Source organism: Coptis chinensis, chromosome 2 (genome assembly GCF_015680905.1).
Source record: "Coptis chinensis isolate HL-2020 chromosome 2, ASM1568090v1, whole genome shotgun sequence".
In the NCBI taxonomy this organism is placed as follows: domain Eukaryota; kingdom Viridiplantae; phylum Streptophyta; class Magnoliopsida; order Ranunculales; family Ranunculaceae; genus Coptis; species Coptis chinensis.
This window is the reverse complement of record NC_141457.1, coordinates 89,365,032-89,509,210: the sequence shown is the minus strand read 5'-3', so window position 1 is coordinate 89,509,210 and position 144,179 is coordinate 89,365,032. Positions and strand designations below refer to the sequence as shown.

At 37.3% G+C, this 144,179-nt stretch overlaps 10 protein-coding genes, 4 long non-coding RNA genes and 1 pseudogene across 15 annotated transcripts; 8 read left to right on the top strand and 7 right to left on the bottom strand.

Moving 5' to 3' along the window:
• Positions 1-12,359: 12,359 nt before the first annotated feature.
• LOC147518760 (uncharacterized) lies at positions 12,360-12,911 on the top strand. The gene has a single exon (XM_086594004.1). It carries the CDS (start codon positions 12,360-12,362, stop codon positions 12,909-12,911), a length of 552 nt encoding a protein of 183 aa, XP_086450130.1.
• Positions 12,912-39,171: 26,260 nt separating this feature from the next.
• On the bottom strand, positions 39,172-40,569 carry LOC147518759 (uncharacterized). Its single transcript, XM_086594003.1, has 3 exons — positions 40,566-40,569; positions 40,143-40,287; positions 39,172-39,897 (listed from the first exon to the last, which is right to left on the bottom strand). The coding sequence occupies exons 1-3, from the start codon at positions 40,567-40,569 to the stop codon at positions 39,807-39,809; spliced, it is 240 nt and encodes a 79-aa protein (XP_086450129.1). The 3' UTR covers positions 39,172-39,806.
• A 4,547-nt stretch (positions 40,570-45,116) lies between these two features.
• LOC147518758 (uncharacterized) lies at positions 45,117-46,716 on the top strand. Its single transcript, XR_015211875.1, has 2 exons — positions 45,117-45,253; positions 45,738-46,716. It is a non-coding gene; the product is annotated as an uncharacterized LOC147518758 (long non-coding RNA).
• Positions 46,717-47,937: 1,221 nt separating this feature from the next.
• LOC147518757 (mitochondrial metalloendopeptidase OMA1-like) lies at positions 47,938-48,615 on the top strand. The gene has a single exon (XM_086594002.1). The coding sequence runs from the start codon at positions 47,938-47,940 to the stop codon at positions 48,613-48,615; it is 678 nt and encodes a 225-aa protein (XP_086450128.1).
• A 13,363-nt stretch (positions 48,616-61,978) lies between these two features.
• On the top strand, positions 61,979-64,631 carry LOC147518756 (L10-interacting MYB domain-containing protein-like). Of its 2 annotated transcripts, XM_086590506.1 has the most exons (3): positions 61,979-62,649; positions 63,353-63,699; positions 63,794-64,631. In XM_086590506.1, exons 2-3 carry the CDS (start codon positions 63,358-63,360, stop codon positions 64,073-64,075), a joined length of 624 nt encoding a protein of 207 aa, XP_086446632.1. In that variant the 5' UTR covers positions 61,979-62,649; positions 63,353-63,357; the 3' UTR covers positions 64,076-64,631. The 2 variants fall into 2 exon arrangements, with proteins under 2 accessions (XP_086446632.1, XP_086446633.1); XM_086590507.1 differs by lacking the exon at positions 61,979-62,649 and having other exon boundaries at positions 62,722-63,699.
• Positions 64,632-68,869: 4,238 nt separating this feature from the next.
• Positions 68,870-69,328, bottom strand: LOC147518755 (uncharacterized). The gene has a single exon (XM_086594000.1). The coding sequence runs from the start codon at positions 69,326-69,328 to the stop codon at positions 68,870-68,872; it is 459 nt and encodes a 152-aa protein (XP_086450126.1).
• A 135-nt stretch (positions 69,329-69,463) lies between these two features.
• Positions 69,464-71,571, top strand: LOC147518754 (uncharacterized). The gene is made up of 4 exons (XR_015214122.1): positions 69,464-69,588; positions 70,267-70,775; positions 71,171-71,392; positions 71,521-71,571. It is a non-coding gene; the product is annotated as an uncharacterized LOC147518754 (long non-coding RNA).
• Positions 71,572-80,667: 9,096 nt separating this feature from the next.
• LOC147518753 (uncharacterized) lies at positions 80,668-82,428 on the top strand. Its single transcript, XM_086593999.1, has 4 exons — positions 80,668-81,133; positions 81,367-81,708; positions 81,767-82,019; positions 82,197-82,428. Exons 1-4 carry the CDS (start codon positions 80,668-80,670, stop codon positions 82,426-82,428), a joined length of 1,293 nt encoding a protein of 430 aa, XP_086450125.1.
• Positions 82,429-83,528: 1,100 nt separating this feature from the next.
• On the bottom strand, positions 83,529-84,040 carry LOC147518752 (uncharacterized). Its single transcript, XR_015214121.1, has 2 exons — positions 83,970-84,040; positions 83,529-83,889 (listed from the first exon to the last, which is right to left on the bottom strand). It is a non-coding gene; the product is annotated as an uncharacterized LOC147518752 (long non-coding RNA).
• A 7,067-nt stretch (positions 84,041-91,107) lies between these two features.
• Positions 91,108-93,170, bottom strand: LOC147518751 (Pentatricopeptide repeat (PPR) superfamily protein). The gene has a single exon (XM_086590504.1). The coding sequence runs from the start codon at positions 93,160-93,162 to the stop codon at positions 91,771-91,773; it is 1,392 nt and encodes a 463-aa protein (XP_086446630.1). The 5' UTR covers positions 93,163-93,170; the 3' UTR covers positions 91,108-91,770.
• Positions 93,171-113,339: 20,169 nt separating this feature from the next.
• Positions 113,340-114,053, bottom strand: LOC147518750 (protein FAR1-RELATED SEQUENCE 5 pseudogene; annotated as a pseudogene).
• A 138-nt stretch (positions 114,054-114,191) lies between these two features.
• Positions 114,192-115,022, bottom strand: LOC147518749 (protein FAR1-RELATED SEQUENCE 5-like). Its single transcript, XM_086593998.1, has one exon. It carries the CDS (start codon positions 115,020-115,022, stop codon positions 114,192-114,194), a length of 831 nt encoding a protein of 276 aa, XP_086450124.1.
• An 11,837-nt stretch (positions 115,023-126,859) lies between these two features.
• On the top strand, positions 126,860-129,546 carry LOC147518748 (ras-related protein RIC2-like). Its single transcript, XM_086590503.1, has 2 exons — positions 126,860-127,210; positions 128,909-129,546. Exons 1-2 carry the CDS (start codon positions 126,990-126,992, stop codon positions 129,342-129,344), a joined length of 657 nt encoding a protein of 218 aa, XP_086446629.1. The 5' UTR covers positions 126,860-126,989; the 3' UTR covers positions 129,345-129,546.
• A 2,063-nt stretch (positions 129,547-131,609) lies between these two features.
• LOC147518747 (putative WRKY transcription factor 65) lies at positions 131,610-135,595 on the top strand. The gene is made up of 3 exons (XM_086590502.1): positions 131,610-131,941; positions 132,061-132,207; positions 134,913-135,595. Exons 1-3 carry the CDS (start codon positions 131,805-131,807, stop codon positions 135,445-135,447), a joined length of 819 nt encoding a protein of 272 aa, XP_086446628.1. The 5' UTR covers positions 131,610-131,804; the 3' UTR covers positions 135,448-135,595.
• A 10-nt stretch (positions 135,596-135,605) lies between these two features.
• On the bottom strand, positions 135,606-139,550 carry LOC147518746 (uncharacterized). The gene is made up of 2 exons (XR_015211874.1): positions 138,114-139,550; positions 135,606-138,076 (listed from the first exon to the last, which is right to left on the bottom strand). It is a non-coding gene; the product is annotated as an uncharacterized LOC147518746 (long non-coding RNA).
• Between the last annotated feature and the right edge of the window lie 4,629 nt (positions 139,551-144,179).

Below are 144,179 nucleotides of genomic sequence, written 5' to 3'. Positions count from 1 at the left end.
CCAAAATCTTTATTTCAGACTAACCTGGTTGCATCTATCTTTGCCTAATTGAATTAGGTCAGATATGGTTACCCTATCTTTACTAAGTAGTTCAAAAATTGTAGTAGGCTCACCTTCTTTGTTTACCTCAAACTGTACTTTAAATATATATATATATATATAAATAAAAGTTCGCACCTTACCTCTCTCCTCATCTTATGTCTTTATTTTCTAAACTGTGCATTCTCATAGACTCCTAAAAGAACAAAACTTTATAAATTAGTTAGACCTCCCTATATTTGTTACTTTCTCCTTCTATTATTCTTTATTTATTTGGTCCTCCTCAAATATCAAAACACACGTACAAACAAATTTCTTAAAAAAACCCTTCTAGCCTTTCATACGAATCCTAATAAAATAAGAGGATAAAATAAAATTCCTAAAAACACCTAACCAAATTCTTAAAACAGGGAGTGATTCTCAAGGACAAAACTGCCAAAAACGTAACTCTCAAGGACACCTTTTTTTTTTTTTGTAACTCACAAGGACCGGGTAGATGAAAGGTCAAGTATACCCTTGACGCGAAATAAAAAACGGATCGAGTTGATGAAATATCAAGTATACTGACCTTGCCTTCTTTTTGTGTATGTAGATGGTGTATGGTCGTTGAACAAAATAGAAGCGTATCAAAACCTAATTATCTCTCAATAAGTAAAGGATGAGTAGGGTATCGTTCCACTTTTAAGTGTATGTTTATATGAAGGACAGGACTGGAAAGGGGGTTTGAGGGATTAAAACTATTATTATAGATATTGTAGATTTTAATGCTAAACTAAACTAAACTAAACTAAACTAAACTAAAATATTATGAGTTTATAAGAAAGGGAATTCAAGAGATTAGAATCCACCAATACTTTTGATTCAATGACCTTTTGTTTCATGGTTGTTCTCACAAGTAGACTACAATTAGGCAATCGAGCGAGTGTCGATGCCCTCTTGGTCGAAACATCATTAACGAATAACTCTACTTAAGGTTGTTCCTATGTTCATGTTACTAGTATCTTCTTTTCTTTTATTCTTTTATATGAGATTGGGCAGCTATTCAATGAATCACCATCTAAGGCAAACACAAGGAATACTTCCCTGACTCTAAACACTACTACAGAAAAGTGCATAGATAGCATAGGAAAAACACTATGAATTTTACTTGATAGCATTTACAAAATGCTATCTATGGCCATGCTATGCTTTTTAAGATAGCGTTTGTGTCCAAAACGCTATCAAATTGATAGCACTAGTGTCCTAAAGCGCTATGAAAACGATAGCGTTGTTTATAGCATTTGTCAAGAATGCAATAAATTTCATAGCATTTCTATCTCAAAACGATAGCATTTGTTAAGAATGCAATAAATTTCATAGCGTTTCTATCTCAAAACGATAGCAGTTTTTTATGCTATTAAACTTTTATAGCGTTGGGAAAATGCTATTGTTTTGTCAATATAAAATTAAAAAAATTCAAATATATATTAAATTTATTAAATTAGTGAATGAAAAAAGAATTGGATCCAGATGGATTCGAACCATCAACCTCTCAATTATTTGAGCGCTCTTCCATTTCGAGCTTATGGATCCATGGTATCACACAATCTCATTATACTTGAGGAAACGCAAGACTGCACAAAATTAATGTAAAGAAGCGAAAATCCTATATACGCAAAGTTTAAGGTCCCAACTAAGTCAATACTAGCCATGTTATTCGCCTTTAAACATACCCATTAAAGAACACTTAAGTAGAAGACTTTTAAGAAAATGAATGGTATATACCTATGCTTGAACCGCTGCCTAGTTTCATCTCAAACTTTACAATGGAATTAGTAAAAAAACCGCTGCCTAGTTTCATCTCAAAATGAATGGTAAAAAAATCAGGAGCACTCCATCAATCTAAAGTAACCTTTAAAACAAAATTTGACAAACCATACATCCAACCTTCCTACTGGTTATTTTGGTCGAATTCCACGCTAGAAGACATATAGATAATTCCACCATATGAACTAGTTAAATATCTAACAAACTTGACCCAATTGCGGTCGACTAAGTACGAAATATATCAAAAGAATGTATACCTGAGTCATTGTTAAACACATCAAAACAAAATTCAGTTGAGCGACCAACCACTTCAGCTCCTTTGTTAGTGTGAACCCTTTCACAACTTCCACACAAAGACAGAGGAAGTTCAGTACTTTTGCAAGGTCAAGTAGGCAGCACATGTTCCCATGTAGAACCTTCTTTGTCATGACCTATGAAGAAGCGACAAAAAGCAAAGTTTAATGACATTGGAACATGCAAGAGAAAAAAAATACACAAGTGGGCAGCTAAGCAAGTGTATAAGTTATACACACCAAATCTTCCAATAGTAAAGTAGTCTACCTGTGATAAAGCATAAATATCAGCTACCCATGTAATTGAAAAGAATATTACCTGTGTAACTGCTAAGGTAGCAACTAAAGCCTCATTCATTCCTAATATTTAACGCATGCCCACAAATTGTAAACTCATAAAGCACTAACAAAACTGATTCAAATATGAAACACATTATGAAAAAACAATGACAATCAGTAACACCTTTCCCTTGTAAAAGCTGAGGAACACATTATTTCCTATTGCATCTACAACGCTATTTACATTGCTGAATCAAAACCCATCCTCCACAAAAAACTTGATTATTGCATGAGCCCACCTCCACTATTAATTACCAGAAAATAAAAATTAAATGGCAATACAATTTGCATAAAAAGATTCCATACCTTAAAACTTGTGAGCTTTGTCATGGCTTCATAAATTTTTGGACGAGACGGAATAGGAGAGTGCATAGTTGACACCAAATGCCACACAAATTTTCATTATTTTTGTCTTAGCCTGCTCTCTTGAGAAGAAGACTACAAAAACTACTTTCTCTACCTGCGAATGAGAAACTAAAATCCATCATGGCTAAAACTAAGATGAATGCTACTTTCCACATTCTACGAAGCAAATCACAAAGAATATTTCCCTTACTCTAAAATACTACACAACTAGAAGAAAAGTAGAGAATAATAGTATAATATTCAATTACAATAAATAAAACCCTATTCTAGCATTATATTCAATTGCAATAAATAAAAGCATGTTACTAATAAATATTCAATTGCAATAAATACAACCCTAAACTAGCATGATATTCGATTGCAATAAATAAAAACCTTAATCTATACTTCCATCCCCTAGTCTGGGCAATGGAACTAATAACTAAAAACATAAAGAACTAACCTGATTGAAGAACACCATAAACTATAAGAATCAACAAACCCTTAGCACCGGCTTCATCTTCTCCCTTGAAGGAGAAGATTAGCCTTCCATAAAGAAGGAAGAACACGAAGAACGAGAAGAAGAAGAGTTGAAGAACATAAGACTAGAAAGACTAATTTATTAAGACTCAGCTAGTTAAAACCGATCTTTTATTATTAATCTCTCTCTGCCTCAAGTTCTGGAGACAAGAGTATAAGTGAATTGGCTCATTACATGAGGCACTTAGGTCCTCTATTTATAGAGCTTACAATGAGCTCTAGAAGCATTCCAAACCGTCATTTGTTTCCTAATACAAATAGACTTCTTTTAGAGTCCAACTTCGTCTCCAAAACTGAGAAGAAATTGGCTACAGTGTCGATCCATGCGTCTGGACGCACTATTCATGCGCTCGATCCATGCGTCCGAGACGCGTAAGTCTATTTTGTCTCTTCTGCTCTATTCTTCTATCCTCTTTTACGGGCTTTGGTCCAAACAACGAATCCTTTGGCCTTGGGCTTCCAAATAGGCTTTAAAATAGATCCAAGTCACATCTTTAATAGCTCCAATTCCTTGGCCTTCTCCATGATTGTCCACGGGCTTGCCATGTGATCCTTAATGCTTCGAATTGCTTTATTTTACCCTTTTTTCTCTAATATTCTACAAAACTCTTTTTTTCACCTGTAGAATCTTAAAGCACAACTTATAAACACTATTAGTCCACTAAGATGGCTAAACAAGAGGCATAATCGAGGGTTAAATAGCACTTTTTGAGCACTTATCACAACTCCCAACTACCCTTTTGCTAGTCTCTTAGCAAATAAGATAAAAAAAGATAAGTGATCAAAGTCATATCCTAATAACAAAAATAAAATCCTAACTCACTTTCGCAGGCATCGCATTGCATTTACCATATGCAACAAGGCTTTAAACCTTTAAGTTCCCCAAAAAGGACGAGTTATAGTCTTGTGAGGGTTTTCAGGTGATATACCCACAAAATAAATCAATAGCATGTTCAAAAATGATAGTATTTTTCAGAGAGAAAAATTCCTTACCCACTTAGTGCTTACTCCAACAGACGGTCTCCATTGCTAACTACATTGCTGCAAAGACTCATAAATTATGATGGGAGATAGTAAAAATTGACAAAATTCTCAATCAAGGCTTATGTGTGTACTTAGTCAATCTCCTATACTCTTCTATCCAAGAAACAGAATCCCTAGTTTACCTTTAGATAGATAATCTTGACTTTCAATCCTCATCGGTCATACTCTCAGAAAAGAATATCTCATAAGATGGTCTACTATTTTACCTCATGTATGTGGGGAAAAGAATAATGCATATGAACATCCCACATACTATCTTGAAAAATAGGCTTCTAGATGACAGTAGTCTCATGGAAAGAATGTCAATCACATATGAAGTGTCAGGTCCTTCACTTTAGCATCCTCTCACCTATTCTAGACTTTGTACCATACTATAGTGATAAGTCATGGGTTGTAACTTGGATTGGGTATTGGTTTATGAAGGAAAGGTAAAAAGGATTCTAAGGTTGTTTCTGAAAAACACTAAGGGTTTTGCTTCATTATTTGGAAGATTTCTTCAAATTCTGTATTGCAGAGAAAATTCTTCCTTTGTCTTAGCTTTTCCATCCATTCTGTTTAACTTTTTTTTTTCTTTAGCTCAGTGGTATATCCTTGATTAGTACTGGATATGCTTGTTTTCCACTAGCTTCTTTCACTTAGAATAGAATGATGGTCTTCATTGTATCTCTCTGGTATTTCCTTGTAATCTTCCTTTTGTGCTCTTTATTCCTATTGTTCCCCTCGTATTCTCATAAACATATGGGCATGGCTGATAAATATTTTGGCTATACTCCTTGTCTGGAGTTGGGTAAAGGGTAAAGGGTTTTATAAAAGAAAATGGCTTATTGTAAGGCTCAAAAGGGTTTACCATGATGGTCCTACTAGGTGGGATAAAGGCTGAATGGGTTCACTACTTGACTTATCAGTATGATACTCTATTTTGAATAGACTACAAGACCTAATGGTTATCTCCCCAGTTGATGTCACTTCGTGATTAACCAAATCAACAAATAATGAGACTATATTATAACGACATAAAGAACTGAAAGATGTTGAGTCACTAAGACTCGGATTTTTTGTAAGAACTCTCCAAATAATGGGATAAAGCTCAAGTCTCACGGGCTAAGTCTAAAAATTCTACTTCCAGTTTACTAGGGGTTTAAATCTCTCTTCTAGCAAAAGTACACAAAACTGACCAAGTATTATGGTGGTGGTGCCTTGATAAAGAATTATATCAACAAGAACTATGTCCGAGCATAATAAATAGTCTAAGCGGTAATGAAATCAATAATATCAACTATCTATCAAACTCAACACTAAGCAGTATAGAATCTATATCCCAGACTCATCATTAAAATTCATTTTTCTTATGCTACTGATATAGAAACAAAAATATTTTTGTTTTTGAAAACTAATTTTCGAAATTCATTTCTCAAGTACTTCTCAAGTACACCCTCCCCCAACTTAACATGTGCATTGTCCTCAATGTATAGAAATTAAGTAAATGAAATGAATGAGAAAAAGGGAAGATGTTACCATTGATGCCGAATATCAAAATTAATACAAAAAATAAGAACATTTCCTTTTACCAAGATTTTTTTTTTGTTAGGTCTTTTTAAGTCAGATCCCTTAAACTATATATCATGCATTATCAATTTGGAGTGAGGAGATCAGATTTTCTTACCCAAATCTGACGAATGTTCGGAGGACGAGGGGGTCTCACCTTGTGGGTTGTCAAAAATACTCCTTGATATGCCAGAAAGATTGCTGGTGAAGTTGCTTCTCTTCCTTGAACTATTTCAGGTCTGATAATTATGTGATAGGCCTTGTGGTTCCTCTGTGTAGAAGATTGACGAAAATCTTTCTTTCTAACAGGACAATAGTATCTGATGTGCCCTTTACCACCACAATAATGATAATGGATGTCTGGCTGACTGTGCTCAGGGTGGGCGGTAGACTGGTTCACATACTTCTCTCATTCAAACAATGATGGTGTAGAAGAGGCTTCAACAGTGCAATGCTTCTTATCAATATGGTTCACTTTCTGCTTCAGAAGACTCATTTCAGTATCTAGATTCTGTTGTTTTTCCAAAACTTCTTTAAGCTGATTCTCTAGTAACTCGATTTTTAAAGGCGTAAGTCTGTTGTTCATCCTGAAATGTAGAGTTCATCTTCTCAAGATATGATACTCTCTCTGTTAATTTTCCATTTTGCTCACTTAAATCCTGAATTTTCTGCAGAGATTCCAAGAACATGTCTAGCAACGCCTCTGTGGTTGGGTTCTCAGGTTCATCACAGTTTTCTGTAGATTGAGCACTCTCAATTGTATCTTCGAATGGGAAGGATTCTTTTATCATGCTGTCAAGGAAGTACACCTCTCCACCTTCAGTGTCATCACAATCCTTATGCAACAGGTGAAAGATATTTATGTCCATGGACATCTTACCAAAGTTGATCTTCATTTCACCGTTGTGACAATTTATCAAAGCTTTTGCGGTAGCGAGGAAAGGTCGGCCTAGAATAATTGAAATTTTATCAAAGGCCTCCTTGGTGTCTATCACAATGAAATCCACTGGATAGTAGAAATCGGCTACTTGAACAAGAACATCCTCAACTATGCCTCTGGGAATCTTGGTAGAGCAGTCAGCTAACTTCAATTTGACTTGTGTAGGCTTTAGGTTCTCCAGACCCAATACTTGGTACACATGATATGGCAAGAGATTAACACTAGCACCAAGGTCTAAAAGAGTATTACCCGTGAATTTTTCTACTATCTTGCATGATATTGTAGGACTTCCTGGATCTTTGAGCTTGATTGGAGCTTGTTGATGGATAATAGATGTTGTTTGTCCAGCTAGAAATGCTCACTTTGGAACATGAGTACTTCTCTTTATGTTGCATGCATCATTCAAGAATTTGGCATATGATGGCAACTGTTTGATTGCTTTGAGAATGGGGATATTGATGTTATCTTTATCAAATGCCTCCTTCATCTCTAAAAATTGTTTGTCCTTTTTGCTTTGAACAAAAAATATAGGAAAAGGTGCCAAACACATCAGCATGTGTCTGCTCTTCTTTCTCTTTGGCATTCTTGCATATCTTGTCTTAACAAATGGGAGTTGAAAGGATTTCTCCCACTTCCTTTCAAACTTCATTTGAAATCTTGACCGATGCTCTTTAGCAATGTCATCATGATAAGGTAAGTCAACCTTGTTATCTATCTTCAATCCTGATCTGAGAGTAGTAACTGAGCCGACATGATCACAGAGTTGATCAGTACTAGAAGTTGTCCCAATGTGGCATACATCTTCACTTTTCGATATTAGTTCCAATAAGCTAGGTTGAGTGGCTTGTGTCTTTACAGACAAAGCAGTGGTGAGTTGGTCAACCTTAGCCTCTAGAGACTCCATTCTAGAACATTGATTTCGCTTCGAGATTGCCGGAGAATGAGTGAGCGCGGTGCAAGAAGCTCTAGAACACTTTCAAACTTCTCATTTTTCTGTGATAGCAAAGTAATAGCATTCTCCAGCGGCAGGTGCGGCATAATTTCTCCTAGGATCAGGCACTAACTCTCCACTTGTATTGGAATTCTGCTGAGAGTATAATTGCTGTTGAGGAACCAACTGTGAAGCTTGACTTGCTTGTGGAATATAACTTTGATCTTGAGAACATGGGGGGTCCAGTGTTCTGTCTCCAATAATTACATTGAAAGTTATTACCACCTTGGTTAGGCCTCTGAAATGAGTTCACATTGTACTCTCCAACTGATGCATGTTGATAATAACCAGGACATTCTAGAGTTGCATGAGAAGTGTCCGAACAGACTTCGCAGTATTGGCTAGCTTGCATGACTGGGAGAGATTTAGCTTGAGACTTGTTGATCTTGGAGGGATTCATAGAGAACTAATTGAATTTCTTACTCAAAGTTTCAATGTTGGTGGCCAGGCTGGCCAATGTCGACTTCAGTTCTTGATCTTCTTGTTCATGTGCTTGGTAACCAAATGGCTTTGGCTCCCCCTCCATGCTAGCGACATCCTCATTACTAGTAGTCCATTGTTGTGTTTCTTCAGCTAAATTCTCAAGAAAGTTGTAAGCTTCCTCTCCATCCATTGATGTAAACTTGCCTTTGTGCATTGACTGTATCATCTGCTTGTTCATCATCAAAAGTCCTCGATAGAAAAAATGAGCCAGTGTGCTCTTGTCATATCCATGATGCGGACATGAAACTAGCAGATTATTGAATTTCTCCCAGCTTTGATGATATTCTTCAGTCACTGTTCCTTTGAAATTGCTGATAGCTTGTTGCATGGCATCTGTCTTCTAGGGTGGGTAGAACTTGTTCATAAACTTTGTTCTCAACTTCTCCCAATTATCTATTGAATTGATCGGCTGTGCAGTTAACCATTCAGAGGCTTTACCTTCGAGTGAGAGCAGAAAAAGAATCAACTTGATACTCTCATCTTTGATATTCTGGTTCTTGAAAGTTCTGAGGACTGATAGAAATTTGTTCATGTGAACATATGGTTGAACATTGTCTAAACCATTGAACTTTGGAAGCATAGAGATTACTGATGCTCTAAGTTCAAACTGGTTAGCTTCTGTCTCTGGAAAAACAATACTGGTGGGTGGGTCTCCAATGATTGGCGAATAGAAATCGCATTTCGGTTTCTTCCCTCTGGCTTGCTTGGGTGGGATAGCCGGGGATTATTGGTGTCCATAACACCTCCATCATTGCGTGTGGCCATTGTATCAATCTTGTCTAGTATTCTTGCTATGCTAAGATGATAAAAACTATCCTACTATGCCTGAATGTAATTAAACTAATATGCAATTATTCTAAATTATACTAATATGTAAAACTACTTTCCTTCAACTGGGTGGGGCTTTGCAGCTAGTATCTTGCCCGTTGTCTAAAGCTGTCTCTTCTAGGGTTATGGTGAATCACTTGGATTGCTTAAGTACCACGACCCACAGACGATAGTCCGTTTGTCAAGATTCAGACAAGAAACACTAGAGTTTGATGTTTCGTTGTGTTGGCTTACAACTTCAATTGTTGAAAAGGTCCTAAATGCAATTATACTAGAAAATAATAAAACTAAACTACGATGCAACTATATTAAGAATAGAATAAAAAGAATGGAGATTCGACTAACCTGGATGGTAGATCTTATCTTCGAGATGTCCTTCAAGCTTCTTTCTTTCTCAAAAGGATAGATGATGCGGCTAAAATTACCTCAAGATCCAAACTTCTAATCTTGAAAGAAAACGTTAAACATAAACAACTTAAAACGGCAGTGGCGCCATTTGACAATTTCCAGGGATACAATCAATTATATTCCCCGACAGCGGTGCCATTTGACAATCTTCTTTTTTGTGTTATGTGAGATGGGATGTGGATGATGTAGATAGATGATGTATGGTCGTTGAACAAAATAGAAGCGTATCAAAACCTAATTATCCCTCAATAAGTAAAGGATGAGTAGGGTATTGTTCCACTTTTAAGTGTATGTTTATATGAAGGACAGGACTGGAAAGGGGGTTTGAGGGATTAAAAACTATTATTATAGATATTGTAGATTCTAATGCTAAACTAAACTAAACTAAACTATTAAGAATTTATAAGAAAGGGAATTCAAGATATTATAATCCACCAATACTTTTGATTCAATGACCTTTTGCTTCATGGTTGTTCTCACAAGTAGACTACAATTAGGCAATCGAGCGAGTGCCGATGCCCTCTCGATCTAAACATCGTTAACGAATAACTCTACTTAAGGTTGTTCCTATGTTCATGTTACTAGTATCTTCTTTCCTTTTATGTGAGATTGGGCAGCTATTCAATGAATCACCATCTAAGGCAAACACAAGGAATATTTCCCTTACTCTAAAACACTACACAACTAGAAGAAAAGTAGAGAATAATAGTATAATATTCAATTACAATAAATAAAACCCTATTCTAGCATTATATTCAATTGCAATAAATAAAATCATGTTACTAATAAATATTCAATTGCAATAAATACAACCCTAAACTAGCATGATATTCGATTGCAATAAATAAAAACCTTAATCTATACTTCCATCCCCTGGCCTGGGCAATGGAACTAATAACTAAAAACATAAAGAACTAACCTGATTGAAGAACACCATAAACCATAAGAATCAACAAACCCTAAGCACCGGCTTCATCTTCTCCCTTGAAGGAGAAGATTAGCCTTCCATAAAGAAAGAAGAACACGAAGAACGAGAAGAAGAAGAGTCGAAGAACATAAGACTAGAAAGACTAATTTATTAAGACTCAGCTAGTTAAAACCGATCTTTTATTATTAATCTCTCTCTGCCTCAAGTTCTGGAGACAAGAGTATAAGTGAATTGGCTCATTACATGAGGCACTTAGGTCCTCTATTTATAGAGGTTACAATGAGCTCTAGAAGCATTCCAAACCGTCATTTGTTTCCTAATACAAATAGACTTCTTTCAGAGTCCAACTTCGTCTCCAAAACTGAGAAGAAATTGGCTACAGTGTCGATCCATGCATCTGGACGCACTATTCATGCGCTCGATCCATGCGTCCCAGACGCGTAAGTCTATTTTGTCTCTTCTGCTCTATCCTTCTATCCTCTTTTGCGAGCTTTGGTCCAAGTAACGAATCCTTTGGCCTTGGGCTTCCAAATAGGCTTTAAAATAGATCCAAGTTGAATCTTTAATAGCTCCAATTCCTTGGCCTTCTCCATGATTGTCCACGGGCTTCCCATGTGATCCTTAATGCTCTGAATTGCTCTGTTTTACCCCTTTTTCTCTAATATTCTACAAAACTCTCTTTTTCACCTGTAGAATCTTAAAACACAACTTATAAACACTATTAGTCCACTAAGATGGCTAAACAAGAGGCATAATCGAGGGTTAAATAGCACTTTTTGAGCACTTATCATGTACCCTTGACGCGAAATAATTAACGGCCCGGCCCAGACGAAACAACCTGGTGTATTTAGTATGAACAATCATTGTTCATACCTTTAAGCAGGTGTGAACACTCATTGTTCATACCCCCAATTACAAACATTATCTATGAACAATGAGTATTCATACCTATTGGAGCTATGAACAATGATCCAACAGGTATGAACATTGATCCAGTTATGAACATGGATTGTTCATACCTATTTGGGAGTATGAAAAATCATTGTTCATACATCAAAAGTGTTCATACATCAAACATGAACAATCATTGTTCATGGCTACTTTTAAATTTTTTTCAATTGGTACGTATGAACATTGATTGTTCATAGTCCTTAGCTATGAACATTCAATGTTTATAGTCCTTAGGTATGAACATTGATTGGGTATGAACATTCAATGTTCATAGTCCTTTGGGTATGAACATTGATTGGGTATGAACATTCGATGTTCATAGTCCTTGGGTATGAATATTCAATGTTCATAGTCCTCGGGTATGAATATTCAATGTTCATAGTCCTTGGTCCTTTGGGTATGAACATTGATTGGGTGTGAACATTGACTGTTCATAGTCCTTTGGGTATGAACATTGACATCAATATATTGTATAAGGTACATTTACCTTTTTGGATATGAACAATCATTGTTCATACACCAGCAGAAGGTATGAACACTCATTGTTCATGGAAAAATGACAGAAAGGGTAAAATAGGAAAATATTTATTTTAAATCCAGACCATTTGTCCTTGAGGGTTATTTTCACGGAAGGGTATAACTGGCATTTAAAAAAAATGTAAAAAGGCGGGGCCAACTTATTTTGCCCTTGAGGGTTACTAATTTTGAAATAGTGGGTTCATGAGTTACTTTTCTCCAAAATTTGTCCTTGTGAGTTACTCACAAAAAACCGTGTCCTCTAGACTTCATTTTCCCCAAAATTGGGCCTTGGGACCAATTTCTTGTTCTTAAAATATGAGGATGAAGATATATGGGAGGAGGTTAAGATAGAAGCAATTGATGGTGGGGTTTCAAGTCCAACAACTAGTATCTGATGTTCTCACTCGAGCTGGTATTGATGTGCAAGCACTCCTTCCTCCAAGTGACCTAAAGGATACAAGGATTTGGAATCCTGCAAGAGATGGTTCTTTCTCAGTTAAAGAAGCATTTCAAGTTTTGGGGGAAAAAAAAGTGAAAGTAAAATGGCACGGATGGGTTTGGAACAAACATGTACACCCGAGAGCTTCTGGGATTGTATGGAAACTAATTCAAAAAGCGTACCCAACTGATGACAGAGTTCAACAGAAGGGCATAAAGCTAGCATCTAGGTGTAGACTATGTGGGAAGGCAGAAGAAAGCACCCAACACTTGCTCTGGGAAAGTGACGTTACTAGAGATATGAGGTGTTGGTTGGCTCAAACCTTTAAAGCTTCTTTACCTGTCTTGGATCTCAAATCAGTTATGAAAGCTTGCAGGCACCACAGTCCTATCAGGCAGGAACTATGGAATGCAGGCTTGGTTCAATTCATGATAGGCATATGGAAAACCAGAAACAAGATTTATTTTGAGTAGCGAACTCTTAATATTCAGTTACTGAAGAAGGACATTATGGTGGGGATAAACATTGTTGGCCATCTGGCAAAGGTGATACATAAGTAGTATCCATAGGCTCATCCAACATCCTTCTTTGACTGCGTAGGGCGTTGAAAGTAGTCCCATTCCACATAGAACATTAACACCTGCACCAAAAGGAAATTTAATGTAAACCTTTTGGCTAAAGCAAATACAATGGTACACTTTTAAACAACTTCCAGAGCTCATGCTTAAGACGGAATAATTAACAAGAAAACTACAGACTTTCTATGTAGTTTCCAAGTAGCTAATGGAGATATCCAACCACAATACCACAAAATTCATCTGGAGATAATTAAGGGAAAAAAGTTTAACATCTGGAGTATGAATGGTGTTACCATTGATGACTGCTTGAGTGTAATAGCATTGGTGAGTTGGTGTAGTTCGGGATAAGAGAACGCCTGACTTGACGCATGCTTTGATGGTGGAAGAGACGACTCTTCTTTGTCCAAGGTTATAGTACTGGGGATGGTTTGTTTAAGGCAGAATCAGATTTCGATATCTGATGTCTTCTATGAGGTGATGATATTGACAAGAACGAACTGCTTATTACCAAACTCGATCCAGCTAAGAAGCTAACTTTGGGAGGGGTAAAGGTCGAATACATGTCGATTGATTGCCTGAATACATCGATACACTAATGTAAAGTTAGTGTGCGATAGACCCAAGACAAAGTTTTAAAAGAACTTCAATTTCCATGAGGCATCAGTTACCTTTGATTTTGTTTTTTCGAACTGTACATGGCCATTTACATCATAAACTATGAAGTACATCAGTACATGATATTTAATGCAATTAATTGGTTTCTTTACGAACTTCAAATTATTATGCCATATAGCATTCTGTATGAAGGGTTACATAATAGATATTCAACGAGGCGCGTTGGCTTTGGGACATCCAAGTTGAAGCTGTCCTTATCCATCATCACTCGACCAAGCTGAATAAAGGTTATGACAATTTCTTTCTCTAACTACACAAAGCTTGCAAAAGTTCACGAGCACAATGAATCAGTGCTACGTGAAGCTGTTATAACATCAACCTCATATTCTGAAACATTGGGAGCAGCAACTGAGAGAGCTTCATTTCTGAAAGAGAAGAAGCGTACTCTAGCTTCCATGTTGCGGAAGAATTGATCATTTTTATTATTTTCTTTGTTTTAGTAAAGAATGGTTCTCTCATTGATCATCCCGGTGTTCCCAAAATAGGCTGTAAAGAATATGTGGGAGAGAGACAGAGATGAAGCAAAGAGGAAAAGTGATAAGAATACATCCAAACGTGCATATCTTGCAAAAGTTTGCGAGCACAATGAATCAATGATTCATGAAGCTGCTATAACATCAACCTCATATTCTGAAACATTGGGAGCAGCAACTGAGAGTGCTTCATTTCTGAAAGAGAAGAAGCGTACTCTGGCTTCCATGTTACGGAAGAAAGAAACACCAAACGAAAAGGGTTCGAACAGCGCCAAGAAGCAATGCCGCACGACAGTGCCCTGATGGGAGAAGACACAAAGTATAGAGAAGCTTATCCAAATCAGTGGTAGACAAATGCATTACTGATGGTGTTTTATAGGTGAATTCTCTGTTGTTGCCTATCCCAGATATGTTAGGTACAGAGGCACGATAATGCTAATGTTCTTTGGGACATCCAAGTTGAAGTCAGATCGTCCTTATCCGCCATCACCGAACAAGCGAGAATAAAGGTTATGACAATCCCTTTCTCCAACTACATCATCTCTGGATACGGGTGTTGGACATTGCAGATATGCACATGCTATCCAATTAAAGTCATATTAAAGATGGCATTCCAAGAAATCAAATCAAAGGATGCCTGAGTGCCTTAATTAGAATCGGAGTAAAATGTTCATAGGAACTACCATCGAGAGAATGGAGACTCAAGATGTTCTCAAAGAGTCAGATTTGGTTGAAAAAGTTTTTCTTCGGGTTAGAAGTGAAGGAATTCTAGATGACACAGCTTGAAGTCGATTGCCCAGCTGGTCCGCCAGAGAGTTTTGTTGAGGATCGCAAGTTGCAGGAGATACTTCACAAATCTGTAGAGTTTCTCCCAAGTCCGTGGAATCAAGCGAGGGATTTTTGATGAAACTATTGTCGCCTATTGGCGAAGCTTTAAGCAAGCCTTGGAATCTGGATTCTCGGAAGTTGGCCACCATCCGTAAAGATTTGATGTTTGCCTCCATCGAACCCATAGGAAGCTTTTTGCAAGCTATGGCTAATGCATTTAAGAAAAGAAACAATTGTATTAAGGAAGAGTCGATAGGCGGCTAACAGAGAAGCTTTTGCCCTTACGTACCTAAGCGGCCGATGCCTTCTTTCACTCATATCGGCGGTTGCACTCTCCATGTATTCCTCTTCCCCGCTTCTAACGAAGGAAGGAAGTTAAATTTGAACCAAGTGGTCAGCACGAATGATGCCTCCATCGAACCCACAGGGAAGCCCCTTGCAAGTTATGGCTAATGCATTTAAGAAAAAGAAACAAGAAATCTCCCCAAGTTCCGTGATTCAATCCCTATGAAATTAGATTCCTTGCACCGGGCCGATTAATTGACTAAGGGGATTCGCGCTTTGCTTTCCACGACTTAATTCAATAGGTAGGCTATAGAAGAAAGGGCTGACCATTGAGATGCTTGACATCATGGAAACATATAATGTATTGATGATTGCTGAAAATAGGGAAAAAAGGAAATGTCGATGTCGATAAACAAGATGTGCAAAGTTTTATCTGCTTGATACTTTTCTTGATGTAGTAACTTGGCTGCAGCCTAAGAAAATCTAAAAATGACCCTTTGAACCGCTAATTAAAGTAAAGTTGGGAGCATTTGCGAGTTGTGGGGTAAGTAGGTTTCAGAACTTGATCAATATAAAGTGTCAACAGGAATATACTTATGTGGTAGTCACAAGGTATAACATAAGGTCCAGTTGATACATAAAAATCACGAGTCTGATAAATAATGACTTGGTAAGTGTAGTTTCTGGAATCCCTATGCTATGGCACAACAAAGTAAGTAATATTCCCATCTTTACTAAATTAAACTTTGTACAGTTGCCCAAAAGAAGAATGCTCGTAAAGTATGATACTATCATGCCCCTCATTACAGACCTCATCAACCTTAATTTTATTGATTCCACTAAAAAGATCATAGCAGACTACATATGGTGCAGTTCCTTGTCCGCTTTCTTTCATCAGTTTCTTAAACTTTGTATCATGTAGTTTTAATCGGTTTTCTTTTGCTTTCTTTATAGAAACCTTATTTCAACCACCCTACATTAGTGATCACTGACCAAATAAATAATAGTAGAAGTGCTTACACGCCATGGTTAATCGATTTCATCAAAATGGAGTGGGCTTTGTGTCACAGCCCGATTTTCTAAACAATTAAAATAAATAAATATTTGAAATATAAATATCTCAAACATCACTTGGTTCAATTGTCTAGAAACTCAGGCTATGACGGGGTGGATACTACACATGTCAAAACCCGAAAACCCACATCATAAAGAATCAACTTAACAACAATAGTCCCCAAATTCCTCAACTATCACTTTATTAAAAACTTTCTTCCATCCCAATACAAACATAAACAAACTTTAAGAATAACAGGTCTTCAACATTGTATTTCATGTCATATGAAAATGTAACCTACGTTATTACATCCTTCCAAAAGATCAGACCTAATAAACTAAACTCCCAGACTGCTCCAGGCGAGAATCCAAATCACACGCCGTGGTTCCACTGCCTTCCACCTATGTTCCCAAGAACACACCCACGTTGCCAAAACAAAGCAAACATGGGTCAGCAAAATGGAATTTGCTGATATGAGTAGACTAACCACATATAAATATTTCAAAACTTTTCTTATCCAACTAACACTTTAACTCTATCATAACCTAATCATTCACTTGGAAGAAGGTGTAGTTCCGCTATCTCAACCGGCATAGTTCTTCCCAAGCAAAACTTATATTATCTTAACTCATTCTAATACCTCGCTTTTAATATCTAAATACCGGACTTAAAACGTCTGGATATCCATCGGCCAGATAAAGGGTAGGACCGCCCCTCAAGACAAAATGTTATTAAGTCCTACCCTCCCGCAAAAGAAAGTTAGAACTTCAGATATAACATATGTAGATATCCTATGTATTCAAAAGTAACCCAAACACTCGATAATCAAAGAATACAACTAACCCGCAAGGCGAATATCTTAGTTCCTCTCTTGGGCGGTCATTAAAACAACTGGTCATTCATGGCACATTCAATGAATACAATCCGGTCATTCATGGCACATTCAATGAATACCCCGGGTCATTCATGGCACATTCAATGAATACCCATATATAACGCTTAACGGGCCATTTATGGCACATTCAATAAATGCCCACCTAACATATGACATCAATAAATAAAACTCAATTCCAAAACTTGAGGCGTTGAGAGATCTAAAAGGTTCATGTAACTTTATTTACTCATTATTGAACCAGTATCGCATGTATTATTTTCAGAGAACGAAAGAGTATCTTGATTCATGTATTTTTGGTTTACGCGTTATTAGTTTCATGGATGTTTTAAGTGTCATAACGTTGCATATCACAAAAAATATCGCGCAAAATCACATAGTAGTTAATACACATACACACACGATATATAGAGGTCTTAGCCTAAAGTCAAGTATGCTAATAGCCCTAGACCTATCTTAATAACACAAATCATAATCCGAAAGTTAAAAGGTCAAATTTGTCAACTGGTCAAAGTCAACCCGGGGTCAAATAACTCGGGTCAAAGTCAACCCCGATCAAAGTCAAAGTCAACCATCATAGTCAAAGTCAAACTGTGCTTTCCAAAGTTCAAACAGTTGAGTGGTCATAGCCGTGGTTCATGGCTAAGGTCAAAGTGCATGGCTTATAGGCTCATGACTAAAGTAATGATTCGGACCCAACTGGCCGAGCCCAAACCCCAAGCCTTATAACCCGAAAGTCTAAACATTTAAAAACCCAATTAGATCTATTTTAAGTCCCATGGACCGCCCCAAAGCAATATTAAACCGCCCAAAACAGTTAAGTGGTTCGGTCCAAAAATTTAACTGAAACCGGCCCAAAAACTTTAATTTAAACTAGTCCACAAATAACATAAAATCGGGCCCAACAAGAAATAGAACTTGGCCCAAAGAACTTAAACATTTCGGCCCAGCTAACAATAAGGGGTTTGGCCCAAAGAAAACCGACCCAGGCCCAAGCCCAAATCGTCATCTTCTCCAACAGTTCTCCTCCACCACCAGCAGCCCAAATTTCCGGCCACCACCATCTCCCATTTCATCAAGTCGGTTCGACTCCTATACACAAACCCCACTACTTTAATTAACACCGAAAACCTCAAATGCTTAAATCTAGATTTACCCAAAACTAGATCTAGTTCAATTTCGGACCGCCATTAATGGCTTCCCCAACCTTTCAACAGCCCCATCCACATCCTTCTTCCATTCCAGCGATTTGAATCCTCCCCAAAAACCCAACACGCCAATACCACCCAACTCCAATGTCATCACTCTTCAAAAACGCGTTTTGACGCCATTACTGGACCTTCAAGCGTCAACACCACCCATGTCCAGCCCACAACCACCACCAAACCATCCATTCAAGCCGACACATTAAATATAAAACATCACGAGTTCGACCAACATCATAACACAGTAAATCTAATACTAACGGTTCAAACTAAAATTACTGGAGGATGGGCGTGCCGCCATTGACGCCCTCTAAAAGCTTCGACAGCACCCACGAAAACCTCCAGCCACCACCAATCGAAATCCCACTACCTAACCCACACCACCAACAGCAAAGTTTTCTTAAATAAAACTGGCGAGTTCTTGTCGGCCGCCATTGATGCTCTGTCGAAGCTCCCAACAGCCTAAATTATAACCGACTTTACTAATACAAAAAAGAACAAATCATGGACGAGAACGAACAGGAAAAATCACAGAAAACATCGTACTCTCGCAAAACTGTTATACTCCCCGTAAAACTGTTATCTCTGAATAAAACTGTATAGGGATGATATATGAAAAAGAAAACTAAAATACTCACAATAACAGTTTATATGGACAAGAATTCATAAATTCTAAACAAAGCTTAAAATCATAGTTCTAGTAGTGGTGAGAGTTAACTCTACTCACCTGTAGCTCTCCGATTATCAACCAGCTACCAGGAAAAACCTTCCTTTCCTTCCTTCAGTAAAACTCCCATTTTTTTTTTCTAAAAACCCTCGCTGTGTTCTTTTTCCAAAAACTCTACGTGAGAAAACTCCCCGAAAAACAAGGACAACACTTATCCATTTACCTACGGGCTTTTATCCGTATCTGATAGTTATCATCTATCCATTTTATCTATTTTCATTATTATTATCTTTATTATTATTATTATTAGGAAAATAAAATAATAAAAACACGGGGTGTTATACTTTGTCACAGCAAGATGGCAAAGCTCGGAAAGGATTAATAGCACCTTAAAATTCTTCTCCATAGTAAATTTTCTTTCCCGTTCACTCTATCTCTGACATGAGATAGTGTTGCCACCCTCTCCATTTTATAGCGTGGAGAGACCATCTCATGTTTTCAGTTATGGTGTTCTTATTGATTTTTGATTTCTGTCTGTCTTCAAGCCTGATGATTATAGAAAATTGGTTAAAATGGTCTCTAAGATTTAATGCCCTAGATTTGAAGTTTTTCATGTTTGTGATATGATGTTTTAATGACCATGGTATGGAATTAATTTCTTAACGCCCAACCACCTATGAGAAAGGATATTTAGGACCCTCCACTCTATAAATTGCATTTGAAAAAATGACCAATTGTGTTGGCCTTTTCTGATGGTTAAAACTTCCATTTTTTATTTTTATTTTTTTCAAATGAATGCCTGTATCGATACATAAATGGGTAGATACAGTGTCAAAAAATAACGGATACTTTTGGGGAGTTCGGTGAGTATGATAAATTGTACCTGTGAGGGAGTAATATTCACATCCAATGAATACCATACACGTGTCCAGCATATACAGAGCTAACAACCGACCTCGTATCCTCGTCCTCAGAGCTCGCTTCATAGTGACTTGACTCAGGCAAGCAACCTATTCAACTCGCAGCCAGAGTAATGTCACCACCAATCGACCTCCTGTACTCAACCCGAGAGCTCGCTTCAAAGTAACTCGAGTCGAGTAGACGATCTCACCAGGAAGCAACCTCCATGGCGCTCACCCCTCTTGCTCCACAACGGCTCACAACCATCAAGACCGAAGCTTCAGGCACGTAGCTCATTGATTCTTCATAACTCGCCATCATGGCTCATAAGTGACATGAAGACCTGGATCTAACCTGAAGCGGGAGAGCATGAGGTGTGGCCATTTTACCTATATAAAGAGGATGAGGAACTACGTCTGACCTGATTCAAGGTCCCCCCCCCAGAGAGAGAACTTGATAAGTAGGCAATTCGTCCATACGAACTCAGTCAAACCCAATTAACCAATCCATCTCCCCCAAATTGCCTACTCCAGTAAGGTTAGACGAAACATAACCTTTACATTGGCACCATATGTGGCTCGATTTCTTGAGTTCACAAACTTTCAAACAAAAAACCTTCGAACAAAATCTCAAGCCCACGAAGCATGGATAGCCTCCACGATCAACTGAAGGCCATGGCTACCTAAATGGAAGCCATGAACAGTAGCATCACTCAGCTACAACAGGAGAACGCCGCCCTCAAAACCCAGGTTGAGTCCCAAAACCTGAATGGAGTTACCGCTGAGGGCGGGATCAATGAGGTCAACTAGCAGATAAACAGCCTCTCCCAGCAAATCGAACAGAGTACTGGGAAGAAGGACGCCACTCTAGTCGTCCAAAAGATGCTGAAGACGTATCGGGCATCCCCTTTCACGCTCGAGGTACTCAATAAACCCTCCCACCAAGATTTCATTCAACCTCAGTTCTCAATGTACGACGGTACCACGTTCCCTGGTCAGCACGTAACACGCTACATTCAAAGCTTTGCACTCTACAGTGCACAAGAATTCAACCACCTGCAGTGTCGTTTGTTCCCTGCAAGCTTAAAAGTCGGAGCTCTCGATTGGTTCTAATTGCTAGGACCAAATTCCATCGACAACTTCGAAAAGCTCACTGACTAGTTCGCCAGCCAGTACGTCCACAACCGACGTAAGACATCCGACCTCAATTCACTCTTCCAATTGTCCCATAAGAGTGACGAACCAATTCGCACCTTCCTGGGACGTTTTAAGACAGAGCTACTGTCCATGGAGAGCGGCCTCAAAGAGTCGTTCGCCATAGTGGCCTTCACCAATGCGATCGAAAACACATCGATCCGTCTGTGTCGCTAATGAAAGAGCACCTCAAACACCGGGCCGAATCAGACGACACGTGGAGAAGTACATCAAGCTTGCTGAAGGCTTTGAGAAAGAAAGATTGAAGACAGCAGGCGAAGTCGCTACAATCTCAGGTAACGCCCCTAATTCAAACAAGCGACCCAGGCAACAGGGTCAGCAGACCAACACCTGAAACCAAACCAAACGAGAGTTCACTATGCTTACAAGATCTCCAAGTTACATACTGGAGAAAATAAAAAACACGGCCTATTACTGACCTGAGGTAAAACAGCGAGAGGACACACCAGAGAAACCATACTGCGCTTTCCATAAAGCAAAGTGCCATGAGACCAACGACTACCAGGGGCTAAAGTACTACCTTCAAGACCTCATCGAGGCAGGGCATATCAAACACTATACTGATATACCTGATGGGTTGATGGCGACCTGCATCACAAACTCATGGCTCGCAAAGAGCGAAGCCGAACTCCACCTCGCCCAAGCAACAAAGCTCGTTCTCATACAATAGGACATTCAAATGAGCGATCACATCACGAGCGTCGCCAGCACTCTTTTGACAGAGACACCAACAGAAACATCAACATGATCACCTTCCAAGACGACTCGGTCATGTCCTCCAGAGAGAAAAGGAGATGAGTAGGCGCCCTCCAGGAAGTCTACCAATTCTTCTCACAAGCGGACCCCATCCCATGCACAAATGGCCACAGCTTAGGAGACATCACCTTCACCGAAGCTGACCTCAACAAGGTGTGCCTCCCACATAATGATGCCTTGGTAGTCCACGTCAAAATCAGCGACTAGACTATCAAACACGTCCTAATTGATCCAGGTAGTTTGTGCGATATACTATTCTATCAAACTCTGAAAGAGATGAACTTGCCCAAATCAATTATGATTGATCCAATATCCCCCCTCTATGGCTTTAACAGATCACGAGCCGATCCAATAGGCGACATCATTCTACCTGTCTTGGTGGGGTCACATGAAGGCAAGGTCAGCATCAACACATGCTTCAGCGTGCTGGATGTCAACTCGTCCTATACTGCTATACTAGGACGTTGTTGGATCCACAAGATGCAAGCAGTCCCATCAAAATACTTCATCAAGTGTTGCATTTCCCCGGCCCCAGAGGCATGATGGAGCTACGAAGCAACCAGCTTGACGCTCACAATTGTAATAAGATCCACTCAGTTAGCAAACCCGCTGGGGCTCCACTCAGAAACAAATGAGATATCGCCAAAACCAAGCTTGTAGAGGACTTCATCTCCGAGGTCAAGACCTTGACCAATACTCCACGTAGCGAGCTCACTAAAGAGAGCATTGGGGGCTCAGTCAAAACCGTCCCTCCAGAAGTCCAGACCCCAGAGGTCGCCCCTTCAAGTGAAAGAGACATCGCAAGAGGCCAAGATTCCAGAGGTCGCTCAGCCCATTGAAACGACTACTCCGACCGACATAAAGGAAAAAGTCAACCTAAGAACTGAGGACGACCCCAAGTTCGTTTATGTAGGAGCTAACCTTGATCCTACTCTCAAGGCGCAACTTGTAAGCTTTTTATCATTAAATAAAGATGTTTTTGCTTAGTCGTACATCGATGTGCCTGGAATTGATCCCAATATTGCATGCCATAAGTTAAATGTTAACCCTAATACTAAGCCACTTCGCCAAAGACCTCATAAACTATCTCTTGGGTTCCAAAAAGTAATAAACAGCGAGATCGACAATCTCAAAAAAGTAGGCTTCATTAGAGAGGTAGAATACCCCTAATGGATTGCTAACATAGTAGCAATCCCAAAAAATAATGGCACAGTTCGCCTATGTGTTGACTTTACCAATGTCAACCAAGAAACCCCTAAAGATAACTTCCCCTTACCAAGAATCGACTAACTCGTGGACCAAACCGCTGGCCACGAACTCATGTCATTTATGGACGCCTACAATGGCTACAACCAGATCCTACTAGCCTAGGAAGACCAAGAGAAAACATCATTCATAACAGAATAGGGCATCTACTGTTACAACGTCCTCTCGTTCGGCCTAAAGAATACTGGAGCGACCTACCAACGATTGGTCACAAAAATATTCCGGGACATGTTAGGAGACACCATGGAGGTCTACATAGACAACATGGTGGTAAAAAGTAAGAAAGTTGAGGATCACTTGGGTCATCTCGAACAAGCGTTCTCCAGACTGAGGCGAACTCAGATGAAGCTCAACTCCGAGAAATGCCTCTTCGGAGCGTCCTCTGGGAAATTCCTTGGGTATCAGGTATCTCAACGAGGGATAGAAGCAAACCCATATCAAATTCGAGCATTCTTGGATATGCCCGACCCAAAAACAAAGCAACAAATACAGAAATTGTCAAGAATGGTGGCCGCCCTTTGACAACACCACCTGTGCTGACAAAACCGATTGATGGCGAAATGCTGGGGCTGTACTTAGCTGTGTCTGACTTCACTATCAGTTCAATTCTCTTCAAAGAGGATCAAAACGTAGAGAAACCAATCTATTTCACACGCAAAACATTGTTACCAGCTGAAAAGAACTACTCACACATTGAAAAGGCGGTACTAGCACTACTTTATTCAGCACAAAAATTCAGGCCCTACTTTCAAGCACATCTAATAAAAGTGCTCACTCACCTACCACTTAAGAAGATCCTTCTTATGGCCAACAAGACCACTCGCATGGCAGTATGGGCAGAAGAACTCGGTGAACACTACATTAAGTTCACTCTAAGAACATCTCAGAAGGGTCAGGTCGTTGATGATTTCTTAACAGATTTCCCAGTGGAAGGCCTAAACTGGGAACCAGAGGACATCATCACGACCTCTAAACAACACGACCCGTCATAATGGAAACTTTTCATGGATGGAGCTAGCAATCCAGGGGGCAGTGGAGTCGGAGTAGTCCTAGTGTCACCAGATGGTTCTACAGTGGAAAAATCAATTTGCATCAATTTTGTGACTTCTAACAACGAGGCAGAGTACGAAAGCCCTGAACATGGGACTTCGCATGGCACTAGAACTCAAGGTTCAAGAGCTCAAAGTCTTCAGTGATTCACAACTGGTTGTTCACCAGGTCGCCCATGAGTATACCACCAGTGAAGGTAACCTTTTCAAGTTGTAGATCATTTACTGCCTTCTTTCAAGAAAATCTCCATACAACATTTCCTACGGGGAAAAAATCGCCACGCGGACAACTTGGCATACCTAGCAACCCAAACACCGAGTTGCGACCCTAGGAAGCTGCTCATCGAAGTAGTGGACCGACCTGCCTAAAAAAGTGAGCACGTCCTAGAAGTTACCGACCTATGCCCACTCTCTGACATTCAGATGAGTCAAACGTGGATGCAACCTATCATAGAGTATATCCAGCTCGGCAAAGTACCAGCAGATCATACAAGAGCCAAACATGTTCAGTATTAGTCAGGACGATACTGCCTGTTAAATGGCAAACTTTTCAGGAAATCCGCCGGAGGACCCTATCTGAGGTGTATATGCCCAGAACAGGGTCAGACGATTTTCGCCGAAATCCACGAAGGAGAATGCGGCAACTACGCAGGAAGTCGCTCTCTGGCTCACAAAGCGATCTCACAAGGATACTTCTGGCCATGAATGTAGATCGACACCAAGAAATATGTACTCAAATGCATTAAGTGCCAAACATTTGGCCACAACATCATTCACCAATTTCGTGGAACGATCAACATAACATAGCCACTTCGCCATTTCACATGTGGGGCTTGGACATCATGGGTCCATTCATTCCACAGAAAAGCACAGGCTTTCAGTTCATCCTAGCTGCAACAGACTACTTCACCAAATGGGTGGAAGTGATTCCTTTAGCACAGGTCAAAGAGGCTAATGTCAGAAACTTTATTTTGACCAATATCATTACCAGATTTGGCCTGCCCCACACATTGATAATGGACAATGGCTCTCAGTTTAAAAGAAAAATAGTTAAAGAATTTTTGGCTAAGTGGAAGATCGTTCGCGCATTCTCCACTCCCCAGTACGCTCAGAGCAATGGTCAAGTGGAAGCTAGTAACAAAGCAATTATGGAAAACATGAAGAAGAAGATCGAAAAGAACAAAAGCCAGTGGCCAATGAAATTAGAAAACATTCTATGGGCTCATAGAATGACAGCTCATTCTAGTACAGGCGAGACACCATTCTCATTATGTTACGGTACTGAGGTCGTCATCCCTACAAAGCTGACAATAACAATGACTCGATCTGAGATCGTTGAATCTGGGTAGAACGATTCCATTCTTGCTCGTGAGGTCAACTTACTTGAGGAACGACACGACCTAGCAGCCATTCGAGTGGCTTCCTACCATCAAACCATGCGGAAGATGTACAACAAGCGGGTTAACCCTCACAGTTTCCAACTTGGCGACCTAGTCTTGAAAAGACGAAGGATGACTCGAAACTGGCACCAACTTGGGAAGACCCTTATATAGTGGAACGAATCATTGGCAATAGAGCTTATTAGATCAAACTAGACATGCACTTCTATGTCCTTGGAATACTTTCTTATTAAAGAAGTTTTATCAATAAATAATTCCATTTCCATGAGTTCTTACTCTTAATATTTATACTCATAGTTTTTTGCATCAATACACTGCAATCCCTCAACGTTATTAAGTCGACACACAGCTCGCTCTCTAAGAGCAAAACATTCAAATGAACTTAAACGCTCTCCAAAGCTCAAACATTCTGAATGACTAAATGCTCACTTGAGCTCAGGGCTACCTAGCTCACATGCTACTTAGCCTTAACACTTCTCGCTAGTTAGAGACCTATACTTCTAGGGTCAACTAAGTGCAGAGCGCGCGCTCTCTAAAAGCAAAACATTCAAACGAACTTAAATGCTCTCCAAAGCTCAAATGTTTTGAATGACTAAATGCTAACTTGAGCTCAGGGCTACATAGCTCACAGGCTACTTAGCCTTAACACTTCTCGCTAGTTGGAGACCTATACTTCTAGGGTCAACTAAGTGCAGAGTGCTCTCTAAAAGCAAAATATTCAAACAAACTTAAACGCTCTCTAAAGCTTAAACATTGTGAATGACTAAACGCTCACTCGATCTCAGGGCTACATAGATCACAGGCTACTTAGCCTTAACATTTCTCGCTAGTTGGAAACCTATACTTCTAGGGTCAACTAAGTGCAGAGCGCTTGGTATAAATCGTTGTGTGAGTCTTGGTACTGTTTATAGCATTCCTCCCCTTGTTTATGAGCTTTGTGTAATAGTGGAGGAGGATGCAAGAGGTATGATGTATCAAAGAGTTTAACCTCCTTTTAATACAGGTTGGGGTCTGCCTAACCCCTAGTTAAAAAAAAAAAAAAAAAAAAAAAAAAAAAGTGCAGAGCGCTCTCTAAGAGCAAAACATTCAAACGAACTTAAACGCTCTGCAAAGCTCAAATGTTCTGAATGACTAAACGCTCACTCGAGCTCAGGGCTACCCAGCTAACACCCCTCTCACTAGTTCAAAACCTACATTGCTAAGATTAACTTTGTGAAGACCGCTCTCTAGGAGCAACATGGTTACTTAAGTTATAACGCTTACTCGAGCTCAAGGGCATCATAGCTCCAACACTTCCCACTAGTTGATAACATCGGACTCGGGGATCAACTTAATGCAGAACGTTCTCGAAAACAGTCAAACTGCTCTCCTGAGCAATACGCTCAAGCGAGCTCCAACGCTCAAACTGCTCTCCTGAGCAGACGCTCAAATGAGCTCCAACGCTTCATAGCATCCTAAGTCTTCCCTAGACAACGGGATATATATTTCTAGGTCAAAGTCCTATGAAAGTATATGCAACGAGCATTCAGAAAAAAGTAACATCATGCTTCACAATACACATGCATTTTATAAGTGCAAAGATGAACTGCCTAAACACACTCAGGAAATTAGTTCTTTAAAGCTACCAAACTGCCACTTATGTGGAAACCAGTTCGTCCAGATCTCAAAACTAAAATGATAGATAAAGCGAACTGCCTAGGTTTCCCCAGGGTATCGGCTTTTAATGTCTCTAGGCCGAGCCCCAACCACTCCAAAGATCGAACTGCCCAGGCAAGCCCAGGAAACCAGATCTATTGTTTTCCAACCACTTACAAACAAGAATTTAGAGAAACATATTCAAAACCCGCACAACTTACACAAGAAAAAAGAAATCCATACGCAATGGTCAAACAATAGGAGTAACATGCTTATCATCTACAGGCACGTCAGCTCGCTCAGCAGGAACAACACTGGTAGACGGAGCATTACTAGCATCTCCAGGCACGACAAGCATACTTGTACCTAAAGCCCCACTTTCATGCTCTTCTCTTAATTGAAAGTACGTCTCCTCCAGCAATTCATAATCTTGGCACACCCAATCATATTCCTTCTGGGCCTGTGGTGCAACTGACTTGCATTGCTTTGCATACTCAGTTGTTGCTCCCACTCTTTCTTGCAAGTCGACTATCGAGCTGACCAACACCGACCTCTTACATACACCGTCCTGATGCAGTTTCCTCAAATCCACCAGTTCCCTCCTCTCAGCATCCCGAACGACCTACAAGCTCAACAGGTCCTCCTTTATTTTGACCACATCATTTTCCACAGTTTCCATAACTCGGGCTGTGTGCTTCAACTTATGATACCCAGCAAGAAACTACAATGGAAACATCAATGTTACTTTCGCCAACTAAGACAGAAAGGGACTAGAGAATTTTAGAGGCTTACCAAACAAACAGCCATGTCCATGGTCTCCAAAGTTTTATCCAGATCTTGGTCATCCAGCTCTTCTTTGTCACCTTCCAGGACAATCCCCTCTAAGACACAATTAGCAATGGGCGCCGACCTGAAGCTGCAGTCAGATCGTTTCACTACAAGCTTTTTCCCCGTCATCCCAGTATAAACGAAGTCGCTACCCAGGTCGCCATCCCGCCTCCCCAACGCAGAAGCCTCAAAGCTTTCTCCAACTACAACTTTTCCCTTACCCACCACAGCATGGTCCTGACTGTCTAGGTCGACCCTACCCCTAGAGCTCGGACACCTGAACACCACACCTCCAGTTCGCTTTCGCCAACCAATAGTAGAGCGACCCACAGTCTTAGATCGCTTCGGGGACCTCATGCAAGAAGCGACAGCTTTCTTTTTACTCAGATCACGCGAACGGCATGGCAAGAATTCAATCTCCTCCAAGGCGAGCGGAGAGGTCTCCCTCACCCCACCCATTAGAGAGACCAAATGTTCAAAATCATCACCATCTGCCCTAGACATTCTACACACCACGGACAAACACAACTTTCAGCAAAAGAAGCACACAGAGCTTACATATAACAAAATAAGAGCAATGAAAAGAGGTCGGAAACTAACCTGAAGCACTCTAGAACTTGGACAAGAGCCTTGGCAAACAGCTTGAGGTAAATGACGAACTAGTACCCTAACCCTCTCACAAAAAGTCTTTTAGAGCAAACCGCTTTACTTCCCAAGACATACCATAAATGTATTGAAACCCTAACCGACGTGCCGCATGAACTGCCATTTTTTCAAATTCCAAAAAACGAGGAGGTTACCATTTATGGCTCTCTCAAATGGTTCACATCCTCACACGTGCTTAGGTCCCTTCTATCCAGAACTCCCTAACATGGAGAATGCTATCTATGGCCAGGACGCTTACTCGAGCCCACATGCTGCATAGCCTCAATGATCTTTACTAGTGGAAACCTATAATGCTAGACGTGACTAAGTGAAGAACACTCTATGTAGAGCAAGATGCTCACATGAGCTCCAAGGCTACATAGCCTAAACACTTTTTACCCAACACTTCTTACCAATTGGAACCTACAACGCTAGACAAGAGGAGCAACATCAGACAATGGCATTCAAGACATCAAGAAAAGAAGCTAGGAGAATAAGCATGCATTTCATAATGCAAAATATGAATTGTCTGAACATACTCAAGAACCCAGTTCTCAATATCTACCGAACTGGCACTTAGGTGGAAACCAGTTTGTCCTGAAATCAAAATAAAGTAGATAATAAAGGCGAACTGCCCAGGCAACCCCAGGTTATCAGCTTTTAATGTATCAAGCCATAGGCCATGCAACAACAAATTAGGCGAACTGCCCAGGTAAGCCCAGGAAACCAGCTCTATTGTACAACTACAATCAATCATAAAGACACGGGAAAACCTCACACCTCTCAAAGCAAAAGCAATCAAACAACATGGTCAAAGGTATCAACCAGCAGAGGATCCAGCATAAGCGACGAGTCAGGTTCTATGGAAGTCGCAGCAGGAGGGACGGCAGGGGTCAATTCCAGCTCGCCAACATCAGGAAGTGGATCAACACAGGCAGAGGCAGCAACAGAGGGCACTACATTAAAAGCATTACTTGCATCTTTGGGCACAACATTATCTCGTTCACCCAAAGCCCCACGTTCATGCTCTTCTCTGAGATGATCATACTTCTGCTCCAGCTCTTCTAGCTCAAGGCACATGTCGTCATACACCCTTTTAACCTGCAGTGTGACCCCCTTACACTTCTGAGCGAAGTCATTAGCCATTGCTAGCTTCCTTTCCAGGTCACTCACCTCGTTGACAACTAACGTTTTCTCTAGAGTCACAGAGATGAGCTAAGCTTTCAGATCGGCCAACTTCTTCTGCTCAGCCTACTGCACCACCCGAACTGTTTCTAGCTCGTCTTTCACTCTGTCGAGCTCACCCTTCTCCATCTCCGTGATCTGAGCCGCAGTCTTCAACTTCTGATAACATGCTATCAACTACACCAAAAGAAAAATGTAAGCATCACACAAGTGCACATTCCAACAAAAATATATCAAAGAAAGGCAAACTCGATCGTTTACCAAACATTGCGCCAGATCCATAGCCCTCATGTTCTGTTCTAGACCCTTAGAGTCAAGATTTTTCCTATCTCCATCGAGTGTCATCCCCTCCAGTAAACAAGTTGATATAGGAGCAGACAGGTAGCTAATGTCTGACTTCTTCACCAACTATTTTTGCCCTGACCTCTCATTAACGTACTCCAGATTGTGCTCCAAAATGTCCTTACCCTTTCCAGAAGAACCCTTCCCACTATCCTTGGCAACCCCTTTCTCTTTCACCCTGCCATCATGAGGAAATGGAACAATTTTAGTACCACCACTACCCAGAATACTAAAATCGACCTAGGTCCTCGCCCTCAAACTGCGAGCGGTCTTTCCACTACTCTATTTGTAGCTAGCACCACCAGAGCTACTTCCAAGCACAATCTCAACCGCTCTCATGACCTTGGCAGCCCTCAGGTCAAGAGCATCAGCCTTCTGCTTCAGCGATTTACTCCGCTCACGAGGAGTGAAAGAGATGTCTTCCACTGCATCAGAGGAAGTCTCATGACCCCTCCCCCTTCCCCCCTCAGGTCGCCTATCCGACCCACCTCCTTCAGTTCGCCCTTGCCCAGTATGTTTCCTCTCCTCCCTAGTCATATTGTCGTTGTTCTCCCTATCCATCAATAACTCAAGCGAAGCCTCTCGAGCAGCTCGTCCACGCGCCCTCTTCTTCCGGTTACGCCTTTTTAACCTAACCTCGCGACTCCCCTTTCTATGAAGTAGTTCGCTACCTCAGGAAGTTTTTCTTGCTTTGCAGCCCAGCTCAGCTTAGCAAACTTCTCAATCACACTGCGCTCAGTTCTCTCTCTGACAGCGACCTTTGCACAACAATATAGAAAGATATCAAAATTCAAGGCCAACAACCAAGACATCAATACAAAGGACAGTTCACTGGTACATACTAGCAAAATTGCAAATCCTAGTGTGAACACCAAACCCACTAACACAAAAATTTCCAATTAAAAACAATGGCCTTCTCTCCCCATGCTCGTTGCTTACACCATCCAGAACGCTTGACTTCCCAGTCAAAGTCTGTAAGCTAAAATTGTTAGCTTTATATTGTTTCATCGCAAAATGCTCAACAATATCCGCCACCCTAATGTGGTACTCACCACTCTCATTCAACAAGTCAAAAACCCTAAGCAAGCACCAGGTATTACCAACAAACTAGCATGGTGCCTTTTTGCATAAATTCAAAAATTTACAGGTAAGCCTTGAGAACGGTATCCTCATTCCAGCTCGCAACTGCCCCTCACATACAACGACCCGGCCATTAACCTAGCGGTGCGAACGCATTGCTAAAAACGTCCGCATCATCTCCCAGTTCATGTATCTCCAAATCGCTAACCTTTATACTGTACGCCTCCTTTAAATCTAAAAATCTTTCTAAAGCTTGCTTATTTACTATCCTGGGCGGCAAACCACTAGAGGATGATGTCGTCCCACTATTCGAACTGCTAGCTATAGCAACAACAGAGTCAAATTTAATATCCTCCTCCACACCCTCAAACCCTATTGACTCTGCCACATCCCTCTTCCACCTCGTCATAACCCAAAGACACTTCTCGAATCTCCTCTGATCGAGTGTCATCCGAATCAGACATATCTTTTGAGGTATTACAATACCAACAACAGTCACAACTAAAGACGACCTTAAAACCAAACGAAAATTACAATGACAGAAGAAAATGGAAAAGCAAGCAACAATGGCAGAAGGAAGAAGACTAACCTTACGCTCTCGGTTTCAGTTGGAAGCAAAATGAGAAACTCCCAACTCTCCCAACGAGTACGCAGCAAGCCACCGTTCATTTTTCGAAACACAATCATTATCTCCTAAACCCCAAACGACACGTCTTCTTAATTTGCTATCTTTTCTAAATCTCTTAAACCGAGGCGGTTATTATTCCTCACATGTTGTACACACGTGCCAACATTCGCTCTCAGTAGATCGTTAAAACGTACTAAACGACCTACTGAGATGGAGCTGTGTGAGGGAGTAATATTCACATCCAATGAGTACCACACACGTGTCCAGCATATACAGAGCTGACAACTGACCTTGTATCCTCGTCCTCAGAGCTCACTTCATAGTGACTCGACTCAGGCAAGCAACCTATTCAACTCGCGGCTAGAGTAATGTCACCACCAACCGACCTCCCGTACTCGATCTGAAAGCTCGCTTCAAAGTAACTCGGGTCGAGTAGATGATCTCACTAGGAAGCGACCTCCATGGTGCTCACCCCTCTCGCTCCACAACGGCTCGTAACGTAACCCTTTATTACAACCATCATGACCAAAGTGACATGAAGACCTGGATCTGACCTGAAGCGAGAAAGCATGAGGCACGACCATTTTACCTGTATAAAGAGGATGAGGAACTACGTCTGACCTGATTCAAGTTCCCCTCCAGAGAGAGAACTTGATACGTAGGCAGTTTGTCCATACGAACTCGGTCAAACCCGATTAACCAATCCATCTCCCCCAAATTACCTACTCAAGTAAGGTTAGATGAAACATAACTTTTACATTACCTAATGCAAGTGCTGATACATCATGTTGCACTTTCAAGCTCATTTGGTTATACATTTGTTCCTGGTTTCTCACTTCAGCAGTAGAAACTTAAAATAGCAAAAAAATTGTATCTAAACAAAGAAGAATTAGTGTCAAAAGATCATAAAATTTGTTGCAGGTGAATGGATGCCCCCCTTTGCTCATTTTGTTTTGGTATTACAATTTATGTTCTGATGAAATCTGTCGGTTTTGCAGTTAGAGGTATGATGTACTACAGAAAGGCTTTGAAGCTTCAAGCTTTCCTCAACATGGCTTCAGAAGAAGGTAAGACAAGAGAGCTGAATCTATAGTATATACTAAATTCATTGGATTTATGTAGACCTTTCTAATGTATCCTATCATATGTGTCATAGAAATTCAAAAAGGCTACAAGGCAGTTACGACTCCAACAGAGGAAGAGCGGAGACGCCAGATATCTCTTTCTAATTAATTAGAGGCTCTAGATAACATGAAATTCTCATATGTTGCTACCTGTCAAAACTATGGAAACCAGAAGCAACGTGGAGACCGCCGTGCAAAGGATATTCTAAACATAATGATCAAGTATGTTTACTTTTCCTTATGATCATTGAGAATTGTGTAAAATAATTGTATATACTAAAAGTAAAGTTTCTTCTCAAAATCGTGTTCATTTCAATCATAAGCTGAGTTCTTGGCTTTGCGTGCAGTAATCCATCTCTTAGAGTAGCATATATTGACGAAGTTGAAGAAAGCATCGGTGGGTGTGTGCAAATTGTCTACTATTCTATCCTGGTCAAAATTGTTGATAATCTTGAGCAGGTAATCATTTATTAATTACTTCAAAGCAAAAGAAATGACATGAGTGACTGTTATGTGGATGTCAACCAACACCCTACTTTGTGTCAAGAGGGAGGGGGTTCATATACCAGTGAGTCAATACCTTATCTATACTATTGCTTGAACATATTTATTCAATACTATAGGAAATATATTCCATACCTATTCAAAACCTACTTTGTAAGAAAACCAACAACGCTAAAGCTTACTAAGAAAAAAAAATCCATACTACTCTCAAACTATTTTACGATAAAACCAACAACATGACACCTCAATAAATAAATAACATTTTAAGCTCGATCTGTCATACCCCTCTGCATCTAGCATTGGGTAGACCTCATATGATAATATATTTTTTTGGTAATCACCTCATATGATAATTGTATCAACCCAAGCATAGCTTATTCTTCCATGAAGTTGCCTTTGTATACCAAAATGCCACATCCTAACTTAAGCTAGCATAAGAATTTAACATACAATGGAATATTAGTCTTAACATGTGTAATACGAGCATTCACTCTTAACAAAGTATTATTCTTACGTTGTACATGCTGTTACATGTAGGTTTATTTTATGATATGAACAAAATGGTTTTGCTCTTTGTGACATGTAGGCAAATAAACACACAATCTGTGCCAAAAGTTGAAAACAAAATTGCCAAGTAATCGCTTGGGATTCAACCAATGGAACTAAACTTTTATGTTGGTCACTACTCGCAAAACAAAAACATAATGCAAACATCATTACAAACACATAAGGATGCATTATAACACAATTCATCTGAGGGCCGAGTGCAGAATTTTAGTGGCAAGTGGATTACTGATTTACTGGACGTTAGCTTTAACAGCATAATAGAAACACATAAGAGTTGCCTAAGAGTTCTCGATAGAAACAGATCCACATAAAGTTAAAACAAAGGCGCCATTGATTAATTAAATAGATGGACACGAGATTCTGCATTAATATTGCAACTGTAATAAAAGTATGTAAAATGGCAACTATAAAAAAGTTAAAGGACAACATGCAAATCAAAGCTATTGTGACCCATCAAAGGTCAAAAGGATTCAAGGTCTTCCACAATATGATAAGTATGCCAATAAACTATATGCATGCTTACTGGAATGACCCATCTTGAGACTTTGTATGACCTAGGTGCTCATCTTGAAATAGACTTTCATGATGCATTGTAATAGTTGAGGTGTAACTTGAAGCTAACTCTATTATTATTAATTACTTGATGTAGGAGAAAAGGAATTGTTGTTGCAGATGATACGATTGGCAACTAGCTGATTTTATGCCCATGAAGATGCAAAGTTAGTGATAGTTGTGGTGTTGTCAACCCACGCAAGTGAGAGGATACTATAAATTGCTTATAAATGCAACCAATATCAAGACTTTTGAAGGCATTTGGAGCTGTGAATCTATTCTTAATAGTATTGCAATACACTTCAATCTGTGTAGTGTTGGTAATAGTGGGCTGGTACTTATACTGTATTGTAAGTTATCAACAAGGCTTCTATCGTATTAAAGACCTCTTCAGTGATAACTATATGGAACTTATTTTTGTGAATTCTATATACTTGCCAATGGTATCTTGACAGATCTTAGTGTGTCTTCCAGATGCAGAGTGCACTATTTTTTTTCCTGATAATCATGGAATGCTCTAAATGTTACATGTATATATATGATCTCTTAAAAAAAATTGGCATTGTTTACATGGCGTGCAATTATTGATATGTTTGTGTCAAAGGTGTGAAGAAATCACAGGCAAATTCTGATGCATTTTAAGGGAAAGAAGAACAGGAAGGAAATGGTTGCACAAAACATAGTAGTTTGAAGAATTTTTCCAGCACTAAGAAAATTAAGAATACACATAGAATTTTGAAAGCAAAAGAAAGCATGAGAAGAAGAGAAGAGTATAAACAATTGAAGTGAACTTAACAACAATAATCATTAAAAAGGGCAGTAACAAAACTTGAGATGAAAGGACATTCGAATTACATAATGAGCACAAGAGAAACTTCTGGACATAGGTGACATTGATGAGCAACAATATAAAGGTAATGAATTAGATATCAAATTTTCTAGAGGTAAAGGCTTTTGTTAATGTGAAAGCGTTTGTAATTATTTGTTTTAAGCGTAAGACAACATTTATATCGTAAGCAATAAGTGAGAATGTACCTAAACACAATCGAGTAAACGTCTAATCGGCCTCTAGAAGTTCAAATTACAAGGCCACCAGTATAAGGCACACCAGCTTGAGGTAACCATGCATCCCTAACTATAAGTTCTGAGATAGTGAACTTGATCGCATCAATGGCATCTATGACATGGTAATCAGGCCATGTAACTCTATTTGAAGTATTTGATCCTAGGCCGGAATTGTTGTATTCGACGTAATATAAAGTAGCCAGAGATAAATCACCAGACCATATATATTTTATCGAAAACTTATTACCTTATACATATTTAACCGAAAGCCTATTACCATACTCAACCAAAACACCTCCTTACCGTCTCTTTTCTTTCTTCTTTTCTCTGTTGTTTTTTACCCTTTACTTCACCTCCTTACCGTCTCTATTTATTTTTCCTTTAATTCACATTCCAAAAACCTGTATGTTGTTCACCAAATCAGGTACTCTTCTTACTATTTCCTTTAGATTGTTTTCTCTTTATGTTATTTTTGATAAGCTGAATTGTTAGGGAAAGAAGATAGGTCGAAAAAAAATAAGCAAAGACTCACTTCTGACAAGGCCAAAGGAACAAGGCCTTTCAACCTTAAACAAATACTCTAAGCCGAAACAGACTTCACAGTTCACATATACCCAAATTAAAATCACATACATAAGCAAATATGCAACCTACATATAGACAAGTATTTACGTACAATGCCTCTTACTTTGCTTTTATTGATAACTATTATATTTGTTTTAGTAAATTATAGTAGTTCTTATAATAATTTTATGTCTTATGTAACATACAGTTCTAATATGGTTACAAGAGGGACAACAAAGCGTACTACAAATAGCGGCAGAGCAGCTAGCACATAGTACAACCAAACCTAGAGCTACAAGAAGATCAAGAACAAACGTATCTGACCCAGAAAATTGTTTGGCAAAAAAACCAATTCTTAGTACTCCAGTACTAAGTAAAGAAGAATGTAAATTTAATCGATCTAATCGGATGTCTTCTTTAGCAAAAAAGAGGAATAGACCTCTAGGTCTTGGTGATTTGCAAAATCAACTAAAGAATGATTTAATGAAAGAAATTCTCATCCAAAAAAAAACATACCTCAAGAGAAAAAGAATTGTTTTGATTCGCTCATAGATGATGATTACTATTCACAAATCAGTGGATGTGAATCAGATGTGATGAAGAAGGCAATTCATATGAAGATAGGATGCTTGGAGAAAATGAACATACAAGTAAGAATCTAAATATATGTTATTTTGATATTTAGAATGTAAAAATTGCAGGAAAATTAAAGTTAACTATGTGTTATTTTGATATTTTTTTACACAGGAAATTTTCAAGAAGCATGGAATTTTAGAGAACCAAACTGTGTGTGTTCTTTTTGTGGAGCAATATTATGGTATGAATAAAGGGTTGGGCGAACAAGACAAACCAAAAAACCAAAGTTTGGAATATGTTGCCTACACAGAAAAGTTCAACTTCCTATTCTGGCTTATGCAGCGCACCTACATTCCTAAACCAACTACTAGATTATGAAAGTGGTACGGTATAAGGTCAGCAAATTATAGAGAAAATATACGGGCGTATAACTCGATGTTTGCCTTCACATCAACTGGAAGAGTGGTTGATAAAAAAAAATAAACAATGGAAATGGACCATATGTTTATAAGATCAATGGGCATAATCATCACAAAATTGGAACCTTGCCACCAATTCCAGGCCAGACTCCTAAATTTGGCCAGCTATACATAAATACAGCCAATGAAGTGCAAAGCCCTCTTCAAAATATTTCAAAATATTAAATTCTTAAATATTAAAATATTCGATTGTTTTAGTATGTATAATTTTCTTTAATGGACAATGAAGAAAATAAATTGACATTTGAATTTTCTTAATAATTTTGTTTTTACATGTCCTTTACAAGTTAATTTGGTTTTTGTTCTTTATGACAGTTCAGATTTCTAAATTTGGGTAGTCATACGTATATGATACCGCCAATGAAGTGCAAAACAGATTGAACTCTTTTAGTAAGAAGATTGAAAAGAAAAAACCGTTGGATCCAAACATTATAGCAGGACTCATTGAAATGTTAAATGAAAACAACAGAATAGCTGAGAGTTACAGAATGGCCAGAGATAGATTTAAAGAATCTGAAATCGCTGATGTTAGTATAAGACTCATTAGTACAAGACAGGCTGTCGGAAGAGTATACAACTTGCCAACTTCTAATAAGGTAACTGGTCTCATTGTTGGTAATGGAGATGAATCTCAAGGCCACCGTGACGTTGTTGTTGACAAGAAAGGATACGACTTGAAGAGAATCGATGAGACTTTTCCAAGCTTTATGTCAATGCAATACCCTCTCTTATTTCCTAATGGAGCTTATGGGTATAGACCTGAAATCAAATACAGAAATGGTAGTAAAGTTGGTAAAAGACAACATGTTACCATGAGAGAGTATTATGCTTTTAGAATGCAAATGAGAGCAAATGAAAGACTAACAATATTTAGAGGTGGCTGATTGAAGCAACAATTTTGGGTTGATGCATACACTGCTGCTAAGGAAATGAGGCTTTCGTGGGTTAGAAATAACTAACATACGATTCGTGCTGAACTATACCAAGGTTTGGTTGATGCTGTTGTTGCTGGGGACACTAAACCTGCATTTGTAGGTAGGAGATTAGTTTTACCATCGTCTTTTACAGGTAAGTTCAATTAAATCCCCAAAACTCACTTGCAACCTTTGAAGATGAATTTATAATGACAAATGATTAGTTTTACCATCATCTTTTACAGGTGGTCCAAGATATATGGTAAAAAATTATCAAGGTGCCATAGCCATTTCCAGTGGGCTGGAACTCCTGATATTTTCACCACATTTACTTGCAACCCCAAGTGGCCTGAAATTCAAATGGCATTGGACAAGGTTTCTAAGGGACTAAAACCTGAAGATGCCCCCTGAAATTGTTACTCAGGTATTCGAAATTAAACTGCACGAGTTAGTAACTGATTTGCAATGGCGTAAACATTTCGGTAAAGCTTGGGCAGGTCAGACTTTATGTTTAATTATTTTGCCTATTTCTGCACATTAAGTTTATAAAATGCATGAGCAGAGTTCCATTTAGGATTAACGGTCATGTATATATACATTATTTTTAGTTCCATTTTAGTTCCCCTAATTTTGGACATTTTACTAGATTACATGACAAAAGTTTGAGTTTCAATTGTGCAAGAAAATTCTCTGACTAATTCATTCAACATATGATAAAAAAAAACATAAGAAGTGTTTCACAGATATTGTGATACAAAAAAAGGGCCGAGTAGAGACCCTACCACTACACATTTCTATTTTGACTAAGAATTTGTATCATTCATTATAATGAAAAATAAACATGGATATTGGAAAAGCTAAGAAAGACTATCAGTGGATACAAAGTAACTAAAGATTTACTCAAGAGACAACATCAACTGAAGACAAACCCATCCCTGAACTTTCACCAATGGAAATTGCTTTCATCGTCTTTATCATTTCACTGCCACTTTTTCCTACTTGCTTTATTTCAATCTTTTCCCCCTTTTTTACACTAATACTCTCTGAACCATGCTGATTCCTCTTATCACTGTTCTTGAGTTTTTCTTCCTCTTTCTTACCTACTGCATTAGTTCTTCTTCCAGTCTGCTTGGTGGTTGATGGACTTAACGAACTGTTCCCAGCTTCATTCAGATGGAAGACCTATTGAACAGCTTGGAGAATGTGACTGAATAGTTATTCACTTAACAAAATCATTTGAGTCAATAAAATAAATTAATCAGAGCACTTACAGAGAAATTCCAATTAAAATAAATTGTTGAGGCCACTGAATTCAAAAACTACTTTTAAATTTGCAGCCTCTCTAAAATTGTATATTTTTCCCACTCAAATTCCTTTTAACAACACAAGCATCACAAATTAAGTACAGACCCCTTATCCATGGTTCCATATAGCTAACCTATAGCTTGGACATTGCTGCACCTTTCACAAAAGTAATCGGACAAGTAGCATTTGTCACAATGTAGTTGCTAACACTACCAAGCAAGACCCTACACAGAAAAGCTTATCAGCAAGTAGTGGACACATAATGGGGTTTTCCAGTCTGAAGAAATATTTTTAGTGGGTGTGTGTACCAAGAACAAATGTCTATGGAATAATATGCTCTGCCACATGCATAATTTATCAAAAAAATGAAGTATAGTTAAATCTTAAACACCACAGTAACCTTCTCCATTCAAGTACAAAATCAAAAACACTTAACTCAACAGCTCACTTTGCTACTATATATGGTTACAAACATACTACAGAAAGAAATTTAAATTTGAGTACCCCTTTGGTCCTATGAACTGTATGAAGGATGTCAAGTACTTCAGGATCAGGAATAATTCCATATTGCTTTGATACGTTCATCTCTCTAAATTCAACAAGAGGATTCAAAGCTGGAAAAAAAACACAAACGTGCATATAATCTGTTCTGAAGCAATAATAATAATCTTCTTTCGTGCACCAAAGTTTCCACTCAATTTACTTTTTCAAGTTTTGACTATGCTAGAGAAACAATGCTTTCCCACTTTTGTTATGCAGCAATATAATATACACAATAGAGTTTCAAAAAAGGGGTTTACCACACGCTCATATATTGCTTTTCTTGGATAATGATACCACGCCAAAGACCCCTACTCAGATCAATAAGTTAATATCAGCAGAGCTTCCATACCCATAAGATAAAGTTGCATATGCAGCAGTCACACAGTTTATGATGCATGGGCCCTGTGGAGATTTAAATTCAAGTTCGCCGTGTATGTTGGAAAATAAGTGCTCTAGACACTATCCTAAGGCCTTTTGCAGTGAGACGTCTATTGATCACAACGACTTCACCGTTTATAGGAGAAGAAATAATGGTTGTAAAGTCACGGTTAAAGTTTTTGATAAAACTGAATAACTGGACAATAGGTGGGTGATACCACATAATGTCGATTTGTGTGTGAAATTTCAAGCACATATAAATGTTGAGCACTATAATAAGGTGATATCTTTTCAAGTATATTAACAAGGGCAAAGACAGAGCCACTGCCATTATTGTTGAAAATGCCGCAACAGATGTAGGCATGGGGAAACAAACCATTAGAGATGTAGACGAACTTGAACATTTTCTTGATTGTCATTATATATATATATATATATATATATATATATATATATATATATATATATATTATTAAATTAAATTTACTTGTCAGGCACTAGGTTTGCTTGATGATGACAGCGAGTGGGATGATGCTTTGAAAGAGGCTAGCGGATTTCAAAGTCCTAAAGCGTTACGTGAACTGTTTGTGACATTAATGTTGAAGTGCGAGATATCATTTCCTGAAAAATTATGGAAAAAACATCATCATGCTCTTGTAGAAGACATCTTATATCGGTATAGAAGAAATAATGGAAATCAGACATTGATTTATCAAAAGAGAAAATAAAAAATTACACTCTGTGTGAGATTGAAAATATCATGCTCAAAAGAGGAAAAACTTTGGCAATTGTAAAGGACTTTCCATTTCCATATATGAAGGACCAAATTAAATGCCAGCTAGGAACAAAATAATTGCAGAAGAACTTAACTATAACTATCGTGCATTATGTGATGAATACATTAAATTGCATGAAGCCCTTAATACTGAGCAGCGTGAAGTTTTTCAATCAGTCACAGAAACAGTATATTCACAGAATGGAGGTGTATTTTTCGTTTATGGCAGCGGTGGAAATGGAAAATTGTACAATTTTTCATTTATGGCAGTATTTGTACAAGACTATCATTTCAAAGTTGAGATCAGAAGGTAAAATTGTACTTGCAGTTGCTTCTTGAGGAATAGCATCATTCCTTTTACTAGGAGGCCGAACAACACATTCGAGGTTTAATATTCAAATTCCTACCCATGAAGATTCAACTTGCAACATCTCAAAACATGAAGCACTGGCCAAGCTCATACAAAAAGCTGATCTTATTTTATGGGATGAAGCCCAAATGACTCATAGGCACAGATTTGAAGTTGTTGACAGAACTTTAAAAGACATAATGGATGAAGAAACCAAACGTTTTGGTGGCAAAACACTTCTAATAGGTGGTGGCTTCAGACAAATTTTGTTAGTTATTCTAAGTGGTAAAAGAGGTGACATTGTTAACGTTTCAATAAATAGGTACGATTTTGGATATATAAAAAATCTGAATTTTATCAAATAATTCATTTAGTAACCTTGAACAATTTTTTTTTCTTACCATCTTTAACTATATATTTTTATTCCCTAGATTGCATAAAAGATTTATTATAAAATGGCTTTCAGTTGGCAGTTTTCCTACGTAGTAGAAGATGGATTTTCACCTGTATTTCAGTTTAGTTTAAATAGGTATATTGTTATTCTGTTCCACTTTAGGATATTCTTTGCAAACACAAAGAGCATAATAACTTTCAAATTATTTGGTGTCAGCATATTTTATTCACTAAATGTTTGTTCTATTCATTAATATTTAATATGACTACGACTTGGAGGTGACAGATTATGATTGAGTTTTTAACTTGGTGGACCAAGGTGAATTTCTAGATCAACTTCGTGAAACATGCTTTTAGCTCTTCAGTGCAGACAAGGCGGAACTACTAAATCATTGTTCTTCTACCGACGAACACTTAACATGAGCTTAGCTTCAAGTTGAATGACTATGGTGATTTGTTTGACTTGATTGGAAGGTTGTCTATTTTTATTTTTTTTATTTTAGAAATTACACGAAGGTCTGACACTAGAGCTATTGCCTTGGACTATATATAAGGCAAATCTTCTTCAAGAGGTCTACTTCAAAAGAAGTTTGTGGTGGGTGTATTTTTATTTAGCTGACACTCCAACTTTGCACCGGCAAGCATCATCAATCGAGTGCAAGGGCTGCAAAGTTCAAGGCTTTATTAAAGGCTTTATTGGTATTGCAAAGTTCAACTTTGATTCAAAGTTCCTAGCTAAACTGGATTATTACTGAAAGTTCACTCAATTAGCCGGTGCAATGTCGATCCATTAATAGGTACGTTCAAAGACATTATGTCTTTCTTTTCATCAACGATTTATTGGGTTTCAAAGCGACAAGGTTTTATGATGCACTGAGCTTCATATTTAGATATTCTGGACATGGAAAAGTTGTATTGCTTTGATTGTAGAGTACGGTCTCACACCATTAAATTAAATTGAAATGTTTGTACATTGAAGCATTCATACTACGTTCTTCTATGTTTCTTTTCTTAGAAGAAAGATAACTTAAAAATTTTGAACTTTTCCTGAAAAAAACCCTATCTTGATTTGTTCCATAGATTCAAATAAATTTCAGTTTATTGTTCAATATAATTATTTAAATAATATTTTTTATCAATAAATTTACTATATGAGTTTCAATATATAATAAAATTTATAAAAACGGTCCCTATTCGTTGAACGGGTACAAAAATCTAGTCTTGTCAAACAAGAATGCATGTTTGTAAGAAGCTTCTTTTCAGACACAACACACCCTCTCCCTCGCTCCACCAACCACAAACATTTCTAAAACCCTTATATCAAAACAAGTGTTTTAAGCTTCTAGGTTCTTTCATGAGATTTATAGGTGCACAACGAGTCAAACTCGTCTTTGTTTTTATTACGGAGTGCATGTAATGCTTAGTGAAGTCACGCATTAACTTAAAAAAAGTTGATAATGGAATAAAATGTACAAGTAAAAGATATTTTCAAGGTTGTTCATTGGCATTTGTAAACATCTAGCTAGCATCCAGGATTCAAGATGGTCTTCCAAAGGCTTTTAATTGTGTCGAGAGTTTTGGACCTCTCTGCGTTGGATTCTCTGTCAGGCCTTCAACACTGGTATGATAACATGATCAATGGCCGGGATTAGCGACAACTTAAACCCTGGAACGTGGTTCAACTAGTATTATCTATCAAGACTTGAATTTGAATGACAATAATATTGATTTAATTATAAATAAAAAAAAAATAGTGACAGAGGTGTTAACAAAAAAACATATGCGCTACCTATAAAGATCAAAAGGCTGGAAGCGTAGATTCCATAGAAGTAGTAACAGTTCAAGTTTCAATATGTCTAACACGTATAGTGTTCTATATGAAATTTGCAAAAACAGAACAAACTAGAATCAGATATTGTAAGGGAAAGGATTGTATACCTTACTTTTCTGCATTTCTATCATTTTAGCATGCAACAACAAAATTCTCGTCAAGCTTTTTAACACGTACACAAACCTCCAAATAAAGTTTCACCAATAAAGAAAATTTGTCAACTTCAATATTTTCGTAAATGCACTTGTTTCTTTTGCATTGTTCATTCAGCTGATCTCTAAGTTTTGCAAGTTATGCTTCTAGTTCCATAACATATTTGCTTGGCAGAAAATCAAAAAACAAAAAGAAACCAGAAAAATTGTTTAGAAAACACATGCCTAAAAGAAGCACAATGGTGTCGTGAATATCTCACTAGTCACTACAAAAATAACTAGTCACAAAGGAATAAATATGCATCTTTCTAGTAGGATCCTAGAACATGTCATCCAAATCGTGGACATACATAAAAGTTCATATTATCTTTACATGTTCGGTCATTATGAGGTGGAACAATGGAACAGATTAAGTTTTTATTTTGACATAATGTGAAGGAATAACTATTTGATTATTTCACTTAAACTTTTCTATAACACATAATTGTGATTGGAAATACTCTTTTGTTAGATGATTATGAGGTGTTGCTTCTTGATTGGCTTGGTGCCCTTGGAGCAAAAAAATCACTCAGCTTTGTAAGGAACCAATCTTTATGGACACTCCTAAAAGTTGAGATCAATCTCAAATGAGCTGAGTACTTAATTACTTGAAGCTAAATTTTCGCATTGCCTTTCCATTTGGTGGATGACTCGAGCTAAATTGGGGCTGTCAGTTAGACCCATAAATTCAATAATCGTGAGCAGAGCGAACGATCTTGGCCGGCTGAAGGGGCTATGCAGACAAAAGTCTGTCCTCACCTTCTCGCTCATTTTTTCTTCGCCCCCAATACCCTTTCTCCTTCACCCATCTCTCTCTCCCCTGCATCACAGAACTCTCTCTCCCTCCGCAGCTCCGCTCACTCCCCACGGTCATGCAGTATACTAGTAATAACAGTATGGGCCTACTATGGGCCGAACGGATCCACAAGGCTTCTTGTCTCGTCCAACTCCAACTCCACAACAACATCACCAACTCCACAGCAACAAACCACAAACATATTTCCAAAACCCTTAATACCCAAACAAGTTTTAAACATCAGAATCATGAGTTGGTACAGGAGAGCAAAGCTTGGAATCACCTCATTTCACAATCTCACTAACTCAACGTCTCAACTTTATGGTAAGACTATTCCTACTACTATTTTCAAAGATATTACAATGTAGATTCTGCCATTGCTATAGGTTGTTCTGCGATTGCGATTGCGATTGCGATTGCGATTGCGATTGATTGGTTGCTTCTGGGATTGGTACTCTATGTTATACGTTTTGTTATCATGGTATGCGTATTGTAAATGTTCCATTTACAAATCGGAAATGTCTCATTATGCCTAGTATGATGCAGAAACAACTAGGAGATTTTATGTCGGAAGAATATAAGATTAAATATAAAGGAAAACTCTTAGATGAGAAGGATCCTCATAGTGTGAGGGCAAAGTTGATACTGAAAAATATTATTCAAGGATTAGAAAGACAAGTGAAGTGTAATCCAAATAGTAATGTTTCGGGGTATTATTATGATGGATTTAATTGGAATATATTAGTAGTGGATGACTTTATTATGCATGCGCACTGTATCCCTGGCGGAACTATTTTCATTTGTGTAGGAACGCTACAATCGCTTACCGATGGTGAAGTGGCAGCAGTCATTTCCCATGAAGTTGGGCATGTTGTAGCTCGACATCCTAATGAAATCCCACCATTAGTAAATAGACGTAAGAGAGAATTGGAAGCAGACTACATTGGGCTACTATTGATGGCTTCAGCAGGATATAATCCTCAAATTGCAGTAGAACTTTGGAAGAATATCAGTTTGAGTTCTCCTGATTTTTCAAAAGGAGATGATGAACATCCATCTGTTGAGGAACGAGCAAACTCCTTGGCTCAAGCTCATGTCATGGAACAAGCACTCACCATATACAAGGAAGTAACACCCCACCATCCAGTCAATTAGAGTATTGGTCGGAATATTTTGGTAACTTAGTTTTCAAACGTAAAGCCTGAGATATGAAAACGAATAGGACAGTTTGCAATGAAGTGAGAACGAATGTAGATGAGTAGATGTTTTTACCTGAACATCATCTTCAAAGTGTATCTTTTTTTGTTTTTTTCGATAGGATATTTTCAAAGTTAAGGATGATGTTTACAAACTATGGTTGAAGGTTTACAAATGGTGGTGTGATACAAGTTATGGTTGGGAAATGAAGTGTTTAAAGTGCGGTGCTTTCTGCCTCCCTGGTGAACAGATTTTGGAGTTCACAGGATTGCTCCAAATATTCAGGTCAGACGCAGGGATAACTTTAAGTTTTCAGCATGGTGTTACACAAACTGTTACTCGACATGCGGCAAGAAGAATTCAGGAAATTGACTAGGCATTGTTCTTGTTCCAAGTAGTATATAGAGTACCCTAGTATATATAGTATATTCTATAGTAAAGGATACTCTTTCGCGTTATGATATTTGTCTATCAATTTACTAAGCATTGTTCTTTGTTCCAAGTAAATTTATATGCGGAGTTTGATCTGAGAGGTGTGTCAATTTTTTTGTTACATCGAAATGGGAAATAGACTGCTGTCCTATTGCAGATGACTTGTATTGCAGATATGAGATGATTTGATGAAAATCCATTTGGAATCACATTCAGGCCACAATACACTTGCAAAACGTTGCACACCCCTAAGGCAAGAAGAATGGCCACTTTTGAACCGCAACAGCATTTATTTTCAAGTTTCAACCAAGTAGGACCATGCCAATTAACGTTGATCACTTTGGATTGTTTTTCATCTGAGCAGTGATTCCCTGGAGTAGTGCCTCCAACTCTTCCAACTATGATTGATCTCCAAATTCTTTGGCTCTAACTAAAAGTGCCAAGCAACATGAGCTCGCATTTATACCTGAACTTCCGATAAACATCAAGAACGTTACTGGCATTTTCGTCTATTTTCCAAATAAAATTTAGCTTCAAGATTCTTTCAATGAGATTTACAGGTGCACAATGCAACAAACTCTTCTTTATACTTACGAAGCGCATGTAATGCTTAGTGAAGCTATAAAAGAATCAGTAACAGAAAGGCATTCAATAATTTGCACGGGATTTTCCCCATCACAATTTTTTCAAAGAAGCACTCTATCAATAAAAGGTACCTCTGCGCCAGTGGTAAAAGTGATATTATAATGCTAAAAAGTAAGAAATTACCACGTTGAAGAGTTGTTGCACGCACCCGGCACCCCTCGTGCCATAACGGACTAACATGTACAAGTAAAATGATATTGTCAGGGTAGTTCATTGGCATTTGGAAATGGGTTGAGCTAATGAATTAATCCAAGTACGCAGCAGCATGTTCGACTGACGTTTGAGGATGTAGAGGTCATGTGTGCCTCCGAATCAAGATTCAGGTTTAGCAAGATGCATGATTATGATGTGGAACTCTGAAGTTGTCACATTATGAGCTGTAACAGTGGAACAGATTAAGTTTTTACTTGGACATAAAGCTTCACATAAATAAAAGATGTGAAGGAATAACGATTTGATTATTTCACTGAACTTTTCGTTAACACATTTTGATTGGAAATACTCTTTTGTTAGATGATTAAAACTGCCATCTTCTAATTCTTCTTGCAGTAATAACGATTCTATTTATTATGGGCCGAAGAGGGCTAACGGATCCACAAGCCTTCTTGTCTAACAAGAAAAGGTTGTTTTCACTGTTCAGACACACAGAGCAAGTCAGCAACAAGCCAACAACCCACAAATATTTGTAAAACCCTACATCAAAAGAAAGGGTTTTAAGTTTAAACATCAGAATCATGAGTTGGTACATGAGAGCAATGCTTGGAATCACCTCATTTCACAATCTCACTTCAACTACTCAACTTTATGGTAAGACTATTATTCCTACTTGTAAGCCTACTACTTCTAGTTTTCAAAGATATTACAATGTAGAACGAAATCAAGACTATATTAAGTTTAAAAAAACAAAGAGATGGGTTATATATGCTACTCTTGGTTCTGGGATTGTGGTTAGTACTCTATGTTATCATGGTATCGAAAATGTACCCTTCACAAATCGTAGGCATTTTGTCATTTGTTCACCAATGACAGAGAAACTAGTAGGAGATTTGGAGTTGGAAGATCATAAGTTGAAATATAAAGGGAAACTCTTAGATGAGAAGCATCCTCAAAGTATGAGGGCAAAATTGATACTGAAAAATATTATTCAAGGACTAGAAAGAGAGGTGAAGCGTAATCCAAATAGTAATGCTTCGGGGTTCATTCATTATGATGAATTCAATTGGAATATATTAGTAGTGGATACGTTATGGATTCAAGCGTTCTATATTGCTGGTGGAAATATTTTTATTTGTAGAGGAGCACTAGAAGCGTTTACCGATGGTGAACTGGCAATGTTCATTGGCCATGAAGTTGGGCATGTTGTAGCTCGACATTTGGCTGAATTCCCAAAAATTGTTAGTAGATCGTCGTAAGATAGAAGTGGAAGCAGATTACCTTGGGCTACTATTGATGGCTTCAGCGGGATACGATCCTCGAATTACACCAGAACTTTGGAGGAAGATCAGTTCGATTTATCCTTATTTGTCAATAGGGGCTCATATCTATCCATCCCATGAGGAAAGAGCAATCTTATTGGCTCAAGCTCACGTTATGGAACAAGCACTCACCATATATGAGGAGGTAAGACCACACAGTCCAGTCTAGTAGTCATGGTCGGAGTATTTTGAATTGGTAACTTATCTATCAAACGTAAAGCCTGAGATATGGAAACGAAAGGGACGGTTTGCAATGAAATGAAAACGAATGTAGACGAGTAGACGAGGGATATTTTTTTACCTGAACATCATCTTCAAAGTGTGTTTTGTTTTTTTTTTCGATAGGATATTTTCAAACTTAAGGATGAGGTTTACAATCTATGGTTGAAGGTTTATAAAGTGGGGCGTGATACAAGTTATGGTTAGGAAATAGGAAATGAAGTGTTTAAAGTGCGGTGCTTTCTGCCTCCCTGGTGGACAGATTTTGGAGTTCACAGGATTGCTCCAAATGTTCAGGTCAGACACTGATAGATGCTGGGATAGCTTTAAGTTTTCAGCATGGTGCTAGACACACTGTTGCTCAACATGCGGCAGAAGTATTCAGGAAATTGACTAAGGATTGTTCTTTGTTCCAAATAGTATATATAGTATATTCTAGAGTAAAGGGTACTCTTTTGGTTATGATTTATTTACAATTTACTAAGCATTGTTCTTGATCCAAGTACATTTATATGCGATGTTTGATCTGAGAGGTGTGTCAACTTTTTTGTTCCATCGAAATAGGAAATTGACTGCTGTCCTGTTGCAGATGGCTTGTATTGCAGATGTGAGATGATTTGATGAAAATCCATTTGGAAGAACATTCAAGCCAGAACACTCCTGAAAACGTTGCACGCCCCTAAGGCAAGAAGAATGATTAGTTTTGAGCCACAACAGTATTGATTTTCAACCAACTAACCAAGTAGCAGCGTGCCAATAAGTCGATAACGTTGATCACTTTGCATTGTTTTTCATCAGAGTGGTGATTCCCTGGAGTAGTGCTTCCAACGCCTCCAAGTATTATTGATCTCCAAATTCTTTGGCTCTAACTAAAAATGCCAAGCAACATGAGCTCACATTAACTTGAACTTCCAGGAATCTGAAGTGGACACCAGTGGTTGTTTTCTACTTTTCTTGCATGTTTTGGAACCAAGTCACTAGGCTAATTAACGAAAACCCATTGGCTCGTTATACCCTAGAATGTTTTCGTTCTTTTACATGTATCAAATTCATCTAAGACTTCTTTTACATAACCAATGAACCAGAGAGTGAAACAGCATTGTGAATTGTGGTGCTAGAACTAAAAAGTGGAAGTAAATTTTATCCTTAATCTTTTTCTGAAATAAAGGAGAAACTTTCACTCAATTGACACTCTTTTTCATTATTTTGATCACAAGTTTTTCTTATAGCATATGAAATATATTTGTCGCGAGATAACAAAATTATATTTCGATTGTACATTTTTTTTGTCATGATTTTGGTGTTGTTCTTGGAGTGTATAAAGAAGCTTTAAATAAAAAAAAAATGATGTATTCATATGTCGTGTGTGTTCAATGCGCAAAATTTGAAGTGAAAAAAAACTAAAAACACAAAAAAAAAAAAATGTTCCGTGACAACTAGGGCAGGAAATGGAGCGGGTTCGGGTCGGATTCTCACTCAAAACTCATTACCATATCCGGATCCATCCGGATTCGGGTCGGATTTCGGATATCCATATCCACTAAAAACACACAAAAAAAATACACTATTTTAATGATTTTCATATATAAATGTATGATATAAATTATTTTTAGGCATCAAAATATGAATCTTGTTAAAATAGTTCAGGTTTTCGGATATTTGGGTCGGATAATTTAGATTCGGATATGGGTCGGATTCGAGTTGATCCCGTACCATTCCCAGCCCTAGTGACAACTCCCTGCCATGGGATATGAATCCGATGCCGTGGATTGTGCAATCTCACATCAACTGCCTGCTGTGGGATATAGGATTTCGCAGCAACCAGATGTCGTAGAACTATCGGGCATGTGGGGTGTCAAAAGACATATAAGGAATAACCATTCACTACAAAATAATCGACATATACCGACGGATAAAAACCATCGTGGTAGATCTACGCCGACGGATAAAAACCGTCCCTAGGTCGTCCTAATTTGCTCTGTCGCCGTTGCTTTAGTTATGGGCAAAAACCGTCGGGAAAGGCCGTCGGTAACCTACTGGGCTTGGTTTTAATTTTGTGGGCGTGGAAATTTTGACTTGAGAAATGAGAACTAGGGTTTCAATTTGGAGATTTTGACTTGACTAATCTGAGTTGCCATTGACTATCCAACTCATCAAGGGGCACGCACCACTCCAGAAAAATTAAATATGACGTTATCTACATAACGAAATACGTCATATCTTACTAACAGTAGCAACCCAACTAACAGTTGTGTTTGGCATTAGCAAGTTGAGGGTTTTTTTCGCTTAGAAAAAAGTTTAGGGGATAAGTGGTTATCGGGGCAAGTTCAGGGGTGACTTTTGCCAAAAATCCTTTTCAAAGTTGGTTATGGCCCGGCAAAACAGTATAACCTGTATGGGTTTGAAGAAAAACCGGACGAGTCAACCCGGTCCAACCTAGATTAAATGCAAAAAAATCTGCTGAATGACCCAATCCGGTTTGGTGACTGGGTCACTGGGTCAAACCGCCAGGGCGGACCAGGTCTGATAACACTGCACTTTATTTCCCCCTATTGGAACGGTAATTTTGAGATTTGGGGTGTAAATTTTAAATCGTATACTGTTTACACCCCATTGGAGATGCCAAAGTAAGAATTGCCAGGCATAATATGAAAGCACCCAAACATGTTGCTTCCCAACATATGAAACTACTACTCAACCTGATCCTTGACTCCTATTGGGCAATGGGGAATGAACAATTTTCCCATCTGACCGCGCGAACACCAAAACACACAACAATAAACCAGAAGAACCTTGACAAGAGAGTATCATGCTAGTGAAAATAATAATGAATGACACTTGACAAGAGAGTATCATTCTTCTGCTGTTGCAACAAGAAATTTGAGCATTTGCCGGCAGTGTAAGGGATGGAACAGGAAGCAAGTAGCTGGGAGGCATTGCTCAATCTCTGGTGATGATGCTGACAATGTTTTAGACTCCTGGGTCCAAGAAGCTCACGGCACTGTCCCATGACGTCAAATTCACCTGGGTCCAACATGTTGCTTCCATCAGAATTCTTTAGTTTTGCAAATCTTTTAGAGTCTTCACCCCATAAAGCAATTTTGATTTCATAGTTCCTGTAAAAATAGTTAGTAATTAGAATTCATAGTCATTGCAAAAAAAGAAAGTAATTATGTTTAAAAATTATTTTAAAAATTCACAAACATTGTGTGTTACCTCTCATTCATTAGTGTGACTTCCCTGAAACCATACGGGCTTTGTGCTGAAACTTTTGTCAAAAGTCCGATAAAATCTGGTTTTTTCAAGTTAACATTAGTACATAATTTATTTTTATGGAAAAATAACATTATTCAATCAGTAACATACCAACTGTGTTGAATGCCTTGACGTAGACTTCTTTCTTCTCCATGAATTCTTCAAAATCAACAAATGAAAACTTGTATTGTCTGAATTTTTTTCCATCTTCCTTTGAAGCAGTTACAACTATATCTTTTTTGAAGGAAATTGTGAAGTTGGCCCTCACCAGCTGATATTGAAATTTGGCTGCCTTAACCTCAAAATTTTCAAAACAATAAATTTCTACCTGTTTTATTATTTTTTCAAAGACGTTTTGGAATTCCTTGTCGATTTTAGCGTGAATTTGGTTTTCCTGTAATGACATGGTTTTAATGCAAATATGTTAGACGATACATGGAAAAACAAAACATGCTATTAATGGAATATTTATGGATAAAATTTAAGAGAGATAGTAAACTGTTTATGTTCAAGAACACATATAAAAATGACAATAAATGGCAAACAATAATATATTGAAAATATATCATGACTTGACTCTAATAGTAAAATTAGATCAAATAACTTTTACCTTTTTATCAATTAATATGATCTCAATTCCAAAAACTTTTTCTTTATACCTTGCTATCCACATTCTGCTTACTCATGTTATTATTTTGCAAGATGGTGAGTAAAGGTTAAGCTTGTCCAAAGTCTTGCACTTCCTCACCATATCGTCTAATCTCTATAGCATAAAGAGTGTTTCTATATTAGTCCTTTCATCCATGTGTTTTTTCAAACATAGCTCAGGTACAAAACAATATTGCAAAAAAAAACTACGTATAGTAGATTAGTTGAGAATTTACCTTTGAATTTTGTAGTGTAGGTTCCTTTCTTTGTGTGCTTTCTATTGTGTGTTTAAGCTCAAAAGCATATAATGACAAATTATATAATCGTGATGTATTTATATAGGTTTAGTATTAAATTAATTTAGAAGTTTTCTTGTTATCAAAATCTTATGTTAAAGTAATTGTATGTTTAATAAAAGACTTCATTATGGATTAGATTAGTCTTTCTAGTAGTTATCCTTAATTCTCTCATCTATTGAACCGATTTAGCAGAAAAATAGATAAACATTAATAGTAATAGAGTCATACTAAAAAAACAAGGGTGATCTTGGACACACCCATAAAAATACTCCCGTACCCCATAACTAACTAAGTTTTTGACATACCCCAATAACCGCTTCAATTCAATAATATCTCCCAAATTAATTTGAGATATTTCCAATAGGGGTAAAGAAAGATAAAAAAAAAAAACAAGAACCCCATTCCAAAAGGAAACAACAAATAAAAAAAAAATTGAAAGTAATACTCTGGACCTTGAAGAATCTTTGTGTTACTGCAGCACACTGCACAATAAGAGAACTTCTAATAAAGGTAAAAAAATGGCCAAAAAACAAATTGACTTTTTCCTCTTCTAGAAGTTGCTTCAAATTTGATTTTCTTTTTCTTATTGCAATTACTTCTTCTTCATCATTGTAGAAGGGTTAAAAGAGTATAGTAGAAATATATCCAATTGAAAATTTCTCAAGAAAAAAATGAGAAAGACAGCAAGGAGCTGCAATGGGGGGGGGGGGGGAATGCATTAATGGCTGATGAGTGAGAGGAGGAGGAAGACTTATTTGTTTTCCCAAATTCTACAATTTTACCCTTTCTAATTCCTTTCGTAAAGGTGAAAAAAAGTTACAGAAAAAAAAAGGAAAATAAGTGCGAAGGGTTTGTATTTGCTGGAAGGATAAACACTTGTTTTGTTTTGTCTTGGATATACTTAATAAAAAAAAAATGGTAATTTAGGAATCTAAATGTGTCTTAAACAATTTTATTTATTTATTTCAAAGTTGGGGTACGGGAGTGTTTTTATGGGTGTGTCCAAGATCACCCAAAAACAACATTAACAGTAATAGAGTCCTATTAAAATTGTAAGATTTAGTTAGGCCCTGTTTGGCAGTGTGGACAAGGAGTCCCTATCCATGAATAGGTGACGTGGTATACATATTTTAGTTGTCTAGTGTTTGGTTGGTAACAAACTTGAATACCGTATATAACCCGGTGGATTGCGCGAACACAAAAGCGGGTATATGAGAATCAAAGGGGATATGAGAGATACGGCTAATCTTGTTTCCATAACTAGGAGAGAGAAAATAAAATAACGAAAAAAGAAAAAGAAACGAAAGGGTTTTGATGGAAAGTGGAAACCCTTGCCTCTAGTCGTCTTCTCTTCTCCACACTTCCAACTAGTTGTTCATCTTTTGCAACTCTATCCTCTCAGGTAAACCTTTGTTTCTACACTCTCTATATTTTCCTCATATATATATATATATATATATATGCTTTTGGAGTGTGCATTCGTGTGATTTTTTTGGTTTGTTCATAGTTTAGTTTATAGTGTGAGCACTTGTTTTTATGGGTATGGGAGCGAGACCATTGTCATTATAGTTTTCTAGTCCACTTGACGTGCTTATAGTTATATCGCTTGACGTGTTTATAGTTAATGTCTATGCCTTTTTCTGATTATTGAACTCCTGTAGGTGTCCCTAGTTTTCACCAAGCCAGTGACTCCACTTGTACTAATTAGATGCCAGTACTCTTGTTTCCCTTGGAAGGTTTTGTAAGGACTGAGGACGCTGCCAAAACACAGGCACTAAAATAGTAAAATATATATTTTTTTAAGAACTAATATTATTCAAAAAGTGTTCTTTGGTCTTGCAAAAAATTCGAGTTGACCTCAGATATGGCATCCTAGTCTTTTTTGTTTTATGGATCGGAATATAAAACTAATAACAAGATTGTTTCTGTTTAACCAATTCAATTTAGTAAGCATGCATGGGTGATGCAAACCAGATTCCAGCTTATGGTTTTGCATTTGATCATACATTCATACTCGTGGTATCATGTCAGTACTGACGTAAGCTAGATCCTGAATGCTTCCGAAGACAGCAATTGACTAAAAAGTCCACTATTTATTCATTTGGTGTTGTGCTTTCTGAAGTTGTTTGTGTGCTCGGCCTGTTATTATTATCAATCCAAGCCTGCAGAAAGATTAGATCAACCTTGCAGAAAAGTCCACTATTTTATCTTTTCTTCCGTTAAGTTAGAATTTATTATATCAAAATGGTGTACAAGAGAGTTCAGAAGGCACTGAAATCTTCCTGTTTGACGCAAAGGTGAATGGTGTAGAATACTTACTAAATGGAAAAAGACAGTATATAATTAAAACTGCCACTCTGCTCTCTCATTTTGTATTGACAAAGAAAATTGATATTTTGGTACTGTGTCACATTGCTTTGCACTTTTGGTGATCGCATATTATCTTAGTCTCACATGGAGTTAGCTAGTATTATTCTTATTTTTTAGCAGATTGTTTATGTAATAATACGGAACTTTCTCAAGGACATTTCGGTAATATCGCCATGGCAGGTAATGTATATGGTTTAATTATTTTTATTGTTTGAATGATATACCACCTATTACGTTAGTGGGCCTATTCTATTGTTTTGGGCTTGTTCGTTATATTGGGCCTTTTTATTTTATTTTGTTTTATTGGGCTTGCTTTTGTATTTTGGGCTTTTTTATTTTGTATTTGGTTTTTTGGGCCTGGGCTCTTAGAAAAGGGGAGAGGTCGGCAGTAAAGGAAAAAGGAGAGAAAGAAGAAAAAGAGGGAGGTCGGCAGTAAAGGAAAAAGGGAGGGAACTTACTTTAAGGCCCGGGAATGAACCAGGGAATAGCACCACCGAAAGTGACATCTCCTTCTCAAAGCATACAAGTCAGCAAATATCATTCTCTTATATTGGATAGCATAGCATGAGAAGCAATACCTTTGGTGTTGGTATGTCATCAAGAGATAGCTATGATTTTATGGAATCAACACCTCCTGCTAGTTGGAAAACGGAGGGGCGAATCCAGGTAAGTATGCTTTCATTAAATGAATTTAATCATCTCATTATAAACAGGATGTTAGAATAACAAAGTGAAAAAGGGAGGAAAACAGAGAGGTGGGCAGTAATCATCTCTTTCTATTCATTTTGTTGTCTTTCTTAATTAGAATGATTAGGTATATTTCTTGTCTTATACTAGAGCTAGTTATTATATGTGCATGGGTATTGTTTCTCTTCATGACCGTGAAGGGTGATTACTATTTTGGTATTTGTTTAGTTTACATGTTTGTTACTAACTAATTATTCCTTTGATGTGGTGAAGTGTATGATTAAATCTTAGATTGGGGTATGTTACTATGCATATTAGGTATTTTAGGTGCTGGTATTAGAATTTAATTCTTTATCACGGGTAGTTTCAGTTCACTTACAAGAATTCCATTTAATTGAAGTATGTTATTGGACTGATTTTATTGTTGTATATGAGGAGATTATTTTCTAGTTATAATAATCCTTCTTTTCCCTAAACAAAAAAAAAATAAGTTATTATAGTTACTGTTGACGTGGTCAATTTGATGTATTCGACTAAACAGGTTCGCTATGTTGTTTCTGATTTAGCATTAAATCCGGCTGTTTGGTACAATTGTAACGTTTTTATAAGAAAATGTTATTGGCATGTTCGTTTTATATTATGACGCAGAAACCGTAGATAGTTATAGCGGTTTCAATTTGTGTTTTGGTTACGGTAGAACCGTGGATTGTTGTCAGCGGAGAAGCATGGATAGAACAAAGGGTAGAGAACCCATGTCGCTTTCCTTATCGGAGTGACTTAATCCATTCCTATAGATCTTTACATCTCAATATAGAGGAGAACTACGATTGGCTTGATCCCTAAACGGTGCGTAAAGGACCACCGGCTCGGCCCGCTTCCATAGGAAAACCCCTAACCCTTTGAAGAACCGGATGTTTTTATATTCTTTTACCGTTGTTTGGTTTGGACATGAAAAATATATAAGTGTGCGTGTTATGCATCGAAAGATTGATTTATCTTGAAGGCTAATGCTTTTCTTGAGTTTATGTTAATCAAGGCACTTACGATGATTTTATAAGCAAACGGTAAGTTTTAGTAAACAGCTAAAGGTACGTGTCAACCTTGTCTTTTGTATTCAATTTCTTTTCAAGTTCATTATTATATATTGACTTCGTATCTAATGTTGATCGTCGGAGTGTAAACGGACAGAGACGAACAGGTCCCTCCATATCGAGATCTATATGGTGAATACATACCAAAGAATCAAGGTGAAACTTCAAGAATCAAAGAAACATCTTAAAAACGTAGCGGAGGGTTAAGTAACGTTAATACCGGTTACAAGTGGTGACTTATTAATTCATTTATTTCTATGTAAATTATTGTAGCTTATATAGCATAACTTTAATTTATATATGAGGTCATGGAGGGTTGTGCATATATGTGAAAGACCGATCTGGGGTATGAGATTTGTTTCGGGGCGCTGCAGCTACTTGATTTAACTGACATTTGTCGAGATGGTTAAGTAGCCGGTGTCACGAATCAATATCTTTAGTAGTTGGGTTTACGGTTGAGGTTTTAATATGATATATGGAAGTGTATTATTTGATTTTCAGGTTATGACAGGTTTTAGGTATATGAAATGTTAATAATACAAAGGAAACTCTGTCGGATTTTTTGTAGAAAAAAATATATGATGGTTTATCGTTGATTTTATATTATTAAGATTTGAACGTCGTCTTATTAACGCCTCGTAATCTTTATTGAAGATTTTGGGGCGTTACAGAATGGTATTAGAGCTTAGGCTTTAGATTCGAATTGGGCAGGGTATTCAATTGTTTAAGTTCTTAGTTTTAGTTTAGTACTCTATTATGTGATATTTGGAATTCTGGAATGTTCTTCAAGGATGATTTGTGAAGATGATAGTCAGTAGTGTTCGAGGTTTGCTGGTCATTGATCCAGGTATTTTAAATTTGCTCGTGGGGCAGTGTCATTTAAAATTGCCCGTGGGGCAGTGTCATTTAAATTTGCCCGCGGGGCAGTGTCATTTAATTTTTCCGCGGGGCAGTGTCATTTAATTTTGCCCGCGGGGCAGTGTCATTTAAATTTGCCCGTGGGGCAGTGTCATTTAAATTTGCCCGCGGGGCAGTGTCATTTAAATTTGCCCGTGGGGCAAGGACATTTAAATTTGCCCGTGGGGCAGTGTCATTTAAATTTGCCCGTGGGGCAGTGTCATTTAAATTTGCCCGCGGGGGCAGTGTCATTTAAATTTGCCCGCGGGGCAGTGTAATTTTAATTGCTCGTGGAGCACTGTCATTTAATTTGGCCGTGGGCCGTTGTCATTTAATTTGGCCGTGGGCCATGCTATTGTTTATTATTCTAAATAATTGTATATGCTCTAGGGTGTTTGGAAGATGCTTCGTTGTGATTCCTTGCAAATAATTCTTTGTATAAATCGTTAGCGCTAGCAAAGAATTATTTAGGATGATTAAATTGACTTTGTCTCTTAGAGGTTATGGGGTTTCTAAGACATGAGGCTTTTTAATGCAATCCGGGAAAATCACATATATTTTCTGAACATCCAATTTACTTTTAAGTGTTGAGTATAATAGTTTACTTTTGGCTCTATTTCAATTTCCGTGGGGCGTGGTTATTTAAATTTTCCCGCGGGGATTTGTCGCTTATGTTGCTCGAAAGGTTATGATATGGTTGGCTATGAAATATCAAATCTGAATTTATCTTATCTTTGTAAATTTCTATTATCTGATCTTTGTTGTCTGATGATTCTATGTTTCTTTACCTTCTTATGATTAAGCTAGTGGTGTTGTTTGATTTCCATTAGAAGCTGAGCCTTTTAGTTGTTGAGTTGTTTAAGTGAATGTTGATAACTTATAATTTGTCTTTGTGTATTTGGGTAACTGCTCAACTAGTAGTTGGAGTATGTATCCAAAATAGTCATTCTACGTGCTAGCTGTTTATAGTAGACTAGTAGTTGTTGTGTGTAGTTTTATTATACTTGATATTTGTGACTTTTAATTTTTATTTTCATGGTACCTCTTGTTGAAATGGTTGATAGATTGATGGTTTCAATTATTCTTAGTGGATGGTATGGTTGTGTTTTTGTTTATGTAATGGTAAATGTACCATATTTTGTTTGCTTGCTTACTGATATTACTTTTCGTTTGAACCTAAATTCTAGTATATGACGTTGGTCTTTTTTGGATGAATTTCCACAAATGTTATTTGACACACTGTTGGTGTATCATGAATGTTGGTTTCTACATATTGATGTCTATTTTTGGAACTACTGTCATAGATTATTAGATGTAACTTTGATCTGATTTGAAGCGTGGTGGTTATTCGTGGGTTTGACTATGGTTTTATTATTGTCTAAGGTATTACCTTATTAGTTGTTTGTTCCATAAACGGGTTATGGGTTTTATTATAATTTTAAAATCGGGTGCTCTCCAAAGCTATGGGATATATATCTTTGTTATGGTTAGTTTGTACTTTTCGGATGATATAGGCATTCAGTGCTCTTTTGTTTTATGAGAAGCATTTCGGGAGGTGGGAAGGATCGAGCCCCACTGGAATATGTTATTTCAATTGACAGGGTACATTCAGTGTCAGCTTGCAAACTTGGGGCTCATATATTTTCATTCCTCGCAAAGCATGCGTTCTTAGCTTCTGGACATTGAGGTACACTCTAATTTTATATTTGAGAACCATATTTCTAAAAGGTGAGTAGAATGAAATAATTTAGAATATATTCGAGGTTAATTTGATAACTATCTTGTGTAAGCTTGGGTTATTCTAGTTATGCTATTTGGTGCAAGTTTATTTATTCAGAAGTGAGTCTTTAGATATGTCGTCGTCATGGTTCAATTAGTGGTGGTTGTGGTTTGGCTTGTAGTTGTATGTTATTCGTTGATCGAAAATGTTTGTATTGGGTCGTATTTTAGATTGTCCGAGTTTAAGTTAGTTAATGACTAACCAACTGGTGTGCATGTGTACAGGAGGTGTTGGCTTTAACATTAAGTTGTAGTAAAACTTTTTATTTGTTAGAACTTGACACCTATCTAATTGACAAGCTTCAGTGGCTTTGTTCCACCTCTTACTTGCGTAGGATGTTAATAGATATTTTTGAGGAGGAAGCTTATACATGCGTTGGAATATGAAGATGAATACAAGCCAAAGAGCTGCCACCTCTTCTTTAGATAGGCCCGAACTTATCTTGAGAAGGATTGGAACAACACCAAATATGGCGGAAAAACAACAGGAAAGATTAAGAAGAAAGCATGGTTGGCTATCCTGATGATCAAACACAACTTTAATTGAGTCATGGATGCAGTACGTGTGCTGACTGGTGTTAGCTTGGTTGTCGGTATCATTACTTTTTAATTTACTAATCTATACTCATGGCTTTGGGGTTCTATTTGATTATATCTTTATTTGATCTTATTGCATGAGATAGTTGTATTGATCTTTTCTTGTTCAATATAAGTATGATTAGGGAAGATGCAAATATGGAGGTTATTCTAAACGCTGGGATTTCGTTTTTGCCGAGAAGCCTTACCACCAGCAAAGAACTAAGTCGATGCTTAATCGCCTTAACCTGTCTAAATGTCCACTGAAAATGGAGTGACACAAAATCCAGAGGTAGAACTTTGCTTATGAAGGTACGTTCTAAATTTCGGGACGAAATTTCTGCAAGCAGGGAAGAATGTAATAATACGGAACTTTCTCAAGGACATTTCGGTAATATCGCCATGGCAGGTAATGTATATGGTTTAATTATTTTTATTGTTTGAATGATATACCACCTATTACGTTAGTGGGCCTATTCTATTGTTTTGGGCTTGTTCGTTATATTGGGCTTTTTATTTTATTTTGTTTTATTGGGCTTGCTTTTTGTATTTTGGGCTTTTTATTTTGTATTTGGTTTTTGGGCTGGGCTCTTAGAAAAGGGGAGAGGTCGAAAAAAGGAAAAAGGAGAGAAAGAAAAAAAAGGGAGGGAAAGAAAGGAAAAAGGGAGGGAACTTACTTTAAGGAGGGAATGAACCAGGGAATAGCACCACCGAAAGTGACATCTCCTTCTCAAAGCATACAAGTCGGCAAATATCATTCTCTTATATTGGATAGCATAGCATGAGAAGCAATACCTTTGGTGTTGGTATGTCATCAAGAGATAGCTATGATTTTATGGAATCAACACCTCCCGCTAGTTGGAAAACGGGCTTAATCCAAGTAAGTATGCTTTCATTAAATGAATTTAATCATCTCATTATAAGCATGGATGTTAGAATAACAAAGTGAAAAAGGGAGGAAAACAGAGAGGTGGGCAAGAATCATCTCTTTCTATTCATTTTGTTGTCTTTCTTAATTAGAATGATTAGGTATATTTCTTGTCTTATACTAGAGCTAGTTATTATATGTGCATGGGTATTGTTTCTCTTCATGACCGTGAAGGGTGATTACTATTTTGGTATTTGTTTAGTTTACATGTTTGTTACTAACTAATTATTCCTTTGATGTGGTGAAGTGTATGATTAAATCTTAGATTGGGGTATGTTACTATGCATATTAGGTATTTTAGGTCTTTGGTATTAGAATTTAATTCTTTATCACGGGTAGTTCAAGTTCATTTTACAAGAATTCCATTTAATTGAAGTATGTTATTGGACTGATTTTATTGTTGTATATGAGGAGATTATTTTCTAGTTATAATAATCCTTCTTTTCCCTAAACAAAAAAAAAAAATAAGTTATTATAGTTATGATGTGTTGGTCAATTTGATGTATTAACTAAACGAGTTCGCTATGTTGTTTCTGATTAGCATTAAACCGGCTGTTTGGTACAATTGTAACGTTTTTATAAGAAAATGTTATTGGCATGTTCGTTTTATATTATGACGCAGAAACCGTAGATAGTTATAGCGGTTTCAATTTGTGTTTTGGTTACGGTAGAACCGTGGATTGTTGTCAGCGGAGAAGCATGGATAGAACAAAGGGTAGAGAACCCATGTCGCTTTCCTTATCGGAGTGACTTAATCCATTCCTATAGATCTTTACATCTCAATATAGAGGAGAACTACGATTGGCTTGATCCCTAAACGGGTACGTAGGCAGCCACCCGGCTCAGCCGCTTCCATAGGAAAACCCCTAACCCTTTGAAGAACCGGATGTTTTTATATTCTTTTACCGTTGTTTGGTTTGGACATGAAAAATATATAAGTGTGCGTGTTATGCATCGAAAGATTGATTTATCTTGAAGGCTAATGCTTTTCTTGAGTTTATGTTAATCAAGGCACTTACGATGATTTTATAAGCAAACGGTAAGTTTTAGTAAACAGCTAAAGGTACGTGTCAACCTTGTCTTTTGTATTCAATTTCTTTTCAAGTTCATTATTATATATTGACTTCGTATCTAATGTTGATCGTCGGAGTGTAAACGGACAGGGACGAACAGGTCCCTCCATATCGAGATCTATATGGTGAATACATACCAAAGAATCAAGGTGAAACTTCAAGAATCAAAGAAACATCTTAAAAAAAAAAAAGCGGAGGGTTAAGTAACGTTAATACGGTTACAAGTGGTGACTTATTAATTCATTTATTTCTATGTAAATTATTGTAGCTTATATAGCATAACTTTAATTTATATATGAGGTCATGGAGGGTTGTGCATATATGTGAAAGACCGATCTGGGGTATGAGATTTGTTTCGGGGCGCTGCAGCTACTTGATTTAACTGACATTTGTCGAGATGGTTAAGTAGCCGGTGTCACGAATCAATATCTTTAGTAGTTGGGTTTACGGTTGAGGTTTTAATATGATATATGGAAGTGTATTATTTGATTTTCAGGTTATGACAGGTTTTAGGTATATGAAATGTTAATAATACAAAGGAAACTCTGTCGGATTTTTTGTAGAAAAAAATATATGATGGTTTATCGTTGATTTTATATTATTAAGATTTGAACGTCGTCTTATTAACGCCTCGTAATCTTTATTGAAGATTTTGGGGCGTTACAGTTTAGAACCTTATCACTTGACTTTTGTGTGTGTTATTGCTTCATGTATAGTTTAGTTAGTTATTGATTCTACTATAACTTATTGGCAGTTTGCTCATTTATTGGTGTATCGTGCATCTTGCATCTTGTATTCAAATTGATTTTGGTTTATAGAGTCATGACTATGATAAATATTTCTTTCATTTAGAACAAATGGAAAAGGAGATGAAGAATGTTCAAGTCCCTTCAAGTAAAAGGACCAATTGGACAGCACCAATGGATCGATATTTTGTTAAGCTGATGGTGGATCAAGTACACGACGGGCAATACCTTGATGGTCAGTTTAGCAAACATGCTTGGAGGCAAATGGAGGAGAAATTTAAAGCTAAATTTGGACCTTCTTTTACAACTAAACTTCTAAAGAATCATTATCGAGCGTTGAAGAAGAACTACAATTGTATAAAGACTATTCTAAGTGAGAGTGGATTTGGTTGGGATAATGAGAGAGAAATGGTTTATGATGATCATGATCATGTTTGGGATAATTATATCAAGGTACTTTCCTAGTCCTTTAATTCAATATAAGAACCTACTATTTTTTCTTAGCAAAAAAATAATTAGAGACCCTTATATACTTATGATTATGCAGGCCCACCCAGAATTTAATATGTGGAGAACTAAATTTATGTCTGGCTATGAGGACTTATGCATTGTTTTTGGTGATGGGGGTACCACTGGAAAGTATAGTCGTGCGCTTGAAGAGAAAGATGTGACCAATGAAAAATCTAGTGCGACGAATGCGGAAAATTTGAATGGAGAAGGGTCTCAAAGTCCAATTCTTGCTGGTGGTGGTCTAGGTTTTGATACTCAAGAACCTATAGACTTAGATAATGAAGTTAAAACTCCCAAACCGCCTAAAAGAAGTCGATAAACAACACCATCAAGCTCTCATAATGCTAAAAAACCAGGAAAAACCACTAAAGAGGGTATGGTAGAGGCAATTCATGGCATGGCAACTGCAATTACTGAAATGGCTCGTAATAAGAAGAAAGAAGTTCATGATTCTAGTGTTGAACTTACACAAGAAGCAAAGTTGATTGCTGAATTAGAAAATGTGCCTGGGCTTGATAACTTAGCTTTCATGCAAGTTTTAGAGCTCCTTGAGGATGAGAAAAAAGCAAGGGTGTTCATGGGATTAAGGGTGGAGAGGCGAAGAGAATGGTTGTTATTTCATCTTCAGAAAAACTAATTTAGGATGTACGTGGGAACTAAAGTGGTGATCCATTTTTATGTATGTTGCTGAAAATGTGTATTTTGTTGGGGATCATTAAGTGCTTTAGTTTTTATAAGTGAGATTTAGAACGTGGGGACTAATGTGGTGATCTATTTTGTATGGTGCTAAAAATATATATTTTGTTGGGATTATTTGTTTAATATATATGAAGAATGTAATAGTGATACTTATTTTGAATGACTTATATTGCCAAGTGCTTTTGTTTGTTTAGATTTATATTTATTTGGACTTTTCTTATCATGTGCATTTCATTTCATATTTATTTAAAGTATACACATAAAATGAAGAAAGAATAACTTACTGCTAATATGTTGTTCATGATAAACAAATTACAGTGTCTACCAAACATTATACAAGTTAAAACTGTGACAGAATAATTGAGGACCAAACAGCTTCAAGACTAATCATCTTTATGTAGTACATCTGCAGAATTGGAACACCTAATCAGTGTTAAGTAATACAAAATCTTCTGCGGCCAAACAGAGCCTTAGAGATTCTGTTGGTTAATTCTTAAATATAATAATTGTGTGCCTGATTGCATCTTAAAACATATAAACATTAATAGTAATAGAGTTCTACTAAAAAACTACATTACCAGTAATAAAGACTTATGAAAACTGTAAGATTTAGTTAGAGATTCTGTTGGGTTTAATTTTGTGCCCGAGTCTGATCAAGTTGGACATTCAGGTGTGATTTGTGCATATCTATAAACTCTTACTCTCTTTAGTCTTTATCAACCAAAATAGTGAAGTTAACAGCAAAGGAAACGATTTACCAAAAAAAAAAAAAAGTAAAGGAACCAAAGTGTAAGATAATCGAGTCTTGCATTATTCCGATCCACTATTTCCTTTTTTAGGGGAAAAAGAAATGATAACTATGTACATATTAAGTACACCCAACTTCACACTCCTCTTCTAATCAACATGCTATAATGCACTTACTAACAGTCCAACACTACAATTAACCTTAGAACTACTAGCATCAGACAATAACTAAGGAAAGATCAATCAATTAAGTAAATTACATTGTCTACTCTTGGATGAATCACATGTCGTCAATAATTTGATACTGAACATTTCAACAGCAGAATTCGGATGTCAAGTCCTAAAATGTTGGCATCTCTTTCTCTTTTAAGTTGTCTTGTTTCTACAGGCCAGCAATCAACCAAGCTTCCAAATCCTGATCTTTCTCCCCCACCTCCAAGCCTTCCAACTGCAATATCTAATGTGGAATCACCTAAGACCTGGTCATTAAGCAACTAAGACATTCCTTTTGTGTTTCTTGTTTAGGTTAAGAAACATGGATTATTAAATATATCATCGTCTCCAACAGACCAAAAAAACCACTGGGAAAAAAAATGGAAATACAAACAATATAAACACCAAAATCATTAACTTCATAATAGTGGTAGATTAAGAATTCATATAGAAAACCAAGCAAAAAAGCTACACCACTTAAAGCAACAAAGAAGTTGTAGTCAATCAACTACCCAATATCCCCCATATGGTTCTCCTGCATTAAAGAAGACCAAAAGCATAGTAAGGATAAGTTATTAAAAAGTTAAAAAACACCATAAAGTATTTTTTGTTTGAAATACAGTACCTTCCTCAGATTGCTTGAAAAACTTCTTTATACACAATGTTCTGTGTATATCCTTTTGGCTCATCGTCTTCCCTTTTGATTAGAAATTTTAGCCCCTGTTTAGATGTCGTTCTCGAAACAGCAACATATAACTGCCCATGTGTGAAAATTGGACGTGGTAAATAAACACCAACATGGTTGAAAGTTTGTCCCTGACTCTTGTTTACAGTCATTGCATAACACACTTTGATGGGGAATTGTTTCCTCTTGAATACAAACGACCACTTTGTGTCAGTTGGAGATAGGACAATTCTTGGAATATAGACAGGTTCACCTATGTTTGTACCTGTAATTATGAATTTGCTTATATGATTGTAAAGTTCCAAATATAATTGAATAAAAGAATATTTACTGGATCACGTATTTTTGTACCCGTTATAATTTTTGCTTCAATAACTTTGGATCCCATCCTTGTCACAATCAACCTAGTTCCATTGCAAAGCCCCGTACTCTGATTCAAATTCCACATTAACATTATAGGAACACTAACTTTCAGCTCAATGTTATGGTTTGGTAATCCAGAAAACTGAAGTGTATTCAAAAATTCTGTAGGAAAGAGAACGTCCTATTCAGCAGACTTTCTTGTAAAACAACGAAGTAATAAGATAATAAAAGTTAAATTTTGTAAAAGAAAAACAATTATTTATATAACTACTTTTTTAACGTGCTAACCTTCTATAGGACAAAGTGTGTCTGCACTCAAGTAACTCTGTAAATCTCCTGGAAGTGATGAAATAATGTATGAGTTGATTTCATCATCAACTGTTTCATTCTTGGAGGCCAAGATGCTTCTTTCCTTGAGGTACTTTACATAACCGTGATTGTTTGCAAACTTTGGATAAATATTTGAAACAATATCTTTAATTGAGTCTTCTGATTCAGGAATAAGAAAATCATCTGGAATCTGTATCAATGTTGGCTCAATATCGTTCTCCATAGAAATTGTTGGCAACTTTCCGTCTCCTAGATCTAGAACCCATTTGCTGAAATCTTCTATAGAGCTAGCTGTTTTTGGATCAACATTGTCACTTTTTAATCTCTTGTTTTGCGTTAGATGAAAAACTTTACATTCTCCCCAAATTTTAGACCTGTCAAATATAATTAAAGATGGCAAAATTTAAAATTGCTCAAGGTTACTAAATGAATTATTTGATAAAATTAAGATTGTTTGATATATTCAAAATGGTACCTGTTTATTGAAGCGTCAACAATGTCACCTCTTTTACCCCTTGGAATAACTGGCAAAATCTGTCTGAAGTCTCCACCCATTAAAAATGTTTTGCCTCCAAAATATTTGTTATTTTCATCCATTACGTCTTTTAAAGTTCTGTCGACAGCTTCGAATCCGTGCCTATGAGTCATTGGAGCTTCATCCCATAAAATAAAATCTGCTTTTTGTATTACCTTCACCAGTTCTTCATCTTTTGAGATTTTGCATGTCGACTTTTCACTGATAGGAATTTCAATATTGAACCTAGAATGTGTTGTTCGCCCACTTGGTAGGAGTAGTGATGCTATTCCAGAAGAGGCAACTGCAAGAACAATTTTACCTTCAGATCTTAGCTTTGAGATGATAGTTTTGTACAGATACGTCTTTCCGATTCCTCCACTGCCGTAAACAAAAAATACACCTCCATTCTGTGAATATACTGCTTGGGTGATTGACTGAAATACTTCACGCTGCTTAGTATTAAGGACTTCATGCATTCTAATGTATTCATCACGTAGTGAACGACAATCATAGTCAAGTTCTCCTGCGATCATTCTATTACCAACTAGCATCTGGTCTTTCATATTTGGAAATGGGAAGTCATTGACCTTTGCCAAAGTTTTACCTCTTCTGAGCATGATTTTTTCAATCTCGCATAGAGTGTAGTTCTTTATTTTCTCTTCTGATAAAATCAATGCCTGATTTCCATTGATTCTTCTATGCTGAAATAACATGTCGTCTCCTAGTGCCTGGTGATGTTTTTCCCATAGTTTTTCAGGAAATGATATCTCGCACATCAACATTAGCGTCACAAACAGCTCACGCAATGCTTTAGGACATAACCATCCGCTAGCTTCTTTAAGCGCATCATCCCACTCTTTGTTATCATCGAGCAAACCTAGTGCCTGGCAGGTAAATTTAATTGAACAATTAAATATGTATATTTTAAAATTAAAGTTCATCATATATTAACTTCAGGAGTTTGTAAATTAACTTTAAGAGTTTGAAATGCGTTCTTATCATATTATTGTACATTCAGAAGTGAGGCATATCTTAACATGGTTTATATTAACTTTGTAAGTGGTTTAAAACTACGTTTAAAGAAAGAATATTATTATAGTATTATGACTAACGCTAATACAATGTTGATAATTTAATTTCAAAATAGACAACAGGAAAAAACAAATCTAAGTGTGTATGTGTGTATGTGTTTCCTAAGTTTATTTGTAAAAATGATTTTAAGTTTTACAGAACCTATGCAATAATGATATACGAAAAGAAAATTTCATAAGTTACCTCACACGCTGCTTTGAAAGTAGGATAAATAGTTCCATTGATTGTTCTGATTTCTTCAGAACTTCTAGGACCTTTGACAATATTAAGCAACATCTATAGGTAAAATCTCTCCCCTGATATAGGGTGAGCATAGTAAACACGGCCGATCTTTCTTTTACCCTTTCCCTGTCTGGGAGTCCACACTCTGTCATTGACTTGCCAAACCCATTTAGTGGGAAATTCCATATAAGTAAGTTCTCTAGCAGATGGATACTTGGCATTGGCTTTAAACCATTCTGTAAATTTCATTTTTGAAGCTTTCTCGCGTTTGATGACTTCTCTGGTAAATCATTGTCACCGTAGTAGACAATTTGTTCTCCTTCAAGATGAAATGGCAACCTCTCTACGCTTGGGTCTCTGTATTGAATTTCAAAGTTCAATAATCTCCAACATGCTTCAGAAGCAGAAAAATAACGACAATCAAGAAAACGTCCAACTTCGTCCACATCTCGAATGATTTGCTTCCCCGTGTCTACATCTGTTGCGACATTCTCAACAATAAAAGTAGTGGCTCTATCTTTGCCCTTGTTAATATATTTGAAAAGATAATTTATCGACCTTGCCTTATTACAATGCTCAACATTTATGTGTGCTTGAAATTTAACACACAAATCGACATTATGTGGTATTACCCACCTATTGTCCAGTTCCTCAATCTTATCAAACACTTTAATAGTGACTTTACGACCGTTGTTTCTTCTCATATAAACGGTGAATTCATTGTGATCAATTGTAGTATCACTGCAAAAATCCTTCGGATAGTGTTTAGAACATTTATTTTCCAACATACATGGCGATCTTGGATTTTTATCTCCACAGGGTTCGTGCATCATAAACTATGTAACTGCTGCATGTGCAACTTTATCTTCTGGGTCTGGAAGCTCGGCTGATATTAACTTATTTATCTGAGCAGGAGTCTTGGGCTTGGAACCATTATCCAAGAAAAGCAATATATGAGCATGAGGTAATCCTCTCTTCTGAAACTCTATTGTTTATATTGCTGCAAAAACAAAGAAAAGACAATAAAAGAATTTAAGGTAAGCTTTTCATATAAGAAAAGATCATTCAATCCAACAGGGCATTAACTGCCAAATTATGCAAAAAAGTTATCTTTTTGGAAACTATAAGAAAGTATGGATTTTAGTATAGCATCTATTTTGAGTATGATACTGCAAAGTAAGTCCTAGGCAAAATGGGGAACTCTCAAATCACCGTCTGGCTTGGTAAATAGTTAAACATGTGGCTGCAATCAGCCAAGGTGCAATAGAAACATGGATTCTATAGGTCATCTACCTTCTCAATAATGTCTAAACAGTTAACACAAAAAAGTTTTTTAGATGCAATAGCAACCCATACGTCGCATGAACATTGGCCTCCCGAACCCATGGAATGTTTCCTAAACACCCCTTCCATAGGCTTTTGCTAGTATTCCTACACACATTCATCAGATACTTTCTCATCTATTTCTTGAGTAGTTCAGAAACTCCATCTACCCTGTAGCAAAATGAACAATATCGATACTTTTAATTGCTCCCAGGGACCAGCCAGTCTTGTCCCACCCGGTTTTGTTGTATTTGCCTAAATGAATATGCAGCTCATGGAGCATGTCCTCGAGATTTATATACTATTTTAACTATTGCAGGCCTATCTATGCGAAGGTGATGCTTTCTTGGCCTTGTAGGAAGACAGTGCAGCTGAAAATTCATACACAGTAGCTTTGCAGATTGATCCATCTATTCGTCGATCTAAATCATTCAAGGTTATAGTCAATTTTTTGGCAGTAGATAAGTTCAGTTCAAGTGCATTTGTTGTTTAAGACATCTATCCAACAATATAGTTTGTATAATGGATAATCTGATTTTGGGAATTGATTATAATATGAAGTCATACACTTGTAGGGTGAATCCACCCACATACTTTGCATCTTGCAAATACAATTTGTCTATTTGACAGTTGGCTTTTACCAAATAATTGCTTGGAAGGTGTTTTAGTTCTTATGACTATTTCTGCAGGCTTGGGTCACGAAGCTTCAAGATAAACTAACTGCTACAGATATGGCTTCTTAACTTCGATATTGACTGAAACCTCTTTAAATACCTTTTAAGGATATGAGACAAAGGAAAGGCAAGATGCTGAATTTCCATTATCTAGGTATTTTTTGCTTTAATCTTGTTTAATTTTGGTATTCTTTTTTCTTGTAGACTAACTTGAGGCGTATGCTGCTTTCTTACTTGTAACTTGTAAGTATGATATATTAGTGGTGATGTTGAAAAAGGCTGAAGCCCCATATTTTTAGCTTTCAATAGATACACTGAAGAGCCTTTACGTTAGGGAAATATCCCTTAACGATCACAGTTGTCCTTTCGGATGCAACTGTGGGCGTAAGACATGCTTTCGAGGACATTATTTTACTGTTCCAGAAACTCATAGTTGACAAAACCCTTGGCTTTTATCTCTGCTGAAAGTAGTGGAACTGAGCAATTAGTTATGTTCTGGAATTTTTTCATCCTTAGATCTTCTTCTAACTTGTGTTTACTGTATGATAGGTTGATGCAGTAGATCCAAAGAGTAGGCACAAAGGAAAGCTCGAGACAGAAAACTTACTACAATCGAGAGATGTGAACTGGACTTCAATAAGATCGGTCTACATTTATGGCCCTTTGAACTACAACCCAGTTGAGGAATGGTTCTTTCACAGATTTAAAGCTGGTTGTCCAATTCCAGTCCCGAATTCAGGGGTTCAAATAACGCAACTTGGCCATGTTAAGGTTAAAAGATTAAAATCTTTATGTAAAGTATAATGTACAATTCAAATTTACAACTATAGCTACTTCTTATTTTATTTTTATTTAATTCTTAAATTTCTGACACATTCAACTGTGGAAACACATTATAGGATTTGGCCACTGCCCTTATTCAGGTTCTTGGTAATGAGAAAGCAAGCAAGCAAACAGGGAAAAAGTTTTAAAAAAAAAAAAAAAAAACATTGTACTGTTTTGTGTTTGGTTGGGGTGTGTGTGTGTGGCGCTACATGAATGCTAAGTCCATGGTTATTTATGTTGTTTTCTATGCTAAGTCAGGATAGTGTAGGAGCTTGACTAAATGTGTTTGAGTTAGAACATATTTATTGTTTAACTTTTCAAAAGTAGGGTCAAAGATAGAAAGGTGCTCATATGTGCTCAAGATGATTAGCTTATTAGATGCATCGTTAGATTGTCTTGAAGCATGCTTGATGAATAAGTTGAATGTCAGTGTTGTTCACCATGTAGTTCACATTTTAGAGTTTTTGCATTGTATTAAATGATATCCTGCAAATTAAGTTTTTCAGTCTGCTTATTTTCCCAAAGTCTATTTTTCTTCTTTCTAGGTCTTTAATTGAGAGAGGTTCATTTTGCTTTTTATTCTTTTCATTGTGCATTTCCTTAACCATTGTACATCAGTAATTTGTACTCTACTGATCTATCACTTGAAGCCATTCACTTAGGTAGTCATCTTTCTTTTCAATTTAAGTTGATTTTTCACTTGAAGTGTCAGAGAGTTTTGACATAATAAAGATCCCTAATATGTCACTTCTGTTTTTTTTCAAAGACATAAGCAGGCAACCTTACATATCAGGAAATCTCACAACTTTTAATTTTACAAAGGACGAAGCTGCCAACTCCAAGCAATCCTATAAATGGCAAAGGGTATTGCTTAAAGTGATCAGAGAAGCACTTGCAGGAGATCAAGCACAAAATATTGATCCTAAAGTGGTAATGTTCGTTATTGGGATTAATTAGGTACTCTTTTATGATTTAAGGGTAGGGAATCTTTTATGTGTAGATAACGATGTCCATTACAGGGGAGGTTGTAAATCTTTCCATGTTAAGGTCGAAAAGTTCATGAGTTATTCTGTAGTGCAACTGGTATTCTGGTATGGGAACTGAAATAACATCTTCAGATCTTCCTAATATCTATTTTTCTAACAAGGCTTATACTTAAATCATCTTTCTAAGACATTTTTACTAGATGTAAGTTGAGAGCATCAAGGCAAAGGAAAATCATCAGTAAGTGCTTTGATTTTTTTTTTTTTTTTTTTTTTTTTTGGTCATTCACTTCAATGTTTTAATAAAGCTGAACATATATCCTAAATAGCATATACACTGGAAAATAGACATGTATCATCAATTTTTTCCAAAAGCTATATGTTATGTTGTGCTGGATTAGGTATAAAAAGGTTTTTATTTATTTATTATAATGTAGTAAGGCGATGTGTTTCACAAAAATAGAATACAACTGAACATGAATTAAGTATTTTTTTACTTTGACATTTAAAACTTATGTGAAAACATTTAAACATAAAGACTGGCCTGCCCAAGCTTTACCAAAATGTTTACGCCGTTGCAAATCAGTCATTAACTCATGCAGTTTTATTTCAAATACCCGAGCAACAATATCAAGGACATCTTCAAGTTTTAGTCCCTTAGAAACCTTGTCCAATGCCATTTGAATTTCAGGCCACTTGGGGTTGCAAGTAAATGTGGTGAAAATGTCAGGAGTTCCAGCCCATCTGGAAATGGCTATGGCATCCTGATAATTTTGTACCATATATCTTGGACCACTTGTAAAAGACTATGGTAAAACTAATCATTTGTCATTATAAATTCATTTTTAAAACTTGTGAGTGAGTTTTGGGGATTTCAATAGACTTAATTACTTGTAAAAGATGATGGTAAAACTAATCGCCTACCAACAAATGCAGGTTTAGTGTCCCCAGAAACAACAGCATCAACCAAACCTTGGTACAATTCTGCACGAATAGTATGTTGGTTATTTCTAACCCATGAAAGCATCATCTCCTCAACAGCAGTGTATACATCTACCCAAAAATGTAGCTTCAATCGTTTACTTTTGACTATTGTTAGCCCTTCATTTCCTCTCATTTGCATTCTAAATGCATAGTACTCTCTCATGGTAACATGTTGTCTTTTACCCACTTTACTACCATTTCTGTACTTGGTTTCAGGCACATATCCACCAACTCCGTCAAGAAATAAGATAGGGTATTGCATTGACATAAAACTTAGAAAAGTTTCATCAATTCTCTTTAAGCCGTATCCTTTCTTGTCAACAATAATGTCACAGTGACTTTGAGATTCATCTCCATTACCTACAATGAGAGCAGCTACCTCATTAGAAGTTGGTAAGTTGTAGAGCCTTCCATCAGTTCCTTTTATGCTAATGAGTCTTATACTAACATCAGCGGTTTCAGATTCTTCAAAACGATCTCTCGCCATTCTGTAAGTCTCAGCTATTTTGTTGTTTTCATTTAACATGCTAATGAGCCCTGCTATAATGTTTGGATCCAACGATTTCTTCTTTTCAATCTTTTTACTAAAAGAGTTCAATCTGTTTTGTACTTCGTTACATGTATCATATATGTATAACTATCCAAATTTAGGAGTCTGGCCTGGCACAAAGGGAAAAAACCAAATTAACTCGTAAAGAACATGTAAAAACAGAATAATTACGAAAATTCAAATGGCTAATTATTTGCTCCATTTTTCATTGAAGAAAATCATATCTACAGAAAAAATCTAATATCCTAGCCAATCAAAAAAAATCTAATATACTAATATCTAAGAAATCTAATATTTTGAAATATTTTGAAGAGGGTATTGTACTTCATTGGTTGTATCATATATGTATAACTACCCAAATTTAGGAGGTGTACCTAGAATTGGTAGCAGGGAACCAATTTTGTGGTGATTTTGTCCGCTGATCTTAAAAACATATGGTCCCCCACCATTGTTTATTTTTTTATCAACCACTCCCCCAGTTGATGTGAAATCAAACATTGTGTTATACGCCCTCATGTTTTCTCTGTAATTTGTAGACATTGAACCACCTTCAGAATCTAGTAGCTGGTTTAGGAATGGAGGTGCATCAACTAAAAGAGGAAGCTGAACTTTTCCATGGAGGCAACATATTCCAAACTCTGGTTTCTTGGTCTGCTTTGTTCTACCAACCCTTTCTTCATACCAAAGTATTGCTCCACAAAATGAACACATAGACTTTGGCTCTCCAAAATTCCAGGCTTCTTGACAATTTCCTGTGTTAAACATAAACATATAAATTTGTTTAGGAATTTTTATCATAATACAAAATTAAAATATATTGAAAATCTTACTTTTATGTTCAGTTTCATTTGATATGTCTTATTCATCACCATCTGATTCACTACTCCTCATTTGTGAATAATAATCTTCGTCTAATGATACAAACTCATTAAACTCAACAACAACGGATTTTTTCCTCTTATTCTTCAGGTCAGCTCTTTTTTGCTTGGAAATTGGTTTCATTAATTCATTTCTTTCCTAATTTTGCATACACTCAACACCAAGAGGCCTTTTCCTTTTTTTTCGCTAAATAACTCATTCAATTAGATCGATTAAGTTTACATTCTGCTTTGCTTAAAACTGGATAAGTGCCTGCAAAATCAATCAATTAGTGTTTTTCTGCCGCAATATTTGTGCTAGTGTATAACACAACTCAACAAAGAGGAGAGGGTATATGAATTGATATCAGGTAGACTCATTTTCACGGCAGATTAGATTTAGAACAATAACAATCAGGATTCACTTAAGCATGGTAGAGAGCCTGAAGTTAAATCAAAAGCATGAAATTTTTGAAATGGAAACACTTTTAGTGTTTTCATCACATTCAATAAGCTTTTGACCCTTTACTTGCTATCCTGTAACTCATTAGGTTATTCTTTTAAGTATTAACATTAGTGTTGGCCATAGCTAGAATTTATGTTTCATTAGATTTGGAAAATAGAGATTCCATGACAATGTTCAATAGATCAAAAATGGCTGTTAATGCATGTTTCTGTTTTCATACACAAAGACAGTACATATGCATGTGCAAAAATGTCAATAGAATGAGTTCGTTTGGGCTGGTTGCAAATAATGCTAGAATCATCAAGAGGTATTGGGTACCATCACAACTTCACAACCACAGAGAAAAGCCCAGATCAAAGAGTGGAGGTGTAGAGTCAAATAGAATAGTAGGTAAGCATAGAGAAGGTTAGGTTATACCTCATAAAAACGTGAAGATGTGGCATACCGTATAGCATAATAATTATTATAAAATCATTCCATTTCCAATTCAGTTGATTTAAACTTAAAGCTTTCATATCGGAAAACTAAAGAAAAATAAAATAAAACAATCTAATAGTTTATGCTGAAAAAATAGAGCAAGCACTGTCTGTTTGACATTTACTTTCATAATATAAGGAATATGTGTGATTATTATTGTTATTATCAGTGTGTGTGTGCTTATCTAGCACTTCAAGGTTTTTCGCAGACTCAAGGGACAACAACATGTTAAATTCTAGGCATGTTTTTGCTTGAAATACTTTACCGCTGCATACCTTTCCCCACAGAGTGAATATAGGTATTAAGAATATTGAATCAATGCCTATTTTTTTCCTTTGATTTTATTCTTGTCCTTCTTGCTGCTCTAGGTTTTGCTCTATTTTTTGATGCTCTACCACTGGTTGAAGCACGCTTTGATGTTCCTTTTGATACCATTGAAGCTATACAGTTTAGAGTTTTAAGAAAGTTGAGTTTGATATAAGAAGTTGAGTTTTTGGTTTAGTAGGTTTTAGGAATTCAAAATCTAACTCAGCTGCTAGGTTTGAGAGTTTTAAGAAATAAGAAGTGGAGTTTTTGGTTTAGTAGGTTTTAGGAATTTTGTTTTATTAGGATTCGTAGAGTTTTAAGAAATAAGAAGTTGAGTTTGTAAGTGTGTTTTGATATTTGAGGAGGCCCAAATAAATACAAAATAAACGAAGGAGTCTATGAGTCATTAATAACTTTTTGTGAAAGTCGTCGTTCTAATACAATACTAATTTCATGGATGTATTAAATTAGTACGTACACCCTCACCCTGACAAACTATGCATTATTTGCATGAGAGCATTCTTCTTTTGCGCAACTGTACAAAGTTTCATTTAGTAAAGATGGGAATATTACTTACTTTGTTGTGCCATAGCTAGGGATTCCATAAACTACACTTACCAAGTCATTATTTATCAGACTCGTGATTCTTGTGTATCAACAGGACCTTTTGTTATACCTTATGACTACCACATAAGTATGTTCCTGTTGACATTTTATATTGATCAAGTTCTGAAACCTACTTAACCCCACAACTTGCAAATGCTCCCAACTTTACTTTAATTACATATTCAAAGGGTCATTTTTAGATTTTCTTAGGCCGCAGCCAAGTTACTACATCAAGAAAAATATCAGGCAGATAAAACTTTGCACATCTTGTTTATCGACATCGACGTTTCATTTCCTTCCTGTTTTCAGCAATCATCAGTACGTTATATGTTTCCATGATGTCAAGCATCTCAATAGTCAGCCCTTTCTTCTATAGCCTACCTATTGAATTAAGTCAGTGAGCAGGCGTGCGAATCCCCTTAGTCAATCAATCAGCCAGCAGGCGAGGAATCTAATTCCATAGGGATTGAATATGGAGCTTGGCGGGAGATTTCTTGTTTCTTTTCTTTTGTCTGTTAGCCATAGCTTGCAAAGGGCTTCCTGTGGGTTCAGTGGAGGCAGCATCCGTACGGCCAGGCCACTTGGTTCAGCCTAACTTCCTTCCGTGGTTAGGGCAGGGGAAAAGGAATACGTGGAGAGTGCAACCGCTCAATCTGAGCGAAAGAAGGCATCAGCCGCTTAGGTACAGAAGGGCAAAAGCTTCTCTATTAGCACGGGCCTATCAGCTCTTCCTTAATACAATTGTTTTTTTCTTAAATGCATTAGCCACGCGACTTGCAAAGGGCTTTCCTGTGGGTTCGAGTGGAGGCAACATCCAAATCTTTACGGATGGTGGCCAACTTCGAGGATCTAGATTCGGGGCTTGCTTAAAAGCTTCGCCGATAGGCGCAATAGTTTCATCAAAAATCCCGCTTGATTCCACGGACTTGGGAGAAACTCTACAGATTTGTGAAGTATCTCCCGCAACTTGCGATCCTCAACAAAACTCTCGCGGCACCCACCGGGGCGGTCGCGGCTTCAACTGTGTCATCTGGAATTCCTTCACTTCTAACCTGAAAAAAAAAACTTTTTCAACCAAATGCAGCTCTTTGAGAACATCTTGAGTCTCCATTCTCTCAGTAATTAGTTCCTCTGAACATTTTACTCCGATTCTAATTAAGACACTCAGGCATCCTTTGATTTGATTTCTTGGAATGCCATCTTCAATATGACTTTCATTGGATAGCATGTGCATATCTGCGATGTCCAACACCCGTATCCAGAGATGATGTAGTTGGAGAAAGGGATTGTCATAACCTTTATTCTGCTTGGTCGAAAGTGATGACGGATAAGGACGACTTCAACTTGGATGTCCCAAAGAACATTAGCATTATCGTGCCTTTGTAGCTAACATATCCGGGGACGGGCAACAACAGAGAATTCACCTATAAAACACCATCGGTAATGCATTTGTCTACCAGCGATTTCGATAAGCTTCTCTATACTTTGTGTCTTCTCCCCCATCTTTGTGCGGCAAAGATCGCTATGGCGCTGTTCAACCCTCTTCGTTTTGGTGTTTCTTTCTTCCCGAACATGGAAGCGAGTGCAGCTTCTTCTCTTTCATAAATGAAGCACTCTCGGTTGTTGCTCCCAATGTTTCAGAATATGAGGTTGATGTTATAGCGGCTTCATGCAGCATTGATTCATTGTGCTTTCATGAACTTTTGCAAGATTTGCACGCGTTTGGATGTATTCTTATCACTTTTCCTCTTTGCTTCATCTCTCTCTCTCCCACATTCTTTACTGCCTGTTTTGGGAACACCGGGATGATCAATGAGAGAACCATTCTTTACTAAAATAGAGAAAATAATAAAATGATCAATTCTTCCATGAACATGGAAAGCGTGAGATGCGCTTCTTCTCTTTTCGAAATGAAGCTCTCTCGATTCTTTGCTCCCAATGTTTCAGAATATGAGGTTGATGTTATAGCAGCTTCACATAGCACTAATTCATTGTGCTCGCGAACTTTTGCAAGCTTTGTATAGTTGGAGAAAGGGATTGTCATAACCTTTATTCAGCTTGGTCGAGTGATGACGGATAAGGACAGCTTCAACTTGGATGTCCCAAAGCCAACGCGCCTGGTTGAATATCTATTATGTAACCCTTTATACAGTAAGCTATATGGCATAATAATTTGAAGTTCATAAAGAAACCAATTAATTGCATTAAATATCATGTACTGATGTACTTCATAGTTTATGATGTAAATGGCCATGTACAGTCCCAAAAAACAAAATCAAAGATAACTGATGTAAATGGTCATGGAAATTGAAGTTCTTTTAAAACTTTGTCTTGGGTCTATCGCACACTAACTTTACATTAGTGTATCGATGTATTCAGGCAATCAATCGACATGTATTCGACCTTTACCCCCTCCCAGAGTTAGCTTCTTCTTAGCTGGATCGAGTTTGGTAATAAGCAATTCGTTCTTGTCAATATCATCACCTCATAGAAGACATCAGATATCGGAATCTGATTCTGCCCTAAACAAACCATCCCCAGTACTACAACCTTGGACAAAGAAGAGCATTCTCTTCCACCATCAAAGCATGCGTCGAGTCAGACGTTCTCTTATCCCAAACTACCACCAACTCACCAATGCTATTACACTCAAGCAGTCATCAATGGTAATAGCATGCATACTCCAGATGTTAATCTTTTTTCCTTTAATTATCTCCAGATGAATTTTGTGGTATTGGGGTTGGATCTCTCCATTAGCTGCTTGGAAACTACATAGAAAGTCTGTAGTTTTCTTGTTAATTATTCCGTCTTAAGCATGAGCTCTGGAAGTTGTTTAAAAATGTACCATTGTATTTGCTTTAGCCAAAAGGTTTACATTAAATTTCCTTTTGGTGCAGGTGTTAATGTTCTATGTGGAATGGGACTACTTTCAACGCCCTACGCAGTCAAAGAAGGATGTTGGATAAGCATATGGATACTACTTATGTATCACCTTTGCCAGCTGGCCAGCAATGTTTATCCAAGAAATGGGGCTCAGCCCCTTGGGTTGAATCCGGATGAGTGTAAACCCCTTCATATTGGCCCATACCACATAACCTCCCTATTTATCGACTCATATCACAAAAACCCCCTGCTTTCCAATATCAGCGAAATTCCATTCCGATTTCTATTTCCTATTTTATTTTATTACCTTTTTTACCCTTCTTCCATATTCATGATTTGGCATGAATTTCTGAGTTAAATTGCTTGGATAACATGATTTGGCCATGAAAATTTAAAAGTTAAATTGCTGAACATACTGTTTCGGTGGTGATATTGACTATGTAAAAATACATTTACATATGTTCATCAATTTGATTTTGTTGTTTTTTGCAAATGCAGACATGGATGGGACTGCTCTTTTTACTATTATGTACGATACGCAAATTATGAGTGTCCGTGTCGGGACTAACGGTATGATTTCTGATTTGAAGTGTACGATTTCTGAAAAGTGGCCAGACCTTACTCCATTGTCTATAGAACTGTCTTTTGTAAGGAATTCAAAGCGTATTGTGATAGATACTGACTCGGAGCTTCAATCCCTTGTTTGCTTCAATTTGGTTAAAAGTCTTGATACATTTTTTATAACAGCATCGTCAAGAGGATTTTTTGCTTTGTGTGACGCTGGTTCTAGTTCTAAAGTCTCTCTTCAGGCTTCTAGTTCTTGTACTTCTAGTTCTTCTATGTCTTCTGCTACATACGATGAAAAATATGTTAATGTCGCTTCTTTGCCTATTTTGACTGGTGTGGGACAGAAATTTCCTGGCGGTGCTGCCAATTTTCGTGTTGAGCTTTTACGCCATTGTCTTGTTAATAATTACAGAGTTCTTATTAAGAAGAATGATCCTGATAGAGTCATGGCTGAGTGTTATTTGAAGACTGAAACCGGATGTCTATGGAGAGTTCACGCATCCAAGAAGTATAAGATGCCGAAGTTCTTTTAAATAAAGACAATGGAAGCAAAGCACACATGTGGAGCTGGATTTGCTGACGTTAACAATCCCCCAGTGAATAGTAAACTTGTAAAGAGTATTGTTTTAGATATGGTGAGAGACAAGCCTTTGATTAAGCCAGGTGAAATCATTGACTATTTTCTAAGGGTATATAGTGTGAACTTGAATTATTACTTTGCGCATACCGGCATAGATCTTGCATTGAAGGAGATACATAGGGACTATGCTTTATCTTATCATCAGTTACATTGGTATGTTGGAAAGTTGAAAGAAACCAATCTAGAAAGTCATGTTGTTTTGGAAAAAGAATCAACAACAGGAAAGTTCAAGAGATTATTTGTTGCATTTGGTGCTTGTATTCACGGCTTTAACTTCTGTCGTCCTATGCTTTGTTTGGATGGAACTTTCGTGAAAACAAAATACAAGGGGTGTGTCTTGTCAGCTACTACCAAAAATGCAAATGGGGGTATGTCTTTTTAAGTTTGTGAATTTTTACATAGTAGTTTATAGTAGTTTGTAAAACTGAACAAGCATAAACTATAAAAATTTACGTTCACATCAGATGTTTAGCCTATGCATTTTAATATTTACATAATAATTTAGCATATGAAAATTTATTTTTATATATATGAGTTAAGTTTTCATAATGAGTATGGTACACAAAACCAAATCAGTAATTGATGTTTATTTGTGTTCCAGGTATTTTTCCAGTAGCTATGGCGGTTGTACTTTCTGAAACTGATGATAATTGGGATTGGTTCTTGGAGCAACTTAGGTTGGTGGTCTCCAAAGATCGTAGGCTAACTTTTATATCTGACAGAAACCATGGTCTACTCGTGGGTGTCCCTCGCGTTTTTCCTAATTCTCATCATGGTTATTGTTTGTGGCACCTTAAAAATAATCTTAATTCAGCTATGCCCAGCAACCATTGCTTCCGCTTGCATACCCTTGATCTTTTTTCAGACCTTGCCTATGCTGGGACGCACCATGAGTTTGAGAAAGTGATTGCTAGCTGTTTTTCGAGATGTTTGCGGCAGTCAAGTGAAAACATTTTTGTCCACCATAAGTTATGAGCATTGGTGTAATGCTTATTTTCAAGGAAATAGATATGGCGATATGTGTTCCAATATTGCGGAAAGCTTCAACTCTTGGATCCTGCTAGAACGGCACTTGCCTATCACTGCAATGGTGGACAAGATCCGTGGAAAAATTATGAAAATGATGTCTGATCGGCGGGAGTTAGCTAGGAGCTGGACTACTATCTTATGTCCATCTATGGAAACTTTATTGGCTGAGAGGATTGAGGTGGGGAGAAGTTGGGTGGTCTCAAGTCAAGGGAGGGTATTTTTGAGGTGCGTGCTACTCATACTCACTTGGTTGACTTGAATAGAAGTCACTGCTCTTGTAATTGGTGGAGAATCGAAGGATTCCCTTGTGCACACGCACTGCGCTCCATTTTGGCTGATGGATTGAATGTGTATACCTACATATTGTGATAAATTCTTCTATTCTCAAACATTCCGTGATAGTTATTCAAGAGCTATAGTACCTGTGGAGAACAGTAAATTGCCTGCTAAGATACCAAGTGTGCCTAATTTACTACCTCCGGATCTGAAAAAGAAGATGGGGAGACCAGACAAGAAATGGAAACACAGCACGGGTGCTACAAGAGGTAGGAAGAAGAACAAGGGCCCTTGCTATGGCCATCGCAACCCAAGAGTGGGCTCCACTCCTACAACATGCTCTGTACCGGTTCAATGAATTTTTCATCTATTCTTTGATGTTGCTCGTATATGAAAAACAAGATGTTGATGAACTTGTTGGATTTTATAGTTTGATGTTGGATTTTATATGTTATGTTTTTTAGTTGGAGAATGAAAATATAGTTTTACATAGTAACTTTTGGGGATGAAATTAACCTGACACCTAACAACTTTATGTAAATGTACTTTTACATAGTCATTATATATGTAAATATATATTTACATAATATCTTTTGGGATTGAAAAGTTACAGAGAGACCAAATATATGTAAATCTAGATTTACATAGTCATTATATATGTAAATCTATATTTACATAGACACTAAAGCTTTGCTTTGCAATTTAGTAGATGTTTGAGCTAGCTTTGCTATCCAATTTAGTAGATGTTTGAGATGAAATGGTGATCAGTTGGATTCATATATACTAAATATGTCCACTGCAGGAGTTTAGTTTGTCGTCTTCCCAATTTGCAAAACCTTGGACGACAACGAAAGAGCAAAACTTGTGCATGCATGATAACTCTTGGCTTTAACATAAAATGGACATATACAAAGGTAATAAATAATGAAATGGACAAGAGGCTGTTATATCGAAGGGAGGTTATGAACAAGAGCGAAGAGTGATTGAAGCTATACTACTCATTTTATCGAACCCAAGAGTGAGTGAAGCTATTCCTTTTGGGGTGTGCCCGATGTCTATGCAAAACTCCTCCGGTATGCAAATGTCAAGCATATAACAGGAGAGAATTTACTGGTAATTAGATTTTCTTTGTTGGGTCAAAAACTGAAAAATGTTACATTGTAACAGTTGCCTGATCTGGATGAGTTTCATACAAGAACAAGCTTTCTACAAAAAAAACATCATTAACCTAAAGGCTCACCTGTCACCTACAATCCAAAATCACCTAACCAGTAATTTATAGCAAGCATGGTTCCAGAAACTTAATTTGCTGTTGTTAATGCTTTGTGTAGTTTGCTAAATGCATAACCTACTTTCAGTTGCACATTAAAAGATCAAGAAGCACATATTAAATTTAAAAGAGCATAACGACCTAAAGAGTTGAAAAACAAATTAAACATAATTGACAGTAAATATAAATGCATAAAGAACCACATTATATATAAACGCAATCTGAAGTTAGTTGCAGAATATGCAGAACAATATTAAACAACTCCAACACATTAACAGTAACATTAGATCATAATCGAACACTCCCGAGTTAGAATGGTTCTAATGTTTTAACACAAATAAACACATCGTAATCAACTAGAAATACGGAAAATCAGTTCTTCATTTCTTGCATTCTTCTTTTGGATCCCATTTTTCTTGTTGGCTTGATACGATCTCATATGTCAGGTTAACCATCAATTATTTCGCGGCTTCTAGCGTTATATCTTGGATAGCTTTTCCACATATTATAGCCTTCACAAACAAAATGACGAAGAAACCACAATCTGAACTGAAAATGCAAAAAAATAAGTTTAAGATAAGAGATAAGAGATTAAAAAGACAGTTAAGTTTGGAAAGTTAAGTTCTTACGATTCTCCTTGTTGTGGGCATGCTCCAACTGTGATATCTTTCATCAAATCCACATCTGGCAACCTTAGCTCGGCGCCTACATCTAATAGCTTCCACCACCCTCTCTTGCTGCATTAAATTGAACAAAAATTACCAAAACTATAAAATATATATATATATATATATATATATATATATATATATATATATATATATATATATATATATATATGCAAATCTATATTTACATAGTAACTGACCTATGTAAACTTAAATTATCCATTGAACATTTGACGTAAAGCTAGACCAATATTTTCTCTCAAGCTTAGATTTTCTAAAATGAGTATCTACGAGTTAAAGATGCGAAATATGCGGACAAGTAAAGTGTCTTTTTTGACATTTTTGTATTATTTCAGTACTATAGAAAAATTGACATTGTGATTTATGAGGGGTCGATTTCCCTTGTCGTGTTAAATATGTAAACAACTGCTTCTTCAGTCCGTGCCCTCCGGTGATTAGAGGCTCTTAAACTCGATCTTAATACTAGAAACTAGAAAGAGTCAACAACAACAACTTGCGGCATGTACCTAACTCAAACATCATGCATGTATGCAATGACTTTATATATGGAACGTAGAGAGCACTCTGTCTGAAACAAACGAGACCACTACTAAAATTTCTAACAAAATTGATAGGCCAGATAATCTCAAAACTACTCATTTTATCGAACCCAAGAGTGAGTGAAGCTATTCCTTTGTCTGCCCGATGTCTATGCAAAACTCCTCCAGTATGCAAATGCCAAGCATATAACAGGAGAGAAATTACTGCTAATTAGATTTTATACAAGAACAAGCTTCCTGCAAAAAACATCATTAACCCAAAAGCTCACCTCTCACCGACAATCCAAAATCACCTAACCGGTAATTTATATCAAGCATGGTTCGAAACTTACTTTCTTTGTTGTTAATGCTTACTGCAGATTGATAAATGCATTACAATAGTCCCATTGTAAATATATTGTAAAACCGACCTATGTAAATATAGATTTATATAGTAACCCGACCTATGTAAATATAGATTTACATAGTAACTTAAAATAAAATTTCACTTACCAACATTTGGCATCTTCTAATGGAATGTATTTCTTCTTCTCGTAGTTCCTTGGCCTTAAAAAGTCATCATAGTCGTCCATTCCCAATTCAAAGTATCAACATGAAGCAAAGTCCAAATTGATAACTATTTTTGAATTTTCTTAACTTGGGACTATTTATGATGAAAAATAGATGAGCGACCTCGTTGTTAACTGTTTTAGGACATCGTGACATAGACTTTCATGCCTTGTTTTCGGTTATCTCTTAAAGCCAGCTACAACAAATAAGAACAACAACATCTTCATGCCTTGTATGCATATTCAGTTGAATTTATATATTCAACTTCAGTAATTAAATTACATGGAAGATGCTTACCCATGCAAATGATGAGAAATGGAGAAGATCTAATTAGCTTTTTCACTTCCTTAGAGAGTTGGAAGTGCACGTACCAATCAATGATCCACCATAAACAGTACGAAAAATTACTAAATTGCAAGTTTTTTCATTTCAAAAGATTTGAGTAATCAAAAGATTTACCTTGTCACTGATAAAGAAGTTCAACATCAGGTGGTTCACGTGTTCCCCCTGTATTTTCAAGTGCATTTGAATGTCCATCCACGCAATTGTACTGCAATATGCATACACGATCAAAACAATTTGTGCAATTACATAGGCGATAAGAAAAACTTACAAATATTTATGAAAAGTAAATTTTATACGGGTTTGCTTTTCTGAAAAAAACTTTCCACCAAGCGGCAACTTCTTTTTATCAAGTAGACTCCACGGCTTGGTTGAATGTGGTTTTGACATAGGCTTTCCCTCTGGTAGGGGGTGGTGGAGTCTCGAAATCATCTACATCAATCACTGGTTCATCATCATTCAAAGAACTTTAGTATTCCTTTTTGCTTCTTAAGATTTCTAACCGATATATTGTTGATGTTTTCTTCATCCGCTCCCTTTCTTTCACTTTCTTAACCATCGAGTTAGGTTTTCCCTCACCTTTTTTCCTCCTCCTCATCATCGACTTTGTCTCATTTGCTTTCCCCTCTTCTCCATCGGCTTTCGGATTTTTTTCTTTTCACCAACTTTCCACATGTCTCTGTCTCGGACAACTCTTCCTTTTTCAGCCAACTCTTCACCGGACAACTCAGATTCTTCCTTTTCAGCCAACTCTCCACATGTCTCTTTCTCGGACAACTCTTCCTTTTCAGCCAACTCTTTCTCGGATAACTTCGGACTCTCTTTTTGCCCTCCTCTTTTTGGATTCTTCCTTTTCAACCAACTCTTTTCGGATTCTTCCTTTTCACCAAATCCACATCTCTGTTCTCTACCCCTTCAACCATATCTACATCTCTATGTTCGTGATTTTCAAACATATCTTCTAGACTCTCTTCACAAACTATTTTCGTCAGTCTACCAATTTCACCCTTTAAATATTTAGTAAGTTTCCTCAACTCTTCATTCTCCCTCTTCAACTCAGCATTTTCCCTCCTCAAGCTTTCAGCTTCACTTTGGTGGTGTTCAGGGTATAATGCCTCTTTCTCTTCCTCGGCCAGTTCTAATTTTACTTTGATGTTGCAATTAGGAACATTTTCTAGCTTGAAAGTTTTTAGTACTTCATCCGCTAGTCGTTCCATCGACCACTTTGCAATCCGTGGGAAGCAAGTCTCGCGGACTGGCTCACAAAGTTTCACATGCTCACACAAAAAGTATGACAAAGTTCCATCGACCACATTTTCATATAATTCTTTTTCCAACATATGACATATGACATCTGCATTGGATATGTAAATTTCAATTTTCATATGCAAATATAGATTTTCATATGTAAATTTCTATTTTCATATGTAAAATTGTAGTTTCATATATATAGTAATGTGGTCGGTCATCCCTAACTAACTCTCTAATTACCCGACTAACATGAATTCTGTCAAAAATAATGTTATGATAAAAGTAAAACTAGATCTCCACCAAAAACACTGATTGACTGATCAATGATAAGTTTATAACTGGCGTTGTACAAACTAGATTTTCAGGAATACAGACCCAGTTAGGTGACAAAATTTTTAGATTTCATCTACAAATTTGAAGGACCAATCCAGAAAACATCCCTCTAAATTACATACGAAAACAGACATGCATATGTGAAAACAAAATTACATACGAAAACAGACATGTTATTATATTACCAACATATGACATATGACATCTGACACATGCTTATGCAAATGCATATTCTCTTTTATCATGTGAGGTGATATATGCTATGAAAATATAACTATGCATATGTCAGAAAACAAACTAAACTTACCAAAAGCTGAATAATGCATCCTGAAATTTTGAACGGACTTCTGCTATCCCACTTTTGAATTTTTTCAATCGGTTAAAGTGAACCGAGGCAGACCCATGACACACTCCACATAGCTTCCAAAGTCTCAACATGCTTTGGGAAGGACCAAGCAATTCCACTCGCACCACTACTTACAAAAAATTGTCATCACGGAAAAATGGCGAGTAGTCTCACCACATCTTCAATGTCAGGTAGGGTCTGTTGAATCTATAATCTGGTTCAAGATTTCTTTTACAACCGTTGTTGTTATCTTGTTAACTCTAGAGAAACGTCTCAGCGGGGAATGGTGATCCGAAATAGCTTCGTCTATTCTCGTTCGATTTGGAAAACAACAACTTTTCCCATCAGGAAGCCCAAAAAGTTTCGACCACATCGGATGGACATAAAGACACAAACTTACTTCCTATCTTAAACTTTTGCCTCTCCTTGCACCAAGTCGCTAACAACTTTATAATGATGTGGCTTGGTTTCTCTAACATTCTACTATCGACCTTTCCATCGACAAAAACCATAAACAGATGACCAAAAGGAGTTTCTTTCATCTTGGTGATATGAATATCCCTAATTCTTCCCTTCAAATCTTGTACAAGATTTAACATTAGCAATGCAGAAGAACGAAATACCTTGTTAGAACCAGTAAATTTTACGTCCTGCTGCAATACAAATTTCGAATATGTAAATACAAATTTCGTATATGTAAATACAAATTCAAATATGTAAATACAAATTTCAAAATATGTAAATACAAATTTTAAAAGATGACCAAATACAAATTTCAAATATGCAAATACAAATTCACTTGTGAAAATACGAATTCATACACACATATATATGAAAATGCATATTTATATCATAAATTAAGCATTTTCACCTTATATTTCGTTTATTTACAAACAAAATTGAAAAAAAAATATAATTTTTACCTTCGATTTGGTCTTTTTTTTATTAGTAGTTGATTTCGATTTGGAAACTTTCGATTTTTTTGTTTTAGTGGGTGTTTCTCTCTTATTTTTTGGTTGTTTTTTCAATTTTGCAGGATAATTAGGGTTTACAGGAATAGAGAAAGCGGCGAGAAGAAAGAGAGAAGGTAAGTTTGAGATCTAGGGTTTTATGTGTGGGGGGTATTTTGGTCTGTTTGGGTATTTTAAAAAAATAGGGGGTTTTTATGGGTTAGTACGTAATGAGGGGGTTTTTATGCTGGTCATGTATCAACCAGGGAGATTAAACCCAAAATCTGAATGTTTATCCCCTCCATAATGTCCTTCTTCAGTAACTGAATATTAAGAGTTTGCTCCATAATGCCTATCATGAATTGAACCAAGTCTGCATTCCATAGTTCCTGCCTGATAGGATTGTGGTGCTTGCAAGCTTTCATAACTGATTTGAGATCCAAGACAGGTAAAGAAGCTTTAAAGGTTTGAGCCAACCAGCACCTCATATCTCTAGTAACGCCACATTCGAGCAAGTGTTGGGTGCTTTTTCTTACGCCTTCCCACACAGTCTACACCTAGATGCCAGCTTTATGCCCTTCTGTTGAACTCTATCATCAGTTGGGTATGCTTTTTGAATCAGTTTCCATACAATCCCAGAAGCTCTCTCGGGTGTACATGTTTGTTCCAAACCCATCCGTGCCATTTTACTTTCACTTTTTTTTCCCTCAAAACTTGAAATGCTTCTTTAACTGAGAAAGAACCATCTCTTGCAGGCTTCCAAATCCATGTATCCTTTAGGTCACCAGAAGGAGGAAGGAGTGCTTGCACATCAATACCAGCTCGAGTGAGAACATCACATCAATACCACCATCAACTCCTTCTATCTTAACCTCCTCCCATATATTTTCATCCTCGTATTTTAAGAATTTGGTTTAGTAATTTTTAGGAATTTTATTTTATCCTCTTATTTTATTAGGATTTGTATGAAAGGTTGGAAGGGGTGTTTGAAGAAATTTGTTTATACTTGTGTTTTGATATTTGAGGAAGACCAAATAAATAAATAATAAAAAAAGGAGAAAGTAGCAAATCTAGGGAGGTCTAACTAATTTATAAAATTGCCTTATTTTTTTAAGAGTATGAGGATGTACGGTTTAGAAAATAAAGACATAAGATGAGGAGAGAGATAAGGTGCGAGCTTTTATATATAGATAGATAGATGCCAAGGTATCTGATTTTGGGTTAGCCAGGTTTATTGACAGATATCAAAGCGAAGTGTTAACCACATTGAGGGGTACAAGAGGTTATTTGGCCCGAGTGGTGTCGAACAGAAGTATATTAGGGAAAGTTGTGTGTATAGCTTTGGCGTAGTCGTTTTGGAAATAATGTGTGGAAGAAAGAATTTGGATTACTCGCTGCCTGAAGAAAGTGAATGTCTCCTTCAGCTAGTGAAGAAAAAAGCAGAAGACCAATTATTTGACGTGGTTGATAAACAAATTGAGGGCGTGCACCAATACAGAGAAGAAGCAGTCAAGATGATAAAGATAGCTACTTGGTGTTAACAGGGTGAATGCGCTAAAAGACCGTACATGTCGATGGTGATCAAGGTTTTAGAGGGTGTAATGAATGTGGAGAATATCTCAGATTATAGCTTCTTAACCTTGATACCAGTGGAGCTTCCCAAGGAAGTTAATTCATGCGCTTCAGCTCCACAAATGGCATCCATCCTATCAGGACCAAGGTGACATACTCAACAAAAGAGTGGATTCCTATCATGGCCTGCAGCTTAATTTTCTTCTGCTGTGCTTCCTTTGGTTGTTCGTAGTCCATTCGGGTCACCCTGTCTTACTAAAAGTGAAGCACTAATCTTCTAAATCGGATGTTTGTAAGCCTGCAATTGCTTCACATTTATTCAGTCATTTTTCATCATGATAGCGTAAAATGTTTGTACACGTTCTGCTTTTTTTTTTGGATAAACCATACTTTCTATTTATCAACTAATACAGAAATTACACCAAGCAAACAAGGCAAAGCATATTACATGGAACAAGTAACATAACAATTACATTAATAGTAAAACTATGAAAACTTCTCCTAAGTCCTAACAACATCACATCCAATCCGCCATCAACATAGAATGTTTAACCTGTATCCACCTCACTACCACCACTACCATCCATTCAATGCTCAAATCTCCATACCGCATCTTCAAAAACCAAGACCTGAAGGTCCTAATCACCATATTGACGCTTTCAAAAGAAAAAGCCCCACCAAGTGCACTACAACGGCGCGGTGGTGGCCTGACATTAATCCTTGCCAAGGCATCGATACACCAGGGCGTTCGGAGAATAGTCATTAGTCCCTTGACAGAATGCTTCTTTGCTGTGAAAGGTTTCTGCCAACACTACGTCCTATAGGTTTTTGTGCCAATATATAGGCATGATACATGGTAAAACATTTTTGTACCGGACGAATTAGAATTCTGTAATGTTGATAACCTAGTGCAAGTGCGATGAAATTTCTATGTGAATATTATGACATGATAAGAAGTAAATAATTTCTTTTTGTAAGTAAATAAAGCGGAAATCGATCTCAAAGAGTTTATGTATTATAGCGTAACCGAGCAGTGGCCTTTAGGAGTTATTTAGGGTCCTGTCAGGTTTACAGTATCAAGTTTAGCCTTCCGTTATGTTTTGATATTTTTCAATCAGCACACTCACTTATGATATGTACAACGTCTTTCTCATGTCGCGTAAAACAAATTTCCGTAATGTTTGAAAAATCTAAAATTCTAAATATATGGCTCAAGATTAATAAAATCTGATAAGCAGTAAGACCTGACCTGCCTGATATCTGAACATTCACGTAAAAGTAGATTCTCTGCAACCAGGCATTATAATAACTTCCCGGCTCACAGGAAACACTTACAAGTTCAGGATCACAGCAATGCACCAAATCAATGTTTACATTAATGTAATTACTTCAGCCAGTAACTTGATAGTGGTCAAGAGCCGTATAACTTCTGATGATACACAAAGTAGAGCTGTACATACCAAACCTAAGAGCCAGACTGGGACTGTAACATGGCTTAGACTCCCACAGGGCAGCAATTTAGAGTAACTGACCACAGGTGAAGTGCTGGAGCCAGCAACGCAGTGTAAATTAAGTAGAGCCTTCAAGGTCTTTTTCAGTCACATAAAAGCACTGCAGACACTTAAACTCTTCAATATCTTGATTCTCAAAAGTGGATAGAAATATTACCGAAGGATAACGCCTAATACTGGTTGCATATCCCCTTGAACGCAAAGCGAAAAGTGCAACTGTGCAAAACTGATTACCTTGGCAAGAAGCATGCTACTGAAGTTCGAAAAGGAGATAGTAACTGCCCACATACAGAGATTACTGAGGCAAGTGTACGCATAAAAGAAATCCCGACAACCTGTAGCTTTCTTTTACAGTATAATCAAAGCATCCACAAGCTCACATGAACTCAACTTTTCGGCCCTCGTGCAAATATAAATAATCACGGTCCTCCAAATATCCAAATCAATAACATTTCTTTTAGCCAAACTATTCAAAACTGATCCTAACAACTTCATTCTTCCTTCCCGACACAACCCATCCACAAACGTATTTACACTTCCAACACAAGGAACATGTCCCTTAAACAACATCTCATCCAAAATAAACTCAGCTTCATCAAACTCAGCTTCATCACAAAGTCCATCAAAAAGTGTTCGATACGTCACAACATCAGGAACACAACCATTCCTAGGCATGTCTTCAAACAAATCAATTGCTTCTTTCACCTTCCCCTCCTTACATAACCCAGAAACAATCACATTATAACTAATAACATCTGGTTTACATCCCTTCTCCACCATCTCCTTCAAAACCCCAAACGCCGATTCAAAATCCTTCTCATTACAAAATCCCGTTATCATCACATTATACGTCACAGTATCCGGTACACATCCATTTCGCCTCATTTCCTCCAAAACACCATTAACCTCTCCCTTCCTACCACTCCCCAAAAGTCCACTAATCAAAGTATTATAAACCGCAGAATCCACACCCAAGTTCATTTCCACCACCATTTCTTCCTTAACCTTAAACACTAAATCCATTTCCTTAACTTTACAAAGCCCTTTAATCAACGACGTATAAACACACACATTACCCTCTAACCCATACTTTCTAACCATATCCTCTTTCAACTTAAAAGCTTCATCTAACTTGCCATTCAAGCAAAGCCCATTTATCAAAGTAGCAAACGTAACATTATTCGGACTAATCCTATTTTTTATCATTTCATTAAAAAGTTTCCAAGCATCATCAAATGAGTTACATAAACAACATGCATTAATCAAAATATTATAACTACATACATCAAAAACATAACTACCATATTTATCTACGTTTAAATAAATATCTCTAATTTTACTAAACTGTTTACATTTTAATAACGCGTTTAATAACGTGTTTAGAGATTTTACCGTGCGGGTACAACCAAATGATGGGATTTTATAGTACATGGTCAAAGCTTGGTTTGGTAATTTTGACCGCCCGTAGAAAGTAATTATGTTACAGAATATTATTTCTTTTGGTGTGAACCGGGTTTCTTGGTTTAATTGGGTTAGAATTGTTTCGAGTTCGGTGAACATTTTGGCTCGGCCTAGTTTTGTTATTATGAGGTCGTACGAAAGTAGGCTGTAGCGAAATGGTTGACCAGGGTTTGGGTTTGGGTTTTGGAAGAGTTGGAGAGCGAGGTTTGGGTTTTTTTCGTTGCGGAGAAGTGTGGAGAGTCGGAATGGGGAGATTTTTGCAAATTTTTGTAGCAACATCGGAAAGGAGTGTTGAGTGAACAAGTGGTGTAACTGATTTTCCTCTATATATAGATGGACTTGGGTTGGGCTTTCACGATAGGGGTTTAATTGGGCTGACTCAAATCCAGTCATTCTAGAGGCAACACAAAAGGTGTTGAAATAATGAATGCAATACATGCATTTTTAAAACATGTAGATAGGATGCAGTTCTTACATATAAATGACTCTCATAGTCTCATAATTCACTTTTTTGAATCTCTAAGTTTTATGAAATATGTGTGGTTCTATTGTAAGTTTGTAACTATTATGATTTACGAGTGGAGGAAATTGAATATACGAAAAAACATTAAGACCATTTTGCTTTTGTGTTTTACAAATTACAATAGCTTGGTTGATAATGTATGCACTCTTAGCACTACAACAGCATGTGGTACCAAACCAAGGTCCATTCGAAGATAATCAAGCACCAGAGGAAAACACATGTACCGAAAGTCCGAAACACATTTATGAGAATAATTGTACGACTTCTTAAGTATAATGTCATTTTATTTATAGCCCCACGGGCCACGGCAGTCATTTACAATGGTGAAGGTTTTCGTCAAAGAGAAGATATAATTTTTTTTTTCAAATCATTTTTCTACATTGTGAAACTAGATATAAATATATAATTCATTGCCTAATTCATTATCCAAGTTTTTTGTCTCCATGCACCTCATACATACAAACTTTAATTTGCCAAAAAGAGCATCTACACCCGACACCACCTGCCAATGTCCAGCTTGAAGGCCTTGAAGTTGCTCAAGAAGGCAAAGAATCTAATTTACATGTTGAAAAGAAAATAAAGCTGGATCATTCCCAACTTTCCAATCCCATCTCTGTAAAGTTGGATAGGCAGATGGTACAACAGTGTTTAGTTAGGCAAAGCAAACAGACTGCCCGCTGCCACAAAAGTCAATATCATGTCTCCTTTTGTTGCATCATGATTCATGAAAGCCTGGCTTATATCTTCTTCAATACTCTATCTTTGCACAATTAATTGGACCGGTACCCACTACCCACCCTTCTGCTGAAAGACTATGCGTCGTCGGATCTGATTCACATGCAACGCAACCTCCATCCATCTAAAGAAAGAAAAACACTGAATGTCCTTGGCTGGTTTCATGTTTATTAGTTATTTCTCACGTTCGGAGTCATGTCATCTGTCCTATAGATGTACGACGCTATCAAAATTATACTGCAAGCTTTTATATTATCTGAGACGTAAACAAATATATTTAGTTTGGATTAGTTTTTGCCAGCAAATTAATTGAAATGGACGATAACAGTCTGGAATACTATCCTCCATCTTCTAGGAACAAGATGATTTATATATATAGGAATCCAATTTGAATTTTGCGCAGATACACATTTTTTATTTACCATAAAGATACTCTTTCATTAGTGATAATTAGATAATACCATCTGCCTAATCAGACAAGCAGCATAATAACAGAACAATGTCATGGATGATGGACCTTCTCTTTACCATCACCTATATAGGCATATATCAAAAAATAATAACATTCAATGAAAAAACACGAAGGCATATATCAAAAAGTTAACCAAACCACATTCATTTAAATCTCTCTTTCTCTAGCACACTTACTCAGAAGTTACACATATTTCACATACCGGCCTATATCATAAACTCATTGGAGAATTAGCCCCACACATTAAAACAAATAACCTTGTATCTCCTTGCACGATTATTCTTCGACTTTAGTTTGGCAAACATATCGCTGTCGTTGCAAATATGTCCAGGGGAACTCAAAAACACACTTCTTTGAACTGGAGGTGACCATAATCCACTTTGTTCATAATCAAAGCCGAATTCTGATAAGTCGGAAAACTTTCCTAGAAGCCTATCTGATATACATTTTGAAACCAGCTGAACTTTTGGAGTTGAGGTTTCAGATGATGATGTAGGTTGAGATGAATCTGGAGAGATGGTCATTTGATGGAATAGATGACAATGGAAGTGGATCGAGTTAACTAGTTTGAGAGTTTTATAATGTTAGAGATGGTGGAGTTGGGTGGGGATTAGAAAGAAAGAAAGAACACTTGGTGGTTTTAAAGATGAAAGAGATGGTGGGGAAGAGTGTGTGATAAGGACATGTATGGTTGAATACAATGATAGGGAAGACGTGGGTAACATGATAATAGAGGTTTCCATTTGGCGTTTTACTTCTTGATTGCGAGTTAAGAGGATTTTATAATTAATTTGGGACAATAACCAAGTATACTGGATATTTGGATTGAAAAAACTATTGAGTCGGCTTTACTTGGGTGAAAATACGAGGTTTATCCTTGTAAGGAGCTCAAATTTTGTGGGGCTTGTGCCTGCATAACCGGGTGCATCAATGGTGAACGTGGACTCATAACAAAGATTAAGAGGAACGGTAGCACGCCATGTAATTGCCAATTGTATACATTCACATCATTTAGAAACAAATTTTTTTGTTGTGATATTCCAACTATGTACATGATAAATCAAATCTTAAGACAAGATGTGCATCGTGTAATGATTAACATTGTGACGAGTTTGTGTACAATCTGCGCTATAGACTAAGTACTAAACGAGTCCTCAATCTTGTAGTTCCCACCAGTTACCTCTAAAGGCAACACCTGCGCATGCCTTTCCTAATCGTTTCACATTTTCATTCGAGAAATCAAAAGAAGTGGAAAATCACAGAATTATGGAGAAAAAGCTTCAACTTCGACACAATTATTAGGTCAGACGTAGTTCCTCCTCTTCTTTATATAAGCAAAGGTGACTGCACCTAGGGGCGGCCCTGAGTTTTGGGGGGGCCCTAGGCGAGATCCTAAAGTGTGGCTCCTGCCGATAAATAATGAAAAATACATAAGTGTTAGAATTAACCCGATTTGGAGAGAACACCACACTAACTTAATATGTATTGAATCATTGAGAGAATGAGATAGAGAGAATTCTTATTCATTGAGGTGAGTTTTAATGGGAGGAGGTTACCTTTATATACAATTAGGTAACCTCCTTTCCAAGATAAAGGATTACCAGGATAAATACCAAGATAGAGAATTATCATGATAAACACCAAGATATAAGATTATCAGGATAAACACATATCAATGGTGGGCATCCATATAAGCCCACGGATTTCATAACACTCCCCCTTGGATATCCACCATTCATGTGAAAATTATAGTGGATGCATCTTTTGTAGCATTCTTCTGGATGCTCTATAACTATCCAATGACAGTTGCCTCATTAAAACCTTGCTAAGGAAAACCCAATGGAAAAAACCAAAGCGAAGGGAAAAATAGTATAACATTACTCAGAATCATTGTGACTTGCTTTATACTGCCTCATTAAAACCTTTACTAGGAAAACCCAGTGGGATAAAACCTAGATAAGGGAAAATAGTACAGTGCATATGTCTTGGGACACATTCTTCAGGATGCTCCCCCTGTTCTATTACTCCTCCTGATAAAGACAAGTCTTTATATGGCTTGGTGGTGAACTCTACGCATGCCGATCCCATATACAAGCTTTTGAAATGTATGCTTCGGTAGTGATTTAGTGAAGAGATCAGCAAAGTTGTCACTGGAACGAACTTGCTCGACCTTAATCTGCTTCTTCTTCTGAAGCTGATGAGTGTAAAAGAATTTTGGCGCAATGTGTTTTGTCATGTCTCCTTTTATAAATCCTTCTTGAATCTGGGCTATACAAGCTCCATTATCCTCATAAATAATACTGGGAACACCTGTTATAGAAGGTAATTGACAAGAACTACGAATATGCCCAATTAATAACCTTTGCCATACACATTCACGACTAGCTTCATGAAGAGCTAAAATTTCAGAGTGGTTAGAGGAAGTTTCCACTAAAGTTTGTTTAGTGCAATGCCAACAAATGGCAGCATTACCACTAAGAAATACATACCTGTTTGGGAGTGACCCTTGGCAGCATTACCACTAAAAAATACATACCTGTTTGGGAGTAACCCTTCTGAGGGTCAAATAGAAAACCAAAGACTGCATAGCCAACTAGATCATAGTCATTAGTGGAACCATAAGAATAAAATAGTTTCATACAAGTTATTCCATAAAAATATCTTAATATGTGTTTGATATCATTCCAGTGTGTAAGTGTATGTGCACAATTATATCTTGATAAGAAACTAATAGAAAATGTAATATATGATCTTGTGCACGTATTGTGCTAGATACATAAATGCTTCAATATCACTCAAGTAAAGTATTTTTAAGACCAAGAACTTCCTCATGTTCTTCCTTTAGTCGAAATGGATCCTTATCCAAATCCAAGTTCTGATCCGCACAACCATGTGCTTTGTCCATTTCATTTCAAAAATTTATAGTCAGCAGTTTTCTCTAATTCCTTAAGAGTCCTAATCAAGTTTATACCAACCAAACTTGCTGCTACTATATTGAATCCAACCTCGGATTTTACTATAGGTCCACACCACGTTTTTCAAAGAGTTTAATTATGCTTGAATAGCAAATTTCAGATTTGCCAATCTTTCCTTTGTCGACAAAACACGTGGTTCATTTATTTTTCATCATTGTCCTTTGATGTTCCAATAGCTATACCATAGCTAAATATGTCATCTATGATAAGTGTTTTCCTATCCCACAATTCACCTGAACATGCATGGAATATTGAGATCGATCTCTTCATTTTCAGGTACCTGTGCCTCTCCATGGGCAACCATATGCATTTCAATGAATTTTAGATACTTGCACAATTTCATTATTTGTTTATGGAGCTCCAGCCATTACCTGACTATTATTTGGACAAGATGGTTCTTCAGTTCTCCTCTCCTAGAAGCACGCTCTTTGGATCCTATAGGTTTACCACACTTTTAGCGTATAGTAGATTCATTTGCCGCCATGTTTGGACCCTGTCCAAATGGAACATCAATTCTAGCTGGCACATTCATGGTTACTTTTACCATATCATTAAATGCTTAGGCATTTTCTCTGCAACCACTTGCAAGTGTATCATTCTCCTTATCTCATATAGTCACATTCATTGTTTGGATCCTTAATGAGACAGAGGACGTGATCCAAGTTGCTTCACGTCGTTCCTTAGAGCAACCATTGCTCTTCTCCCCCTAACGACGGGAATATTGTCTCAGTAAATTGACAATTATGTAATACAGACTGTCTAAGTGAGCTTCTTGCTCCCAACGTTAGATATGATACACAATGTCTTCCTCATTTATGGGTATAGTCTACCAGACATATATCCATATATAATACTTTTCTCCATTTATATATTCATACATTTTAACATAAAGCAAAATAAATTTGTAAAGATTTATACTATCACAAGTATATTAAGAAAAATAAAACTTGAGATTCATAATAAGGAAATTCAAATTATTAACGACAATCCTGGCCTAGACTGTCCATGAAGAAAACACAATATTAATGGTAAACGTTCTATAAATTGGTAATAAAAATATAATTAACTAAATAAATCATTCCAAGAATGAAAGTTTGCTCATCAAACTTTCTCATTGCTATTTGGATCCTCATACTGAACCTCAAGGAAATCGGAACAATCCAAATGAGTACCATCATTAAAGGGTCACTCTTCCAATTCTCTATCACATTTGTTTCCATTTTCCTAGAGGCTTTATACTTTTCAACCTCTTCTATAAGAGCTCGGCAGTGTTTATGTAGAACTTCAAGTTCTTGAAAACAAAATAGCTATAAAAACGAATTGGGCCTACATAAATGACCACTGTAATGGGCTAAAACCAGACCAGTCCTTATGGGTTGGACCTGACCAAGTCGATATAGTCAATCAGACGATCTTGGAACTTCAGGTTCCTAAAAATTGAATCTTTGGAACTTCAGGTTCTTTAAAAAAAAAATAGATCTTGGAACTTCAGGTTCCTAAAAATTCGACCTTATAACTTCTGGTTCCTAAAAATTAAATCTTGGAACATTAGGTTCCTAAAAAAAATAGATTTTGGAACTTCGGGTTCCAAACAATTTAATTCTTGGAACTTCAGGTTCCTAAAAAAAATAGATCTTGGAACTTCGGGTTCCAAATATATCGTAGAACTTTAGGGTCTACATCATTGTTCAATAGTATACATAAAAAAAATAATAAAAAGAAAAAAAAAATCCTTAAATTAAAAACCCTAGCATGTAATTCTATGTTTTAATCCATCTCACAATATAAAACAAAGAATTGCATAGATTTGGTAAGGAATACGATACCTATCCGATTGAAAAATCAGATTACCACGTTTTGCTATTCGACGAGAAATTGGCCCATAAATAACTGTAAAACTAAATCAGCTCTGGATGAATTAGGATCCAAGCCATACACCGTTGGAAACTCTGAGTTATCCTTCTAATGCAATAAGCGGATTGCAAAACCGATCACCGAGTAGAAAGTTACAACTGTTTTCGTCATAAGTGTCTTTCTATTCCGAATTTCGAACTGTTTTTCTTTTCCGGTAATCTGTGAACCTCGAGCTCAGAAGTTGCTCACATGCAGGTGAAACCAATTGAGAGAGTTACAAAATAAATAATCATATCATCAAATAAAATAGACAGATTCTACCTCGCATCTCCACCATCCGTGGGCTTTGACCTTTAAAAGTTATTAGGCCCTTTATCCAGCAAAATATAACATGTTGTTATTATCGGTTTGCCAACTGTGTTTTACCGCATCGCATTCGCCTAACTAAATATCCTACCAAAATTTCTTGAACAACAGTACAATGCAAAAAACTGGTAATTAATAATCCAGACAACCAAATTAAGCTGAGTGTTTACCTCAATGATTTGATCAGCAATATGATATTTGGCCAATATAAAGTGATAAACAACAACATAAGAGTACATGATGTGGTGATGTGGATTACTTTGTGATCCACGTTGTGACTCGAAGCACATTGCACATAGTGATCAGGCTTTCACCGATTGAAGGTTTTACCTGATTGTGTTTGCTCAGATGGCTTGTTCAAATAAACGAGAAGTTTGGGTCGACTCCACTAAGGATTTTCCACATTTGTCCAAGGACCCTTTCAGTTAAATACAATATATTTTAGGAAAGTTTTCAACCATGCATTGTATAGGTGAAAGTTTTCAACTATTATTCTAATAAACGTGGTAGGCCTACCTCCTGTTTGATCTTTCTTTCATAACAAAGAAGTGTGATCCATAAGCACTTACTCATTTACATCATAGCTAATTAACAAATTACACCTGACTAAAAACTGAAGAAATGAGAAAATTTAGCATTGAAAAATTTAAGCACAACTTATCACGATATATCAAAAAGTATGCACTTAAAACTCGTTCTTTTGTAGTAAAGTTAAATTCGACAGTAACAAATTTAATACCAAAATACGAATTTAAATTCAATAGTATCGATTACGATTCATAATAACAAGTTAAATACATACCATTAATCATAAATAAAACATATAGATTTAATCCAAAACTAGAGACTATCGTGCTGATAACGTGTTAGAATTAAACCGATTTGGAGAGAACACAACACTAACTTAACATGTATTGAATCATTGAAAGAATGAGATAGAGAGAATTCTTATTCATTGAGGTGAGTCTTAATGGGAGGAGGTTACCTTTATATACAACTAGGTAACCTCCTTTCCAAGATAAAGGATTATCAAGATAAATACCAAGATAGAGGATTATCATGATAAACACCAAGATATAAGATTATCAGGATAAACACATATCAATGGTGGGCATCCATAGAAGCCCACGGATTTCATAATAATAAGCCAATTTTTTTTTCTTATTTGATAAAAAAATTAAGTCCAAATTCCTTCATACTCTTATAAAATCAAATGTGTGCTTAATATCAACAAATTCACACCAAAATTTAATTACAAAAACTAAGCATTACTGAGTAGCTAGTGTTCTTACATTTCTAGTTGTGAAATCACTAATTAAGTCTTCATAATCAAGTTTTTCTACTAAAGACTTTCCAATAGATAACATAGCTAATCCATTTAATCTTTCTTGAGACATGCTCGATCGAAGGTAAGATTTGATCAACTTCAACTTTGAAAAACTTCTTTTTGCAGATGCAACGGTAACTGGTATAGTCAACAAAATTCTATATGCAACCCAAGCATTTGGAAAACAGTTATCCCGTGATTTCAAGTGATTTAGCACATCCATTTCTTTCTTTGTGTTATCTGGTAAAAGTTCTCTCATGATTTTTAACTCTGAAAATAAATATATCCCGTCAATATCAGAAACACCGTCATGTTTCAAAAACTCTTCAAGATTAATGCAAGAAGTTTTTAAGTTATTTATATATGCAACCTTTAACTTCTCTAAATCAAACAAGAACCCAAAAAATTTCTCATACACTTCGAACTGCTCAAATCTACTCTTGAATGAAAAAAGAGCTTGGTCTACTATGAATAAGAAGTAGTTAAAAGCTGATTGTGTCACTTCTTCGCTAATGTTCTCGTCAAACTGTTTTTTTCTACGAATGATCCGCCTTTCACGAAAAACTGGTTGAATTTCCATCATAGTTGCAATATCCTTAGCTTCTTTCATGGCTTATTCGAATCCGGTTTCTCTATACATCTCAAAAATAGAAATAAGTCTTTTCATTTCATGTATGGCCACATCAATCTGCATGTCTTCAGTTTGAAAGTTTTTGCTAACAGATCGAGTTAACAGCAAAAAGTAAATAATGCCAAATTACCATGGCAAGCAAAAACTCAAAACTCTCAATTTCATGTATCGCTAGTGACTCATCTTCATTCTTTGTTTTAGGATCGTCACTATTTTTAGCCAAGTAAACCAACGCATCTCTTATTTTCATAGCTTGATGTCTAACTGCACGAACACTGTCTATGCGACTCTCCCAGCGTGTTGCTAACAACGACTTTAGCGAGAGACCTGACTTGGGCTTCACATCTTTCACATGATCTTTAAACACTTTCCACCGCTTTGTGGAAAACAAAAATAATGAATAGATTCGTTGAACCACTCCAAAAAAAGATATAGCTCTTGAACAAGAGCTATCCATAGCACAAAGAGCAAGATTCAGACTATGGACAGCCACATGGGGTGTATAACGTTCTAGGGTTTATTTCAAGTAGTCTACTTTGAACTCTTTTGTGTTTTCCTTTCATATTAGATCCATTGTCATAACCCTGCCCTCTTATATCACCAATATCAAGGTCAAGAGCGTTCAAAACATTTTTGAGTGTATCAGTCCTGATGTGTCATCCACCTTCAAAAATCCTAAAAAGAACTCTTCAACCTTTAGGCAACTTGATGTAACATCTACAAATTGAATCACAAGCGACATTTGCTCTTCATGACTAATATCCGGTGTACAATCAAGTATTACTGAAAAGTACCTGGCTTCCTTGATTTTCTGGACAATAGCTTTCTTCACCTCACTTGCTAACAACTCTATCAACTCATTTTGAATCTTGTGGCTAAGATAATGATAATGGATTTCTTTACTTTGAATGCGCCGAATGTGCTCTTTCAGTACAGGATCAAATTCAGCAATCATTTCAATTAAACTTAAAAAAATCCCATTATTCTCATCATAAATCTTCTCATTCTTCCCACGAAAAGCCAAATTACCTTTAGCAAGTGCTTTCACTAAATCAAGTATTCGTAGTAACACTTGTCGCCAATGTTCCCTCTCTTTGCTGATTTCTTATTGCATTTTTTTGTCAATTGTTTCATTCTTGTCAAATCTCTTCTTTAGTTCATATCAACTATTCCAATAAAGAAGATGCTCTGGAGATGATTGATGCTCTGAAAGCCTTCTACTTGGGTTATGCCAATCACAATACCCTTCACTGTCCAATTGAGAAGTGTCCGTGTGTCGCTTGAACAACTTACAACAAAAACAAAAAACCCTATCCAAAGAAACAGAATATACGAGCCAAGTTCTATCTTTTTTAAATCCATTTGGCATTATTCGAGTGTAATGCTTCGAAGAGAAATGTCTGCCAAGGTGATTTCTAGGAAAATCAACATCAGTAATTCTTATAGGACCATTTTCAACAAGTAAATCTCTAAGATTTTGATCAATATTGTCCTAATTTGCTGGATCAAAGTAGTGGACAGGTACATGTTATGTATTCTCATTTGTATCTTGATCGAGATCGTCATTCACTAAAGGTTCATCATTATCATTCACCAAAGGTTCAACATTTTCATTCACTAAAGGTTCAACATCATCATTCACCAAAGCTTCAACATCTTTGTTCAGTTCATGCTCTCTATTATCATCGTCATTCCTTTGTTCGACGTCAACCATTGTTTCACTCGAACTTTCTACTTGTCCTTTGTTACCAAAAAAAATTAGTATATCTCCCCTTTGGGATTGAGCGGCATCGTCTAATCTTTGCTTCTTTTTCCTTTTCTCAGAGCCAGAAGGATACTTTCTAGCCGGAGGATTCAGAGGCATGATGACATACTAACAATTAAAATTCACAAACAATCAAACAATAACATGGAGATGGTTTCACAAGCAAGGCAGCAACAACCGATTGGAAGAAAAGAATGTTTCCACAACATAATGAGGCATCTAGCTCACTTAATCAAATAAATAGAGCACTAGGACAAATGAAACAAACCTCTGCAATACTACGGTTTCCTGCTAGAAGTTTAGATTCTCGACTTCACGACTTGAGATTGCAATAATTACATCAATGTTATGAACTTACAATATAAGCAATCAATTCAAAACGAACCTACAAAACTAAAAAGTGAATACTGAACTTTGTTTATTTGCTTATACCGATACAAAGGAAGATACTCCAATATAAGCAGTCACTGTTGATGAGTTGATCCTTTCTCCGCCGTCCTAACTTTCCCCTCAACAAGATTGTGGACTCGTGGTACTAAAGTGTTTTGGGCCGAAAAAGACCACAACTGCTTTCAGCTATGTGGGCCTAATTTTGTGCCTAATTTTTGGGGTCCCAGTCGACCGCCTATGTGGGTTGTCCTCAGGGCCGGCCCTGACCGCACCTCCTCCTCTCTCGCGTCAGGTTAAGTTCTGGACTTGATGACATTTAATGGGCCATGAAGGGGTCCTGTGGTAGAGTAATGGCAAGCGCAGCTGAAGCTCTGGTCTTGATGATGCCAGCTGCAACATATGTTACTAGCCGTTGGGGTGCTGGCTAGAGTTAGCGTTCTAGAAGCGTGACGTTCTGGATGCGGATGTTCTGGGAGAAGGACGTTCGAGGTGCTGATGAGGTCGTTTAACATGTATGAGATGGTCATCATCGACTTGGTCGTGTGGCTACGTGTGATCGTCCTAGTGTGCTTGACACGTGCTTAATATTTATTGTAAGTGTATATTACTCTCTCACACAGCCCCCTCTTAGCAGGTCGTTAAGTAACGGGTAGTGATCTGGTGAGAGATTTAAATTGGCTCGTGGATGGAATGTGGTACGGTTGATTTGAAAGGTCACAACTGAACCGCCTCGTTTTGTGGGGATGTTGCACGTTAGGGTTAAATAAAATAATTGTGTTGCTTTAGAAACCAAACTTGTCACACTCCAAATTTCCAGAAAATTTAAAATAGGGAATTATCCAAGATATAATTATCTCAATCGTCACCCTATTCAATCATCTGAAAACCCATGATGAAATGAAACCCTAATAACATATTATCAACCACGATATTAAAATCTGAGATCAAATTTAAAACCAAAATGAACAATCCTTCTATCACATTATTAAACTACAAAGAAACTAACCAACTTTATTACATCTGTCTCAAAACAAAACCGTACACTTCAGAAAACTTAAACCAAAAGACTTCAAGAGAAAATCCAAATCACGTGTCCTCATCTACTACACTCCACCATCTATGCTTCCAAGAACACACCCACGTTGCAAAACAAAGCAAATATGGGTCAGTAAATTGAATTTGCTTGTATGAGTAAGACTAAATATAAAAACAATATGTTCAATATTTCAAATAAAAGAATATATTATTACAATCATTTCAACTTAGAGGACAAGTTAGTTCAGTTTTCTCAAAACGGCATGTAGTTTCTTCTCAAGTAAGATTTCACCACCAATATACAATTCCAATAATCTCATATAACAGTACTCATCATTCCCACTTTCCAAAATAGCTCATAACATAAATACCACTTACATTCCACTTATTAAATGCACATATGATAACATAATTAAATATGAGTTTGATACACCTTACCTTTAAGCCAACACGTCGTCTTAGGGTATGATATTTATGTTCCTGCATAAAAGATTAATAGCTTCTACCCTCCTACAAAACAGAGTTAGACATCACAATAAAATAATTTATCTCAGCCAGTCAAATTTCCATTCATAATCAAACCTCATTTAAGACATTTAAGTCTAATTGATACAACTTGGTTCGTCCCGCATATTCGGGGAATATCACTTATCATAATACCTATATCAAGGGTAGTTATTCATATGACATCATTACGTCATAAAGTTTCTGCGTGCATAACCATAGATCTCAGACTATCACAAGTCATTAATATTTTCGTAATAACATATCAAGTTATAGTCATTTCGCAATCACATAAAAGATTACAAGCATTCACTAATATTATTCACAGTCACACTTCACATCCATAATATCACACAAATTCACATACTTTTAGTTCATTCAATTCCACAATGCATCTTGTTTATTAATCACTTATTTACTAACTTCACCTTTAGTTCCTACTCCACAATTTGCACTTCACATATTTGTCAAATTACACATACCTGTGTGCCTCTCTCACACCGAGTACCACTACAAGACATATGTCCTAAGCGGGGATATCGCCTCCAAGAACATATTTACATCTTACAAACTCGTAACTTGTGAGTCACAGCCATCTCTGGGCTTTCCATGCGCATTGTAACGCCCGTATTTAAAATACGTATTTATTTATTTTATTAATTAATTTAATTATTTATATAAAATTCATTGAATTGGATTTGGGATATGTGGGCCTGGTTTCTGGGCCCGAGTCTGTGTTGGGCTTGGGTTTCAAACCCAAGTATATATTCGTATTGTTCTGGAGAATAGGGTTCGGAGATAATGAAATAATAAAAATGGAGGCGGCTTGTTTGCTCGAGCGTTGGAGCGCGATGACTCGGACTAAGAGGAATTCGTAGGAGCTGTTAATACAGATGAGTAGCTATTTTTGCTATTTCACCGGATTTATAGTTTTTCGGGTATACAGACAAAATTTTACTGTCTAAGGTTTCGTTCATTTTTCTGTAGTTATTCTGCTATAATGTCGAGTCTAAGGTCTCGTTCATTTTATGTAGTTATTCTGCTATAATGTCGAAGTGTTACATGGGCTAATGTTAGTATAGTGTTTACTTCATTATTAAACTGTCGAAGCTTCGAGGAGCATTGATGGCGGCGCAAAGATAGAGAGATCGTCTCTGTTGCCTTTTAAACTTGTATTGGGTTATATATATGGTGGGTTAGTCGGATATAATTTGGTTGATGGAGGTCGGGGGGTTAAGTATTGGAGGTTGGCAGAGGTGCGGACGAAGCTTTGGAAGGGCGTTAATGGCGTCGCCAAGCCATAGGAACGAATCGTCCTGATGGATTTGTTTGAACTCTTTTTTTTATACTGTGATGTTAAATTGTTGGTTGTTGATGTATGTTTGAATGTTGGAATTTGGGGGAAATTTGTCGGAGGTTGTATAAGCGTTAATGGCGGGGAATTATTTCGGATCTAGTTTTGGTGAAGTTTGGATTTAAGGATTTGAGGTTTTAGCTTTTATTAAAGTTGTAGGGGTTTTGAATCTGGTTAATTTCGGTTGGTTTTGGATGGTGGCGATCGGGGCTGGTGGTGGCGATTTGGTGGTCTCTTTGGAGGGAGAAGATGGCCGATTTGGGCTTGGGCTTTGGGCCCAAAGCCTTTTTGGTTTTGTTTGGGGCCCAATAATCTATTTTAGTTTTGGGCGGTTTTATATTAGTTGTTGGGCGGACCGGTTTAATTAAGTTTTGGACCGGTTTTAGTTTTAGTTCTATGGGCGGTTTTATTTGTTTTGTTTGGGCCTTTTCAATTAGTTGGGTTGGGGCGGACCTTAGTTTGTTTTGGATGGGGCGGTTCTAGTTTTGGTATACATGGGCGGTTTTCTTTTATTTTTGTGGGGCTGGGTCATTTTGGTTTTAAGTGGATCTGTTCCCTTTAGACATTTCTAGTTGGGCTAAATCTATTGTTGGGTCGGTCTCCACGGTTTGGCTTTGATGTTGGATCGGGGCTAACATTATTTAAATCTTTGGGTCGAGTCATAAGTTTGGCTAGTTGTTGGGTCCAAACCATGACCTTAGCCCTGAGCCCATGAACCATGCACCTTTGACCTTAGCCATGAGCCATGGTTATGACCCTGAACCTATTGAACATGGAAACGACAGTTTGACTTTGACTATGACGTGTTGACTTTGACCATTGACCGTTGACCATTGACTTTTCTCTAGATTTTCACATATTTAAGAATATGGACAAATGTAGTAATAAAATATTGTCGAAAATTGTATAACTTTGTTTGTCATTATCTAATTCAGATTTGACGTGAGTAGTGTGTAAAGAATATAAGTACTGGCACGTAACAAGAGGGGAATTCTTATAAGACCTAGATATATACGTTTTTATGAGAATTAAACTACACATGGACTTAGATTTATGGACTTTAGTATTGGGCTTTGAGGGTGACTTGAGTTCACATAAATATATTGAACGAATACATTATATGATTGAGAACTATTATGAGTTGCTACTTAAATGAATTGTAGTATGTATAAAGGCTTGAGATATTCCATATGGTGTAGTGCAATATATAATTGGCACGTGAAATAATAAGTTTCGAGATTTGATATAGAGATATTTGGATATCGTGCAATAAATAGTATTGGTACGTGATAATGTGGATTGTACTATAACGAGAAATGTTGAGCTTCAGTACAATTAAGTATAATGGCATGAGATAGAATAAGAATTATTATGAGATATAAATATATGACACTTGAATAAATTACGTAACGAAAATCCTAGAACCTAGCTACCACAACTCATGAGATTTGGCCCTAGTGATGGGCGTATGTGATATGATTGGCCCTTCTGGCGTTTCAGTGAATCTAAATGGCCCTATGGGCGTAAGTAATGTGATTGGCCTTTCTGGCATTTCAGTGAATCTGAATGGCCCTTCTGGCGTAGCCGAATAGTGGCTTGATTATTCCGTTCGCAAAATTTGAACGAGATGCGCGATATTTTATGCCGAATAGTGGCAGTACTTACATAATGGTTTTCGTGTGAGGGTTACCTGGTGTGCGGCATCCCGCTCAGGGTAGTTACGTACGGAGTGGTTCATTATGTAAGAGGAGGCATGTGGATGTACATGTTCGGCGTTGGGAAGCGATTATGGTAGCCAGGGAAACTAGGTAAGACATAACTACGACGTGATTTTAGGGACACGCAAAGAAAGCCTTAATTAATATAATTATGGTAATATGTTGGTTAATGATATATTTTTAGATAGATGATTGTATATGGTTTTGCAGAAGGGTGGGTCAAACTAATTACTTGGGCAGAGACGACCCACTCTGTAATTGAGCCTGAAATGCGGTAAGTGTAGAATATGCTTAGCTGGTTATTAGTTTAGTTAGAACCTAAGGCGCCTCGTGGAGGAACTAAATGCCTTTTTATTATGCGTATGGTTTGTTGTGTGGTTAGTGGGAAGTTAAGGCGCCTCAGTGGAGGAACTACCTGCCTTACTTATTGTAGTTAAGAATGTTGTATTAGTTGTTGGAAGTTAAGGTGCCTCGGTGGAGGAACTAACTGCCTTATGGATCGTGTATGTATATATATAAATATATGTTGTATTGTAGGGCTACTCACACCAGCATTTTTATAATGCTGACCCGATTTGCATGTTTGTTTATCGGGTGTGTTCATTAAATGAACATAGTTGATAAGTCTTGACAGGTTTAGTGTTGAAGAAGGTTGGTTGCTGCTTGTGGTTTGCGTTAGCGTTGCATTTCAAGATAGGCTTTGTTTTCCTTTGAGGTGATATAGATTTTCAGTTGAGACAATGTTATTTGTATTTTCATTTGTAATTTTAAATAAAGAGTTATTGAAAAGAGATTTGTAACCTAATCTTATTTGTAAATTTTTGTAATGAAGAGGACTTTTGTTTAAGTTAAAAATTTTATTGGTTTTTAATTATCCGCATATTTAAACTATTTATGGGTTTTTGGGAGTTGAGAGTGCGTCACACCTCGAAGATCAAAGAGTCGGGAACAAATATGGTTTTTCCGAATTCTATCGAAATTCGGGGTGTGACACGCATAATCATAGCCTCTTATGGGCATTCAATATCTCAGGTCATTCATGGCACATTTAATGAATACCTTCGGTCATTCCCACCACATTCAAGAAATACCCATCATACACTAACAGGTCATTCATGACACATTCAATGAATACCTTGGGTCATTCCCGCCACATTCAAGGAATACCCATCATAACATTAACAGGTCATTCATGGCACATTCAATGAATACCTTGGGTCATTCCCACCACATTCAAGGAACACCCATCATAACACTACCAGGTTATTCATGGCACATTCAATGAATACTTTCCTATCATATGACATCTCAAGTCATAATATATCATTACCAAATCCTAAGGCGTGGAGAGTTCTAAAGGTGTGGTTGACTCGTTGCAAATATTATTCTCAGCTCACTTTTCACACGTGCAGAAAGTTATTTTCACGCATCAATACAAATCAATCACGCATTTAAATATCATTGAATGCAACATGAATGATCATCAATCAAATACAATTCAAACAGCCACAATCACGTACACAATTAAATACTAATATTATACACTTATAGTTATCACAAAAACTAATATATAATATATAATATAGTGGCTGCACTTTTACTCAAAGTTGTATACGTATCCAAATCTTTCAAGATTGGAATCAAGCTTTCGTTGTTCTTATCAGCCACGTAGTTAAAGTCAAAGTCCATCAGTGTCAATATATATAATTGCAAAATACCATGCCAAATCTTTAGCTACCAATATACGCTCTATACATACAATATTCATCCAACAATTATGCATATTCCAATACATGTAATAGAACTTTGTAGACAAATAAAATAATTACTCCTCCAATCAATACATATTTATTTGAAATATTAATATGATACAAATTGTATGATCATTATATTTTTTTTCTTGTACAACTAAAACCTACACTAATAAGTTACGTATATTTTTCTATGCATGAGAAATTGGTTAGGACAATTTGACCTTTGTCCATTCTAAAAATTCTAGAGAATTCATATAATCAAAGTTTTGAATTAACTATACCATTCTAAAAATTAGACAGAAAATCCATTTCAATACAAAAATTTCTAAACACTAATTCGTTTAGTATGTACCCTAAACTATGTGATGGAACAGACCCAACAACTTCAATTCTGCTATTCAATTTTCTGATGCACTTTCTTGTAAAATTCACATCAAATAGAATATAAACTGGAATCAGTCAAGGCCAATTCGAAATGAAAGATGACTCAAAGAACTAAAATTGTTTAGTTCTATTGAAAAACTAGTTACATCATCTAATTAGTCGAATTCAAGTCACAAGGCAGTACTTGTGCAAATTTCTGCAAACATATCATCATTCCAAACGACAATTAAAATTTCAAAACAAATAGAAAACGTTCATAATTAAATATGAAACTTTTATAAAATGATAATGAAGCATTTATGAAGCAAACAAGATAAAAATCACAAAAACACTATATATATATATAGGAGTAGGTTCCGTTTACAACACTTTTTATACAACGTTTTATACAATACCTCCCATATATATCGAGAAGGTTCGGTGTACCATAGTTTTTGTACCATAGATTTTACAATAGATCTGGACCACACAACACACTAAATCTAACGGTTTTGAAACGAAACCAATTGGAAAAATGGGACAAGCCAAATATGGCTTAAGCCAAGCCAATTAGGTGTAACTTTCCTAAACACAAGAAGATACGCACTCTCTCTCTCCTCTCCATAATATATATATATATATATATATATATATATATATATATATATATATATATATATATATATATATATATATATATAGCAGGTTGAGTGTACCATAGTTTTTGTACTATAGATTTTACAATAGATCTGGACCACACAACACACTAAATCTAACGGTTTTGAAATGAAGCCAATTGGGAAAATGGGACAAGCCAAATATGGCTTAAGCCAAGCCAATTAGGTGTAACTTTCCTAAACACAAGAAGATACGCACTCTCTCTCTCTCCTCTCCATATTTTCTAAATACAGTCGTGCATGTCTCTCTCTCCTCCTCTCCAAATTGCCTATTTCTACTTCTCAAAAATCAGCGACAAAGAATACAATTCTAAGAGATGTAACAAGAAACCTCATTTCGATTACTTCCAAATTAGACAAAGAACCATATTAGACAAATATCCATAACCAAATAATTACATAGGTTTCGATTACTTCCAAATTCCTTTTCGAGTGTACGTAGTTAGTGTGCTAAGTTTTAATTTCTTATGTGGTTTCTTCCTTTGTTATATGGAAGAACACAGTTTCTGAAATTGGATTATGATTGGCTTGTGTGACGAAATGCAGAAGAAGTACACGAGGTTAAAGGGGATTGGTTCCTTTGCAACGAGAATTTCTTTAGTTTGTCAAAGAACAAGGTTGAATTGTTAAGAGTATTGATGTGCATCAGGCTTTGATTCTGATTGTTGGTCGGGGTTCTCCTTTCGACCTCCACCATGACATCCATATTCAATCATTCAACTGTTGTTAGCTTCATTATTGTTGCTGTAGTGCTATTACGTGTATTAAGATCCTCTGTAAGTTGTTCTATCACTAGTATCACTTCAAATGTTAAGTGTAGAAATTCACCCAATTTCATTGTTTGGCACACATTCTTTTACCATACACACAAGCCAGAATATAATAGTGACAGGGGAACACTCCATCTTGTTCAACTTATGTTTTGGGCAGCAACTTCACGACCATGTGGAGTAGATCAGCCTAGGCAATGATAAATTTGTGGTACTTTCATTGCAATTCGTATTCTAATTAATGCTAGCACCTTGTGTGTTGCAAGAAGGAAAGTCACATAGAATGCTCATGCGTACAAATAACTAAATCAATATAGCATACTCCAAATCTCACTCCACCACCGTTTTTATTCAAAATCCACTCTTATTACATGCAAATTCCAGGAAACATATTTAAAGTTCCTAGATACTAATCTTATTAATGCAAGTCTGCCACCCTTGTAAATAGCCTTCAAAATCACTCTGTAGCAGCTCCAGGATATCTAAGTGTGTTCCAACTCATTGCTCCTCTTCACATTCGAGGTCTTTGCAGAAAATAAAGAAAGTTATATTATATTATATTTGTAATTATCAAAATAAAAAGGAGATTAGTATATTCATACTAAATTTTAATGTACCTGGGGGATTCGACTTTGCTCTTTTTGAAGTTGGATTTTGAGGGCAATTGCGGCTATCATGGTCAGCAAAAGTATTGCAAGAACGACACTTCCTTTTGATTTTGTTTGCTGCTACTTCAATAGGATGCAAATGTTGATCATGTTTCCCTGTTGGCACATCTTCAGTTTTTTTTCCTGCTACCTTTCGTTTGCGAAACCTTCAGATCTAAAAGTATTACAGGCTGTTGAACTGGACTAGGATCCTCCCTTGAAGCACATGTAACATCTAATTCTTCTGAAACATCTTCATCAGCAACTTTATCGGGCATAATTTTTTATATTTGTTTACCGAGTTCTCTTAGACCATCCAAAAACAATTTATAGCTTGCTGGAGTTTGAGACGCAATACACGCCAATTTAGTTGCTTCTTGACACAAATAACCGATGTTCATGGCATCAACTTGTTCTTGACAAAGAGACCCTTCCTTCCCACCTCTCCAAAATCTGTTAGCCCCTTTCAACCATCTTTTATTAATGAAACTTTCGGGGATTTCATAGAGATCAAGTTTTGATAATACCTTCAATATGTGGGCACACGGTATTCCAACAAACTCGTAATGATTACATTCACAAATACCTTCACAGGTCTATGGATTCCATTGCACAGTCCAATGCTCACTCTCACCATCAGCCTTGCTTTTAATGAACTTCACGTTACATGTAAGCAATGGTTTAGTAGTAACAATAATGTCGGCTTTGTACAACTCGGAATTAAGAAATTGAGTCCTAAACTTTTCAAACATCCTTCTTGCATATATCTTGGCTGCATTTTTCAGAATATAATTTCTCCCGATGATAATTCGGTTCTTTCGTTCTGACTCATAATCTTCAGTTCTCTCCTTTACTTCCATAGTCTTCAAAGCTTGTTCATATTTTTGAACAAATTCCCTTAAATTAGTGGTGCCTTTGATATGATTTTTGAAAAACCCGTTTATCCCCTCACTACGACCAGTAGTATTCATACCAGCAAAGAAAGTAGTTTGATTGTACACAGGAACCCATGCCTCACGATCTTCAAATATTCCAATGAGCCAAGAATTTTCATTTAATTCGTATTTAGTCATTAGTGTGTTCCATCTTCTCTCGAAATCTTCAATCCTGAATGTCCATCTTAGGCATTTCTTAACATCTCCTTTAAAATTTGAGCCTTTGTGGTACAAATGTCCCAACTTCTCACCGAATTTTTTCTTAATATGCCAATAGCATAGCCTGTGACGTGTGTTAGGGAACACTTTAGGTACAGCAGCTCTCATGGCTAGGTCTGAGTCAATAATAATAGAAATTGGAGCCTTTCCCCCCATTCCTTCTTTCCAAGTCGAAAATAGCCATATGAAACTCTCCTCTGTCTTGTCTTGTAGTAACCCACATCCAAACTGGATACTTTGAAAGTGATGATTCACACCAGTGAATGGTGCAAACGGCAACTTGTACTTGTTAGTCTAGTATGTAGTATCAAATGACACTACTTCTCCAAACTGTTCATACGACATGCGAGACTTAGCATCAACCCAGAAGAAATTAACTGCTCTACCTTCTCCGTCATACTGAATAGCATAGAAAAATTGTGGATTCTCAATTTGTCTTCTTTGGAAGTGGTTAAAGACCCACTGAGCATCCCCAACATCAAGTTTTTGCCTTACGTCACGAAGATGATTCCAACAATTACGATAATTGAAACCAATGACATCACCTCCAAAGACCATTGCAACTTTGTTTATTTGTATATTTGCCATCTGAAAAAGTTCCACCATGCCTTTCGCTTCATCAGGCATCATTCGGTTTGGCTTAAGAAATATTTGTTTAGACAGCGAGACAAATGTGTGATTGTGTTCATCACAAAACCGTCCAACCTCCCACTTCAGTGTGGTTCGCCTAAGCTTAACGTACATATGCGCTTTGCATTCCCCTCTTTGTGTTGATGTATTCAAATGTGGTCTCTCCACATTTTCATTTAACTTCTTCTTGTGAGAACCAAAATGTGAGCATGCAAGACAAACATTTGTTACCTTGTCACAATGCAACCAAGATTTGTTAGAAGATCTTGTAATAGTTGAGAATCCTTTGCTTACACCATATCGTTCATAGTATTTTTTTGCTTCTTCAAAAGATTCAAAAGGCATCCCTGCATAGGGTGTTTCTATGGTATTGTGTAAATCCTTTGTAGGAGATCGAATTGTGTTCTTTTCTACTTGGACAGAAGATGCTTCACACTCTGCGACTCCACTGAAGTTGCCCGGAAGCTCACATTCTTGGTCATGAGACTCGTCCATTTTCCGGACGTAGCACCTAAAAAAAATAAAACGATCAAAAGAAAATTAATACAACCATTTTAAGATTTATTTCGCAACACATATCAATGAACGTATCAAAGACTTCTGTTCTTTTATTATTGTGAAAGAACCTTTTGTAATAATGTATCAAAGATATCCATATGCTCATAACAAAAAAAGTAGAAATCACAAAACAAAAATAATTACGAACCACATACAAAACAAATTCCAAAAGCCCCAAACTAAATAATACGTTCTAGCTCGTCAACAAGAGCATACCGAATGGTGGTTAGTTCTTTGGATTATAGCTAGTTCACTTAAATCTTTAAGCTCAGCGTACACCTAGTAGGAAGAAAAGGGGACTAAAAATTTGATTTGTAACGTTTGTTTTTTTTTTTTTTTTTTTTGGTTTAGTGGTGGACAGTGAAGAGAATAGAGAAAACAAGCGAGATGGAAGCAGGAGGTTCCGGTTCTTTGTCTAAGTCCTCTGCTGGGTCAAAATCCCTTGTTAGATTTGGTAGAGATACAAAATCAAAAGATGAGAAGTAGAAATAGGCAATTTGGAGAGGAGGAGAGAGAGACATGCACGACTGTATTTAGAAAATATGGAGAGGAGAGAGAGAGTGCGTATCTTCTTGTGTTTAGGAAAGTTACACCTAATTGGCTTGGCTTAAACCATATTTGGCTTGTCCCATTTTTCCAATTGGCTTCGTTTCAAAACCGTTAGATTTAGTGTGTTGTGTGGTCCAGATCTATTGTAAAATCTATAGTACAAAAACAATGGTACACCGAACCTGCTCGTATATATATATATTTTTTGATAAAAATATGTCTACTCACCTAAAATTGAATTTGCAAAAGAATATCAATGCTTCCTTTTCTCCAATCCATTTTCTTCTTTTTCCCATTATTTTTATTTCTTTCAATCAAAAATATTCTTTTTAATGGATGGAGGTTAGGGTTTTACTTTTGAATAATAAGATTTTTTACAGAAGAAATTCGCAGGTATTGTTTATTAAATGTTTTAAGTCTGTTTAAGTTAACCTATGGGCCTCAAATAGGTCTAAAAACACCCAAGGTCCATACCTATATGAATTGGTACATTTTAACAATGTTTTCAAGCCCAAAAATGATTCTAAAACACCCACAAAAGTTCTAACAAACAATTCAAGTAAAAACAATTTTGAAAAATCAATAACAGCCAAACAAATTCTAGAACAAGCTAGACTTCATAATATAATAGTTATTTTCAATTCAAATAATGTAATTTATGTTGTTTAAAAATTGGGGTTGTTATAGAACTGGTGGCTTGTGATATACGCCTGGAGAACTGAAGCGTTCCTCATTTGCACCCTTTGAGTTCTAAAGGCACATGTTAGTTTCTGCCATTTTTCTTTGCGATTTCTTTTCTTTGTTGCTTGTTTTTGTTGGGGTCGCTAGGCTTTAGAGTATATTTTTGGTTGTTGGTGAGTTGTATAAGAAGAGGGAGTATGTCTGAATTAGATGATACTCGATCTGACGAGATTCGAGATGTTTTATTAAGTGAAGAGGTTGGCTCTAATTCTGTGGTCACGGTGGCGAGTAGTTCTGGTGATAGGGTTGCATCATTCTCTAGTGGCTTGCCTCGTAGGATAGTAGATAAGCGAGCTCTAAAAAGCTTTGGTGATTTAAGGCGTGCTTACAATATTCGTGTGAGCGACCTCAAAATTCATGAACTGGGAAAGGACGCTGACGTGTTCAGTAATCTATTCGTTCCCCGGGATTATGGGGTAGTTATCTGCGAGGGTCAACTGAGAGTGGGTTTGAGGTTACCGTTGTCTAGGTTGACATGTGAGTTTTTGAATTTCTATGAGAAAGCGCCTTGCCAGCTCGTTAGAAACACATGGCGTTTTCTTAGAGTCTTTGACCTTTTTAAATGAAAGTGGTGAGTACCACATTGAGGTCGTTGATGTTACTGAACATTTTGTGGTGAAGCGATCTAGAACTAATAACTTTAGCTTACAGACTTTAACTGGGAAGTCAAGCGTTCTGGATGTGGTTAATAATGAACCCTAGGAGAAGAGGCCATTGTTGATACTTGGGAATTATTGTGCTTCTGGGTTTAGTGTCCAGACTAGGGTTTGTAATTTTTCTGGTACGTACTAGGTTGTTTGTTGTATCATGTCTCTGTTTTATATACTGAGAAGTATATGGTGTAACGAATTGACTTTTAAACTGTTTATGTTGCAGAGGTCACTATTACCAGAAGGAAAGAACGTGGTGTGATCGAGAAGTTTGCTTGTCTGACTCATGCTGAGAAGAGGAAGAAACTGCCAGAAGTAGCGAGCTACTTTGTTGAAAGGGTAGGGCGAGGAATCAGGGCGAAGAGGAAGCAACAGAAGAAGAGGTCTATAGGTCAGGATGTCATTAGATCGTCGAGTGACTCGAGCATGGAGCGTGAAGACAGTGGTATTGTCAGTAGGGAGGCTAGGAATAGGAGCCGGTCTGGCCAGGTGCGACCTGGCGGTGGTGCTGATGGTAGTAGGTCAGTGAGGTGACCTGAAGGTGAAAGGTCGAAGGTTGTTCCAAGGGGGAGAGGGCAAGAGGACTCCCCCTTCAATCTAGATGACATCTCCGCCAGTCTTCGTGAACGAAAGAGTTCATTGAAGAGGAAGGTTGAGGAGTCTGATGGGAGAGTTGCGAAGGTCGCTAAAGGGCCTAAGCACGTTCTTGGGAGCAGTTCTAGTGCTGCTAATGTTGAGCAAACTAGGTGGAAATCGGTGCGGGTCCTGAGGTCAAGGGCCCAAGTCGATTTTAGTGTCATGGGTTTTGGGGGCACTGAGATTGGGACACCCGCATCGTCTGTGGGGGACGCTGCTGGTGGTAAGGGGAAGGAGAGGTTGGCTGCCAGGGATGTTGGTAAGGGTCTTTTTGTTAAAGGTAAAGATGACCTGGAACGCAGCCTGGTGTATGTAGATGAGGGCACCGAGAATAAGCAACTTGTTAAGAGGTCGGACTGTAGTTACAAGTCCGCACCTATAACGGCCTACTTGTTGGAGGGGATGACACTAGATGGGGACAGGATGGACTTGGATTCTAAGGACCTGGAAAAGAATCTGAGAATGATGGATCTGGCCCACTGTTTGGTAATAAGTACCACATTTTTCACAGCTTGACTGATTCTGTGTGTCTATACATGCTGTGTTTGGGTTTGTAATCGTGTGTAATTGAGTTCAGCTTATAGCGGGCTACCAAAAGCTGAAGACTACAGCCCAGATTGCTGAGGTGGAGAAAGACGAGATCGAACGGCTGAAAGACGAGCTGGCCAATGTTCATGATGTGCAGCAGTCTGAGCAGAGGGAGCTTAACGATCTGAAAGCTCAGCTCACTTCCATGACTTTGGAGAGAATGGTTGCGGTTAACGAGTTGAGCGATCTGAAGGGGAAGATGACCACAGTTAACAACTTCGCTGAGAAGTATAAAGCGGTCACCCTACAGGCTAAGGAGGCATATGATTCAATGTGCATCGAATTAGAAGAGTTGGAGCAGAAGCATGAGCAGCTTAAGGAGGAGTATGCTCATGTGGATTTATGTGGGAGGGAGGTGCCCTCAGACGTAGATGTCAATGCCGCTCTTTCCCTTGTGCATATTGTTGCTGCTTCCAATGATGGCCTTCCCCCTGATGGCGAACTAGCAACTAGCATTATGGTCCCTCCTGCTGTGACTTTGACCAAACTTGCCTCATCTACTAAATTGGACCCGCTTTAGATTGACACTTTTGAGCATGTTATTTAAGAAGGTTGTATGAGTAACATTCCTTTGATTGGCCTTGAGCCTGAAACATTAGAGCTGGTTTCCTGGGGTGACCTGGGCAGTTTGTCTTTTTTATTGTTATGTGGCTTTGGCTAGATATATTAAGAGCTGATAACCTGGGGCGACCTAGGCAGTTCACCTTTAGTATTTGCTTTAATATCTGTTTGAGATTTGAACAAACTGGTTTCCACATAAGTGGTAGTTCGGTAGTTTTAAAGAACTGGTTTCCTGAGTGTTCAGGCAGTTCGTATTTTACACTTATGAAATGCATGTTTACGTTGAAGTATTTTGCACTTATAAAATGCTTGTTTGTCTGAATGCTTGTTGCATGTTGTTATGACATCTCAGTAGGAATTTTGACCTGGAGATGTATGTCCTGTCGACTAAGGAGGCTTAGGATGCATTTAAGTATTTGGGCTCGATTGAGTATACTGCTTTGAAGAGCGTTTTGACTCTTGAGTGAGCGTGTTTACTCTTAGAAAGCGTTCTGCACTCAGTTAACCCTATAAGTGTAGGTATCCAACTGGTGAGAAGTTTGTTAGCTATGTAGCCCTTGAACTCGAGTGAATGTTTTAGCATAGAGAACATTTGAGCTTTGGAGAGCGTTTTAGTTCAAGTTAGCATTTTTGCTGCTCTAGAGAGCGTTCTACACTAAGTTGATCCTAGAATTGTAGGTCCTCAACTCGTGAGAAGTATTGGAACTATGTAGCCCTTGAGCTCGAGTGAGCATTTTATTGTGTAGAACGTTTAAGTTCTAGCAATCGTTTGGCTCTTAGAGAGTGATCTGCACGAAGTTGACCCTAGAAGTGTAAGTATCCAACTACTGAGAAGTGTTATGACTATGTAGCCCTGTGAGCTATGTATCCCTGAGCTCAAGTTAGCATTTTAATATGGAGAATGTTTAAGCTTTGGAGAGCATTTTAGTTCAAGTTTGCGTTTTCCTCTTTAAAGAGCGAGCTGTGCGTCTATTTGATATTGTTGAAAGACTGCAGTGCATTGATGCAAAATAAAAACTATGTGTATAGTGTTAAGAGTAAGAACTCATGGAAATAGAACTTTTTATTGATAAAATTTCTTTAACAAGAAAGTATTCCAAGGACGTGGTAATGTCTGTCCATCTTGGGTTTTGATCCAATCTGCTCTATTGCCAATGACTCGTTCCACTATGTAAGGGTCTTCCCATGTTGGTGCCAGTTTCAAGTCATCCTTAGTCTTTTTTAAGACTAGGTCGCCAAGTTGGAAACTTCAAGGGTTAACTCACTTATTGTATGTCTTCCTCAGAGTTTGGTGGTAGGATGCCACTCGAATGGCTGCGAGGTCACGTCGTTCTTCAAGTAAGTCGACCTCTCGAGCAAGAATGGAATCGTTCTGACCAGATTCAATGATCTTAGATCGAGTTATTATAATTGTCAGCTCAGTAGGAATGACGGCCTCAATACTGTAGCATAGTGAGAACGATGACTCACCTATACTAGAACGAGCTGTCATTCTATGAGCCCATAGAATGTTTTATAGCTGCATTGGCCACTGGCCTTTGTTCTTTTCAATCTTCTTTTTTAAGTTATCCAGAATTGCTTTGTTACTAGCTTCTGCTTGACCATGCTTTGAGCGTATTGGAGAGTGGAGAACGCGTGAACGATCTTCCACTTAGCCAAGAATTCATTAACTATTTTTTCCTTGAACTGGGAGCCATTATCCATCACCAGTGTGTGGGGGAGGCCCAATCTGGTAATGATGTTGGTCCAAATGAAATTTTTGACATTAGATTCCTTGACATGAGCCAAGGGGATCGCTTCCACCCATTTAGTGAAATAATATGTTGTAGCTAGAACAAACCGAAAGCCTGTGCTTTTCTATAGAATGAATGGACCCATGATGTCCATGCCCCACATGTGAAATAGCCAAGGGCTGGCAATGTTGATAAGTTCTTAAGCTAGCTGGATGATGTTGTGGCTAAATGTTTGGCACTTAATGCATTTGTGTACATACTTCTTTGCATCGATCTATATTCTTGGCTAGAAGTATCCTTGTGAGATCGCTTTGTGATCCAAAGAGCAACCTCCTGCGTGGTTTCCGCATTCTCCCTCGTGGATCTCTGCGAAAATCATCTGACCCTGTTATGGGCTTATGCACCTCAGATGGGGTCCTCTGGTGGACTTTCTAAAAAGTTTTTCGTTTACTAGGCAGTAGCGGCCTAACTGGTATTGAACTTATCTGGCCTTGGTGTAATCTGATGGTGCTTTGCCAAGCTGGATATAATCTATGATAGGTTGCATCCATGTTTGACTCATCTGAGTGTCAGAGAGTGGGCATAGGTTGCTGATTTCAAGGACGTGATCATTTTGGTAAGCAGGTCTATCAATTACGTCAATGAGCAGTTTTCTAGGGTCACAGTTCAGTGTTTGGGTTACAAGGTATGCCAAGCTGTCAGCATGGCGATTCTCTTTCCGTAGGAAATGGTGTATGGTGACTTTCTTAAAAGAATGCAGTAATTGGTTTACAACTTGAAAGTATTTAGAAAGGTTACCTTCATTGTTGGTGTACTCATTGGTGACCTAGCGAACGACCAGTTGTGAATCGCTGAAGACCTTGAGCTCCTGAACATTAAGCTATAATGTCATAGGGAGTCCCATGATCAGGGTTTTGTACTTAGCTTCGTTGTTAGAGGTTGTGAAATCAATGTGAACCGATTTTTCCACCATAGAGCCATTCGGTGACACTAAGATTGCTCCGACTCTGCTGCCACCTGGATTGCTAGCTCCATCTACGTAGAGTGACCATACCGATGGGTCGTGTTGCTTAGTGAATGAGGTGTCAACCTCTGGTTCCCAGTTCAGGTTGTCAACTGGGAAATCTGCTAAGAAATCATCAATGACCTGACCTTTCTGAGAGGTTCATGGGGTGAACTCAATGTGGTGCTCACCAAGTTCTTCTGCTGATACTGCCATGCGAGTTGTTTTGTTAGCTTTAAGGAGGATCTTCTTTAGTGGCAGGTCGGTGAGCACTTTGATTGGATGTGCCTAGAAGTAGGGCCTGAACTTTCTTGCTGAGTAAAGTAATGCCAGTACTGTATTTTCAATGTGGGAGTAGTTCTTCTCAGCTGGCAACAATGTCTTACTTGTGAAGTAGATTGGTTTCTCTGCGTTATGTTCCTCTTTGAAGAGAACTGAACTAATGGCAAAGTCAGACACAACTAAGTACAGTCCCAGCGTTTCACCATCAATCGGTTTTGCCAACACAGGTAGTGTGGGTCTTTGAGATTAGAGAACACTTGGTGGCGTTGGTCGTTCCATGAGAACTGTTCACCCTTCTTGAGAATTTGCAAAAAGGGTTGACATTTGTCTGATGCTCTCGATATGAAATGGTTTAGAGCTACCACCATTCTTGACAGTTTCTGTATTTGCTTCTTTGTCTTTAGGTCGGGCATATCCAAGAACTCTCGAATTTGATCTGGGTTAGCTTCTATCCCGTGTTGTGAGACCTGATACCCTAGAAATTTCCCGGAGGATGCTCCAAAGAGGCATTTCTCAGGGTTAGGTTTCATTTAAGTTCGCCGAAGTCTAGAGAACGCTTGTGTGAGATGATCTAAGTGATCTCTAGCTTTCTTGCTTTTGACGACCATGTCGTCTATATAGACTTCCATGGTGTCACCCAACATGTCTTGGAACATATCGGTGATGAGTCACTGGTAGGTCGCTCCAGCGTTCTTGAGGCCAAATGGGAGGACGTTGTAACAGTAAATTCCTTGCTCTGTTATGAATGAGATTTTCTCTTGATCTTCTTCTACTAGTGGGATTTGGTTATAGCCATTGTGGCATCCATGAATGACAAGAGCTCGTGGCCACATGTCTATTTCACAAGTCGGTCGATTCTTTGTAAGGGGAAGATATCTTTAGGAGTTTCCTGATTTAGCCTGGTAAAGTCCACGCAAAGGCGAACTGTGTCATTCTTTTTTGGGACTGCTACTATATTAGCGACCAATTCAGGGTAATCGACCTTCCTAATGAAGCTAACTTTTTTTAGATTTTCGATCTCTTCATTGATTCATTTTTAGAATCTAAGGGATAACTTTCGAGGTTGTTGGCGAACTAGTTTAGCGTTTGGGTTAACATTTAACTTATGGCATGCAATATTGGGATCAATTCCAGGCACATCGATGTACGACCAAGCAAAAACATCTTTATTTAATGATAAAAAGCTTACACGTTGTGCTTTGAGAATAGGATCAAGATTAGCTCCTACATAAACGAACTTGGGGTCATCCTTAGTTCCTAGGTTGACCTTTTCCTTCAGCTCGGTCTGAGCAGTCACCTCAGTGGGCTGAGCAACCTCTGGGGTCTTGGTCTCTTGCGGTGTCTCCTTGACCTGAAGTGGTGGGGCAACCTCTAGGGTCTGGGCCTCTGGAGGGACGTTTTTTACCGAGCCCCCAATGTTTTCCTTTGTGAATTCGCTTTGGGAGGTCTTGGTCAAGGTCTTCACCTCAGAGATGAAGTCTTCTACCAGCTTGGTTTTGGCAATCTCTCCTTTATTTTTGAGTGAAGCCCTAGCAGGCTTGTTGACTGAGAGGATCTGGTTGCAATTGTGGGCATCGAGCTGGTTACTTCTGAGCTCCATCATGCTTCTGGGGCCAGGGAAGTGTAAAACCTGATGGAGTGTTGATGGCACTGCTTGCATCTTGTGAATCCAATGGTGTCCTAAAATAGTAGTATAAGACGAGTTGACATCCAGAACGCTGAAGCACGTGTTGATGATGACTTTATCTTCGCGTGACCCGACTAAGACAGGTAGAATTATGTCTCCAATTGGGTCTATTCGAGATCCATTGAAGCCATAGAGGGGGGCTATTGGATCAATCATAACCGACTTGGGCAGGCTCATCTCCTTGATAGTTTGGTAGAACAGAATATTACATAAGCTGCCTGGGTCGATGAGGACGCGCTTTACTGTCCAGTCGCTGATTTTGACATGGACAACTAGAGCGTTGTTATGTGGGAGGCACACCTTGTTGAGGTTGGCCTCAGTGAAGGTAATGTCTCCTGAGTTGCGACCAGTTGCGTGTGGGGCAGGAGCCGCTTGTGAGGAGAATTGGTAGACTTTTTGTAGGGTGCCTACCCGTCTCCTTTTCTCCCTTGTGGACGTGACAGAGTCATCCTGTAAGGTGATCATGTTGATCATTCTATTGTTATCTCTGTCAGATGAGTGTTGGCGGCGCTCATGACGAGATCAGTTCATTGAGCGTCCTCGAGCATGGGAGCGATCTCTGTTGTGGTTGCGTGGTGGAGTTCGGCTTCACTCTCTGTGAGCCATGAGCTTGTGGCGCAAGTCACCATCGGCAATATTAGTATAATGCTTGATATGCCCTGCCTCAATGAGGTCTTTAAGGTAGTGCTTGAGCCCCCGACATTCGTTGGTCTCATAGCACTTTGCTCTATGGAAAGGGCAGTATGGCTTTCCTGGTGTGTCTTTTGGCCGTTTTACCTCAGGTCGGTAATAGGCCATTTTTTTTATCTTCTCCAGTATGTAATCTGGAGATCTTGTAAGCACAGCAAACGCTCTTTTGGTTTAGGTTCGAGTGTTGGTCTGCTAACCCAGTTGCTTTGGTCGCTTCTTAGAAGATGGGGCGATATCTGAGATCACAGTGACTTCATCTGCTTCCTTCAGTCCTTCTTTTTTTAGGCCTTCTGCAAGCTTGATGTACTTCTCTACACGTGCGTATAGTTCGACCAATGTTTTAGGGTGTTCCTTCATGAGCGACTTGGACAGACCAGTGCTCTTCCTGATTGCATTGGTGAAGGCCACTGTGGCGAACGACTCCTTGAGGACGCTCTCCATAGACAGTATCTCTGTCTTGAAATGCCCTAAGAAGGTACGAATTGGTTCGTCACTCTTCTGAGACAACTGGAAGAGTGAATTAAGGTCGGCTTTTTCTTCGTGCATTTGTGGATGTCTTGGCGGGCTTGGCCCGTCGTTAGTTTTTCGAAGCTGTCGATTGAGTTAGGTCTCAGCGAATAGAACCAATCGAGAGCTCCATCTTTTAAGCTTGCTTAAGCTTGCTGGAAACAAGCGGCACTGTAGGTGGTCGAAATCCTGCACACTGTAGAGTGCAAGGCTCTGAATGTAGCGAGCTACGTGCTGCCATCGTACATTGCGAACCAAGGCTGAATGAAATCTTGGTGGGAGGGTTTATTGAGTACCTCAGTTGTGAAGGAGGATGCTCGATACGTCTTCAGCATCTTCTGAACGACCTGAGTGGCGTCCTTTTTGCTAGTGCTTTGTTCGATCCGCTGGGAGAGGTCGCATTGTTGATTTGTTGGTTAACCTTGTTAATTTCATCCTCAGTGGTGATTCCATTCGGGTTCTGGGACTCGACCTCGGTTTTTAGTGTTGCGTTCTCCTGCCGGAGCAGGGTGATGCTAAAGTTCATGGCTTCCATCTAGGTGGTCATACTCTTCAGTTGATCCTGGAGGCTTTCCATGCTTCATGGGCTTGAGATTTTGTTTGAGGGTTTTTTGTTTAAAGGTTTGTGGATTCAAGAAATCGAGCCACAAACGGCGCCAATGTAAAGGTTATATTTCATATAACCTTACTGATGTAGGCAATTTGGGGGAGAAAGGATTGTTTGATAGGGTTTGACCGAGTTCGTTTGGACGAACTGCCTATGTATCAAGTTCTCTCTGCTGGGGGAAAACTTGAATCAAGTCAGACGTAGTTCCACCTCTTCTTTATATAGGCAAAGGTGACTGCGCCTCCTCTCTCGCATCAGGTCAAGTTATGGACTTGATGACATTTAATAAGCCATGAAAGCATCCTGCGGTGGAGTAATGGCAAGCGCAATTGAAGCTCTGGTCTTGATGATGCCAACTGCAACATACGTTACTAGCCGTTGGGGTGTTGGCTAGAGTTAGCGTTCTGGAAGCATGACGTTCTGGCGGACGTTTTGGGAGAAGGACATTCGGGGTGCTGATGAGGTCGCTTAACCTGTATGAGCTGGTCATCATCGACCTGGTTGTGTGGCTACGTGTGATCATCCTGGTGTGCTTGACACGTGCTTAATATTTATTGTAAATATATATTACTCCCTCACAGTTCCATTTAGGCAATTTAAACCCTGGCCTTGAAGAACGCAAGCAGGTCGATTTGGGACACAAAATTCCGGTACCTGAAAGAGGATGTGGCAACTTCTTTTCATGTGTGGAATTTCATTTTAATGACCTGTAATCCAATCAAATTGAACCAGGTGATTGGGCAAGCGCTGAGGTGTCCTTTTAACCCACATCATCACTAGCTAAACCACATATTCCTCACGTGACACCCACATACTCCTCACTTCTAAATATCTGCAAATTCACATACTTGTGAGGAATTTGAGTTGCACTACTTCTTCTCCTTCTTCTACAATTGCAATCAAACGACCTTCTGCTTCTGATTTTTATCGTTTCATTCTGTTAGTGGTGGTGGTGCTTTGCCGATATGTGGATTTGCCGATATTTAGAAGTGAGGAGTATGTGGGTGTCACGTAAGGAGTATGTGGTTTAGCTAGTGATGATGTGGGTTAAAAAGACACCTCAGCGCTTGCCCAATCACCTGGTTCAATTTGATTGGATTACACGTCATTAAAATGAAATTCCACACATGAAAAGAAGTTGCCACATTCTCTTTCAGGTATCGGAATTTTGTGTCCCAAACGGACCTATTTGCGTTCTTCAAGTCCAGAGTTTAAATTGTCTAAATGTAACTTCATAATTGTGTCCAAGTTGAAGGGTCAAAACTGTTTTTTTCCCCAGAATTATGAGCTAGAACGTCAAAGACAGTTGATATGAGATATCGTCTGTTGTCGTCTGAGACCTTCGGCCCATCATTCATATTTTTACGGGCTCCTAATCAAAGCCCAAGCTGTTATTTTCCAACTCTATAAAAGTATCGTTGGTCCAATATCCTGAAATATCACCAGATATGTTCGACATTCCGCAACCCAATCATCAAAAACAAGAGTCCAAAAAAATCGTTCACTAAAATGTACATTTTTTGGACTTTCCAATCAAAGCAAAGCTGACATCAGTCTCTCACTTTCCTCGTCACTAAGACCAAAGAAATTATCTCAAAAAAAAAACATATTCAAACATAAGTACATAAACCCAACTCTCTTTACACACTTATTATTATTATTATTAACAGATGGCTGGATATAAAGCGGATGAAGACTATGATTACTTATTCAAAGTAGTTTTAATAGGAGATTCAGGTGTAGGCAAGTCTAATCTATTGTCTAGATTTACTAAGAATGAGTTCAGTCTTGAATCTAAGTCTACTATTGGTGTTGAGTTTGCTAATAGGAGTTTAACTGTTGATGGCAAAGTTGTTAAAGCTCAGGTTTGGGATACTGCTGGTCAAGAAAGGTTTGTTTTTTTCTTCTTATCTTTTGTTTTCATGACTTGGGTATTTGTTAGTTTTGCTTGATTTTAAGTTTTTAATGATGGGTATTTTTTGTTTGAGATCTCAAGTGTTGTGTAGTAGGTTTTAGTGTAAAGGTAAACTGATGTTAGCTATGTTTTGTTTGTAATTAAAAGAGGGGATTAGTTTTTTGTTGCCAAGACATTATTAGTTTTATGTGTTTTAGACGAATATGTTGTATTGAGTATATGAGATAACTCAATTTCCCTGATTTTGGTTGTGGTTAATGCCTCGGCCCAAGCTGCTGGGCCAGTGGCTACCACCTACCACAAGAGTGGATTGTTGGTGGATCTGTCTGTCAAAAACAGCTTGTCCCTCCTATCACAAGAGTAGATCGTTGGCCAGGCGATCCTTGATCTGGAGATGTCCGCTAATAGGACATCCCAAACTCTACTTTCATGTGTGGCGCGCATGTCTGTATGGTTTGATGGTCATGTGCTGTGAACTTTTCTGTGAAGGCAGATTGACTGTTGAGTTGTATTTCTGTATTGATTTCCCTGACACTACTGAAGCGCCGCATGTCCAGATATCAAAGGGTCCGCATATTGCCACCTGGGAGAGAATAGAATTTCTTGTCTTGCTATAATCTATGTTAAATGGACACGCCATATTGTAAATCTGTGTAGGATATGTATCCACGTGTCCGTGTCAGACACGACACAGACACAGACACAGACACAGACACGTATTGTATATGATACCCCAATTCGTGATACTTCGCCATGTCAGACTATTTGTATCTGTGTCAATGTAACTTAGGCTTTAATCTATTCATTTTAGAGTTTCAACAAAAGTTACTTGTAGGAAAATGGTTGACTTGCTTAAATTTCATATAGACGAGAGGACTTTATTGTTGATTAGTTATTGGAGGGGAGTGTAGATGATGTATCTCTTCAAGTTTTGTCCACCTTGTAGACGTCCAAAATTTGTTATGTAGAATCTTTCCTTACATCCAGACATCCACTTAATACAAAATTCTACCTCAGTTAACTGAACCTTAAAATATCATACGTCTGATATGGGCTTTTTCTGTTGTGGGGGTACACCACACAAAGGAAGTAGGTATTCACTTTGAAACATCATGCTAACTACTGTAGCCGTCAACATTATCAGTAGCTTCTGAAAGTTTGAATCTGTTTGGAAAATCTTGTTTCGCCAGCCATATTATCATCCAGTTTAGTGAGCGTGCAGATGTAGTCCCCCTCTTATTATATTCCCTCGCATTTAGCTGTATTGAATCAAGATCTTTTACTTCATACTTCTGAGGTTTTACTTCGATAGCCTGCTAGATACCCTTTAAATGATAATGTCACTTTGAACTTCATTGCTTTTTTTCGCCCCGTTATCATAGTTAAGCTGTCAGCAGATGGAAGAAAACTCGTATTGGCTGTATGTGAAGACGTTCAAGCAAGAATAATTAATAAGTCACCGAGTCCTTCATTGTGTTTTTTTTGTAGAGCACATTCAACAAGGCATGCCTATATTCCCACACTCCGACTGGCTTAATTGTTAATTTTGTTGTTTTTATCCCTTGTTAGTAATCATGATTTTAGTTGGTTAGCACCAGATATCATTGATGGTAGATTCAAAGCTGTTATTGGTTTGCAAATGTCTTTTCCCTGATTTGCTTGATTGAGTTGCAGGTATCGTGCAATTACTAGTGCTTACTACAGAGGAGCTGTAGGTGCATTACTTGTTTATGATGTCACTCGACACGCAACGTTTGAGAACACTGAGAGGTGGTTGAAGGAATTGAGGGACCATACTGACCCTAACATCGTCGTTATGCTCATTGGGAACAAGTCGGACCTCCGACATCTTGTGGCGGTCTCAACCGAGGACGGTAAAACTTTTGCTGAGACGGAGTCTCTCTACTTCATGGAAACTTCCGCATTGGATGCAACCAATGTGGAAAATGCATTCGCAGAAGTACTGACTCAGATCTACCATATAGTAAGCAGGAGGACAGTCGAGACTGGAGATGATGGAGCTGCTTCAAATGTCCCCAGTAAAGGGGAGAAAATACACGTCAAAGATGATGTGTCTGCGCTAAAAAGAATTGGATGTTGCTCGAATTAGGGTTTGAAATTTTATATGAATGTATTGAAGGACTTATATGTACACCATAGCTGTGTAAGATTTTCTTAGGGATTACAAGCAGAAGTTCTGATTTTCTTTGATGACCAACAGTTCTGATTTTCAATAGGACAGAAATATGACATCTGTTGATTTATATTACAATTTGGTTCAGCTGAATTGGCAAGATTTTTGTTTGTTGAAATTCATGCTGAAGCTCCTTTATTTAGGCAGTATTTTTCTTTTCTTGTTTTTTTGCACGGAAATATCTTCTTCAGTTTTTTCAGTATCATAAACTTTGTCAATCAAGCAGTAGTCAGAACAACTTCAATTTACCATGAAAAAAAAGAACTTCAGTCTGGACAATGCTGCATTTATGGATATACCTAATCTAGAAATACAAATTTTTGTTGATGATTAAATAACAATGCAACTCAAAACATAGTTCAATTATTCTATTTATAAGAATAGATTAGGTTTCTATAATTACTTGTTAGTTAAGTAATTAGAGTTTAATTAGGAAACAATCTCTTATTAAGTTTTATCTACACTCTTCTATAAGCTACAACAATAAAACATGTTTCCCAAATTGAGTATTTGAACTCTGGAGTTCGAGTTCAACACTTCTCCGAACCTACTACTCCAACTAGTTCCGTTTCGAATCTTTTTTTTTTTTTATTTCACTTCCGAACCTAGGATGTGAGTTATTTAGGACTTGGACTTGAAGTGTGTTATGGTACTTCCTACCCATACCAAGACGAGCAATAAAAAGATATTACCACGTGCTACATATTAATTTGCTAAAATATGTACACACAACTGGGATTCAGCATTTTAAGGGCATATAAATTGCAAGTGTTGTTCTTCCTTTGATATTTGATGGTTTCTTCTGCCTCTTCCTCTTCTTTAAAATAGTTACATTTGTGTAGCCATTTCATCAAATACAGAATTTAAGGATGTAGGGTGACACCTGAAACGTGACCGGATCAGGAAGCCACATTGACCTGTTTCAAACAATCAGTGCCGAAGATATCACCTTGGCAGAAGCGTGTACATATTCAAAGGTAAGTGTGAATCTCAACATCCAAGTTTTATCTTTTTCTGCTGCAGCATGCTAGCGTTCCTCAAATTTTAAAGATAGCATTTCATCGACTATCGAGGAACGTCTGTTTGTTTATTAGTTTCTATAATTTCAATTCCTCTTGCACGTTCTGCATTTCATTAGTTTTCTAGCGCCATTGAGATATTGAGATGCTATCTGAGATGGATGTACAAATTAAATGCACTTCATATAAGTTATAACTGTCACCTATACCAACCCTGCTCTGCCACCATATTGATATCTTAAATATTTTTGCCCAGCTTAGGAATCTATTCTTCCATTAAATCTATTCAAAGTCGTGTCTCATGCAAGATTATACCAAGTCTGTCAGATTAATCATTATCTTACACTTATAATAATTACAACTTATTCACAATAGTTCAACTTCAATTCCAAATTATTTTAAGATGTGAAAAGAATATTAGAAGATTCAAAATTGAGTAGAGTAAGCTAGGTAGAATACATGACTCAAAATATAATGCAACCAGCAGGTGAAGTAGGAGATTAGATCATCTTACGACTATTTCAAGAGTCGAGATGGAACTCAGGAAGACTGGATCCAACACAGTGGCATGCAATGCAGGAAGCTGGTGCTAAAAACTAGATTTCTTGGATTGTTTTCGCGTAATTAAATTTATTAACCCAAATCATAGTTCAGAGTTACTACATACTTCGTAACACTTTCGGATAAAAATTTGTGACTATAACTTTCCACTTAACCAAAAGAAATCACAAGGAGTTCAGAAATCAGAACTGATTTGCATCCAACCACTCACATAGTCCCAAGTCGCAACTACTCCATGATATATTCTAGGAGCGAACTTATTACTGTTGTTTTTATAAGAACAAACAACTTATCAGATTCACCCAACTCGACTGACTACTTGGATGTTTCTAATTTTCCAGGTGGACATCCAAGTTGATTCAGACAACGAAAGCAAAGCGAGTCGAAGTTCAATTGTTCTAAGTTTTTGACATAGGATGACATAATGAAATAAACCAACTAGATAATCTTAACCCCGTCTTTCCTTCATTGAAGGGAGATACATGTGACACCAAAGACTAAACATATTTTAAAATAGAGTTGCTTTCACTTGCAATATATTTTGTTTATAAGATTATATAATATTTGGCTATTTGCTTGCACGTCCTCTATAAACTATACACGAATGCCTTTCTGTCATACATATTAAAACCAAGTCCTAATCCATCCATTTCTTCTCCTACTACTACAGTACTACTCATATCATCAATCCCAACTCTCTCCCTCTCTTCTCTCTATGTTCACCATGTTCTTGAATGTCTGAAACACCATCATCATCAAAGAATCAATAGTTCATATTGTTCCAAGTCCCAACATCATGGATGGTAGATTTAACAACTCTTTTGTTAGTGAGCATGAAGATCCCAGATTCATGATTGATATCAGTGATTCTTCCCAATTTTCTGGCATTACTAGGGACGACAAACTCACACCTACTCCATCTCCTAAACGAAGGTAAGTAGTAGTGGTAGTAGTAGTAGTAATAGTACCACTGTTACACCGGAATTGTGTCAAATTCCGGTGTGACATGTTTCTGTAAATTCTCACAGTGAAAGTTTTGGGGATTTTTCCAGTAGGCGCGCTATACAGAAAAGAGTAGTGTCGGTACCAATAGGAGACGTCGATGCGTCCAGGCTAAAAGGGGAGGGAGCTCCACCGTCGGATTCTTGGGCTTGGAGAAAGTATGGCCAGAAGCCCATCAAAGGCTCTCCATTTCCCAGGTATGTACTATTTTGCCTTCCTTCCCGAATTCGAATAAGTACCGTGTCCTGGATATGATTTGTAACACGTGCACAATATGTCTTTCCGATGCCAATCATTGTTCGTTTTTTAAAATAAATCATTTTCTGATACTGGAAAATGACTTTGTTCACTTCCAGAAATTTCCCAAGGAGAAAGCATTGCCTAATTTTTTTGGAGATGAACAAAGTCGGACTTCTAAATTTTTTGGCATGTACCTTTGGTTTTTTTTTTCGGTAAAGATGCATGTACCTTTGGTTCAGGGTCTAGTTTTGAGTGCTATAAATATATATTCAACCGCATTTTCTAATTTTCTAATTTTAGGGAAGGACAATTGAGATCATCCTGCTAAAATGTTCGACACTAGATAAACCTTCTATTGCATTTTCTAATTTTAGGGAAGGACAATTGAGATCATCTTTGCTAAAATGTTCGACCCTAGATAAACCTTCTAATTATATCTTCTTCATTTTTTATTCAATGACAAGAAATTGATCCAATATAATTTACATCATTACTACATACTTTTTTTTTTCAAACTATTTCAATGCCACATATTAAACATCAACAGTGCTTCATAGTAGTCCTTACTAAAATCAAAATGAGTTATGTGATCGTGTGTTGGTGGAAAAATGTACAGAGAAATGGTTCCTAACAATGTTCGATTGTTATATCACCAAATAGGTTTTCTGAAATTATAGAGAAGATTACTGAAATTTTATCACAAACTCATCTTTGTAAAGAAATAAAAATGGTAAAATATACCAAAAGGTCAATTAACAGGAATGTATAGACAATTAAGCGGAAGCAGAATATAAATAAAATTTGAAATAGTCATTTGGCAGCTGACTTTTTCAACTTCTAATGTCTAATGACCAATGTACATATATATTATTAGTATATGCTAAATTATTATTATTATTATTATTTATTTCATACTAATTTCTTTTCATTTCTTAGAAGTATATGAGGTTGATAGTTAAGACCTAGCTAAGAATTTGACTCTTTCATTCCCTGGATAATTTTAAAACTAGCTGTTTAGACAGTCAATTAACGTATTTTGATGGAACCTGATATTATGAAAATGAGGGTAATATGTAGGGGTGCCAATGGGTCGGTTTTGGGTCGGGTTTTAGCGGTTTTGGTTTGGGTTTACTATTTGTGGTTTTATTGATTTCGGTTCTCAACGGTTTTAGTATAAGAATTATAAAACCCAATCCAAAACCATAAAAATCCATGGGTTTTTATCGGTTTCGGTTCTAATTTGGGTATTTATTATTTATTATGATTATTAAACAATTTCAATCATTTAAATACTAAAACTTGCATTATTTTTTTTTTATTTTTTATTTTCCTATACGATAATATTTTATATATAATTAGTGATGTATCAACAATCATATTTACATCAATTTATGAATATGTATCAATCATACACGTTAAAACATTTACTATTCATGTGATAATTTAAACTTTTGATATAGAAATTAAAATAATCAAATATCTAACCTTATAATTTTGATTTTTTTTTACGACATACACATATATTTGTTTCCTTGTATTAACTCGATCGTGTACACGTGCAATCACATATATTTGTTACATTGATATATTTTACGTGCATACACATATATTTGTACACGTGTATTAACTCGCATTTTAAATCGAACATGCGAGTACATACATCTTACAATTACATCTCATCACTAATTTTTAACATGAACACTATATATTGGTTTATAATAAGTGTGTGTACCACAATATATCAAACATGTGTATCTTATTTAAATATACACGTGCATAAGTTAATAAATATAAAATGTATTAGTTAATTCATAATATATACATTGACATTATTATTAACAATCTGTGATACACTTGTGTAACGTATAATTATAAAATATACATTTAACAACACACATTCACTATTATGCTATATATATTTAATAGACTTTTACACATAAAAAATATATTTTATATTATGATGTATGAGTTTGATTATCTTAAATGTAATATAATATTAAATTTTATATATCGAAATCATAATAATCGGTTTCGATTTCGATTCGGGTACCCATGGGTTTTTTACTATTCAGTTTAACGGTTTCGGTTCTTATCGGTTTGGTTTTTAATGACTCATTTTAAATGAGTCTAACTTTTTAAGACTCAGAACCAGAATATTCGGTTTCGGTTTGGTTTCGGGTAATCGGGTATCCATTGGCACCCCTAGTTATATGACCAATTCAATATTGGAGTGGAAGTGTGGAACTATGGCTGTGTTTGATAAGAGCTATGGCAAAGACAAATTGTGTCACCATTTGCCAATGGTAAATTTGTCATAGTAATCAAAGTGGTGATTGCAAATGGTTTGTGGCAAATCTAGATTTGTTGATGTTTGAGTACATGATAATAAATAATTTGTGGCAAATTTGTGTATAATTTGTTGTAGCAAAATTTACATAACCCCCCCCCCTTCCTCCCACCCCAATAAATTTTGCCATCAAAATTATGGCAAATCACTAGTTGTGGCAAAACTCAAAAGCATTTGCTACATGTCATAAATCATATCAAATAGTGATAAATAGTGGCAAATGTGTGAATAGTGTTTTTCTTGCTAGATGCATGTGGACTTTGGAATATTCTAATATAATCTCTTATCTAATTATCTTTCTTTGGAATTTGGCAGAGGATACTATCGATGTAGTAGCTCAAAGGGTTGCCCAGCAAGAAAACAAGTCGAAAGAAGCCGACTAAACCCCACCATGCTCCTCATAACATACGCTTGTGACCACAATCACCCTTCCAAAACCACCAACTCCAACTCCACCCCCACAACCACCACAACCACTTCAGAACCCGATGAAAGCCCAGCTCAAGAATCCAACATTCTACTTATCCAGCCCAAACCCGAACCCGAAACCCAATTTTCTGACCTGGTCGAGGGTCCATTGATGACGTCAGATGATTTTAGCTGGTTTGCTGGCGTGGCATCCACCTCACCAACAACAGTATTTGATAGTCCAATTTACGCGGGAAACAGTAATGTAGATGATGACGTGGAAATAATTTTCCCAATAGTAAAAGAAGAAGATGAGTCATTATTTGCTGATCTTGGTGAGTTGCCGGAGTGTTCGGTGGTTTTTCGGAGAGGGTTTATAGAAAAAGAGGGGGAACACCGCCGGTGTAACTTAAGAGCTTCATGGTGTGAGAGTACAGGATAAGAGATAAATTGAGCCACTTCATTTGACCGTATCTTTCCGGAAAATATTAAAATCAACAGAGTCACGTATCGTGCGGTACAAGATAATAGAAAGTTTCGGAATTATATTTGTTATTTTTAATACTTTATTATTTATTTCTTCCTCTTCACCATGAATTTAGAGTAAAAAACTAATGTAAAGTCACAAATGATATCTGTGTAAATTAGCACCACCAACAACCTCATCACAGCCGATCCACTAAATTTCCATTCGAATGCAACATGGTGTAACGAAGAAGTTTCGCTCAAGGAGCCTCTACAGATAGACAAAGGTTACATGAAGGGACCCTTACATGAATCACACGAGCAATAGCAATAGGTATGTTCACCGTTAACTTTTTCTTTAAGATAAAATTGTGTTATCTCTAAAAGACGAGGGTTTTGCAAATAATTTTCCTCGCCCAAAATAAATTAATAAATTAATTAAAAGTAAAAGTAAATAATTGTAAGCACTCGGCAAGTGAGAACTCAGTTAATATGCGTATTGTTACAATAACAAGGCAGTCGCTTGCGTGAACCAAGCATTTTTGCCAGAAATTATCTTACGGGAATTGGGAATTATTTTGGTGTATTTGGATGTGGTGTTGTTTGATAGTAGTATGAAACTATGAACAACATATATTAATTTGAAGGAATTGCTGTGTATGTGGTCCATAAAACCCTTTGCGTGATTAGTACAGAACATAAAAGGTTTGAAAGTGCTAGACATATCTTTGGGGAAGAAAAATCAGGAGCCAAGATCAATTTGTAGAAAGTCGACGTTATCTGGTAGGCAATATAAACGAGAAAAAAAAAAGGAGAGAAAAAAGGAAATTGATGCCCCCACTTTCTCAAGGGTCATGGATATTATTCTCGAAGAAAAGGGACGGAGAGAAAAAAAGTAGGAAATGAGCATAACAAAGAGGAAGATCCAGGGGAATGTTCTCTGACCTGTGTCCCTTCTTGTTTATTCTCCTTTCACTCAAGGCCTCAGTATTTGAGGGAATTGAGGGTATTAGAAGCCAAAAGCGGATTAGTTATGCTAAAGTTTAACTTTGATTTATATTTGTGCCTCTATTTTTCATAACGATTCATTCTTTCACTGCTTACGTAATTTCATCCTCATTTATACTTGAGACTTAAAAAAAAAACTCATGTTAGCAGGGTGCATTGCATTTGTTATGCTTGCACGTTTTCTTAACTACGGAGGATTGTATGACAATATACGCGTACACTATTCATATTTTTTGTAGGTAAACTTCGGAATATATTTATTAAAGAACCCAATAAAGAACACAACTAAAATCATGCTTGATTGGTTTCTAGTAAAATTTATGGTCATATCAATCTCAAAGAAAGCAAGACAAGATCTTGACTGTCCAATTACACCATTTAGTTAGTAGAAACTTAGTATAATATATATAGATAACATATCAGGTGGTTGGTTACTCAGTTTGGAAGTTCCTTTACTTTGTTTAATACAAACAAAAGTTTCAGTAACAACGTAAATGGTGTCCTTAAAAAAAGCCTCATATACTCCATTTGTTACATGTATGAATTCTATTACAGAATGACTAGTTGTTGGGGTACAGACTACAAGGATTTGTGACTTTCACGTGGAGACGACATGTGAAATTGGGGACCAGGAGCATGATAAGGATACGGCTAAAAAGAAAATTAAAGCCCTTAATTGGGAAGCATAGTTTCTAGGATATGCTGCTTCTTCCTATGGTATATCCAAATTTAAAGTTCGAATTGTACAATATAAAGGCATGTATGTGCTTATGTGGTTACTCGACGAAGGAAGTGCAGTTCGAACATGTGTTGGTAAAGAAGAATAACAGTGTAGTTCTCCTTTGGCACAGATTGGACATTATCATTGCCCTGGTTTGTGGTTTGTGCCAAAGGAGAATTGCCCTGCCATTCACTCGCACAATCAATGCATTCCATTTTCTGCAAGCACCATGCATGAAATGGTTTTATTAGTATCTTTAGAATGTTCTACAGTTTATGTACTTCAGGGGGCTCAAATGTATTTACTTGGAGCCGAACTCGTCTTCTTACAAATGTTGGAAAAGCCAAAAATGTATCAAGACTTCAAAGGTAATAGGAGCTATGCCGCAGGTAAGGGCAGGTTAAAGTTTGAGAAGGATCCAAGCAATTCAAATGCAGGCGAACGTAGTAAAGTGCTACCCTAGTTGAATTCTTAAACCAATTAATAGCTAGCTAGTGTTGTGAGATTTCATATACTAATGAAGAAACCATTTTTATAGCTAGACTGTGATGTCTAGGGAAGTGCTTTATACTGTAGCACTTCCGAGTGTTCAAAATCTCAAAACATTGCCAAACTAACTAGACACTACAATAGTGATTGTAGTCAATAAATCTATAGTACTTAATATCAGGTAATTCCCATCTTGACAATGAGATTTTCCTTCTACTAACTCAACTGTCATAGTGGTGCATCAACTCCATGCCTAGTTGTACGTTGCAGTGTTGCTTTGCCTTCTTCCATCTAGGAACCCTTTATACACACTGCTTTGAATTTCTCTTAAACCTCTATCATTCCAAACGTAATCGTCAATGGTGTTGAGTTAAAGATTGTGTCGTACCTAGCTTGTGCTTTGGAAGACCCAAGAGGCCAAGAACCACTTTATTCTTTTTAATTGAGCCGAGCGTCTCTTGTACGTAATTAATGATGTTACGATGGAGATCTTTCTCCTTCAACTTGATCTGCTTACTAATTTGTTGTGCTTCATTTCTAATAATTTGGGATTGAGTTTCATATATCACTTTCACTCCATTTCCACTTGAATCTGCTTCCCTTCCCTTTTCTTGGGTAGTCTTCACTTCAACAAAATGGAGAGGTGGTTACCTTAGTTATTAAGGACCTGGTGTTGTGGGGAGAGGCATGACTGGCTACATGACCAACTCTTTTCTTTTTGCCGCCTGTTTTTTTCTTGCTTGTTGTAAGACCTAAAAACCCACGGTGAAACGTTACTAGTTAGGCCTTTCAGTGACACGAGTTGTATTCGATCTGGTTTGATGGAGCTACCTCACAGTCGGTTCTATCCCGGCGGCTCTCTCTAACCTCCTGATCTCTCCTTCATTTTTCTCATCCTCTTCTTCAGCCTCTATTCTCTCTTTTATACTGCGGCTCCCTCCTCCTTTTCTGCCGTTGATTCCTCCTATCATCCGAAAGCTCTTCCTTGAATACGTCTCGAATCGTCCACCAAGTGGCCTAGGGTTCCGCGATTCCCTGCTCTCGATTCTACCTATTCTTTCACATCAGGGTTCAGCCACTTAGGCTCTTCCTTGTCATGGATAGGGCTACTACTACACTTGTAACTGTTAAAAGCCAGCTCCCTCTTCAACCACATCCTTTCATTTAGAGCTAATAATATCTTCATTGGAAGGTGAGAGCATTGTGGAAACATGTTAAAAATCAAATGCAGTGGCTCATGATCACTTCAAATTGGAGGGAGGTAAGCTTCGGTGCTGACGCTTGTGCAAGGCATGCAGGGAGTTCTTTGGGGCAAAGGGGTTAAGGAATGGTGGCCCTCAACCCACAATTCCTAAAAAGAACGGAACATCACGAGCTAACTTACTACAGATTTATTATATTATGTTATCGGCTGGTGTTTGCTCTACGCATACCTAGCATCTATATGTAACTTTCATTTTATCTGTAACTTGATCTTGAGTTTCAGCAATCACTTCCGCAAGCGCCACTCAGCTCCTTCAGTCTTCAAGTAACTAGCGCAAAAGCAGTACTAGTGCTAGTATAGAGTGTGGAGCTACGAATACTTCTACTGATATGGACATTTTCAGTTAACATTGGAGTGTGATCCGCGATAAATTCAACAGCTTCCTTGTTGACATAATGAAGAAACCAAGATATTATATAGTAAAAGTTGTGAGATTATATGTGAAAAAGGATTTGATCCTCTATTATATTGCCTTCATGAGTAGACTTCGTTGTGCACAATTTATATTATTGTTTCTAGCAGTGATTAACTTTTCAGTGTTTAGGAAAAGGTACCGTAGAGCCAACAAGTAGAAATGGAATGAAACTACAGAAAATGAAATTTCATCGATTTTGTGTCGTTTGTGCCATAAATTTCCGTTTAAGTGTACATCCTCATGAACTGACCACAGAAATAATAGATGACCAAGGGGGTGCGATTTGGGTGCGGTTGCACCCCAAAGATTTGGAAAACTTACGTAATAGTAATTTGCTAGAAAAATGACTAGAATATAAGGATTCACACCCCAAGATTTTTACCAAAGCTCCACTACCACACCCCCTAGCTAGTTCAATTACTGGGTTGCGTATATTCTTGCACCCCAGACATTGAATACTACTGGTTCTGTCCATTACTTGCCATATATTACAAGAGAAATCTCAAAAAATGGTGATGAAGTTCAAAAGTAATTAATATGATTCTTTTGGATACATTTGTGATGAACCAATTATAATCTGCTGAATATTCTTCAGCATTGACGACCTGCCATGCAGCATCATCCTAACGTCTTCTGCAAGCACTTATACACAATCACTTGAAATTTTACGTGCACTGATGCACACAGTATTGACAAGTACATAGTTTTTGTAGTAGCAGTACTGCAGTAGAGTTTTGCAAATCCTAAATAATATAATGCATGTTAAGTTGGACAGAGGATACTCCCACACTTTGAGTAGTAGTAGGAAGTAGGAACAATATAATGGTTGTAGCAATTAAGCACTTTCCTAATAATTAGAAGACTTCGCTCAAACAAATTTTCAACTGTTAATTATCTTGTGGGATGGCTCCACAAGAGATTGCTTGCAAATTGCTAGTTCATGAGAAATACATTCCATTGACGGTTGCGAGCCAGTTTTGCACATAACACAACTTCCTTGAAGATCTCTCCAGTGGGAGGTTGGAGACGTTTGGATGTCCAATATATCCATCAACAAAGTATTTGATCCACTTGTTGAAGATGATGGCCCAAGTGATGATAAGAATTAAGAATTCACTAGGATGGTTTCCCATTACCGACCACTTACTTAAAGTGCTAAAACTCCATTGTGAAAGCAATATCACATTTGATCCATTGTGAAACTCCATTGCGCATTCCCCAATATCACATTTTGCAGTCAACCTCATTGTGAAAGCAAACTATTGTACCTGGAAAAACAATATGTCAACATGATTAGGTTTTTTAAAGTATGGCAATCTCATGTTACAAAAACAATAAATTTACATACAATAGGAAGTAAGAAAAGGGGTGAATACGAGAAGCTTATCTGGGGCCAAATAACCAAATGTTCCTGCAGCAGGTGCATTCCAATTTGATGATTGTAATTACCTTTAGAACTCGATCTGACAATACCAAATTCAGCAGCGCAAGCTAGCATCACATTTTGAATTCAACAAAATATTATTGCTCAAAATATTTTATTGGAATATAATTTTTGCAACAAGAACAAACTGTGAATATATATAAGAAGGTTGAAGCACGGATCGGTACGCTCTCTTTAAAGTTGTTTCGCGTCTGTTCTTCTCTATGCAAACACGTCAACAGTTATTACTCTTCTCTGTTTATTGCACACAGACCAAAAAAGAAAATGACGAACAACAAGACTGATATTATGACGGGCCAAAAACGTACCTTAGAAAATAAAGTTTTGCCGATTCTATATAGGCTGCTGTAAGAGGCGTATATATAGAAAAACGTACGTTCTGTTTCCTAATCCATATTCAATTCTGTTTCCAAACTTATCGGAAATAATTAAGGAAAAAGGTTTAGCAAAAAAAAAAGATAAGGGTCAAATAGCCCAAGCCCAAATCTCGAACCACGAGCCACTTGTTTTATTCAAAATAACACAACATATCTCGATAAACTAATGGCGGTAAGCAACAATACATGTAAGACATTTTTGATGATGTCCATCCTCTTCTTCTAATCCAAACCAACACTGCTTTCTCTACATTGTTCAAAATTTGGGCTAAGCTCTCCCTTTCACTAGACTCATACACCAAAATTGAGTTTCGAACTATAAACGAAATCCCATAAAGTTTCACAATGCTTCGATATCTCATTTTCAAATGATTTTAGATTGACAACTTAACCGTCCTGTAATAGATGAATTTTCTTTACAGCCACTACTTGTATGTCCTGTTGACAAAACTGCTTTATAAATGCTTCCTTATCCGCCTACTCCAGTGCAATACCACCCCCCCCCCCTCCCCCCTTTGCTTCAATGATGTCCTCGTAAATTAGTCGCTCCAAATTTGAAATAAATCTTCACATACCTTTATTATTTATCTCTTCCTCTTGAACTATTTTTTTCTTAGAAAACATGAATTAAGTCCCAACTATATATTAGAACCACTAGCAAGAATTTTCCCACAAGATGACAAGACAAAATATGAGAATTTTGACAATTATTTGTCTTCCATTTCCACCTTTGACGGTTTCAGAAGAATTGCGAGGTGGCAAAGCCTTTACTGTTCCCACTACTATACTACTTTTTTTTTTTTTGCCAAGTGAACAGATTATATTGACTAGCCTTTTGGGCACGCTCGTTGAGCGTGAACTGGTAAGGTGGTTTTGAGTTATTGCTTCTATTTGAGTATTTGACGGAGGACGTTTGCTCTGGTATTTTGCAATATCGATATGTTGACATGATGACATGTGCTGGAGAACGTAGAGATAACCAAAAATTTGAATATTTAAACAAAATCTTTCTTGTGTATCTCAAATACATGGTAGCAAATTAAAGAAAATAGCGATATACATGGTAAGAGAAAAAATGACAAAGATATGTTGGTCAGAAGAGAAGGGAAGAAGCCTAAAGAACTGCATACCACTTTAAGATGGCAAATGCTCCCACCAAGTAATATGGCACATGGAGTAGCGTTCTACAGTAGAAGCACAAATTTGTATATCTTATCACCACGATCCATTATGTTAACTATTTTACTTGCCAAAGCAATGGCACCAATCCCAAATATAAGAAGCACTAAAAGCCTTGTAACTGATATACAAAATGTTGTTTTTATTCCAAGTTTACAATCATTTGGCCATTAAGCAAGCATGCTTGCAAGAATTAGGATCACTGAAGGTACGATGCACCACTCAAAATTTTTAGACTACATGTGAAGAAGGATAGAGGAGCATCATATCCCAAAAATAGATCATTTAGTAGTAATGAGAGATGCTATAGTTGGGGGTTGAAGGATATCTTTGTATAGTCCAAACACGTTTTATGCTTTACTCAAACCTTCTGAAAGAGCCCACCAATGTTTAACAGTGGTATTTCCGAATGAGCTCATAGCTCAAAAAGCTTGGATCATCTTCACAGCACTCACCTTCCAGTGAAGATATGTTCCGCGTCGCCGAGAATCGAAGGTGGAAGCACTCCATGATACTCATTGAATTCTTCGGAAGATTACGATTTTAAAAGCTTCTTCCGGTGTAATTGTCCTACCATAATTCAAGTAATATTAGATTAGTTAAACAACTCATTGCTAATGAAGGTAAGTTCCAAGCACATAGGGATTACGGTTCATATCAATGGTGCGAAGAGCTTCCCCTCGGTAAAAATTATTGCATGGTTACGGTTTTCGGGTTTCTTTTCCTATCTTAGCGGGACCCGGCAATTTTAACGATAGATTTCCTATTTAGAACAGAAAGGTATACATCGGTTGACATATCCGAAGGCAGTCACTCATGACATTTCATTTGCTTTGAAATCTTCAATGATATGATTACGGTCAAGATTATTAACGGCTTTGACCGGTCTGGAAGAGTAGACCTTACGCACTTTGCCACCGCGGCTTTCTTCAACTTCATCAATGTATGCTACTCGAAGAGATGGATTCTGCATGCGAAGTCAAGAACTTAGATTATGGTGAATTGAACATGATGTCAACAATAAACTTACTTTTAGTATATATATTAATCCACACAATTCTTCATGATTATAAGGAAAAGTTAACGTGCTTGACCATCAAGTTTAGAATATCCGTTGCACGGCGGTCTCCACATTGCTTCGGTTGCCATAGTTACGACGGTAGCAACATATGTGAATTTTAAGTCACTCTGACCTCTAATTGGGCACAAAGAGATCTCCGCTTTTTTCGCTTCTTCTTCTGTTGGAGCGGTGGCCTTGTAACCTTGTAGAATTTACGTGGTGCTTATGATAAGAGTAGTTAGAAAATTATACACCAATGCAAAGAGCGTAACTATCTCATACATATTCATCTCTCTTGTCTTTACCACTTTACCTCTTTCGTCGACCATGTCAAGGAAAGCTTGAAGCTTCAATGCCCTCTCAGTAGTACATCATTCCTCGACCGCAAAACCAGCAGATTTTTTATCGAGCGAAATAGTAATCTGAAAAAAGATTATAAAAGAAAGAAGAATCTTCTTGCGGTTACATTATTACGCACGAGTTTGACCTCTTAGAGACACCCAATGGCGAAGATGCAAGATGTTCTCCTCATTTTCCCCAAACCTCACTTTCGTTTTTTGCGGTTGATCCTCTCCATGAAGTTGGTCCATTCGTCTATCAAAGATATATCGTTAACCACATCAATTTGATAGAATCAACGAAAAATCAAATCGAAAGTAAATAAGCGATAACTCTTTTTGGTTCTTGAAAGTGAGAAGAGAGGAATAAGATCAATTCCTTAACAACATATCCTCGGTGGTATCACCCATCAA

Coding starts and splice junctions, on each gene's coding strand:
- LOC147518753 (XM_086593999.1), top strand. CDS start 80,668: ATGGAAGCAAAGCACACATGTGGAGCTGGATTTGCTGACGTTAACAAT. Junction 81,134..81,366: donor TACCAAAAATGCAAATGGGG/GTATGTCTTTTT, acceptor TTTGTGTTCCAG/GTATTTTTCCAGTAGCTATG. Junction 82,020..82,196: donor CAAGGGAGGGTATTTTTGAG/GTGCGTGCTACT, acceptor ATTCCGTGATAG/TTATTCAAGAGCTATAGTAC.
- LOC147518755 (XM_086594000.1), bottom strand. CDS start 69,328: ATGAGAAGAAACAACGGTCGTAAAGTCACTATTAAAGTGTTTGATAAG.
- LOC147518748 (XM_086590503.1), top strand. CDS start 126,990: ATGGCTGGATATAAAGCGGATGAAGACTATGATTACTTATTCAAAGTA. Junction 127,211..128,908: donor GATACTGCTGGTCAAGAAAG/GTTTGTTTTTTT, acceptor ATTGAGTTGCAG/GTATCGTGCAATTACTAGTG.
- LOC147518747 (XM_086590502.1), top strand. CDS start 131,805: ATGGATGGTAGATTTAACAACTCTTTTGTTAGTGAGCATGAAGATCCC. Junction 131,942..132,060: donor ACTCCATCTCCTAAACGAAG/GTAAGTAGTAGT, acceptor GGATTTTTCCAG/TAGGCGCGCTATACAGAAAA. Junction 132,208..134,912: donor AAAGGCTCTCCATTTCCCAG/GTATGTACTATT, acceptor GGAATTTGGCAG/AGGATACTATCGATGTAGTA.
- LOC147518751 (XM_086590504.1), bottom strand. CDS start 93,162: ATGTTGCTACAAAAATTTGCAAAAATCTCCCCATTCCGACTCTCCACA.
- LOC147518759 (XM_086594003.1), bottom strand. Junction 39,898..40,142: donor TTTCTTTCTGTAGTATGTTT/GTAACCATATAT, acceptor TTTTCTGTGTAG/GGTCTTGCTTGGTAGTGTTA.
- LOC147518757 (XM_086594002.1), top strand. CDS start 47,938: ATGAGTTGGTACATGAGAGCAATGCTTGGAATCACCTCATTTCACAAT.
- LOC147518749 (XM_086593998.1), bottom strand. CDS start 115,022: ATGGACGAGTCTCATGACCAAGAATGTGAGCTTCCGGGCAACTTCAGT.
- LOC147518760 (XM_086594004.1), top strand. CDS start 12,360: ATGGTGGGGTTTCAAGTCCAACAACTAGTATCTGATGTTCTCACTCGA.
- LOC147518756 (XM_086590506.1), top strand. CDS start 63,358: ATGGAAAAGGAGATGAAGAATGTTCAAGTCCCTTCAAGTAAAAGGACC. Junction 63,700..63,793: donor TTTGGGATAATTATATCAAG/GTACTTTCCTAG, acceptor ATGATTATGCAG/GCCCACCCAGAATTTAATAT.